Source organism: Halichoeres trimaculatus, unplaced genomic scaffold (assembly GCF_033239565.1).
Source record: "Halichoeres trimaculatus isolate MK-OKI-2021-1 unplaced genomic scaffold, fHalTri1.1 fHalTri1_scaffold_22, whole genome shotgun sequence".
Taxonomy (NCBI): Eukaryota; Metazoa; Chordata; class Actinopteri; order Labriformes; family Labridae; genus Halichoeres; species Halichoeres trimaculatus.
The window spans coordinates 19,428,987-19,549,083 of record NW_027437200.1 but is presented as its reverse complement, the minus strand read 5'-3'; the positions used below and the strand labels follow the sequence as shown (position 1 = coordinate 19,549,083).

General features: G+C 39.8%; 1 protein-coding gene and 1 long non-coding RNA gene across 5 annotated transcripts; one reads left to right on the top strand and one right to left on the bottom strand.

Moving 5' to 3' along the window:
- Positions 1–6,713: 6,713 nt before the first annotated feature.
- On the bottom strand, positions 6,714–80,549 carry nwd2 (NACHT and WD repeat domain containing 2). 4 transcript variants are annotated; one of them, XM_074698993.1, is made up of 8 exons: positions 80,472–80,549; positions 76,487–76,658; positions 59,145–59,233; positions 42,489–42,605; positions 28,015–28,218; positions 26,169–26,319; positions 22,488–23,077; positions 6,714–14,295 (listed from the first exon to the last, which is right to left on the bottom strand). In XM_074698993.1, the coding sequence occupies exons 2-8, from the start codon at positions 76,635–76,637 to the stop codon at positions 10,399–10,401; spliced, it is 5,199 nt and encodes a 1,732-aa protein (XP_074555094.1). In that variant the 5' UTR covers positions 76,638–76,658; positions 80,472–80,549; the 3' UTR covers positions 6,714–10,398. The 4 variants fall into 4 exon arrangements, with proteins under 4 accessions (XP_074555094.1, XP_074555093.1, XP_074555091.1 ...); XM_074698992.1 differs by lacking the exon at positions 80,472–80,549 and adding an exon at positions 78,066–78,250; XM_074698990.1 differs by lacking the exon at positions 80,472–80,549 and adding an exon at positions 77,675–77,836.
- LOC141811093 (uncharacterized) lies at positions 70,252–116,948 on the top strand. Its single transcript, XR_012600149.1, has 3 exons — positions 70,252–70,375; positions 74,047–74,187; positions 116,659–116,948. It is a non-coding gene; the product is annotated as an uncharacterized LOC141811093 (long non-coding RNA).
- Positions 116,949–120,097: the final 3,149 nt, after the last annotated feature.

Genomic DNA, 120,097 nt, shown 5'->3' with positions numbered 1-120,097 from the left:
ACCAAAAACAGCAAAACACCAGCATCAGGATGCTAACTGACAGTTACCTACATCAGAAGTATTCATGAGTCGACAAAGTCTTTAAAAAATGCTCTTTGATGCTGACCTGTCTGCCAGGGTTCACTGAATGAGCTCTAAGAAAAGTTAAAAAAGCTAAAACAGGGCCATGCTTGACTTCCTGTTTTAATCTATCAACCCGTTGTGCAGCTTGACAGAGCTTAACCTGACCTGCCTCCTCACTGTGACTCTGTTGATCATATGACTTGGATGTGATCAGAGTGGGATCACCCCTAACACTAGCCAGCCCCTGACTTAATGAAAGCTGGCTCTGGTCCAGACAGGAGGAAAGCTGAATTAAAGGGCCTTTAACGTGAGTTAAATCTGACATTTACAGCTCAGGTATAGAAACAAAGACCTGTTATAATCCTGAAGGTGTTAGCACAAGAGGGAGGTAAGAAGTAAATGTTTGCAGAGCAGCTTGATATTTTCTGAGAGACAAATCTCTCAGATGATGACACAGGACTGAAAACCGGTTTGAGTGTTTGCAGACGCACACAAGAGTCAGTTTATCCTTGGAGGGGTCAGATAAAGAAATCAACACAGCATTAAATAGAGCATAAACAGAGGTGGTGGCCTAGTTCTCCTCAGGATTGTCTTTCCCACACCTGTTAATAAAGTAGGACGTGTGTTTTAGAGTGTATTTGTGAAGGTGTGTGTGTTTAGGACAGAAGAGATTCAGAGCATCGTAAAAAAAAAATAACAGAGGAAATGTTTTCTGCCCTGAGCTCGACAGGATGGCAGCTCACTCTCTGGGGAAGAAACCAAACATGACAACAATGGGACGCATCAAATGCAAAATAGAGCCCTTCTAGACATTTCCAAAGACACGGTCAGTGGTGCCGCATACATGCCTCCTTCTTTGTTTTCACTCTGCTGCTCCCTGCTCCCAACAGGGCTCCTCGAAAGAAACAAAACTTTACAAACAAACAGGAGAGAGTTCATGAGAGAAATAACCAAAGACCTTTAAACCAATGAATATGTGAGTTTGTGAGTTAGCTGAATTCTGCTCCACATTCAGATGGTAGGGTCAGAATTTGGCCTCAACAACATGAAAGCATGGATCCATCCTGCCTTGTATCAACGGTTCAGGCTGCTGCTGCTGGTGTAATGGTGTGGGGGATATTTTCTTGGCTCACTTTGGGCCCCTTAGTACCAACTGAGCATGGTTTAAAGTCCACAAAAAAAAGGAAAAAAAGAAAACAAAGGGGGGGGGGGGGGATAAAAAAAGAAAGAAAAAAAAGAAAGAAAAAAAAGAAGAAAAAAGAAAAAAAGAAAAAAAGAAAGGAAAAAGGGGAAAAAATAATTTAAAAAAAAGAAAGGAAAAAAAGGGGGGATAAAAAAGAAAGAAAAAAAGGAAAAAAAGAAGAAAAAAGAAAAAAAAGAAAGGAAAAAGGGGAAAAAAAGAATTAAAAAAAGAAAGGAAAAAAGGAAAAAAAGGAAAAAAAGAAAAAAAAAGAAAAAAGAAAAAAGAAAAAAAAAGGAGAAAAAAAAGAAGAAAAAAAAAGTCCACAGCCTACCTGAGTATTGTTGCTGACCATGTCCATCCCTTTATGAGCACAGTGTACCCATCTTCTGATGGCTACTTCCAGCAGGATAACGCTCCATGTCATAAAGCTGGAATCATCTCAGACTGCTTTCTTCAACATGACAATGAGTTCCCTGTACTCAAATGTCCTCCACAGTCCCCAGATCTCAATCCAATAGAGCACCTTTGGGATGTGGTGGAACGGGAGATTCTCATCATGGATGTTCAGACGACAAATCTGCAGCAACTGTGTGATGCTATCATGTCAATATGGACCAAACTCTCTGAGAAATGTTTCCAGGACCTTGTTGAATCTATGCCACCAATGATTAAGGCAGTTCTGAAGGCAAAAGAGGGTTCAACCCGGTGCAACTGTTGAGTATTTTCAAGTATGGTGGTTCCCAAAGCGGAGGTGATGTCCTGAAACACTGATAGAGGCATTGTGAAACGCCAAATTCCAAACTATTTACAGCATATTTCATTGTTTATAGCAAATATATCAACAAAATATGTCTACACTATATTTTTCTATTTGTTTGTTTTTCTCTGTTAGCATCGCTATCATTTGGGTCACAAGCTGAAAAATCCAGGAAACACCTGAGCTAAATTAACTTTGTCGCTAATTTGAATGCTACATGAGGCTAAATAGAATTGTAGGCCTGCTATGCAAATCGTTTGTTGTGCCATTGATGTAGCACAGCTATTAGCTTCTAGCTGGAGCTGCAACACCAGTTGTTGGTGACCACTGTCCGGTTGTAAAAAAGCACAGTTGACGATTGAAATCCTGTAGCATGCTGTGGTTTGGCAGTATTTTGGATTTGAAAATGGCAGAAAAGTTGTATGAAAGCTGTGGATGTTAGCCTGCTGGTAGAACAAAGGCTTGTGATGCTAGTCCTGCTAACATAGCCACACTGTAGAAACCTGTAGACATTTGTTACTTGTAGACTCTGACTGCGTTTCCAGTGGTGTTTCATAAATCCCTCATTCCTAGTTATTATTCTTATGCCCAAAATAAAACCCATAGCCAAGGGGTAGTTAGCTTAGCTTTGCACATTAGCAACATTCCTACCTTTGTTGCTAATGTATAGGAATGTTGTTTCAGGCATTTTGACTTTTGTTATCCAAGAAGTAAAGAGTTCAAATTAATCTAAAGATAAATTAATGATACAATCTAGACAATGTGATCATTCAAGGAAGCGTCCTCTTTGTCGTTTTGACCTCTTTTATTTAATCCTTTCTTGGGTGTGTTTGACCTTGGCCTATATCTTCATGTTTGCAACCTTTGTTTCCGTAAAATGTCCTCATACCAAAGCTCTGACTGAATGTTTGGCTTTAGCAGTGACGTCTAAGACGTCAAAAAAATAAATGATCTTTTCTCCACACTGAGTCATTGCTGGGCTTTACATAGATATTTCCTCCCAGCATGCTTTGCAGGAGTTTGATCAGGGCTTGTTGGTCGTTATCTGTTCAAACGGGGGAATCATGATGAAATAATGCAAAATAAATGAGATGATAGAAGCTGGCTTTTTCTCATTACTGTGTCTGAGTGATAGAATTCATCACAACGTGCTTCACGGACACAGAATTGATCTTTTTAAAATGTCCTTTTTGTCTTTGAGCGTCCTGGAATTGGTTGGATCCCCCAGTGCAAACAGCTAATATTTAGTTAGAGGCTTTCCGAAAGTCAAACAACCCAAAGAGGATTTTTGGAGCTTATCTTGTGCAGGATTTCTTTTTACATTTCAGCTGCAAGTGAGGTTAAAGTGTTAAGTTGTTGGTGTTTATCTGTTTTGTCAGAGAGGAAAAAAAGGAACAGAGGGAGAAGGAGAAATATGGGTGAGTCATATGGTTCCCCGTCGCTAAAAATACAGGTTTACAATCAAGAAAATACATGATGACAAAAGGAGGGCCCTGGCTTAAAGAGTAAACGCTGCCGACAATGAAGCGGTTATTTTAGGGTTGAGTAAATAAGAGTCAATGTCATACTGTGCCTACTGTAGGACAGACACACACCTGCACACACACACACACACAGAAATGCAGAGTATGACCTGTGGAGACCTCCCGTTCGACAAACAAACGGTGTAATATATCCCTGCAGGTGGAATGTGCTAGCAATGGCCGAGCCCTTGTTTTCATAAGGACTGGAAGCAGCAGCAGCCTCAATGACCAACAGACATGAGCTCACCAGCGTGACAATGAGGGGCGTGGCCAAGCCTGATGTTGCTGTGGAGACAGTACACACACACACACACACACACACTTACACACATGCACTTGTGTTTGATATTTTGTGAGGACAACATGCTGTGCAAGGACTGAATTGAATTCAATTAAGAGTTGAAATGTTGAAATTTAATGGAGGTTTGCCCAACCATTACAGGCGCTAACGGCAGCATTACAGCGCCTGATTGGCTGTTTAAAGGAAGACATTGCATAATGTGTTACCGTTTTAGACAAAATATACAAAGACAGTGGACAATCCTTTGGAAAGATGGCAATATGTAGCCATAAAGCAAATTTAGATTTAGGACACACAACATTTTTTCAGTGAACAGATGTGATAAAGGAGAAAATCAAAGTCTCAAACCAGCGAGACTCGCTGCCGTCAGGTTTACAAGTTTGATTCACTCTTTGCTTTTATATGTCTGGGTCCTTCCAAGATGTGTGTGCTGAAATGTTAGAGTTCATAAACTGCTTTAAGCGTTAAAAGCAGCTTTCATATTGATGATTTTATTTTAGAGGTTTTCTGCTGTGAGCTTAGGAACACCACACACATTTACTCTATTTAAGATCGCCAAACTTTCTCTTTCTCTTTGTTTACCTGATTGACTCACTGATAACAGCTGTTTGTGTTTTCTTGTAATAAAATCTCCATTTCTTCTGCTGAAAAATATTTTTCTTGATCTTCTCTCAGTCACACCGTTACTCCCCAGTTTCATTACTGTTTCTGAGTGGTAGACATGCGCAGTTCGAATTTGTTTGATGGGGTTTTCCAGGAGGTTCCCCTTAATTATGACGTAATCTGCACCTGCGTCTCATTCATGGTGTAATAAGTTGACTGGCCGTTTATTTGCAGTCGTGCATGTGGCTAACGCTACAGCTAAACGGGTCGTTCCATAACAGAACTTGAGGACTAATGGTCCCGTTTGTTTAATGACTGAACATGCATACAGGCCCTAGTCCTTACAAAAACTGAATGATGGACACAAGTCCACACACTTTAGTGTTTTTTTTCTTCAAAAACATTTTAGGGACTTTTATTAAAACCTTTTGATAAAAAGGTCATCCAAAAGGAAGGTTTTCCATGTCTACAACGAAATTTCAAAGATGTTGCAAAAATGTCCTTAAAAGAAAGGATGACGGGCTGCACAGTGGCACAACAGTTAGAGCAGTGGTCTCACAGCAAGAAGGTCACCAGTTCGATTCCCGGCTTGGCCGGTGGGCCTTTCTGTGTGGAGTTTGCATGGGTGGGTTCTCTCCGGTTTCTCCAGCTTCCTCCCACAGTCCAAAAACATGCTCGTCAGATTAATTGGTCACTCTAAGGGGCCGTTTATGTGACAAGGGGTTTTAGGCTGCAACGCCAAAGTTTGGTTGCGTTTCAGCCTCACTTTTACACGGAAACGTTTTAGCCAACCTAAACACAAAGTTTTGAAAACAGCCTCCAGAGTGGGATTTTTCTGAAAATGCTCCTGACACCGTTGCCGTGTAAACAGTAAGCCGGCGTTTTCAGTGGAAACTCTGACGTCACACTCATACAACAGGACAACAGTACCGTTGTTACTACCGTGTTGTGCTTGTGCTGCTCGATCTGCAGAATCTGCCGACTGTGTTCATACAAAATGAGCATCTGTTGCTCCGCTTTTGCACTTAGTATTCCCCAATACACCAGATGATCGGCTCAACTCTACTTCTGTGGAGATATCCTCGAAGCTGCTTCTGGACAAGACAGTTAAGGGCTACCTACAGGCCTGGCATGCTTACTACAGCGTTTTCGGTCCCTCAGTCCACACAGATTTTTTTCACTGCGTTTTAGCGTTTTAAGATGAAATGTTGTTGTGTAAATGGGTCCTAAATTGTCCGTGGGTGTGAGTGTGTGAATGGTTGTCTGTCTCTGTGATTGGCTGGTGAACAGACCAGGGTGTACCCCGCCTCTCGCCCAATGACAGCTGGAATAGGTTCCAGCCACCCGCGACCCTGAACAGGATACGTGGTTCAGAAAATGAATGAATGAGAAAGGGTGACTTTTAAGGTCTGGTCCTCGCAAGTTCTGAAAAACAACACACATACATACTTATACACATGTGCTTGTTCTGAATACTTTATGAGGACAACAACATTTTGAGGACTTTGCAAAAATGTCCTCATAAACAAAACAAAAAAAAAAGTTGACTATCAAGGTTTGGTCCTTACAAGTACAGAAAAACAGACACACACACAGACACAGAGGAATGAACATACAGATTGACTTACACTGACACCACTGGGAAATTAAAATGCTTTCCCAAAGCAACACAGCTTTCATCGGCCAATAACAGCTTTACCATGGATGTGTTTGCTCTGCAACTTTGTGTGTGTATTTGTAAGTGTGTGTGTGTGTGTGTCTGTGCTGGGCAGCGTACAGGTGCACTTGCACATGCATCTCCTAATTATAATGACAATGTCAGCCGCTGTTGGAGAAATACTCACCACGCTTGTCAGGCGTTCTTGCATCAAGCGCCGAGGAGCAATTACTGGGCTATCAAATCATTTTACAGCCGTGTTGCAATGTGTGAATGTGTGTGTGAATGTGTGTGTGTGTGTGCAAATCAGTCAGAGCTGTGGAAAACAATTTAAAGGAAAGAAAAACCTGTTTGAAAGCAACTCTTAAACCTGACGCGCAGCTCCCGGAGCGTCAGGCCTGGTCTAATTTGAGCAAATTAAGTTTATTCCTGTCCGTCTTTGTTTCCTCTAAAGCTAAGACGGTAAATAAAACAATCACGTCTAAAAGCAGGAAGATCACTCTGTCTGGTAACAACCTCTAATTACAGTTAAGAGCCCGAGGCGGTGCACTGGAGGCAAAAAGTGAACCATTTTATTACATTAAAATGTTTCATACAAACGATGCATACACACTAGTTTCATATTGCTTCAGACATAAGTTTCTTTTCTGTTTGAATTCCATTTAAACAACTCTGTAACAAAATGTAAGTACAACATTTATGAAAATATAAATCTCTAAACAGGTAAGTCAGTCCTGACGATACAAAGAATACCATAGAAACATTCATTATACCAGTATGTCAACTATGAGTTGCAAACATGTAAGTTATTAAAAGTCATTCAAGTTACTGAACATACAATAATACCATTTACTGGCTTCCATATGGACACATTCAAATATACTCTTAAACTGGCATTCCAATATATTTCATAAGAGGACTCTTTTTAAACGTTTTAGCAAAGATAGCACGTTTTCTCTATCGTTAAACAGAACCACAGTCCAACACTGAAACAATTTGGTAACAATATAATTACAGTACAAGCCTCAAAAACAAATCAAGACAACATAATCAAACACAAAGTATAACTGGGACTTTGGCAATTACACGATCTTGTCTCAATTTAGAAACTCCTGTGTAGTTGGGGGTTGAAGTTTTTCTTTTAAAGCTTGATGCTGCTACCTGGTTTGAAATTATCCAAGGGCCGTTTAATTATCTCGTCGGTTCACAACCAGTAAACATATAATAAGATGGAATAGCCCTTTAAAAGTATATGTCAAAGTGTGAGTGTGTGGTTTTCAATCATGCCGAGGAAATGATTGGTTTCATCAGAGCGCAAATTGCATTTTGGGATATTACAGACATGCTTAGAAGACGCAATCAAGGTACCTGCCAGGCGCAGCTCATAGATTCTTCTAGATTGTCAGCAAACGGGATGTTAACAGCTGTTAATCCAGCGTGTTCTGATGGGACCAGAGTGTTACGGGCCCCCAAAAGGGTCAAAAAGATTTGTGGATTGACTTGGAGGCATCTTGTAAATCTGTGACAGAGGTTTTTTAGTAATTGTAAAGGAAATTGAATCCCATAATTCTGCTTTGTGTTATTTTACTCTCATATTTAAACCAGGAAGTACAAATTATTGTACCCAGAAGTGTCAACTTGAGGTTTGGTGCAACTCTAAACTTAGGAGGACATTAGGTGCCCCCTGTGAACCAGGTAGATTGGGTAAATTCATCATGCCTACACAAACAATGCACAGAATCAACCGTGTTTTAATTTTTAATATTCTAATCCCAATTTTTAATTATAAGGTATACGTAAACACAGCCAGACGAATAAACGTACATTGACATAAGTTTGGTTATCTTGACTTTGGTACCCCCTGTGGACCAGGCAGTGCATTGTAGGTTTTCACACAAATAATTTCTATGGTAAAGCCACACTGGACGCGAATTTCTATCGAGATTACATACAAAGTCAATGCAAAGACGTGTTTGGAACGTCAACGCGTTTGGGGTGTCAGATGCCTCCACGCTCGAGTTGAAAATATTGAACTTTTGACGCAAATCCGCGTGAAGGCTGTGCCGCGGCAGCCAATCAGTGATGACATTCCCCCTGACGTCATTGATTTGATGACGCTGGGGGGGAACCGCCACCTGCTCCGACTCCAACCCCGCCGGAAGATGGAGGAGAAAATAATCTGTGCGGTTTGTCATAATCCAGAGTTATACGATACGACGTGTACTCTACAGAGACCGGGAAAAAAAGGAGCAGGCTTGGGTGAAAGTCACTGAGGAGACAGGTTTTGAAGCTGAGTTCTCTAAATATTTGTTGCCTGCACGGGTCATCACTGAGTCCGACTGTGTTTTCCTCAGTGGAGTTGTGAGCCTGATAGAGAGGAGGAGGGAGCGGGGCAGGCGCAGAGCCAGGGAAAAGATGGAAGTTCTCTGCGGTCCTCTCTTTCCTCAACCCCTTCGTTATCCCCAGGGAGACCTCCTGGAAGATGGGTCGGGGGGTCAAGGATGAGATCTCAGGGAACAGCCAGGTAGGGCCAGTGGAGGTGGATTACCAGGGAGAAGCAGCAAGCATTGATTGTGATCTCCAAAGCTTTCACACACTCTCCTGTCATACTTTTGAAACCACAGCTCATTTTTTTCAGATGCTCTTTTTGGGCTTTCCGTCTTTAAATGAACGGGCTCTCTACTCTGCTTGTGCAGTGACACACGTCCAGACTCGAGCGTTCACGCAGCGCGTTACAGGTATTGTTACATGGCATTGTTGACAATCTGTCGGCTGTTGGAGGTGGCGCGTTTAAATTCGCGAATTCGCGTCTGGTGTGGCCATGGCATTAGACTTTTGGGCGTTTGCTTATGTAGGTCATATGTGGGGGTCTTAAGTTTATATTTTATATCCTAAATGTTTTTTACAACTAAAATCCCCCTTGGTTCTTTACAAATTACGAATTACAACAATTTTTCCTGCACAGACTTACAAGATCTGACACCAAAGGTTTGAAGTTTTCTTAAGATTACTCTACAACCACAAATTCTAAGTGACCCTGATGTAAGAGTATAGATTTCCTCTGAACTCCAGTCCTTCAGAACATTTATTTGGTGGTATGAGAGATTTGTGTGAGTTAGCCGTTTCCTGCAAGTACCTGGTTGGCCTCGTGTAGTTTTATAGGCAAATCTGAAACCTATTTTAAGACAACTCTAGATCACTTTTAACATTTTTTTTACAGTTTCATATAAATAAATCTAACAGTTTTTCACAAAACCACCCATAAAGTGCTTCTTTCTACAGTCTAATCCTCTACGTATAAATTCACCACATTGTTTCTGTGAAACATTGGGCTAATCGCTCTGTGTCTGCCTACCGTAACATTTAAACAAACTCCATTTAATCTAAAGCAAGTACACTGTTTAAGGCGTGAATGTGTATGGTGCTATGCTACACTGTATGCTCAATAGTGGTGTTTCCCTTAACACAAACGGCACACGAACTAATGGAACTGCGAGTAAATTCACATCAAATTTACGTAAACTGTTCCAAGACATTTTCTACAACTATCATTACAAAGAGCAATGCCATCTATCTCTCATGTTGTTGACTTGATTTCAGTACACTGATCGTTCAGATTTAACGTCAATGCAAGTTTTATGTAACTGTGTGTGTACTGTGTTTACAAATTCCCTGCATTTTCATAAATCTTGTAATCTGCACATAAAGAACATTTTAAATTCCAGGCACTCACTTTGATTGCATTAAGCACAACATAACATTTTTAAGGAGTTGCACAAATTGCAGCAGCCAAAAGGGATATGTACATATGTTCATAGTTCTTTTTTCTTTTTTTTTACAGTACTGACTGATGTTGATACAAACATAAATAAACTCTGTTTTTAAGGACAACATTATGGCTTAATGAGCACAACGAAAATAAAGATAGAGGACAATGAAAGTGGCTAAGATCAGTGGGATGGCTTTGAAAATGTTCGACTAAGACATTTGAATAATAACTTTGTTCTTCAAATGCAAAAGGACACATAATGGCAACTAATACCACACACGATTTACATTTTCTCTTTTCAAAAGCAGAATATCTTAACAGTCTTCATGTGAAAAACAAACAGAAACGATCATAACTTGGAAGTAAAGAATACATAATTAGAGTGCAGCGTTAAAACGGTCGGCCCATTAACTACCCAGAGGGCTGACATCTGCAGCTGAATCACGTGGCTGTAAACAAGAATCAACTGCAACCCCAGAGATTCTAAACTTTGTCGCCAATGCTACCCGCCTGTCCTCACTCCACCACCATCTGATTCCCGATCACTGCAGCAGTTCAGTCTTTTTCGTCGGTGTGGTCGACTCACCTTCCCCAGAGTCAGACACGTTGATTGGGCTGTCCCTGGAGAAGACTTCGGTTGACTCGCGCCAAATGCAGTCGGCTACGGACTTAAAGGAATGGTTGCCACATTTGGGCCGAACCTTCTGCGAGGCATTGTTGACAATCTGTCGGCTGTTGGAGGTGGCTATCTTGATCTTGAGGGCAGCATCCACACGGTCCACAACTGTGTATGTGCCGATGCTGCCGTCCTCAAAGCCAATGATGATGTTAAGTGCTCGTTGGGAGAGAGAAAGGTAGGTCGGTGTCTTGTATAGGGAACATGTGCCGATGCTTTTACCATCAGCAAGGCGCATCACGATTAGATTGGACACAACACCGGCATCGTCATCTTCATCACAGTTCCGGAAACAGACATAAACTAGATAGCGGCCATCTCTTGACAATTTCTGACGCCAGATTATACCAGCAGCATGTACAAGCCTCAGTTTCCCACTGTGAAGATCAAGGACATTAATATTCTCATCACCCTTGGAGACTATTCCCAGTTTCCCATTGGGAGAGATTTGGAAGTCCTCTAGATTTTTAAGGAAGTTGGTCGGCAGCTGGACTCGTCTACAGACTGACTCATCCGCCACACTCCAGATGAAGACAGTCTCTGTGGATGTGATGAACACAGCACAGTCAGGGCAGTCAGGAATGAGCTTGAAGTTGACGATGCTGATGCCATCATCGCAGATGAATTTCTTAGATACGCTGCCCGACCACAGACTGACAGCAAGGAGCTTGTTTTTGGAGGTTCCCACGAGGAAAGTGTTTGCTGTGGTGATTACTGCGTTCTGGAGGGTGACTAAAATGTTGCAGACTTTGTGCCCTGTCGCTAGCCTCCAGACCCTGGAAGCATTCTGCTCACAGAGGGACACCACAAACTGGTCGTTGTGCGTGATAAGCAGCTGTGATATTCTTTGTCCGTTGATGCGGAAGATGTTTTCCCCGGTGGCGGTTTGCCAGATGTACTGACTGGACTTGTCATCTGAGGTCACCATGAGATCCCCTGAGGAGGTTAAGACACAGTTCTCCACTATGCCCTCGTGCTTGAAGACTGTCTCAATAAAGCCAGTGCCGAAGTTCCACTTGTGGACAGCTTCTGAACCATCCATGGTGAACACGTAATCCTCTCTGCCGGACAGCTGCAACGTCTGGATCTTCTTGCCTGTTTTGTCGATGTTGGACATGGCGGTGATGATATCAATGTCCCAAACAGACAGGACACCACTGCTTGCAACGGAAAGGAGCAGGTTGTGGTGGACTGATTTGATAAGTTTGACAATAGCCCCTGAGATCTCAATCAGACTTGCCATGCACTGTCCACTGTCTCTCCTCCAGACAAAGATAGACGAGGTGTTCTCCATGGAGGCCACAATACTTTGTCCATTCTTCGAGAGAACAGCAGCCACAAAGCGTTCAGTACGTTTCGCTTTGAATTTCTCCACCATTTTCCACACCTTTGTGTCCAGAACCTCGATACTTCTGGCTTTGCAAATGAGAATGGAGCGCTGGTCCTCAGATAACTCGATGCCCACCACTTCGCTGTCATCCCCTCTACAGTCGTAGTCCTCCATCAGTCGTGGGTTGGTGATCTCTTTGGTGTTCCATACCGACAAACTTCCTTCATTGTCAATCATCACCATTTGGTGGAGGGTGTCCAGGACGAGTATGGACTTTACGAATCCTCCAGAAAACTCAGAGGTCACTGTGGCAAGCTTGTCCCCATTTCCCAGATGAAAGATGGATGCGGTGTTGAGGTACTGGCCACAGAAGGCATACATTCCATCTGGGGAGCACTGGACACAAGTCACCTCGTACCAGCAGTGGAACTGGTACAGGGGCCACCCGTAGAGCAAGTCAATAACATTGACGTCTTTGCTTGCCTCAAGCCAAGCCAAGGCATGATGGGTGGACAAAGTAAACCCATTGATAAAGGCCACTCCACCAGCGACACCACCATGCTTGGACCCCTTGATTTCAACCTCAGATAAAAGGCAAGACTTGTGATTATCATAAATAAGTAATGTGTTTTTGGTTGTGGCTACAACCAGGTACTTTTCATCAGTGGTTAGCCTGATTCCAAGCACGACTGATCGAGCTGTGTCAATCTGTCTCAGAAGTTGTCGACTCTCTACATCCCAAGTGCTAACAGACCCATCTTCCAGTGCCACAAGGACGATATTTGGGGCTAGAGTTGGCAAGATCTCCACAATCTGCATGTAGCTTGAGCACAGAGGAAGCCTCTCTGGACTGTAGGTGACATCCATAGAGGAGTGGAGAGGCACTATAGAGCAGTACTTTGGGCCGTCCTTGTCACACTCCAAGAGGAGGTGTCTGAGCTTAGGGAGGGAGGTGACGACTGGCAGAAGCCTTTGCTGGAGCTCTGCAGACAACGATGCCGGGTTTTTCAGAACTTTAACTTTGATGCTGCGAAGGGTGGTGGCAAGGAACTTCAACTCCTTTTCTTGGGTGTAGCTGTAAGCCAGGTCAATATCTGTTAACGCTTTATCAAACTGGCCAATCTTGATCATTGTGTAGAGCCAGCTGAAGTTCATGATGACGCCGAACATGAGGTCATCTGTGCGCCCACTTCGGGTTAAGTGGTACACCAGCTCTGTCATTTTTCTGTGGTTGACAAAGAAAATGTCAGGCTCCAGGAGGTTGCACTGAAACACCCAGGGCTGCTCAGGAGTTTGCCTGTCATAGGAGTACTTGTCAGAGGATGCTTTCTCGTGGGCCTGCTGATTGTGAGGGTTTTTATGGTGAGATATATTCAGGGACGTGAAGTGGTTGTTGTCATAGGTGAAGATCTTCTTCCTGCCTCCTGACCACGCCCCCAGGAAGTACTCAGCGAGGAGGCTGTGCATTTGATGGACGTCTTCCTCGTTGCTAAGATACAGCTTCTGGGCAATGAGGTGAAGATGTCTGTTGGCCCAAACCATCAAGGTGACATTGCGGACCTGACGCTCCACCAGGTAGCCGTCAAGCTCTTCCTTGAGCCTTGCGACCAAATCGTAAGAGATTCTCAAAGGGTTTTTGAGGTAAGTTGGCACAATGACATCCCCAAGAACTATATTATCAAGGGACAGGATATCTTCGAGTTCAACTTCGGTTAGCCCAGCCTTGGCCATGGTGATGTACCCTAACGCTCTGAAGACGAACCGTTGGCCTAACTTGTTCTCCACTGAGTAGAAGAGCTGCTCTATGCTTTCATGGACTGTGGAGCACAAGGACCTATCATCCACATCTTTGTGGGACCTCCAATGAACCACCTCTCTGTAGATGAGGTTGACAAACATTGGCAACGTACACTTGGCAAGTGCCTCATTGACATAGATCTGTTGGCCTGAGGTGACCTTTCTCTTCACCCCGAGCAACTGCTGTTTTAAGGTTTGGCTGCAGACCTTTCGGTCCCTCTGGATTAACTCCACATAGTTCGTCTCATCGTGAATAAGGTGTCGAAGCTTCTGCAGGATGCCATGTTTGTTTGGCAACGTTGAGACTACAATGCGAACTGTCCGAGGCAAGTGTATGGGGAGCCACCAAAGCTTACGAACATCATCCGAATCTGAGAGCTGCTCAATGGCGTCAAGAACTATCACCAACGGTCTATGAAAAGACGATTCCCCAAGAAGGTTGATTAGCAGCTCCCTCATCTCCTGGATCTTGTTAGGCAAAAAGTGAATCAGGCAGCGGTAGTTTAGTGCAATCTGTTCACAAATGCTCTGGAGGAGGGTGCGTAGGTCCGTGGAGAGCTGGCTGGAGCCTACGAAACGTACAATGACCACTGGGTCCGTCTCAGGGCCCATCTCTGTCTGCAGCCATGTGTAAGCCTGAAAAACAAAGCAGTGAGGGTTCATTGTTAAAACGAGAAGTGCAAATTTAGAAACAAGACTCTTAAATAAATTACTTGTAGTCTGCTTATTTCTTCAAACGTTCAAGTCCCCACCACACAGATTTCAATAATTTTATGAATGAGCACATCTCCCATTTTGAGCTTTGTGGTTGAAGTAATTTCATTCATGAATTTGTTAATTGAGATGGGCTTCCGGGTAGAATTATTTGACAGTTTTGGGGCAACAGTGATGACGCGTTCTTAGCATTTAGCTGAGTACATGTTTGATGAAGAGGGGAAGAGACAGTTTCTGTCAGAGGAGTTTTGGTTCAAAGGGTTTAACGTGCCAATGTGACAGAGTTTTAACATTTCTTAAAGTATCAGAGTGTTGACTCGAGAAAAAAGCCAAAATATTTGACAGGCACTTGCATAGGTGAAAGAACAACCTCTATCCAATGATCGCTTGATTACCTCCTTGTCCATTTTAGGGTTTAGTATATCTGTGATCGTCTGTAGGTTCACACCATACATCTTTATACAATACATATGTAACTTTGAGATCTGCAGATCAACTGTTACTTGTGTTCCCTGTGACCAGACTAAAGTCTTTTCAGCTGTGGGCCTCAAATTGAGGAATGAGCTACTTGACCACATCAGAGGCACTTTCCAAAAACAGAAGCTGTGAAGACCTGCCAGGCTCATTCCATCTAAGCCAGTTATCTCTTCTCTTTTCTTTCTTTTTATTCTTTACTTCTTGTTTTGTAAACTGACTGCTTTATCCTGGCTTCATTAATATACAACCATTTATGGAGTGTTCCCTGATGATACTACCAAGAAGATAACTACATGAAATAAAGAGAAATGGTCCAAGCATCAAGCTTTGTTGAACTCCATAACTTACCCTGGTGTGAACAGAGGACTCATTGTCTCATTGTTACGTGATGTGAATTAAAAGTTTTTTTTTATTCTTCCCGGTGGAATCTGTCCTGAGTTGTCTATAAAACTTCTAATAGTTATGAGAACAGACTAGACCACTTTCAAAGGAGCCATTTTGCCTTAGATCACCTGGATTAAAGGAGACACAAAATCTACTTTATCTTTACAATAAAAACTATAAAGTGTAAAAAATTCTACCCATAGTTAAAATGCAGTCAATAATTATCAAAAAGATAATTTCTTTTTAATTTATGGTATTGTGCATGTGATGTCTAAATATTTTTTATTTTTCAAAAATTTGCAACAATTAAAAAATAAAAATAAAAAAACTTGCAAAAATCTTTGACATTTTAAAAATCTGCAAAAGTTAAAAAGGGATTTTAAAAATTTGCAAAAGATTTCAGAAAAAATCAAACTTTTCAAACATAATTTCAACAATGTGCAAAAATTTCAAAAAGATTTAAAAAATTAAAACTTTGCCAAACTTTTAGCATTTGGCAAAGTGTGGAAAAAAATTGTGGAAAAAAAAAAAATTCAAATTGAAAAAAAAAAAAAATTAAATTAAAACATATTTCTAAAAATCTGCCATTTAAAAAAAAAAAAATCAATAATTTGCAAAACTTTTAATAAACTTTGAACTTTTCTTCCAGTTTTGTAAATATTTATTTAGTTTAAAAAATATTAACGCATAATTTTTTTCTAGTGTCAATGTCTTTAATTATCAAAAAAATAAAATAAGAAAAATAAAAAGTCTTTATTTCAATAATATTTTTTTAAAAGCTACAAGTAGCCACTACAAAGAAGTCAAAGAGCCACATGAGGCTCCAGAGCCGCAGGTCGAAGACCCTTGGACTATACTTGAAATGAACACTGGTAGCCTTAAATCTGCCATTCACTGTGTTCAGGAGGAACTACACTATGAGCATGTTTTCATGCACAAAACTTTGTCTTTCATTTCTTTAATTTTTACGTTTTAATGTCTTTCATACTGTTTAGAGGGTTCCATATCTTTGCATTTTATATGAATTTCACATTGTGGCACTATTGTAAATGTTGTTTTTTGAAGTGAAGTACACCATTAAGTAGATTAGATAGGAAATGCAAGCTAGTCATCTGGCTCAAATTCCATAAACCATCATATATATGTATGAAAAATGCAGTATCACGACTCTAAGTGAATCTGTTCTTGCAAAATCTAACTCCCATAATCAAAGCTGCTGTAAGTGCGAGTCTACAAAGCTTTAATTAATCTAATTCCTTCTTGCAGTAAATACCAGCCATTATCACAAGCTTAAATTCCAACAGAGTCCCTGAAGACTCATTTCTGCATTTGGCAATATTCTCTAACTGTGCCCAGAAGCCACCGCACTGCGAGGAACCAATTACATACTGCTGTTTTTTATGCTTCAATAGTCTATTTAACAAGGAACTCATCATCGGACATGTTCTTTCTATTTTCATATCTTCTGTATTTAACACTGCAAAGTAAAAGAAAATGCAAATGACATTCCTCTGATTTCAGCGTTTTCACTAAAGTGTGTGTACTTGTTAGAATGAGCAAATCACACTGACAGATGGACCTCTGACACAAAGATCTGCTCTGAGTCTCACTAATGTGAGGCACTCTGACCTGGATTCCTCTCGTATCTTCGCTCTGGCTTGAATTATGTATCAAGCACAAAGCTGTGAATTCAGTTTTCAATTTTCAGACACGTTTTAACCCCTTTATTTTTACTGGTTTCAGTTTGGGCTCATGTTTTTATTCAACACTCTTATCTATTATTTTCAGCTGATTATTTTCCCCTTTTTTCTCCCTGAAGTTGGCGTTTCTCTTTGTCATATTTTTCTACAACAAATCAAAGCTCAACCCTGAGCAGCCCAGCACTCATGTTTTCTTACAGAGCCCATGTGGTTTTGAGCTCATAAGTAAATGCTCGAGGGGTCAGATGAATCAAACCAAACAGGCAGGGTGTAAATTACGACCCTGCAGACCTGAGCACAAAGTAGCAGCTTCAGAGACATACTGTCTCTATTCTGTTGCTCTTCTAGTCTCTTATTTCAAGGATTGGATTTCAAAATGTATGTAAACACAAAAATAAGCTGGTGATCACGATAAAGAGCTTCAGAGAAGACGTACCCCATGAGGCTATAGTCAACGATGATCACAATCTACTCCCTACATTTCCTTCCTGTTCCTACAACTGTTTTGTTTCCTTGTTAAAGGCAAAAATATCTCCACAAAGAAGAAATTCAGATCAAAGGTAGGTAATACTAAGTTCATAAACCTTAGGGAGTGTTGGTTCTGTGCAAATACTGAAATCTAATCAAGTATATATATCTCTCTGTCTTATTATATAATTCACCTGAAAAGTCCAGGAAAATGATTCATTTCAATATATTAAAAACGAAGATTAAGGCTTGTTTACGTAAAAAATAACTCAAAGGAGTAAGAAAAAATTGCTTGTAAAGGGTCTTAAAGGGGGAATACTGTCTTGATACAAGTTTGTTGGCTAAATTAAACTACCGTGATGGTATTTAGCATAAAAGAGCTACACAGCTGCACAGAAACTGCACACTGCTGAACAGAATTGAAAACTACACCCATTGGTGTTTTTTTTAACTCACTTCAAGCAAGTTTGGGGTCATTTTGATATCTTGAAGTAAGACATTTTCATGGACTCGTCATGTGACTGTGGCTTACATTGAGTCACGCAATGTTTTCACTGCAAAAACTGAAATCTTATCAAGTGTTTTTGTCTTATTTTCAGTAGAAAATTCCTTTTTAGACTCAATATGAGCCAAATTCACATGACCAATCCAGAAAAATGTCTTGTTTAAAGTTATTTAAGGACAAAAATGAGGTCTAAATTGCTCGTAACCAGTAAAAAAAATCTTCCAATGGAACAAGAGAAAAGTTACTTGTATTAAGACATTGTTTTAGTCTCAAGGAAATTTTCAAGCAATTTTTTCTTGTTCCATTGGCAGATTTTTTTTACTGGTTACAAGCGATTCAAACCTCATTTTTGTAATCTGATAACTTGAAACAAGACATTTTTCTGGATTGGTAAGTTGAAAGTGGCTCATATCGAGTATAATAAGACAATTTTTACTTAAAAAAAGACAAAAACACTTGATAAGATTTCAGTTTTTTGCAGTGTTTGCAAGATTAGGGCACAAACTGTTGCTTAGATTTCAGTTTTTACAGCTCAGTTTGAGACAACAAGTGACGAGGAGTAGGCGATGAATTGGTTGCTGGGGATGGATACCTTCGACATATGAAACGTCAGGTACTGATGCCCGGTACCTGGTGATCGGTATCGGTACTCAATGGTGCCAAATTTGGGTACTTTTTGTGTTTATGTGGTAAAAAATATCAATTGGTTGAACAATAAAACATATTTTTTTTCAATTAAACATATTTGTTCTTCAATATATAACCTTGCAATGCTGTGTTCATGTCCAGCATGAAAAATCACCTACTCTTCCATCCCCTCACAGTCACAAGGATACATTTAGGTACCTCAACATGGTACCTTTTGTTTTTATGTTTAGTTTAGTTTAGTTTATTCAATCATATCTAAAAGTAGAACAACCAAAGCGACACCGCTGAAAACCATGTTGACCGAAAAGCTGAAGCTACTTAGCTTATATGTGCCCAACCTTCTTACTGTGCAACATTTATACCAGAGCAAAACAAAAAGTCAAACAACACAATCTCAACAACCAATGAATAATTAATAATCCAAAAAAGAACTGAAAAGTTGTGAATTGGTACCTGGTATTTTTTGACAGAATTCAGAATTACCTATAAAAGTACCTTAATTGGTACCCATCCCTATTGGTGGCAGATGAAGGGTCTGTTGGAACCTCACTACTATCAACTATCGTACAGCATTTATCAGAAAAGAGCCACACAGCTGCATAGAAACTCCACATTTCTTAATGTAATAAAAGTCTCCTGCCTACACTGGTGTTTAAAAAAATCTACGTTCCGAGTAAAAGCTGATCTACTTGGTTCTCTATGTTTCTATTTGGTAATCGAATCCTGGGTCAGACTTAGTCAGGTGTAAAGTGCCAACACAGGCATCCCACATGTGAATTTGGCAGCCCACTCACACACTAACACACACACTAGTGTACCAGTGCAGTGATAAATCAGAAGGCTAATCTGTGTGGGCAGTATTACAGAAGTCAAACAGTGAATCTTTAAAGTGAGTCATCTTATTCATTAGGCAAAAGGACGCTGCTGCTCTTCAAATGCTAAGTGGACGAAACCAAGATTGAGCTCCTGAAGACTTTGGAAAAGCCTTCGAATGTGGCAAAGTAAGGGGTTATTTTTTTTCAACCACTGTATTCACTTGAGAAAACAGTATCAGCATGCTACAGGGGAGCTTTGAAAGCTCCACCTGGTGTTGGAAAAACATGAAAGATGTTTGAAAATCAGGATCGGTTTGGAGAAATCAAATAAACTCCCCTGGTGAAAGCTCAAACCTGGCCATGCTGTAATGATGTACACAGGCAACTCCCCTGACTTCCCTGATGAGTTGTAGACGTCATTAGGGTCGTCGTCCTGAACTTGTGAACATTTTTTACAGTATTTTAACTTCATTTTTAGATCTTTACTTTCACTTTTACACCTCCTGCTAATCTTTATTACCAAAGGTACGGCTTTGATCTTTGCTTTGGGGCTGTTTTACTGGCGTCATTTAATCTTTCTGCAGCGTTTCATACAACCACACACCGACCTTGGGTAATATGACTGGCCCGCTCAATAAATGAGTGTATCATTGTGCCAGTTATTGCAAAGGTTGGAAATGAGGGCCAGATCAGTGGGTGTATGCTGATGTGATCCTAATGTTGCCGGGCAGCCAGATGGCACACGCAGCAGCAGGAAGAAAAGGGGTGCAAGTGCACTAACACGGCCTCGCTCAAATTTACATTAGGAAACACGTGTTTGGAGAAGTCTCAACAGATGTTAGCACATAAAAGCAAACCAACGCACACCTATGAAGGTGCATGCAGATGCAGATGAACACGCGGCCTCACAGGAAATTAGAGATGTGCACGGCGACGATCTTTTGGCGGACACACAGATGGTCAAATGAGCGTTTTATGAGGAGAGATGAACAGTTGCACGCCCCCTCATACTCTGTTGTACAAAGACGGACACATGCTCAGATCAGACGGACAGATGAGAGGAAGCGTGATGACGAGGGGTGGCAAAGGAGAGGGAGGAAGAAAGGCAGAGGATCAAAGACAAAGGGATAAACCAATGATTTTAAAGCATGAGACTGTTCTGATACTGATTCAAGTAACACCAGAACAGCTGGATGCCTGTAATGGAAGTGATACTTATATCTGTAGCGAAATAAATGAGACAGAAATGACTAAAGTATAACTTTAAAAGATGCTGGGTGCTGAGCTGCTGCCACTCCAAGGGACTGCTAGCTGAGCTGCTGCTAATACTAGCCTGTTTGTTTTTGGGTTACTCTGAATTATCACATAAAAATCAGCATTTTTCTGATCCCAAGACAAAGCAGGTCTCAGAGGCTGCGAGCTGAGCTGCTCCCACAGTAAGCTGAGTTTATTTGGCACTCTGCTTGTTCAGACTGTGATTCCTGTACTAGCTAACCTGGAGGTCTTAAACTGCTTCTACAGACACGTTTGGTCCAAGGGGCAGCGAGCTGAGCTGCTGAAAATGTTAGCTTCTTTGAAAGAGCTCTCCCTGTTTCAAGTTTACGCTACATAAAAGCTGACAAAAAAATTCTGTACTTCTTTGATCTCTCAACAATATAGATTTGGGGGCTGGGCTCTCAAGACAAAGCAGATCCCAGAGGCTGCAAGCTGAGCTGCTCCCACTGTATGCTGAGTTTATTCAGCACTCTGCTTGTTCAGACCGTGTTTCCTGTACTTGCTAACCTAGAGGTCTTAAACCTGGTTCTACAGACACGTATGGTCCAAGGGGCTGCGAGCTGAGCTGCTGAATATGTTAGCTTCTTTGACAGAGCTCTACCTGTTTTAAGTTTAAGCTACATAAAGCTGGTAACTCACAAAAAAAATTATGCACTTCTCTGACCTCTTGACAAAATAGGTTTGGGGGCTGCTAACTGAGCTTCTACCAACCCTAGTTTAGTGAAAATGTGCCCTTTATGCTTTTAGGTTACACTCGATAATGGTGTTTACTTTGAAAAAAAAAAAAAACCTTCCTCTGCTCTCTGGACAAGGAAAAATATAGGGGCTGCTAGCCAAGCTGCCGCCAGTTGTAGTTTAATTTTTGAAGGTGCACTTCTTGTTTAAGCTACATGAAAGCAGAAGGTTCTTCAAGAAAATGTGTGGGTTTTTTGATCTCAGGACAAAGTAGGTCCCAAGGGCTGCAAGCTGAGCTGCATCCAATATTAGCTTGGATTTAATGGGGTTGCATTATTTTCTTTGTGGCACACAAAAACAAGCATTTTCCTTCAAAAACTTTCTCTATTGGATGGATAATCAATTCAGAAGGTCAAATGGCTTGTTTTGCCACACTCTCCTTGCTCTTTGTTAATTTTTTTGTTATCTGAAATTAACTTAAAATCAACACTTCTAAGGGGCTGCAAGCTGAGAGTAGCTTGTTTGTAGATGGCCTTCTTTTCTTAAATAACACAAAATTAAGCAGTTCTTACATTAAACAAATCTGCATTCCTTTAATTTCTGGACATAGAAGTCTAAGGGGTCTGCTAGCTGAGCTGCTGCAAATTTTAGCTTACTTTAAGGACATTTTTTCTAGCTTGTAGACAATCTTACATTATCTGATCTCTGGACTAAGTAGGTTCAAGGGGCTGCGAGCCAAGCTGCTACCAGTTGTAGTTTAGCTTGTTGGAGGTTGCACGAATTTGGTGATTGCAAAAAAACTTCCAGGGGCTGCAAGCTGAGCTGCAACCAATGCCAGCTCAGTTTGAACAAGGATGCATGTCTTGTTTTAAGTTCACAATAAATCTGCCAGTCTGACTTTAATAACTCATGCCTCTCTGATGATCAGATGGACGATAAAGGTCCAGGGGGCTGTGAACTGAGCTGCTGCTTAAGCTAGCTTTGCTTGTTTGGTATTCTGCTGGTTCAGGTTGGGAATCATTTGCTGATTGACCTGGAGGTTTTTAACTGCTTCTGTAGACACATATGGTTTGTGGGACTGCTAGCTGAGTTGTTGCTAGCATAAGCTCAATTTGATGCTGGTCGCTATGCTTCTCTCAGGCTGTGACCTTCCTTCTTATGTCTCACCTGTTTTGCCACCTCTGATAGCAGCAGCGTCTTCCCCGTGCACGGACCCCCGTACACCACCATAGGGCTCATCCTGCTGCCCTTTGACGGCATGAGATAATCTTGAATGTAATCCAACGACTCGGTCTTGAACTCATGGAGCGCCGCGTAGCTTTTGCACAGTGACAGGTGCTGCAGGATTTCGTCATACAGCGGGTCGGACTCTGTCTCAAAGTTCTGTTGCACCGTGGCCTGAATGATATCCACCATGTCCTCGTAGAACTGTTTACACAGACCCTCCACGTAGTGGCTCTCCACTTCCTGGGAGTAGCCGAGCTTCATGTCGCAGTGTGTGACGGATGAGTAGACACGGAGGTTGGAGGCAGCAACGATGGTGGGGATGAACTCATCCCGGACCTTCAGAAGGCGTTCGTAGGCTTCCTGGTTGCGCATCACGCGGTCTCCACTCACCACGATGTCCATGTAGCGGGTCATGTCAGGGATTTTGGCGAAGCGGTCAAAGTTGGAGATCTTGCGAATGTAGCAGACACATTTCCTGAGAAAGGCAGGCGTTTGTTTCCCAAGGGCGAAATCAAGTTCATCCTCCAAGGCTGATGGAAGAAGGGAAAATAAGTCACTTTGAGGACATTTCTAAGAATTCAAAAACATCTTTATGTGCAATCAGAAACTAAAGCATCCGGTTGGATTTAAGCTGATAAATACCACAGCTGGATTATAATGTACAACTTACAGAGATAAACGTCTATCAGATGTAGGATTTGGATTTGGCTGGACAGATTTCAGAGGCTTTTAGCCCCTGATTACACAGATTTCTCCTGAGCCTTATTTAAGTAGAAACAGAGTTGATAAAAATCACATAAGCCAGCACCGCTGAACTGTATCAGCGGCTGACTGGAACTCTGCCAGCGTCTCCTGTGTAGTTTTACTCACATGGTAGCAGCTAATTAGGTGGGAGAAAGGAAAAAGTGTGAAAGGAAAGATCCAGGAGGCAGCCCAACTTCCTCCTCGTACAGAAATCAAGGGCCGCGTCGAGCCCAGTGAGCTCAATTAGAGAGCCTAAAAACCGCAGCCTTCTGACATAAACAGGTGTAAGCTTTTTGCATGAAGTTACAAAAGATGAGCAACGATACCTTGATGAGCTTTGAACTTGACTTTTTGAACAGGCAGGGAGCTGCATATGGAGGATGAAAGATGCCAAGAAAAAATCAAAGTGTTTCAAAACTATTGGGATTACTTTAAAAATACAACTTCTTTATTTATTAGAAAAAAGGGCGTTTAAAAGTCAATTCATATATTTACAGATTTAGTTTTGGATCTTTACCTGGAAACATGAATTTATCTATTCTTTGTATTTTTCATAGATTACTGTCTTTCACTTCTGTTAGATTGGGACTGGGTACTAGTTGTTAGAGTGTTTTAGTTTTCAGAGAGGGGAAAAAATTATTCAAAAATCTATAAAAAAAGTTCTCTCTTATCTGTTTTATCTAATATCAAGATGACCTATGATATCCTAATTAGCAATTAAATATACTATACAAACAGGCTGACGCTGCTTTGTGGATGCCCCAGAATGCCAAAGAATATGAATAATTTTTAAAAGAAAAAAAAAAGATTCATTTATAAATAAATAAATAAATAAATAAAACACAAAATAAAATAATTGATATTTTTTCCAATTTAAACAATAATTTTTCAATAGATTCATGTATAGTGTTTTTTTTTTAATATCAAATTGTTATGAGATGATATTTTTAAATTCATTTTTAAAAAAACTTCTTCAACAGCCTCTCTCCATCTTAATTTATTTATTTTTATTATTTTTTGAATATGTCAATTAGAGCCTACATTAGAGTCATGGTGCCCAAAGTTGGGGTACATAAACACTGGAAGTCAGGTAGCAAAATTCCTTCCAAAATCAAAAACATTTTCTATAACTCCATTTTCATCGACCATTTTTATAATACAAAAAAAATATAGGTTAAAATTTGAAGATTTTTTTCAGAAAAAAACAAAGGAATAATCAAAAAACAAAACAAAAACAGCAAACAAAAAAAACCCACATTATGAAAAATAACCTCAGGTCATGGTCATGTGGTACGGTTTTTGAAGCCAATTTTTTTGTGTTACTGGCGTTGCCATTGTGCAGCCAGAGCCTGTGCAGTAGAGACTATGAAGGGCTCAGAGAGAATCTGAGTGGAGTCTGGTGAGAAAGTATATATTTTTTCTTTCGAAAGTCTAATCTCTTCTTGGCTCACCCTCCCGACGTATTTTACTAATCCAGTAAAAATTCATGCAAGAACAGCAACTGTTAATGATCATTAAATGTGAAGTAAAACCCTTATTTCGACTTCTAATAACTTATAAAAAAAGAAAATATACAAAAAAAATTAAGACTTGAAAACAACTCATTTGGAATGACTGGGGAGCTGTATTTTTAACCCATACTGCAGCCAGCCACCAGCCACCAGGGGGAGCATTCCGAGCCGAGCAAGTTGACGTCCACTTTTTAAACAGCCCACGCTCAAGGATTGCTATGAAGCTACAAAGTTTATTTCTTATTTCAAAAATACAAATTTTAAGTAGATATCTTGGATATATTAAAAATGCACAAATTAATAAACTGCTTTAATAAATTGTCTGAAATTCAATGAATGGTAACTTCTGCCCACAGAACACGTATATTATCCTAACTTGAGCCTGAAGTCATCTTGTCTTTTTTTGTGTGTTATATTTTCACACTTTCACATCTATTATTTCATTTTTATTCCTTGTCGTATTTCCATATTCTTGTACCATACAGATAGTGTTTTTTTAGCCCTCATGTGTCTCCATACTGCCTGCTCTATAAGAACAGAGAAAGGACTGTTAAAGAGGAACCTGTCATCATATTCCTCCGCTCCTCTCCCACACTGACAGCCTGAGAAATGAAAAGATGTCTTAGTTTAGTGCTGTCAAAACAATTCAGTAATAACTGCGAGATTCCCAAATGGGGAGAAACTCTCATCTGCAGCACGAGGAGCTCTATAAAAACAAGCAGTGGGAGGAAATGTTCAAATGTCAGAGATGGACCTTTGGCTTTTTCTGTACCAGCAGGATGCTGAGAACTCTGTAATAACAACTGTTTTTGTTTTCCAATTTCTGTGTTTAATAAGAAGAGGAGAGCTTGGAGCAGCCTCTGATGAGGAAAAGTGAGGCGTAAATGTGATAAAAGGGGTCTGAGGAGACGTTTCACTCGGTACGTGACACTGCAGCACACCATGAGCTGAACAAACAGCGTGATCGATCAATCACTGTCACGAACTGAGCTGGATCTGACAGCTTCTGATTGCTTCTCGTCTCTGTTATCAATTTAGAAACAGGACGACGCTGTGGACAAGAGTTGCTGTGAGATTGTTTTCTCATGAAGGTTAACGTTCTGTTTTCAAGGAACTCATCACGGCCTCTGTAATGAAACACTGACGAACTCAGGAGCTAAAAATAATCTGTTGAAATGCTACATCCAGCTAAACCACATTAGCAACAATCTTGTGTTTTAAAAATAAGCTGATGTATGGTAGATGGTAAGGGTCAAAAGTAATGATTTGTATGAGATATCTGTCAGAGAGTCAGAGGTAGAAACTCGAGGAAGTCATCAAACGATGTGACATGAAAGGATATAAAAAAAGTTGTGCAGAAACTCACCAGAGCAGAGGAATTTCTTGGCCTGAGCGCTCTTCATGGTCCCTTTCTCTTGAAGCTGCAGCACCGATGTCCGGAAGATCCTCTTGATCTCCTCCGACACGTTCCTCCAGGCCTTGTCGTTCTTCGTCTTGGCTGCGCTGCTCGACTCCATCTGAGCGGGGCGGGAGGGCAGCGAGAGGACAGTCTGAGTTTACAGTTCAGAGCGAGGACTCAGCGCTCTGAGGGATTCTGATTTAAATTCATGTTTTTTTAAATCACAAAGGGAATAATCATCTGAGTTTGATCAGGAGACATCGATTCAGAAAGATTTATCCAGGCTTAAATCTTACAGTCGAAGATGTTAGGAGTCAATTTCTACCAGACATTGGTATTCACTCAAATAATCCACAAATGAAAAGAAATCACAGCGTTCAGGTTCATAAATAATGATTATGTGGAATTAAGTACGATAACACAGGAAAAAAGTATTGAACACACCATGGAAAGGCTGTATACTTTGGCAAAGAAATGCACCATACCACCTGAAATCTGTCAGTAATTATTACTTGAACTTCCAATTAGTGCAAACCAACATCAGCTGGGCTAGAGCAAATTGATGGTCCTATAAAAAAGGTTGTTTTTTCACCAAGCAGTTAAATACCACACACCTCATGATGGGTAAAGGCAAAGAGCTCTCTGAAGACATTCACAACCTGATTGTTGCTCAGCATCAGAATGGAACTGGTTACAGACTTATATCAAAGCACCTGAATATTCCAGTCAGCACCGTTGGGGCCATTATTCACAAGTGGAAGAAGCACCACCTTACCATCAACAGGCCACGCACAGGAGCTCCTTGAAGATTTCTGACCAGAGATTTAGAAAGATAATCAGAAGAGTACTCAACGAGCCAAGGACCACCCTGAAAGTGCTCCAGAAAGACTTGGAGGCAGCAGGTATAATTGTTACAGAGAAAACAATAGGCAATGCACTCCACCACCATGGCCTCTATGGACGCTCGGCCCGCAAGACTCCATTCCTCAAGAATAGGCATGTTGAAGCTGGTTTAAAGTTTGCTAAACAGCATCTTGACAAGCCTGTAGAATACTGGGAGAATGTTGTCTGGTCAGATGAGACCAAAACTGAACTTTTGGGCCGTCCTACTACAGACCATGTTTGGAGGAGAAATGGCACAGCACATCAGCCAAAAAACACTACACCAACAGTGAAGTTTGGAGGTGGAAGCATCATGGCATGGGGTTGTTTCTCATCTCATGGTGTTGGCAAACTTCATATAACTGACGGAGCAATGAATGGAGCCATGTATGGGGAAATTCTTGATATGAATCTGCTGCCATCCACCAGGATGATGAAGATGAGACGTGGCTGGACCTTCCAGCAGGACAACCATCCAAAGCACACGGCAAAGTTGACTCAAATGGTTTCAGAAAAAGAAAATCAATCTGTTAGAATGGCCTAGTCAATCACCTGACTTCAATCCAACTGAACATTTGTAGAAAGAAGTAAAGAAAAGGGTTCACCAGAGGGCGCTAAAGAATATTCCAGATTTAAAGACAATCTGTGCAGAGGAATGGGCCAAAATCACACCTGAGTAGTGTGGGCCATTAGTTCAAACATACAAGAAGCTTCTGGAAGCTGTCATTGCAAACAAAGGCTTCTCCACTAAGTATTAGATGAGTCTCAGTTAGCGTGTTCAATACTTTTTTCCTGTGGTATCGTACTTAATTCCACATATATATGTTTTTTTTTTCCCCACTGTACAGTCAGACCTGAGTCAGATATTTGTCTTCCTTTAGGGGTTGGACATTTAAATTATTATTCAACCGTGACTTCTAGCTGTACTCACAGAGTTCTGGTAGTTCTTGAGCATCTGGGCTTTGGGTTTGAGGTAGTATGCGGGTGGCACAGAGTTTTCATCCCTGCAGTACCACTCCTCCAAGATGTGTGTGTCCAGCCCCGCCTCCACAGCTGCATCCAAGATCATCTCAAACTCGGCTGACTCCACCTCCCCCGGCACTCGGATGGTGCCGTACTTTTCTCCCACCAGACCCTGGAGAGAGGAAAAGGGAAGAAAGGAGAGTCAAATCAACACGATTTCAGTACCACATGTTCAACGGTGGCGTAGTTTGGGCGTCAGACTGAGTCTGTGCATGCTTTTTGTGCAGGCTGAAGGCTGAAGGCTGAAAATCATTTGTACAGCTCCTATAAGAAAATGTTGCACCTCTCCTCCCACACACAAACATCCATATTTACAGCAAGTGTTAAAAACAACAATTGTGAGCAAGTGAGAAAAAAACACAAGGTTGTTCCAAAGAAAACGCCATCTGCCCGCCATACGTCACAAACCACCAAATATAACTCACTGCATATCCAACAACATTTAAAAAAGCATTTAGACTAAAATTGGCCGAGAACACAGAACTAGGTTTGGGACAATGGAGCAAAAAACCTTGTGTACTTTGGACGTTGAAATTAAGCGGTTGCTTCTCACAGGAACGAGTTGGTGATTCTGGAAATTTCCTGAGAAAAGTTCCTCTCGTGGCACCTCCTATAGTCTCAGTCACTCGCCATGGCAGAGACGTTTTTGTGGCTAAAATAAAGGTACTTATTTTAGAATCGGGGCAAAGCCCTATTGAAACCCTTGCGATTCTTCTTCTTCTTCTTCTTCTTCTTCTTCTTCTTCTGTGTGCGCCTTTAACCCCAAATTGCGTGCATTTCACTTGAAAAAAAGGTGAACACACCTAGCCTCAAAATTCAATCCTGGTGAAAAATTTATGATTCAACTGCTTGCCCCAAAATAGATGCTCGATAGCGCTCCCTAGGGGCTAAAAACTGCAGCCCCTTGGGCTACTTAGAGCTACACCCCTGAAATTTAGTGTACATAACAATCATGCCCAGCCCTTCAAAAAAGTCTCTTACGACTATCATGATTTCCTAACACGAACTTTGCTATTTGGACCTAAACATTGTAATTTGGCGATTAATAGGCTACGTATTTAAACGAACTAGTCCTAGGTTTTTTCACTTATTTACTCCAAACTAGGACAAGGTCAAACCTAGGACTAGATGAATCAAATACGTACCCTATGAATGCAAGTTTTCCCAATTTCAGGCCATTGCCTTTAGGGGGTGCTGCTCTTTCAGGGGAAAATAATGACATGGCTGCGTGGTGAAACACTAAACATGCATGAATGTCAAAGTTGAAGAGCCATCACTGCTCTGTTTTTGGCTGTAAACAGCCACATTGTTCCATGCACAAGCTTCCCATCTCTGAAGAAGACAGACTAAGTGTCTAGAGTTCATTTATCAGGAAATGTTCCAGCTACGCTCAGTAAAACTGTGCATGTGTGTGCTAGTCACTTCACGGCCGACTGCTTTTCCAACTTTGGACAGTCCAACAGAGGGCTAGCGAATAGACTGGTCCTGAATCCAGGCGCATTACCAACCATCCTCCATCAAACCTGGGACCCTGGAAATGTGAGTATTTTAAATGCTGTGTGCTGTGGAGCAGATGTAAGATCTTTTCCTCAGTGTCCCCCCTGTCTCTGTGTTAGCTTCAGGATGCTAACTCTAGCTGCGGTTAGCCTGTTGTTTTAGCCTGTAATGTTACGGTAAACGAGCTTCGCTGTTTTCTAAACATTGTGCACTCGGGGCTCGTGGCAGCGCTCTCAGTGACGTGGAAGAGCGGGACGGTATCAGCGGTGGCTCATTTACATATGAAGGCCACGCCCACTAAATCAGAGCGTTCTGAACAGAGGGGCTATGAGAGCCTGGAAACAATGCTGCTGTGCTTGATTTATTGGCTTTTTGGACCAAAACATGTTACTACCATTTCATGAAGACATCAATGATCCATGTTAAACTGCAGAAAAGGAGCAGAATATGGGGGCTTTTTAAAATTTGCTTAAAGCTAGAATAATGTCTTAACACAAGTAACTTTTCTCTTGTACCACTGGCGGATTTTTTTTTTTTTTAACTTTTCACAAGCAATTCAGACCTCATTTTTTGTCTTGAAATAACTTAACACAAGACATAATAAGTCTAAAAATAAATTTTCTACTGAAAATAAGACAAAACACTTGGTAAGATTTCAGTTTTTGCAGTGAACAGAGTAGATTCTTCAGTCCTTCTACTTTCAAAACATAAGATCCATCTAGAAAGAACTTTTGGGGGATATTCTAAATTCTTTGTTATAATGTGACAATTATTTTCTAAAGCTCTTGGTACCAAAGGAAAAGTTCTTGAAGGTTTCTGGGGAAGTATCTTTTAAGAAGACACCAACAACCAACCCTAATCCTTATCCTACACATTAATTAACGAAATTGGTTTCTTTACTTGCAGAAAATGAAAAAGGGCTGTATTATGCTGTAACGTCTGTAGTGTTGGTGAATAGTTCCTGAAGCCAGTCTTTTTTTATTTGTGTTGTTTTCAGTAAGAAAAGCTGATTTGTTCTGCTGCAGCACAGCGACTGGCTGAATGACACAGAGTTGAATAAAACATTCAGCCTCGGCCAAATGTGTTAATGCTCCGTTAGCAGCAGCATTAACAAAATGAGCAGATTTGCTTTATGTGCAGAACAGATGGGAGCCTCTTTGAATCAAAAGAAATTAATGAATTAATGACGATTTGTAGGAACCGAGTCTAAGACTGATAAATGTGATTCAAGTGTTCCATCATCATCATCATCATCATCGTCGTCAGCCTTATCAGTCAATATCTACAGTTGAGCCCAGCACGCAGAAAGCAGAGCACTCAGCACAGAAGCTGCATAATTAGGCGTCATCAAACCAAATTGTGGCCTTTTCATCCCACTATTATCTCCCACTCCACATGGCAGATCTACTGTAAGCCCCCCCACTCTTCCTCTTGGCATCCACGCTCACATCTTTTTGAGTGGCAGCCGATTCAATGCCATCGGAAATGATCAGGGGCCATTTCCTCGCGCTCTCCTTTCTGTGTCTTTTCACTCACATCTGAGGACAGTGGGAGAAAAAAAAAACACACACAGGAAACCCTCCACTTCATGACCAGCTGATCTTTACTCCATGCAGCTGAGGCCTCGGGGCGAAGACGCGGAGCGGGCAAGGGACCGTGAGCTTCGATGAGCAGGAAACCGACGTTTGGTTTTTCGCTCGCGGCAATGACGCTGCAAAGCCGTTTCCATGTTGGACTCCTCTGTCTCTTGGCATTCGCGGTGGGAACAGATGCAAAGAACAAGCAGAATCAGATGATGGCATGTGGTGAGGACTGTAGGAGCGGCCTACTCTCAAAGCCCAATAACGCCTCTGGTAGATTCATTTACATTCCAACAGTTCTGGTACAGAAGGTCATTTTGCAGCTTCTTTGTGCTTTGTCAGGTGTTTCGGGGGAGGAGGCGTCATTTCCAAGGTCGGATATTGGATCGCATGCTTTGTATATACTTTAATTTATGAATCAAGACTTCAGATTAGATGTAGAGAATAGAAAAGAATAAAATAGAAAATACTTAATTTGTCCCTGAGGGGAAATTCAGGAGGAGTCACAGCAGCAATCAAGAAAACAAAAGTAAGAAAGTGTATAGAAAGCGCAAAAGCTCCATAAGTAAATAGATGCTGACAGCTTGTCCATCATTGTCCAGTTCAGCCAGCCTCCACCTCCACAGGGTCCAGGACTGAGCTTCTTCAGCAGTCTGTTCAGTCTCTAGTAGCATAATGCTACTCTGCCTTCTGGTATTCCCTCTGTTGCTGGGTTAGCATGACTAGCTTGTCCATCTTATTGGAGACAGATCTTGTGTTCCCAAAAACGATGGATGGAAGGACAGGTCCATGTCGTCACTTCTTAGCTCACACCTGAGAACCAGCACGTCATCCCCACCTCCTTCTCTTCACCTCACCTTGTGGGGAAACATCCGGCCTTGCACCAGTTAGCATTGACATGCTGCAGGCTGCTAACAGTTGATTTCACATGTAAACAATGCGGCCATGGTTACATGTAGGATCCAGAAAAACACAGGAGCAAAAGTAGTAAAAAATCACTGAAGACAAAACCAGTTTGGTGTCCATGACCAACAAATGAGCCGTACAAAGTAATGACCCACTCCAAATACAAAGATGAAAAAAACAAAAGGCAGCCACAACCAACAGGGCGGCGCCGAGCAACAATGTAAGGTCATGGAAAGATGCCAAGTACAAGAGAACGTTAAAAAAATCCCCTGAACAGGAAAATTTAAGGCAATAAAATAAGAACAACAAACATTTAGGGATGCTACAAGAAGGAATGCAAGCAACACCTATGTGGGACACTAGTTTTCAAGCAAATTCATAAAGAAGTAAGCTGTCAAAAAGAGTTCACTTAAAGTACAAAATGTGACCTTAGCCAGTGCCCAGAAGATGGAGGGAGCAAGGGGAGATTATTTCAAACCCAGATGTTTTACCTAAAAATAAAATAAAAACATAAAAAGGAGGCAATCCTTGATGATTTCCTGATAAATTTAAGGAATTCCTGCTTGCTGACAGTGATAATAGAGGGCTGCCATCATAGCTTGAGTCAGCTGATTGGTGGCTATATTTGGATGAAAAAATCAAAACCTGGAGAAAAACATCTTAAATCTCTGAGGGTTGAGCCAATAATCTGTTCTTCTTTACAAGCAAACTGGCAAGAGAGCCTTTAAGCTAATAACGCTTGCGCTTATTTAGCTTTCTTTTGTTGGAAAACCATAGTTGAAGTCGCATCACACGTCATTCCAGGTTTCACATGGATGAGCAAAACAAAAGATTTTACATTTTTATAAGTAACCAGGCGAGAAATGACTCACACAGCTGGAGTATTTTGGCTGTGGCTAAAGCTAGCTTGTTGATTAACAACTCCATGATTCAGCAAAAAACACCACCTGCTATCCGTAAGATTTAAAACAAAATGTAGCAACACAAAAAAATTAGCTTATATTTTGATTGGACAATGTTGTCATTGACTGTGACTCATTAGCCTTAGCTTTTGAGTTTTTCATTTGGGCTAAAGTTCCTTCTTTTTTTCCCTCAGAGATAAAAAAAAAGATAACTAAACAAATAAATTTATGTCTAATTAGGACTGGGATGAAAAAAAAATTGTTTTTTTTTTCAAAGTTAAACCATGACACAGCGTAAAAAAACTGACATTAGCCTTCATGCGCTGTTAGCTTAAAAGACAAACATCATAAGGGAGGTTCAGTTGGGGATGTTGCTCTTTTAAATGTTACTTTTAATATCACAAAATCAGATACTCTGTGCCTTTTGAAAAATGGCAAGCAAGCTTGTTAGCTAGTCATGCTAACACCTGTATAAAACCATTAGCATTAGTCAACTGTAGCTCCTGAAATCATGTTTTGGCATAATCTGGTCAAAGTTTCATGATCGTGTACATCTTTTGAGTAGTTGTTGTTATTTTAGTGACAGCATCTTGGACAAATCTTGGACAGCACAGATTTCCGCGTTGCTCTGCAGGTTACCTGGTTTACCCTCTTATGATGTGAGCTCCTGTCTGAGTCACGGCTCTGCAGGGCTGAACTGAATTAATGCTGATGGAGGGACACACCGTCGAGTGTGTGTGAGAGATAGTCACTCTCCAAGTTGCTGACAAAGTCACTGTCAGCTCACCTCATGGTGATAACACAGGATGTGACCAGCTGAGTGTGTGTGTGTGTGTGTGTGTGTGTGTGTGTGTGGAGAGATAAAACCAGCTGGAGTTTTCCAACAAAAAGACAAACTCAGGTGTTTTAAAAACACTCCACCTACAGTATGTTTATAAGCTTCTGTTGCAGGATAAAATCTCCAGTTTTAGCCGCACCCCTCCACCTCCCTTCTCCCTTCTTCCTCATCCTTGGAAGGGGTTTCTCCACTCTGGCTAAGTGCACTTTATCTGATGAGCTGGTTGGGAGGCTCGACTAAGTTATTGTGTGCAGCTACAGTTCGAATCAACAAATCAATCAGTCACACAGTCAATCAATCGGAGAAACACAGCAGCGGCTGTGTGGATATTTGCTGTGTAAGCTTTGACACCGCAGAGAGGGTAATGGCTCTGAAAAGAAACAAATATTAGCTTGATAAGATCATGCAGATTTTAGTGACATGCTGTTTAACTGTGGCCTATGACAATGTTAACCGGAGACATAAATGAGAGTTTTTGATGGACATATATCATTTTTTGTTGATGTTATTTTAATTATTTAGTGAAGCTACATTACCAACATTCACAATAGGCTTATGAAGTTTGTGAGACTGTTATTTTCTTCTAAGTGCCCCTAATACTTTGTTGCACATAGCATAGTACAGCGATTACCAACCTTTTTGAGCTCAAGATCACTAAACCCACCCTCCGTGAATACAAGATCTACCTATTGAAGGCTTGAGGTAAAATGGGAAATGATCATAGGAAGCGGGGATTTGACTTTCTAAAGCAACTTTCCCAGCTATGGTCTGCATTTTTCTATAATGTGTGAGCTACAGGGCAGAACTCCATCATGCGTGATGAGGAGTGATTCATTTTTCTATTACTTTCAAGATCTACCAGGGAAGCTTCAAAGATCGACCAGTTGATCGCGATCGATGGGTTGGCTACCTCTGGCGTAGTAGATAGCTCTTGTTAACATTCTCTTACAGGTCAGTCCATAAAACTGTACGATGTAAATTTAGACGCAGGAACAGGCAAAATACTAAACTAAGTAGGGATGGGCACTGAATTAAGTACTTTTATAGGCACAGACCCAATTCTGTCTTAAGTACCAAGTACTAATTCACTGAAATCAAAAGGATCCACGTTTAGGTACCTGAACGCAATTTTCCATACTGGACATAAACACAGCATTGCAAGTCTATTTATTGAAAAATAAAAATGTTAATTTGAAAAACTTTGCAATCTTTTCACCACAAAAACACACAAAAGTACTGCCGTTGAGTACTGATTGCCAGGTACGGGGCATTGGTACCGTATCATTTTAAATGTGATAGGTTCCCATCCCTAAAACCAGGTCGACCATAATCAACCTGTAATAAATTATTCATTTTCAAACTTTCTAACTGATCTCCAGGCTTGATTCTGATTGGTTGAAACCCCTTGATGACGACGATGGTCATTTACTGTCACTAACAAGAGTAACACAAGAGGTGAGCTGGTCACCAGCTTGTTAAATCAACCCGTGGAAAAGAGTTGTACAAGCTTATTTTCTACTTTTTGACACCATCAGTCATAAGGTGAGGTTAAACTGTTAGCTTTCATTAGCATTCCTTTGGTAAACAACATGGCAGAAACATTAGTTTTGGTTAGCATGCTAACTTGGCAGGCTATCCAAGATATGGCAGATACAGATAAGTTAGCACAACTTTGGGTCACCAATCAATACAAAGAAACCTAAACAATTAAAACAGGAGGTATTTTGACTTCACTTTTGTGAAGTTGAGAGTGCACGCCGTCCATCTTTTTGTTGCTTTTACAAAAAGGGATGAACAATGAGTTTAATCTTAAGAAATAAAGACCTTACTGGCTTTAGTCTTAGTGAAAATAAATATATGAATGAAAACAAATGCATAAACAAAGAGCTATACCTATGCTCTGCAGGATATCTTTCTTTCCTAAATTTAACATTTCACTGACTATCATTTTCCCTGGAGCCAAGTCTTCCAGTCGAGGCTATCACATTAGCAGTTACATCATTTAAACTGAATGGAGGAGACGGAGAAAATATGAGCCCTGAATATCCTCTTACTTGAGGTTAACCTGCTGCATGGTGGAGAAAGCAGACGAACTGGATGAGCCGCGTTTTTGCGTCCTTCAGGCATTTTTCAAGTTTTCTTGAACCTCCGTGTGGGAATTTGAGACTGTTGGACAGCAACGAAGGAAAAAGAAGAAGAAGAAAGCAAAACAGACGTTGCTCATTGTCGTACCTAATCTCTGGGTCAGTGACACCATCACCATGCCAACTCCTGCGATCGCCATGGAAACTGTCTTTATTGCATTGACAGGTTAGAGAAAAGCCCCCTGTTCTCTCAGCCAGGTGTAGCAGATCGGTGGTGGTGTGTGTGTGTTTCTGTGAATGTGTGTGTGTGTGTTAAACAGCCCTGCGCTGCCCCCTGTCCTGTGTTCAGCTGTGCCCTTTGAAAGACACTTGGTGAAATTGATTCTTGCTCATAAAGAAAGACTGACACAGCCAATAAAAGGCGGGTTTATAAGAATTGACTCCCCTGACAGCTCTACATCTTCATGGTCACATGTCAGCTAAAACATAACAAAGTGAAGCCTTAAACAAAAGGGATTTTCTGTTTTTTTGCTTCCTTTTTTCCACCAAAAGATACGAGAAATGAATGTAAGATAGAAAAATGTGACAGAAATTCTTTCTAGAGAGATGTGCTCTTGGGGAAACCCAGGTGTTACAAGAGGTCTCCAGTTACAGCAACAACACCTGCTTTACACCCGTCAATCCTCAGAGGAGTTTCTAAGAAAGCTGTTACTCCCACTTTAACCCCCTTCCCCCTCTCCTCCTTCTTTTCTCCTCTTCGCAGAAATACATCTTTTCTTTTTCTTTTCTGCAACATGAATGAATCTTCTTGTGCACTACTTAAAGAGGTGTGTTAAAAAAAAGAAAAACATGAGATCTTCATGAGACTTGCTGAAGAGTGAAGCCGGGTCACAAAAAAAACAATATTTTTTTCTTCGAGAGTCTAATCTCTTCTTGACTCTACCTCCCTACATTTTTTACAATCCCGAAAAAAATATACGAGAACGTCGGCTGTCCATCAACGTTAAACGTGACGTAAAGCCTCATTTTTGACCTCTTATTACTAATAAAAACGAAACTTTTCAGAAAAAAAGAGGACTAGAATACAAGGAAGCCAAATAATATCTTCAAATCACCACAACAATCAGACGTGAGAAACATTTCTACGAGGAGAATTCGTTTTTTAAAGTTTGACCACAGCCCATCTGGAATGACTGGGGAGACAGATTTTTTGACCTATACTGCAGCCAGCCACCAGGGGGAGCAGTTTTTGTGGCGACCTTACTTCAAGCCGAGCAAAATGACATTCGTTTTTTTTTTTTCTATCTGTGCGCAAGGCATCTTTTGGTATCTATTCCCAAACTGCAGGGGGCGGCGTATCACAAACCTACGTCTACCAGAGCGCTAAACTTGAGTCGAAGAAGCTTGCCTTTGTTATTTTCTTTTTACATATCTGTCCTGGAGATTTTTCCGGGTTCTTTTAACCGATTTCTCTTCTCTGCCAAGAGTGGCCACAATTTCATGCCATGAGTTATTTACCACTCGGTTATCACTGTGGCGATCACTAGAATATCCTGTTTCTCCGCCATCTTGTCCGCAAGTCTCTGTCCGGCAGATTAGAAATTTTCGAGTGTATGGATATTTACCATATGAAAAGAGGAGGCTTCGATGTGAAAATGAGGCCATTCATCCGCACAAAACAGGCAGACCCAATGGTCTGCATAAAGCATAAATCAGCCTTAAGTGCGCTCATAGCTTCCAGGGGACTGACCAATCAGAGGGAAGGGGCTTCATGGAGCAGGAAGCCTTAAAGACACAGTCACTAAAATCATGTGAGAAATGAGGTTTTTTGAAACATAATTGTGAGAAAAAGAATAAGGACTTTTTTCATTGCTAAATCATTTAAAACTATAACAGTGGGATAAGAGGGAAAGAATAATAAAAAAAAGAAAAGAAAAACAGTACTCCCTCTTTAATGTCAGTTCCTAGAGAGTAGGTGTCAGATGGGCCTGAAACAATTCTATACCTTCATCAAATCTTTTACATATTTCTTTGACACCAAGTAAGACACTTAAATTTAACAAAAAAAAGAAAGAAAAAAAAATACTTATTTGTCCAGTGGGGGGCGCCAAAATCAACACAAGATCTTTGCACAGGAGATCCTTAAGTGATGACATCATTGATTCAGTAAGTCCCATGAAAATCTTGTGCTGTTTTTAGAAAGCACTATTTTGAGCAGTTTACAGACAGATTCAGGAATTTCTACCCCTTCTTTAAAAAAAAACTGCAGCATGTTTCAGAGTCGGCTAAAAACTGCAACTAGAGCTTTAAAAATGTAGGATTTTCTGAGTAAGACTCAAGTTAAACCAGAATTAAGGGTAAACAAAGAATAACAAAGAATATGAGTAAACAACACTCTGTTTTTTCTTTCCTTTATATGTTTCCAACTTGGCAATACTCTTGCTTTCTTTTTTGTGACAACCCTTTGAAACAAAGACTGAGAAAGAAAATGAAACCGGTGAAAAGAGGAGAATGGGATTTGCCTGAGAGAGCCCAAGACAAGCATCATCTCACATAAAATTACACCCAAACTTTGAAGACCTACTGTATGTTGTTGCAAAAACAACAAGAGCCTAAATTCTGCTGACGTTTCCCCTGTCCTCTCACATTTATCTGGGTCTACCACCCCGTAAAAATAAACAGCGGCACTCTGGAGATAGCCCAGACAACCCAGAACTGTCATAACCGGGGAACCGAGTCCCTGATCAAAGGACCCTGTTGCTGGCTCTGCTGCTCGGAGCTCCCAGAGTACAGGGCTGACCCGGAGTGTGGCAACAATGGGGAACCCGTCTCTAAGGACCACAGCAGCTGGTTCTGGATATTTTTGAGCTAAAAGACAAGAATTTCTCCATCAAACTTCAAGTAACAGGATGGAGAAGATGTTTGTATCAACCGAGTAACCCTGACAGATTCACAATCTCACCACAGACAAAGCGCCTGGGGTCAAGCTGCTGTTTGTGTGTTCACATGGGTGTGTGTGTTAGTAGACACAGACAGACAAAAAGCTGTTGCAGTGTGTTGTGTTCAGGGTCTGTCGGGGTCAAGATGGTGAAATTGCAGCAGAGACGGAGGGCAGTGAGGCTGATGTGAATGAATGAAATACGCGTGGGATGTTCAACACTAAGCCTGTGGCACAAAAAGAGAGCGTGTGCACCGTCTTTTCAAAACAGATCTGGACATTTGGTCGGGTTTTGTCTGGTGGAGATTACACACAATGATTCAATTTGCTTTGGAGGATAAGCCATTCAGTTCACAATGTGGGCTTTAAAAGGACCAAAACGCTGGAAAACAGACTGTAAGAGTCAACGATGTTAAAGCATTTCACTCAGTATCACAAAACAGCCAATTTCCCTTGATATCATTTTCTTTTCTGTGGTTGAAGCTTACGACTTAATAAAACATTAATTCAGTCTCTGTGTCATTATCCATTGCTTTTTTAAAAAGGTGTTATGAATCCAAAAGTTGGCAGTTGCCCTATTAGAAATGCTGACCCCTGCTGATAAGCCAGCACTGCTTTTAACCAATAGGGGGCGGTGACTTTAAAGACATTATCATCTGTACGAGGGGTGTAACAATACATCCCTAGACGGTGTATAATTGATACAAATGTGTAACCATTTTAATCATCTCAGATAAAAGATAACTAGCAATACCCTAATTAAACAGCAGAGGGCTCTTTTTCCTTTAAAAAATATGCAAATCTCAGACAATTAATTAAGAGAGATTTTGTTTATTTGTATTATTCATTTACTTATTTTGAGGTGAGATTTGTTTAAAAAAGTCATTGTTTTATTTATTTTTTGTTATTCAAGATAAAATAATAAATAAATAAATAAATAAATAAATAAATAAATACATTTATTGATTAACTAATTAAAGAAAATAAAATTAATAAATTACTTTTTTTTTAGGACATCCTATCTCAAAGAATTAAAAAAGGAATTCTCTTTTAATATTTTAAATATATAAGCAAATATGTTTTTTAATTTTAATACATTTAAATATATCTGTGTTTTTGAGTTTATGTGCCTTTTAAATCTTGCATTTATTTTTATATTTGTATAAAATTAAATAAATTCATAAATAAATAAATAAATAAAAAAAAAAAAATATATATATATATATATATATATATATATATATATATATATATATATATATATATATATATAATTTATAATTTATAATAATAATTAAACCGTTTGTGTCCAGTAGGTGGCGCTTTTTTAGATGACAAATGGGTGGACCTTTAAAACATGGTTTGGGTGATGTGGAATTGCAATATTTGTATTATTATTCTATTGACCTTCAACACCCAAACAAAAACAGTTCTTTGAGTTTGCTCTTGACAGTTAAACCTGTTAAGTAGTTATGGCGCTCCCTGGATAATAAATCATTCAGATCTGTCGTGTTCAGCACAGTTTGTCTGGTTGTTTGTGAGTCAAAAACACAGAACAACAACTCTTAGATGAGGAAGCTGCACATGCCAGGCTGTATGAGAAAAAGAAGAAGAATGCCAAATGAGATTATGCTCCCCGGAGAGCGGCGCTCCTGTCCTACCCATAATGCATTACTTCTCCCTGTGATCTCTCACCTCAATTCCAACCTCTGGAAACGGATCTGCTCCATTTGAATAATTCAACGTTAATTCCTCTTCCTGTCGTCTCTCTCTCTCTTCACTCCAGCCTTCACCCTTTTCCTTGTACCTTTTTCCCCCATTTGGCCTAAAATTATCTCCAAAAGATCAGGGAAATGTCAGCCCTAATTACGCATCATGACACTTTTTCTCTTTGAGCAGAGGTCTTCACATAATTCATTCACAGATGTGTAATTTTAGCTTCTCAGTGTTTCCAGCAGGCTTTGTAGACATACTTTACAAAACGCTTTTTTCCTGATTTATACAAAATAAAATTAAAGAAATAATGACATTATCAGCGGTCCCCAAAAAATCTGCACCCAATGAACAAAATCTGACAAAATCTGCATAAAATTAACTGTTGTAGGTAAACACATAGTTTTCTTGTAAAACTTCACTATGAATGCTAACATTACCAAAAATAAAATTATGAGTTATATTCTGCGTATAAGGTAAATAAAAAAAAATTACGAGCTAAAATGGAGGGATATGAAAGGATTCACAGTGATGCAACGTCATACTATCCAGTCCTAAATGATCTACTGTGATATGATACCATACACCCTGATACAAAATAATATGAGGTCATATGATACGATCCAATGCAATAAGATAAGATACAGTACTATACAATAGGGTACAAAACAGTGCAACATGATACAACACAGTACAGATATAAAATAATATTTGATAGACATGATCTGATGTGATACTGAATGATGTGATATGGTAAAATACGGTACGGTACAATGCAGTACAAATGCATTGATGCATGGTGTATTGAGCAATGTTAAGAGCAGAAATGGAGCAACAGATGCACACATACAGTACAATATGATTTGATACGGTACGGGTATAATTTGATACGATACAATATGATTTGATACCATACAATAGGATTTGATACTGTACAAAATGATTTGTTACAGTACAATATGATTTGATACGGTACGGTATAATTTGATACGATACAATATGATTTGATATGGTACAATTTAATTTGATACGGTACAATATGATTTGATACGGTACAATATGATTTGATACGGTACAATATGATTTGATACGGTACAATATGATTACTGTATTAGTACGATACGGTACGGTACAATGTAGTACGGTACCAGATCATCTGGTGTATTGAGCAATGCTGAGACTAGAAGTGGAGCAACAGACGCACACATACAATACACTATGATTTGAAACGGTACAATATGATTTAAAACGGTACAATATAATTTGATACGAGGATATGATTTGATACGGTACAATATGATTTCATACTGTACAATTTGATTTGATACGGTACAATATGTTTTGATACGGTACGGTTAAATTTGATACGATACAATATGATTTGATATGGTACAAGAGGATTTGATACGGTACAATATGATTAGACACAGTACAATATGATTTGATACGGTACAGTATAATTTGATACGGTACAATATGATTTGATACGGTACAATATGATTTGAAACTGTACAATATGATTTGATACGGTACAGTATAATTTGATATGGTACAATATGATTTGATACAGTACAGTATAATTTGATATGGTACAATATGATTCGATACGGTACAGTATAATTTGATACGGTACAATATGATTTGATACGGTACAGTATAATTTGATTCAGCACGATATGATTTAACAAGGTAAGATATGCTTTGATATGGTACAATAAGATACAACTGTTCCATACAGTGCAGCATGATAGGCTAGGGACAGGATAAGACACAATATGATAGGATGTAATGCAATGCAGGTTTTGGAATAAAAGCAATAAGATAATAAGATGTAAGGAGATGCTTCTGAGAAAATGCAGATTTTTTTATGTTGTCACTGTTTTGTTAAGATTTCAACCCTAATTTAAGAGATTGTTATTCTTACCACAAAACATGGCCCCGCTGAGGTCTTCAGACATTCCTCCAGCAGCTTCATTCTGAGTCTCTGCAGCTCTGGACTGTCCCACTCCTCCGGGTCCACACCCCAGTACAGGTCCACCACCTGGAAACACACAAATGAGGTGTTAAGTTCCCACACAGGCTTTGGGATCTGATGAACTTACTGCTGTGTTTAAGGGAAACAGAGTCAAAGAGCTCAAATGAGGATAAGAAGGCTTCCACTCAAAAAATCTCACTTCCCCACAAACACCTGCTCTGTCTCAGCAAAACCCAATCCACCATTTAGAGTTTCACAGCCCAGCAGGGAGAAGTGACAGCGCTCACCCACACACGTACACATCCATATCCACACACATACACAGAGGGGGGTCTCCCTCAACGCATTCATCACAACTTTTGGCAGCCCAGGCAATTTGAACTGTAAACACGCCACAGGGGGAGTCTCCCATCGGAGGAGAGAGCGGTGAGAAGAGTCTGTAAATGTGTGTGTGAGAGTGTGAGTGGCCCACAACACACTGCATCTGTTAGCTTTGGCATAAGGAGGGGTGGAAAAAACTCTCCTGCTATAGTTTTCCTGCTCTGTGCTAGCATTAGCCTGCTGCTGTAGCTGGGGCCTTCAAGTGGCTAACAGTGAGATATGTGCCCTGGTTGAAGTTTCATAATTAAAGGTGTTTTCTTTCCGCATGTTATTCAAGTTTAGTGTGTTTTTGACTTCCAGGATGCTCATTGTTGACACATCTATTTGCTGCATGATTGCTTGGTTGTTCACTACTTACACACTGCTAGTTTATCAATATAAAAACTAAAGTAACTTCTGTTGTATACTGAACAGACATTTGAAACCCATTTGTGTTAGCTAACAGACAGTGAAATGTTAGCTTTTGCAGGGCTACAAAAGTAGCTGAACAACAAAAACAGAAAAAAAAGGATTTTTCTGACTTTTTAAAAAACATTGGCACAAGTTAGCAGAGGTGTCACTGACAGTTACTAAATTCCACAATTTATCCTTCACTTCTTAGGTCTTTTATGTTTATACTATATATGTTGTTGTTCAATTTGTATTGTTGTTCAAAAAATGACTGCCTTAGCATTAGCTAGCTAAAACTGCTAGGTAAAACAGTAAATAACTTTTTTAACAAAACAATTTCCAAGTCACATGGTAGAGAAATAAAATACGATTTGATACACTCAATTTGATGTGATACGGTATGATATAATACAATACAATACGGTACGGTACAATACTGTACGGTACACTAAGATATGATATTCCTAGGTATAATTTGATACAGTAAAGAATGGTACAGAAATAAAATACGAATCGATACACACAATCTGATGTGATACAGTATGATATAACACAAAACAATACGGTACGGTACAGTACAATACCATACGGTACAATAAAGTACGGTACAATACTGTAAGGTACTTAAGGTACGATATTCCTAGGTATTTTTTGATACAGTAAAGAATGGTACAGAAATTAAATACCATATGATATGCACAATATGATATACTCAATACTTTAGGGGTTTTCAAGGTTTTTCAGATCAAGGACCCCCAACTGATGGAGGGACAGAGCAGGAAGTCCCTTACATACGTATATAATTATGTGTCATATTGAGTAGCTTCATGACGAAAAAAGGTAAAATCTGATTTTTTTGACTTTTTAAAAAATGTTGGCACAAGTTGGCAGAGCTGTCACTGACAGTTACTCAGTTCCACAGTTTATCCTCCACTTTTTAGGACTTTTATGTTTATATCATATATGTTGTTGTTCAATTTGTATTGTTGTTCAAAAAATGGCTGCCTTAGCATTAGCCAACTAAAACTGCTAGGCAAAACAGTGTGATATTACTTTTAAAATGAAACAATTACCAAGTCTCCAAAGTCTTAGTTTTGAAACTTACTGATTTGTTGACTACTTGGTAGTAATGACTCTGCATTAGCTAGCAAGGGCTGCACAGATTCAAGTTTCAAGATTATCATTTGTCACATGCTTATACAGATGTGTGTTGAAATATAAGCTAAACTAGAGCTACATAAGAAGAAAAAAAACCCTCTTTTCATATAAAAAAATAATAAAACTTTTGGACAAGAAGAACATGTGGAAGGTTAGCATACAGAGCTGCTTCTTACAGTTAGCAACGATCATTCAAGTGGTTGCAGTTCAAAATGTTTTTAAATGCCTTAAGCATAATTTTGTTTTTCAAAATAAGTCATATAATTTATAATCAGTTAAAAGCAAATGTCAACTTTTTTGAGAAAATTATTGAAAGAGACAGTGAGTTTTAATGAACATTTCAGCGTAGCATCAATGTTAGTATGCCAGAGTTAGTGAAAGACAAAATTTCAAAAGTAGTCTCTGGAGGGAACATGTGGACGTTTGTTAAAAAGGTATTGCAGGTTTGACTGCCAGCCTCAACCATTTCTTGCATGTCCACCCCATCTCTCTTCTCCCCACATTTCCAGTCTGTCTTCAGCTGTCTTGTCAATGAAGGCTGAAAAACGCCCCAGAAATATAACTAGGAAAAAGGGTTTGAAGAACATGTCGACACAAAGCTATCATTTCTGCTGCTCTCCCTCCCTGATAGCAGTCAGAGGAGTAAAAGACAGAAGGCGAGAGCAGGAGCCAAAGAAAGTGAAGCCAAAGTGCTGCTATCTCCCTTCATGCTCTGCTGCACAGCCGACCAGCTCGCTCTGATGAGTTTAGTCCAGCACACAATGACTGACACATCCGCAGTGTGGCACAGAGCAGAGTGACGGCAGCCCGGCGCTCCAGCAGAGAGTGTGGGACTCTACTTTGACAGTGTGGGAGATATTCAGCTCCCTCATCACTGCTGGGAGCAGCAGGAGGTGCTGAGAAACACTGCGGCTCATCTGGCTGATTGTTGTTGTGCACCTGTGAGCAGCTGTGTGGCTGAGGGGGGCGGCAGCTTCAACCAGCTGTGGGTTTTATTACTCAGCCCAGGAACACTAATAAAAATATTTTCTTTATCAGTTATTTATTCATTATTTTTGCTCCAAAAAATAAACAGTATGTGGAAGCTGCACAGTGAACAGCAGAGAGAGGTGATTATTTTTTTCATTAAAGCCAAAAAACAAATAAAACAAGGGTGAAAAATACAGTAGCACATCTTGTTTGAGTTCCTGTCCTGTACGCCATATTAAATTATTTCAGAATTTCCAAAAATATTTTAAATTTATATTTCACATTGCCAAATTACTATAATGACAAAACAACAAACAAACCCATGCATTCAAACTGAGCATCAGAATGGGGAAGAAAGGTGATTTAAGGGACTTTGAACGTGGCATGGTTGTTGGTCTGAGTATTTCAGAAACTGATGATCTACTGGGATTTTAACCCACAACCATCTCTAGGGTTTACAGAGAATGGTCCCAAAAAGTGAAAATATCCAGTGAGCAGCAGTTCTGTGGGACAAAATGCCTTGTTGATGCCAGAGGTCAGAGGAGAATGGACAGACTGGTTGGAGCTGATAGAAAGGCAACAGTAACTCAAATAACCACTGGTTACAACAGAGGTCTGCAGAAGAGCATCTCTGAACACACAACACGTCCAACCTTGAGGCAGATGGGCTACAGCAGCAGAAGACCACACCGGGTGACCCTCCTGTCAGCTAAGAACAGGAAACTGAGGCTACAATTCACACAGCAACACCAAAACTGGACAATAGAAGATTGGAAAAACGTTGCCTGGTCTGATGAGTCTGGATTTCTGCTCCACATTCAGATGGTAGGGTCAGAATTTGGCCTCAACAACATGAAAGCATGGATCCATCCTGCCTTGTATCAACGGCTCAGGCTGCTGCTGCTGGTGTAATGGTGTGGGGGATATTTTCTTGGCTAACTTTGGGCCCCTCAGTACCAACTGAGCATGGTTTAAAGTCCACAGCCTACCTGAGTATTGTTGCTGACCATGTCCATCCCTTTATGAGCACAGTGTACCCATCTTCTGATGGCTACTTCCAGCAGGATAACGCTCCATGTCATAAAGCTGGAATCATCTCAGACTGCTTTCTTCAACATGACAATGAGTTCCCTGTACTCAAATGTCCTCCACAGTCCCCAGATCTCAATCCAATAGAGCTCCTTTGGGATGTGGTGGAACGGGAGATTCTCATCATGGATGTTCAGCCGACAAATCTGCAGCAACTGTGTGATGCTATCATGTCAATATGGATCAAACTCTCTGAGGAATGTTTCCAGGACCTTGTTGAATCTATGACACCAAGGATTAAGGCAGTTCTGACCCCCAGTACGAGCAAGGTCTACCTAATAAAGTGGCCAGTGAGTGTAGTTCTTTCTTGAATTTGTACTTAGCTTGTTATTTTGCTGTCACTTTTTTATATTTTTGTCTTTTTCTGTGTTTTCTCTTTGACTTTTCTTTAATTTGTGTGGATTTTAAATCCATGTTGTTTGTATGAGTGGCTAATGGGGATCCAAAGAAACCATAAACAATATAATACCAATACTTACACCAATATCTGTCTTTATGACCAAAGCTCATTAAGTATATTTGTTTACAATATGATACTTAAAACTATATCAGCCAATCATACAGAAAGTTACACTAATATTGAGCTTTTAAATCAATCCTCCTAACATCATTGGTGTATCATACCCATACAGATGCTTTTTGCCAATACTTGGAATTATATTGGTTTCATTGGTTTCACATTGGTATCTGTCTTTTATACCAATACTTAGATTATATTAGTCTATAATACAGATACTGAAACTTTTAACAAATACACAAGAATGAGACTTGCTGAGATGATGATGTCATCCCGTAAAGGTCTCCTTACTGGTTTATTACACATGGGGGGCGGGCCTCAAACACCAAGGTTTACTACTAGCTCTGCCAATGACAGGCCTCTTTAAGGCTAGCCAATCAGAGGGGAACAAGTTTTTGTAAAAAAAACCTTCGCTGGAAAAAAGGGGAAAATCCACTGTCAAAAATAGAGATTCCTGTCTGTATAACAGAATACTGATTAACCTAAAATCGATATCTTATCAATTCAAATGTGAAAAGTACCCATCCCTAGTCAAAAATCTTGGATCTGTTCAGCTTTTCCACCAACTAAGCGGAAAATAAATGGCTATAGTTAGGACGTGGGTTGAGCTACTAAAGGCTTTTACTTTGAAATACTCCCCCTGCTCACACAAATATGATAAGCATCCCTCATGTTGTGGAAAACTCACATCAGTCACTGCGTATCAGTGTCTCTAATCTGCTTCCAGCTCCCGACACACATGTGTAGAAGACTGATCGGCTCTGTGTTGACAAGGACTGCAGGGAGGGAAAGTCGGGGGTCGAAGCGATAAGTCCCCTCCCTTTGATTAGGACAGGTTTGTACTGGGCTTCAGCAGGTGATGGGGAGGACTCATTGTAATTAAAAGCCAAATGAAGACATTAGTCATGTCATGCCGCTTTGCTGATTATGGAGGAGAGAGTGAGATAGATGGAGGAATGTTTATCTGGAACAGGCGAGGACGCATAAATGAAGTTAAGAGGGAAAGTATTTTGGCGGGAGATTAGTTGGGACGAGTTTTAAACGAACACACAACTCCTGCGGGACTGGAAGTCTTTTACATCGTCCTCTTTTCCCTTCCTGCCAACTTCTCCTTCGTCTTTGCTGATTACTCTCCCGCTCCTCCTCCTCACTCTTTCCCCCCTTAACTATGAAAGCGGGAAGCAGGGGGCGCCTTTGCTTACGTAAGACGTGAAGCTGCTTCCACTAAGCCGCTTTCTAACGCCCTTGGAAGGCATTTGCTCATGGCGGGTCAAGTGCAGGGAAGCCTTTTTTTTTAATTTATTGAATGTGAGGCTATTAAACTTTTGGATTAGGCCCAAGATGCCGGAGAAGAAAGGGCATGAAATCAGGCGAGGAAAAGGGCGGAAAATACCCCACCAACATGCGGAAAGACTCAGGCGAGAAATGAGAGTAAAAATAGACACTCAGCCAACATAGATGTATCTTAAGCTCTCTGCTGCGGGCAGTTTTATTCAGAACATGTAGTAAATCTCTAAGAATGTTTGATAAAAACAGCTTTCTTAGCGCTGGTTTCAGCAGCAAATCTGTCGCTAAATATCACATTTTTCCAGCAACATGAAACCCAAACTGTTAAGAGAACCAAGCGCCCAAATCAGAGACAGTTTCCAGCCTTAATACTGCGTTTCATTTAATGAGTCAAAGAGATTTGATTCAGCTTGTCAATAATAAATGCGGTGGGAAATTTCTAATGCACGCCTTTCAGAAAATCTGTCAAGCTGGGGCACGCCAGAGTAATTACAGGACAACGTTTCAGATGTCACAGCTCAACCGTAGCAGGTTCAGGTTAAGAGGCAGGCAGAGCCGTGAGGTAATGAGGTCACATGACCGGCGGGGACTGTAGTGTGGCAGCAGCAGAGGAGGGAGACGGTCTTTTTGGTGATACTACCCAGGGAGAAACAGATTTGTGGGTATGGAGGTTTCAAGCGTTTATATCAGTAATGAGTCAATGACGATTAATCGAAAAGTTCATGCAAACTGTTTGGTGATTGGTGAATAAGTCATTAGCAACTTTCCTTCAATTGATGAAATAGCCACTGGAAACTGTTCAACACTTAATCGAATAGTCTTTGAAAAGTGTTTGATGACTAATTCTTTATTCAATCAATCAATTAATCGAAAAATCACAATTAACAAGAATAAATGAAATAGTTACTGGCAACTGTTTACCAATTAATCGAATAGTCTCACATATTGTTTGACAAAGCATTCTTTATTCGATCAATCGATTAATCGATGAATCGAAAAGTCACAGTGAACTATAATTAATGAAATAGTCACTGGAAACTGTTCAACACTTAATCGAATGTATTTGAACAGTGTTTGATGACTAATTCTTTAGTCAATCAATCAATTAATTGAATAGTCGCAGTGAAATACAATTAATGAAATATTCACTTGAAACTGTTTAACAATTGATCAAACAGTCTTCGAATATTGTTCGACAAATAATTTTGTATTCAATCAATCGATTAATCAAAAAGTCACAGTGAACTGTAATTTATGAAATAGTCACAGGGAACTGTTCAGTGTTTGATGGAATAGTCTTAGAACAGTGTTTGATGACTTATTCTTTTTTTGATCAATCGATTAATCGAAAAGTCACAGTGAACTATAATTAATGAAACAGTCACTTGAAACTGTTTCACAATCAATCAAATAGTCTTTGAGTATTGTTCGACCAATAATTTTGTATTCAATCAATCGATTAATCAAAAAGTCACAGTGAACTTTAATTAATAAAATAGTCACGAGAGACTGTTTAACAATTAACGGAATAGTCTTCGAATATTGTTGGACGAATGATTCTTTTTTTGATTAATCGATTAATCGATTAATCGATTAATCGATTAATCAAACAGTCACAGTGAACTTTCCTTCAATGAAGTGTTCAGTCAATTGATCGATCTAACAAATAGTCACCGGGAAATGTTGATCGATTATTGAGACAGTCACTCGGAACTAGGGGTAGGAGAAAAAATAGATTTGAAAAAAGTTGAGATGTCAGATTCCTGTCCTTTTTTTTAAAAGAAAATATGGCTCCTCATGTAATCTGTAGACTTCATCATCATTCAACTCTTTCACATGGTCTGGAGTTAAAAAAGCAAACTAAAAATCAGAAAAATTTAAATACGAATGATTACCAATTTAATTCAAATCTGCACCCCAAAGAATCGGATCGGGCAAAAAGCATTGTCATTGGAAATTGTTTGACATAAATTCTTTAGTCCATTCATCAATTAATCAACTAGTTAGTGGGAACTGTAACCGAATAGCCACTGGAAACCATTAAATGATTAATTCGTAAAGTCACAGGGAACTGTTTCACAACTAAGATTACTCGATTAATTAGTGAATGAAGTAGCCACTGGGGACTATTCAAGATTAATCGAAGAGTCAGCAGGAACAGGAACTATTCAAGTAGCTACTGGAAACTGTTTGACGATCAAGTGATTAGTCACTGGGAACTTTTTTTCTATTATTCTAATATTCTAAGTGTTCGACAATTTCTTAACTAGCCCTTGAAAACTGTTCAATGATAAGTTGAATTGCCATTGCCCTTTCTGTTTGGTGCCTTCCATATATATATTTTTTTAAAGGTGGGAAAGTAGGAACTGCTTTTTTATGACATCTGTACAATATGCAAGTGGTAAACAGCTACTACGCTGGCCGTCATTTCCCTGACGCTGGTATTAGCAGAGCAGTAACGGATGGACTAAGGAAGCTTATTTTGGGGCTTTGATCCAGATTGGGGACCTGCCAGACGTCATGAACTCTACTTTTATTATCATCAGGAGCCACTGCTCACCAAAAACCGACGCATCTTTTTGTGTGTAATCTCCCTTTAACTGCTTTGTTAAGTTGCATTTTTAAATCACTGCTGTGTTTTGAAAGCTGGGACTTGCAGTATTCATTCTTGTCTTCTAACTTTGCACAAAACTTTCAGCGTACTGGCAGAGAAACATTGCCTGCAGTGGAGGATTCTGGGAAAGAACACTTTTCCAGGCACTGAATGAACTGCAGTGAAACAGAGTCTCTGAGTCAGTCTGGCTGTCGGCTAAAAGAAGGCTGGGGATGGCTAAGCCGGCTACAGGGCTGAGTGAAAAGACTGTTAACTTTCTGAAATGTACATAAAAAAAAACAAATAGTTTGAGAGTTCTTGAATTTAAAGAAAAAATCTGTTTGTTTTTACAGCTTTTGACAACAATGCAAACTTCAAACTATCTTTTTATGTCCATATCTGAAAGACAGGCAGATAAACACGCTGGAAGTCTCTCCATCACTCTGACAGTAATAACACATGCTCTTTATTCTGAAAATCCCCCCTCTGGGTTTTACAAACACACTCAAATTGAAAGCTTGGACGGATTTTTTCAGATTTGATTTCTGATTATCTTTGCTGTATCATCCCTGTGGAGTCGGTTGGCACGCTGATATGTCTCTGTGAAGAATAAATCAAGAAAGGAAAAACAGTTTCAGAGCAGGATGGTGAATGGAGGCAGTGGCCTGCTGCCAGCGAGTGACAGAAAAACAGACTGCGAGGCAGAAAGAAGAGGAATATGGCAGCCAGGCAGGTAGATGGAAGAGTAGAGGAAAACCTCTGTTTGTGAGCGGTTCTACTTCCAAGAAACATCAGCCAAGACAACACACTGGTCACACTGCAAAAAACTGAAACCTTATCAAGTGGTTTTGTCTTATTTTCAGTAGAAATCTGAGCCACATTCATCTGACCAGTCCAGAAAAACGTCTTGTTTCAAGTTATTAAAAGACAAAAATGAGGTCTGAATTGTTTGTAACAAGTAAAAAAAAAATTCCAATGGTACAAGAGAAAAGTTTCTTGTATCAAAATATTATTCTAGTTTCAAGCAAATTTCTCTCGATCCATCGGCGGATTTTTTTTACTTGTTACAAGCAATTCAGACCTCATTTTTTGTCTTTAAATAACTTGAAACAAGACATTAAGGGGACGTTTCAGGTGAATGTGGCTCCTCTTGAGTATAATATGACAATTTTTACTTGATAAGATTTCCGTTTTTTGCAGTGTAATGATGCGTTGGAGTGGGAAACAATGGGGGACACAAACTCCTGATTTGATTCTTTTACAATTTTTGGGTTGGGAATTAGTTTTAAAGGAGCTGTGAGGAGTTTGAAAGTGATCTCCCATCCACTCTGGGTGTATTGTCTGTTCTTTTGTCTTCTTATTCGTCTGACCTGGCTATTTGTTATCTTGTTGATTAATGAGGTCAGATCCTTTGATGCCTTGTGGACGATGACTGATTTCTTGCCAGCACTCTTGAGATTTCTGTATATCTACTCCCAATTTGGTCGGTCACACCCTTTCTATCTATCTAAATTTTTATTTTCTCTCATTTTATGTACAGCTATGTGGGAAATTGGGTGGGAAATAGGGTGGTGGTTAAAACTGGATGTAACGATGATGATTTTGATACGTTCTTTATATTGCCTTGTTAACTGCCAATATTAATAAAAAGATTTATAAAAAAAAAAAAAAGGAAAAAGAAAGTGATCTTGAAAAAGTCTCCCGTCTAGAAATATGCCCGATCGTAATCCACATTTTAAAATTAGATTATCAGCGTCAATATAGGTTACTTCGAAAAGCTACTTTGTAGCTTCCCGATTGGGTTGAGCAGGACCAGAGATCTACATTTTTCTCTTTTGAAAACGTTTCCTGTGATAATTTTTGTAGTGATGATGGACACTGGTGTCTAAACCCCTTTGCACACCAGACGCACATTTTTTGCGTGAGTATTTGACACGGTATTTAGTTTTTTTTTAACCTAATGTTTTTCAATGCAAGCTTCCACACCAGCAACGTTCTTTGGCTAAGCGAAATTGCGCCTTTTATTTTTTCTGACCAAAAATCAATTTTCTTCAGAGTTTTGCTTGAAACCAGTACACATCAGACCAATCAAAACGCTTGTCGTTGACAAGTCACATATCAAAACATTCAACACTGATTGTGTTAGAGTCCCAGTTCTTTATGACAAAAGACAAAGAAACTACAGAGACATCGTTTGGAGGCTACTGAAGACGACTCCTACAAATTTTTCACAATTTTGTGCTGTTTATTTGCGTCACCTTTTGTGTGCAAAGGTTTTTACTGACGGACAGAAAAAGAATCAAGAGCAGAAGACAGCTAAACGGGAGAGTGATACAGCCTGGACTTACAGTCTGCTTGTTGAGGCTGGACTTCTTTTTTTTCTTTCTATCTTTTTTTGGCTTTCAAGCTTGAAAAAATTAGAAAAAAAAAAAAAGGACTAAAACAGTCCTTAAAACTTTTGCATCAACATGATGGAGGTTAAGTTTTGCGGTGCTAGCTGTGTTGGCTAGTTAGCTGACTAGCTACCTGTTGCTTGGCAGTTGAATATTTGAGCTGTTGAGCAGTCCGGTTCGATTCAGAACGGTTTGGTACATTTAAGCCTGATCCCTTTTGTGACATTTCTTTCGACCAATCAACGGCCTGCAGTGTTGTTGCTCCACCTTCCGAGAGCTGATTGGTTCAGTATGGCACCCATATGAAAGGGTCCCAAAAGGAGTGCAGATGGCCTTGTTGTTGAGGTCGCACAACATGAGGTTCGCCTGGTATCAAATCCAGCCTGTGGCCTCTTTCCCTCTTGCCACTTCTCATTCTCTCCCTGTTTCCTGCTCCACTGTCCTCTCCTATACAATTAAAGGCATAAAAAAGCCCCAAAAACCATCTCTGATTCTGAGTTAGTTTGAAATTTGGCGGTGCCCAAAAACTCTATTTACTAATATCAGCACATGGTTGCAAACTGTACATTAGTTTCCTTTGAGGAGACAAACCAAACCCCTCAAACTCACTCTGAAGTGAAGTGAGCGAAGCCGTAATGTGAAGAGGTTGCAGCGCTCAAAAACCTCGTTTGATCCCCGGTTTCCTCTCACATCTCTCGACATTTCCTCACTGCATTTTTCGAGCTGTTTTCTGTCATTTCTGTAAAGTGAGCGTACAAATGAGTGATGAAGAGGAGGGAGCAGGAAACACAGGGGGATAGGAATGGTATAAAAAAAGGCATCATGGAGCCTCGATCCCCCTCCCCCTCCTCTGGTATGACTGAATGAGGACGCAGCCCTCGGCCCCTGGGCTGGATTTCCTTCTGCCTCTATCCCTCTCTGCGTCTCCCGTGATCCTGCTCCATCCTCTTACGGGAACATTTTGGATGGAAACTGAGTCAAGTGATGAGGGACTGTGGAGAATCGGGGTTTCATCAGCTTGGCATATGTGTGTCAGTGTGTGCCAGCGGAGAGGGAGCCGAAGAGACAGGAGCATAAAAAATAAACGGGCAGAAAAAGAAGCTAGCATACGTCTCAAAATTTCAGCTACGGAGCTAATTCTCAGTTGATGAAGGTAAGGATGAAGACCGGGGCGCTTTGGGGACTGGAGGAAGAGGGATAGACGAGTAAGTGAGTCATAGTATTAACTCCCAGGCCTCCTGAATAATCATTTCAGCTCACGCTTCGTCACAGCCAGCTGAATCACCAGACGGACACGTGGCTGCAGAAACTCGAGCCAGAACGTCTCTGCAAGGCTTCACATGCTTTATCTTTCACTTCTCTGACACCTAACGCACCAAACACACACATGACAGAGCCCACCAGTGTCTTCAGCTCACTCTGCTGCGACTATGACTCTTTGAACTTGTACAAATTGATCCTCGTTGTCACAGTCATTTGCGTGAATTAACATAAATTGGTTGTAAGACGCGTGTTTGTCTTTGAACTGTATAAATGTGGACAATAAGCGCGTGGAGAATCCATCTATAAAAGGGATTTACGTTGCTTTAGAGCTACACACTGAACGCTGGATGATTCATCCCATTCAGGGTCTGGCTGTCCTCCAAGCTAAAGCATTTAAAGACAGATTTTCAAAGCAGAAAAAGCTGAATTGTGGTATTGTACGCTCATACCAAACAGTCAAGTCACAATCAGAAGAGTTTCCTGAAGGTTTAAAGTGTAACTGAGGCCAAAAGTAAGGAAATGTGGAGCACTGAAAACATCATGAAGAATAAAAAAACCTTTCAAACAATCAGATAAAGCAGGGATCTGAAAACCTGCTGCTCTTAAACTCCTTAAGAATAAAAAAAAAGATTGAAATATAGATTTTTTTTATATAGAGGGAATGGTGATTAAAGAAATGACACAGATTTATCATTTTGCCTGCCACCTACAACATCAACAGCCCACCAACTTTCCATTCACCAGTGGCTAAGCTCAAGTAAGTAAGATAACTAAATCTGCAAAAAGACGAATCTGAAAGAAAATAGAGATTTTTACTCTGTGTGGATGAGCCGTTTAACTGCCAACATGCAAAGTTGATATTCATGCTTGATATGTGGCAATATATAAGCAAACTACTTACAAAATTTAGAGTTGAGCGATACTATCTATATGTTTTCAAATTTAAGTATTCTTTCAAAAGTTTTGAAATTTTTGCAAACTAAAACTTAATTATTTTCCTTGTAAAATTTAACATTTCAAAATTGTTTGGCATTTACAAACTTTTGAAAGGAAAAAATGTGAATTTTTGAAATTTTGTGATTTCTTTTTCAAAGCTTTGATATTTCAGAAAATGTTGCATTTTTGATACTATAGCAACTTAAAAAAAAAAAAAATTGCAAATTTTTTATTTTGAATTTTTTTTAAATTTTGACTTTTTTTTAATTTTGGCAATTTTTTTATTTTTTGTAAATTTATTAAACAATAAAAAAAGCTTTGACATTTCAGAAAATGTTGCATTTTTGTTATTTGAACAACTTTTTGGAGTAAAAAAACAATTGAAATTTTGGCAAATTTTTGATTTTTTTTTTTTTTGCATTTTTTATATTTTAAAAATGTTTACATTTTGGCGAATTTTTGATTTATTTGTAAATGTATCAAACAATAAAAAAACAAGCCTTCACTTGTACAATTCCATAAATTCTAAAGTAATTTCTTGTTTCATTTATTATTCACTAGATTTTAACGAGGTATAGAATTTAATACATTTTATAGTTTTTATTGTGAAGAAAAAGTGGCTCCAGAATTACTTCAATCAAGGTGAGCTGTGGCAAAATGGTTCTCGTGAAAGTTTTTGTTGCAGACCCCTGAGAAAAAGCATGACTAAGAGGTTTTAATCAAATCTGTTCAGTGATAATTGACATTATATTTTAAGTTATATATTAAGTTTACAAGTAAACAAATTTCTAAATACACATTGGGGAAAATACTGCCACCTTGGTTTTGAGGAATGTATGTAACTTTTACTCATTAGCTGAGTATTTGGTCGTAGGTACTGTGATTGAAAAGCTTAAAATTCAAATTTTGTATTTTTAGAAAAAGGTTTACCTCTCAAGCTCTTTAATCCATTAGAATCTGTCATAATCAGTCATCCATAAAACGCAAGGTGCTTTTCCAACAGAAGTTCTAAGAAGTTTTAGTTCCTGGTGAAACATTTCTAGGATCTAAATTGTTCTTGTGGTCTATTGTTTGTTTGTGTTTCCACCACAGGACAAAGACCCGGGGGGAAATTATATAAATCAGATCAGTGATGTAAGGAGAAAAAAATAAAACTAACTGCACAACACCACCTGACCAATAGAGGGCAGTAAGGAAACAAAGAGGCCATTCAACAAAAGCAACACCACAGAAGGTGACAGAAAAGCTGTGTAGCACCTCAGTTAGCCTGTTAGCCTTCAGGAAAATCAGCTGCACATGGATTAGTTAACTCTTTAAAGGAGAGGAGTGCTAGTGACAAAAAACATGTTGTGGATTAAGCTCCAGAGGACAGAAGAGTGTTAGAAAGGAACAACAAAGAAGAGGGGATGTAAGAAGTCATCTGAAGGTATGATGTTGTTTTTTCAGTTTTTCTTTATTTGCCTTGGAAAGAAGGTTGTAGAGAGCAAGTTCAGTGTGAGTTCGTTTTTGTTTTGGTTGCTCATTTGTGACGACTGGGGTTGGACAGAGATAAGTTGTGCTTCTTCCATCCCCATTTCAAACCCAGGTGGTTGTTTTATTTAGAGTCTTTGTCTTTTGTTGTAATGTCTCTGATCTGTTGTTTGTTGTAATTTGTTTGGTCTGTTTGGTTTGAAATACACTATCTATATTATTTATATATTGTGAGGTCTCTAGTTTACAGGGTCAGTCTTTAAACTGTAACACTTAGAGCCGACAGAGACACAGTTACACTATCTCAAAGAAGATCATTGTTTCGGAGTTTTTTAACCAAGGCAATCACCACTAGGTGCCATTTCATTGTGTTAAGAGAAGGAAATTAAATCACTGTGGCTGCTCCACCAATCAGAAGTGTTCAGCTGGCAGGCTCCGCCCCCAAAGTTTCTGGAATTCTGGAAAGCACTACTTTGTTTTTCAGGGGTATATTTACTACCCAGAACTAAATTTAGAACCAAGTACCTGTGGTCAAAAAGTCAAAAGTTCCCGGGGTAGGTTCTTGAAAAGTACCTTTAATGCTCCAATAAAAAGATTAAATAAAGCTATACTACAAAAAGAAAATATTCAAAGAGTTTGTTAAAATTTACAGATAGGGGCTGAAGAAAAAATGGATTCGCATTAGTATTGAGATTTTTTTTGTTTTAAGACTTTTGAATTTATTTATTTTTTTTCCTTTTTCAGTTTTTTTTTTTTTTTATTCTTTTTTTTCTCGTCAAATTTAAATCCTTTGGTTTATTCTTTTATTTAAAAGCTGGGTTGGAAAAAAAATATATACTGTTTTTTCCAGCAGAGGGCGAAATAATTTTTTTTTTGTTGACTATCTACTAACTTGCTGTAGTCATCGTCGTCATCATTCAACTTCTTCCCATAGTCTGGCGTAAAAAAAGTGAACTAAAAATCACAAAAATAAAAAAAAAATGTCTAAAAGTTGCAGTAAAATTGCACTTAAAATAAAAATTGGCATCCTAAAAATTGTAAAAGAATCCAATTGGGGGAAAAGCATCAAGTACCCACCCTAATTACAAAAACCACTATTAATACACTGAAATGCAATGGCTGTACAAAAACAAAAGCAACACTTTCCTCTGCTTGGTCCAAGAATTTAACCCCAAACAATGTTTCCCCAATATCGTAAGCTTTCAACAAAAACAAACAGAAAACAAAAATTCAGTAAGAAGTCAAGTAAACGAGGTTGATTTGTATTAAATCTGTTGAATATCAAACACTCTCCATCACATAAGAGCCTTTATGTCTCCTACACACTTCACATCAATCAGGCCAGCACCGTTTAAGAGCCCTCAACTTTATTTGCATTTTGTGTCACTGTTGGCCTGTCGTTACTTCTTAACCAGATGAAAGACGTGTATCAAGGGCTCAACCCGCTCAACAAAGTGTTTCCTGATGATGAAATGCTAATTACTCCACTCTTTGTTCTTCAACATGTCACGAACAAAAGATGAGCAGGCTGTCAAACAGCCACACAATGCCAAACAAAACTAAACCTCCAAACAGCTGCAGTTTGCTCCTCACTGTACAGATTTTAATTCGCTCCAAGCTGCTCTGATCCAAACACTCTTAGCATGAAATGAGAATCAGCTTCTCCCCGTAACAATCCAGGGGTCATGACTCGCCTCCGCAGCTAACAAATCCCCCCGCATCTTTCCAGGAACAATCTGTGTCAAAGATCTCCCCCTGACTCCAGGGCTCTCCTGGATTTGTTAAACAAAACAAACCTCTGATAGCAATCTCTGCGTGAACACCGATGCTGATTTGCAATGCAAATGATCTCGATCAGCGGACACCGCGGGGGGAGAGTGCGACGATTCTCCGACAACAACAAAAGGAAAGCCCCCTTGCATCACAGCAGTCTTATCCGCTGCTTGATTTGAGCCAGCGTGCACTGATGGAAGTCTTATCTCTACTGGCCTTCTGTCTCCTTAAAGGGACAGGGACCTCTGCACAGGTCCCCTCAGGCGCTGATGGCTGTGTAAGCTGTGATGTAGGTTTGGAGGCACTTAACAGTCAGAGCTGGCAAACTGCAGCTCAGGAAGTTGCTGCTCAGAACAGGAGGGAGGGAAAATGAACACGCTGGTTACCTGGAATTCAATCCCATAGTTCTCCCTGCAGAAGTCTCGTAGTTTGGGGTAGACGTGCTCTTTTAGTGCGTTCCTCTCTGCCTCTGTGTCTGGAGACAAAAAAAGAGAGCAAGCAGAGTGTTAAAACAACAGAAGAAATCAGTTTAACACAACTCAAACTCCTCAGTGTCACAGAATAACAGCTAGGATGTTTTTAGCTTGGCTTTTAATTAAAGAACTACCCTCAAACGAGGACCAGCTTCAAGCTAATCTTGAAAGCAGAAAAAGAAAAGAGGTAGTCCTTTTTATGCTTTCACACATCAGACTGTGTTTTCATGTGCATAAACTGGTAGCAGTAAGCCAAAGTGAAGCCTTGTAACTACTATTTACAGTAAAACTGAGACTCCCCACATCGTCGTACAGTCCGAACATGGAGCATGTAGACTAAAACGTAATTACAATTCTTCTGCAGATTTATCCTGAAAGCTAAAATGTTGGCTCCCCTTTAGATTTTAACATTTGAGATTTTGCTAGTTTCACTGTTAACAACAACTTCCTGAAAGGCATTATACATGACTTATTCAACCAGCTTTCAACACATTTTAAAGATTTTATTTTTGTTTTACAAGACTTTGAATTGTGGATACACGCTAGAATTGATGAGTAAAATAGAGTGAAAAGCTTAAGCCAGAGCGTAGCCTTTTACTCTGTTTTGCTCAACTACTTACAGTAAAACTAAGACTCAGTATGATTACATGAACAGGTGCTTCTTTAAGTCTTTCCTTTGTAGAATTGTATTTGTGGTGAACTTTTTACTCCTTCTGTAATTTGAATACAAGGCTCTTCAGTTTGCTAGTTTCACTGTAAACAATACTGTTAAAAGAACAGATTCAACCGCCGTTTTACAGACAAATAATTTAATTCTTCGTTCCACTTAAATACAAAGCAAAGATTAGCATTTCCTTTTTACAAATCTGCATCAAGATAATTCTTCCCCTGGAACTTTGGTTGTTTCAGGAAAGTAATATGGTTTAAGTTAGCTGGCGTTAACAGTAAAACTGAGACCTCACCAGAAACTGATAAGAGTGTTCTATGGGCTTATATTTTGCATATTAATCTTGAGGGCTGAAATTTTGCTCTACTTCTGACTTGAAGACGTGGATGCTTTTCATTTTGCGAGTTTCACAGTGAACAATGACTACCCGAAATACGGCACAAGCATCAGATTAAATAGCCATTCCGCAAAACTTGGGTGAAGCCTTTTACTCTGTTACACTGAACTATTTACAGTGAAACTGAGACTCAACGGGAACACATGAACAGGTGCTTCTTTGAAAGTTTGCTCTGTAAAACTTCTTCAGTGGTGAATTTTGGCTTCTTCTATGATTTGAATACAACGCTGCTTTTCAGTTTGGTAGTTTCGCTGTAAACAATGACTACCTAAAGTAGTAGTAGAAATGTTAGTTCCCCTTCAAATTTGAGGTTTTTTTTTAGTCTACTACCTGAAATACGTCACAAGTAGCAGATTCAACAGCCATTCCACAAAGCCATATTAAAGCCTTTTTTTCTATTTCACTCAACTATTCACAGTGAAACTGAGACTCAACACAACAGATACTTGTGGACAGGTGCTTCTTTTGAGTGTTTCTTCAAGATTTTCTTTAGTGGTTAATATTTTTTTCCTCCTTTGATTTGACTACAAAGATGATTCTCAGTTTGCTAGTTTCACTGTAAACAATGGTGACCTGAAATAGAGCACAGGTAACAGATTCACCACCATTCCATCAATGAATATTTTAAATGTTTCTTTTCACTTGAGTATAAAGTAAAGAAATGTTAGCTGCCCTTTAGATTTGAACATTTGAGATTTGAGATAGTGCTAGTTTCACTGTTAACAATGACTCCCTGCCAACACATTTTAACGTATTATTATTTTTTTTATAAGAATTTTAGCTGCAGAAAAATGGTTTGCTTTTGAGTTTAACACATGAATGCTTTAATTTTTCTAGTTTCACTGTAAACAAGACATCTAAGCTTTGGCTTAATGTTGTTTAGGCATACCACCTGTCTACACTGGAAAAACAGAGAAGATGACCATCACTCCTTTCAAGGCTTATTAATGTCAAACAACAAATGAGATTGTTAAAAAATATAACCTTTTCATATCAATTTTTTCCCTTTTTGGTCATAAAACCTTAAATAACCTCCAAGAACTGATGCTGACACATTGTTGTAGAGAGCAGGATTGTCAAGCCTTACACAGGCAGTGATCATATTGGACAGTCAGAATGTCACACACACATCGAGCGCCCACGGCTTGTTGTTGTGTCCCACTTTCTTTTTTTCCCTCCTCTCTCCTCTCTTTCCTCTCTCCTCTCACTGTCTTCCAAATGGTTACTGTAATGTATTCAGACAGGCCCAGTCTCTTCCTCTGAAGGGTCAGGATGGATGGTTTTCACAGAAGAACATTGCCCGGCAGAGGAAACCCAAGACTTTGCACATGTGCGCACACATATGCAAGCACACGGTGGTCGACAGGCGACATGAAAAAAAAATAAAGCAAACAAATTTAGTCTGACGTATCCCCCTCTCGTCTATCTTTAGTAAGGCTCTGGGCCGTGACCGTGCGTGTTTCCTCCCACAGCTACGCGAGCAAAATGTCAAATCAAAAGCAAACGGCAGTAATAGTATGCAAATGAAATAAATGGCAGTTGCTGCATCAGTGGAGCTCTCATTTCATCCCATCAGAGCAACATAACAGGACTATAAATGTGCAATATCTCCCAGGTGACATCACAACCGGGGAAAAGCAGCGGTAAACCTGTTTTAAAGTGCACGCTGTAGTTGTTCCCTCTCTTCTTTTGTGTTCTGTTTTTTTTGTGGGATGATGATGTGTTATGGCAGCAAGGAGTTTGTGTGTGTGTGTGCTGTGTGCGCACCCACATGTAAAGGAAACAAAGCCTGAATGTTGCTTCCCCCTCTCTTTCTCCCACTGTGTGTGTCCCTCCCTCCAATTTTCCAATCTGTTTATTTCAATAGTGCCGACCCATCTATCTACGCCTTTTCAAAAACGTCCTGTCAGCTTGTTATTCTTTCCTTGTCCTTTTCGATTCTCTTTTCCTCCCTCGTCCTTCAGGGACAGTGAGATGCAGCCAAGTGTTTCTGCTTGTTTTCCTTGTCTGTTAAGTTACTGCTAATGATTCAGCTCACGATCCATGTCTATCAGTTTAAAACATACAATAATCATAGAGTATTGAACAACTGAGTTTATGAAATGTCCCTTTGACAAGGTGTAAGTTGTGTCACCTGGTGGCGACTTCATCCAGCAAGATATGAATGTCCTGATCTGATGCACTGATCAGTATCAGCGCTAGTTTACACGTTTTCAGCACTGTCACGCTTTACTGCTGCTGTAAATCAAACCACGTTACAAACTTGTCCACTATGTTGGACTACTTCTCTTCAGAAAGCAAAGATAGTAAAACAGCATCTGGCAACATTCGTAAAGTGAGTGCTCCTCGAGGAGTTACCAACAGGGCTCACTTTACTACAACAAATATGATTTGTCATTTACAACATAATCACCCAACGGAGTAAGGGATTTATCAGAGAAAGGGATCAGATCAGATTCGTATCAGCAAAACGTATCATGTAAAAAATGGATTGGATGAATGTCAAAACATCTGTATTGGGACACCCCTAGTCCAAGATTCACAGTAAATAGTAAGCTACCCACTCTGGCCTGTTTCTGTCGTACGTATCAGAAATCTAATATTCTTGCTCTTCAGTTTCTGATCTTGTATACAGATAAAACTGGCAGGATGAGGTCTGTCTCCTTGTGCTCTCTGAACATAACGTCACCCATAAACACTTTGACAGCAATGCCCTACAAAATGAAACCAGACCTCCCAACCTCAAGACCCTTTTACCAAATATGCTTAAGTATGAATAAGAAAAAACATACAAAGAGGTATTTAATGGGAAAACCCCTCATTTTTTCTTGGCGTGTGGCGTTGTTGTTAAGAAATGTTAAGGTGGATCACAGTATGCTTTAACACAGCGGTGTAATGTTTATGACAGTTTGATAAGATATGTTTCGGTACAGCGCGCAAGGTAAGTACTTTGCAATACGACACAACACAATGGGATGTACTATACTATACTATGATACAACACGATAAGATACAATACACATTCAAAACATAATACAATGCTAAATACATTATTAAAAATGATATGATATATGATACAGATATGAAATATAACCTTAGATCAGTACAAACCAGAGATATATAGATGCTAGATAATATATGCTGCAATACAATATGTTACAATGGGGTATGTTATTATAAGACATGTTACAATATATGTTATGATAAAATATTTTGCAATAAATATGTTACAATACAATATGCTACGGTACAATTTGTTATGACAAAACATGTTAATATACAATACGTTACTATATGGTTTGTTGTGATAAAATATGTTACGATGGAGCATGTTAGGATTAGGGATGGGTCCTGAATTTGGTACTTTTATAGGTACTGATTGAATTCTGTCAAGTACTGGGTACCGATTCAGGAAAAATCAAAGGGTACCAAGTTGAGGTACCTAAATAAATCTTTGTGACTGTGAGGGAGTGGAAGAGTAGGAGATTTTCCATGCTGGACATAAACACAACATTGCAAGATTATGTATAGAATGATAAATATGTTAAATCGAAAAAAAGTTATATTAATTATTAAACAAATTGATTTCTTTTACTACATAAACACAAAAAGTACCGAAAAATGGTTCCATTGAGTACTGATACGGTTTGCCAGGTACCGGGCATCAGTACCGTATTGTTTCAAATGTGAAAGGTACCCATGTTACGATGAATATGTTAGGATTTGTGTTATGATAAAACATGTTATGATACGATATGTTACGATGAACATTTTACCAGACAATATATACTGACAAAATATTTTGCGATAAGGTCTTGGACGGTTTATGAAAAAATATCAAACCGTTTAGTTTACCTGACTCGGTTTGGAGTGTGTGTCGTTTTGGTTCTTGTTTTTTCTTTGTTTCTTCGTTTTACTTCTAAGTTTGTAGCATGTGTGTAATCCAATCATACCCATGCGCAAAGTGAGGCGAAGGACTACAGAAAGACAGTTATGGAGGGAGGTGTGTGTGTTGTGCACATGGAGAGCAGAGAGTGTGAGCTCCAATGATCGTGGTAAGAAAGCTATATTTGCGACTTTTAGACTTCCCTGGTGACTATTTTTCTTTCAAAAATGACTAGCGACAAATCTAGTGACTTTTTCTGGAGTTTGGAGAATCTGAATTAAAAGCATACTTTGATCTGAGTCTGTTCAATGAGCAGCTGTTGCTGCTGTGACCCCCTCCCCTATTCAAAACGCAGACCTCCAGCTAGAGAAGATGACTACAGATGGTATTATCTGACACTGTACACACAGTTCATTATTATCCTATGAAGTATTCCTCATGGATATTTGTGCTGCATACATTAAACTGCCTTTCCAGTTAATGACACACCCAACAGACCCTTTCATGATACATAATCAACACTGATGTGTCTCTGTGTGATAACGCTAAAAGCTAAACTGTAATCAACATCATAAAGCCAGTAATTCAGGCGTTGTGTAGGATCACGGCCACTCTAACGCTGCCCCTCTCTTTGTCTCATCAACACAGCCGAATCACTCTGATCTCATCAAGCGACTCACACCAACACTCCAGAGACACTCGGTATGCAAACCTGCTCACAGATCTCTGATTAAAGGGGGGTTGGGACACGTGTTGTAGTAAATGGAACAAGGCTGTGATCGTGGTCACCCCTGTTAACACTGCTGATACTGTGTGTGTAGAATAAGAAATGGACACACACTCGCGGTGAAAATGGGCCCAGTTCAGCTGTGTTTGAACCAGTATCCTCTGTAATGGCCAACAGTGGGCGCTAAACATACAGCATTGACGCTAATTTTGTAAATTTAGGTCCCAAATCACAATGAAAGCCAGATGTTTGAGCACTTAAGGCTACGAGTCATCTAGATAACAACTCACTAGTGTCCTAAAATATATCTGATTGAGCATCCATAAGAGTCACTGCATCCAGAACAACTGTTCACCGCCAACAAATAAGCACTCGAACAAATCCACTGGGTGACTTCTGTGCAAACAGCTGCTGCCACAAAAACCAGCAGTGGGTTTTTTAAACATCTGTGTCATGAAATATTCACATTTTTGTTTATACATGATATCATGATGGTTAATTTCCAATGCGGCTCTGTTTAGAAACAGAAGGAAACCATAGAGAAGGCGTGTTTGCACTCCAACTGGCAGAATCCAAGACAAGTCAGATGCTACAATCAGACATGATTAAAAAAAATATGTTTGCGTCTTACTGTTTTTCAAGTTGGACAAAGAACAAGGTCAAATGTCAGTGTCCCATCACTGTTTGGTCAGGGAACAAAAGGGGTAACTGTAGTGGGGATAATAGCAACACGTGTCTGGTGGCTTTTTAAGTCTTTTCAATAGTCTGTTTGTGCATGACGCTGTGCCAGTTTGCAGCTGCCTTTCAAACATGCTACATATGCCCGCAAAAACAGCAGCCACTTTTCATCAAACAGTTTCATGTTTGATAAATCACAACAAATGATTATATTTGCATCTCTTCTTCCCAGAATCTTGCACATTCTGATGATCTGCATATATTCTACATTTTTACGAAGGAAGGACTGCGCATGCTATTTTGTTCATTTGACACACACAATCCCTGGTACACCTGGTTAGGTCATTAGCTTTGTGCCCTTCGTTGCTGAATTCTGTTTCAGACTCTAAGTGCCTGGCTACACTGGCTGCATTCCTTTGCATTGGTGATGTCTAGAGCCTCAATTTCAAAACGTTTCAAAACTAGATTAAAGCTGGGCATACACTGTGCGATTGTCAGCTTGTTTTGAGACGATTTGCCACTCGTGTGACTAATTTTTGGATCTGGCCGAATTTCAGCTCAACCGTGTGTTGTATACTTGGGGTAATGAGGAGAGATTGACACCTCACGACGCCCTCCTGATCACAAATCCACTGATCACAAAAAATCAAACTTGCTTGAAATCCTGGTCACTCCTCCTCCTGTTCTCACTGAAGAATTGAGGGACCATATTGCCAATGTCTGCCCAACCAATTCCTTGTCCATACACGTCGTCTTCTTTTTGTTTTATTTGTTTTCTCTTCACACAGAAGGACACAAACTGCTAGGGCAGTGCGTTTGTTTTTGTTGAGTATCTTCGGTGTGCATCTCCCACTTCTGGTTTTTTTCTTCTCCTTTTGACGTTGCAAAGCTGGATACCAGAGTCCAGCTCCCAAACACCATAGAAGAAGAAGGACACAGAGTCCGACACGTGGACGTATAGTGTGAGCAGTGAAGTCGCATCCGAGCTTTGGTTCGTATCATGTGAGAACATGATTTGTGGGCCTTAAACTTTTGAACTCGGAGATTGAGTTGTGCAGTTTGAGATAGAGCTGAGTCAAGCGTTTTAAAATATTGTACAGTGTAAGCCCGGCTTAAGAAAGATCTGGTAAGACATGTCTTCCTTCTACCAGAGAAGTGGCTCACTGGGCTAGTTTAAAAAACTGTATTTGCTTCATTTTTTTCAAGAATATTAAAAAAGGAAACAGCAAAAACAATTGCTGAAATTTGCATTGCAGAATTTGCTGCCGCTTCACACCTAAAAATAGTGACTTAAAAAAAAGTTTTAACGGATTTCTGGCCGGGTCCCTAATCAACTGCGTACCCCCCTTACTTTGCACGTCAGATGTTCGTCAATTCATTTTAAATCACTTTTGATTCTGCACAGACGCGAAGATGTAAACCTGTATTTATCTATTGCTACTGGAGTTTCCTTTTTGAAGACTTCAGAATTAAAGTAAGTACATCAAAACCAACATTTCTGATGGCTGAATCTAGGGGGTAGAACTCATTAAGAACTAACCTTTTGCGTTGTATATTTAGAGTTTTTAAATAATTTCATTCTGCATATCAAGAAGTTTTTAATGCACCTTGTTTGACTAAATCTGGATGTGGATGTCTCCTTCTTTTATCATAATTTACAGCTGGCTGTGTGCTACAGAGCGAGGTCTGTGCAGTGTTTACAATCAGAAACATGAGAAACATTGATTTACAGGCGTAGAAATGTGCCACACCAAATTACCAGAGGTCCTCAACACAGTCCCAATCAGCAACACCAATTATGTGGAATTATAAAACTACCCACTTCTACCTGATTGGTTGATTGGTTGGTGATGGAGGAAGTAGCTCTTATAATAGTTAAAGTGTTAAGAAAAAACTGATTGTTTTTAAATGAGAGCGTTGTTAGCAAAAGGAGCTGACACCGAAGGAATTTTTGCACATGGTTCTCTGAACACTGAAACTCTGTCTTACTGTTCGATGTCCTTTTACATCAGTTGTCACATCTGTTACACTGCTTCATTAGAAACGTCATGGTCACATCATCACACTTCTTTTTATAATGCCTACTTTCATTTTCTAATCTTGGAAGCTGTCTGTTTTTAAGTTGACAAATCTTTGTGTTTAATATTCTACTTCTGTCTCCGTCCTTGATGTGGTGGCATCTCCAGGAATGAAGAGACTTTGTATTACACTCAAGGAGAACTTAAGTGTGGGAGATGTGTTAAATATTCATGTGAGTGTTTCAAAGTGAAGTCGCAATTCATCACAATGAAATTTATTCTAAATAAAGGAAACTACAGCCTGAAAAGATGAATGTCTCCTTCAAGGAGGTTTATAGAGATAAACAGCTAGCTTCATTTATGAATCAGAGTTTGGTCAGACGTGTGCAGAGCTTTACTGCATTGATGTTTTTTAACCAGGGTTACCAATTCAACAAATAGCTCCTGGGTATCAGGTATCGGTGACCCACTGTGGGCAACAAATTTATCCCAGAACTGTTATTTTCCTTGGCATTAGCATTAGCATTAGCAAAGGCTATCTCTTTTTTGAATAGTTGTAGCAGACAAAATCATACATTAAATCCCTAAATTATAGATCCTTACCATCAAACCATCATTGCTCAACAATGAAAAAAGTCTGAAGTTTTAGCATTAGCACTGGTGTTGTTAGCGTTAGCAAAGGCCATCAATAAGTTTTTACAGTTAGAGCATATACCAGGGGTGGCCAGCCATTCAGAGACCCAGAGCCACAAAGAAAGAAAGAAAGAAAGAAAGAAAGAAAGAAAGAAAGAAAGAAAGAAAGAAAGAAAGATGATAGATAGATAGATAGATAGATAGATAGATAGAAAGAAAGAAAGAAAGAAAGAAAGAAAGAAAGAAAGAAAGAAAGAAAGATGATAGATAGATAGATAGATAGATAGATAGATAGATAGATAGATAGATAGATAGATAGATAGCTATGCGCGATTGAGTGGAGCACATATAGAGAAGAGAAACCGAAAGTTAAGTATCAATCTCATCTCACCAAGTATTGATCAATAGTGATCTCAACATTGGCATCAATATGTAGATATTTTAGATTGATCAGCACACCACTACTCATAATAATATCTATATTTTTTTATGAATGAATCGAAAAGCCGCACACGGGAAAGCCACAGGTTGGCCACCCCTGATATACACAGTCATAGACCAAATCCCCAAATTAGAGGCCCTTACATAGCTCACCAAACAAATAGTTCTGAAGCATTAGCATTAGCATTATTGTTAGTACTACAAAAGGCTTTACATGAGTTTGAAGAGTTGTAGCATAAACGATCATACAGCAAATTGCAAAATTATAAGCCCTTACCTGCCATGGTTTGGTTTTTTGGTTTGCGGTTGTCTTTACTCATCTGTGTTCGTACCTCGTATCTTGAGTTCCTTTGTCTTTATTCTTTGTCTGGTGTTTCTGTTTTTCCTGTGTTAATCTTAGTTGTTTCTTTTTTTTGTTTCTTGTGTTTTCTAGTCACTTTGTTGCTCCCTGTGTTTGGTTTAGTTCTCCTTGTGTTTCCCTCCTGTCTGATTACCCCTCATGTGTTTCACCTGTGTCTTGTTTCACACCTGTGTTTGATTGCTCTCCTGTCTATATAGCCTCTGTGTTTCTTGGGTTCTCCGTCAGTTCATCATCTGCGATCTCCACTTATGCTTCTTGGGTTTTCAGTGTAAGGTTTTTGGTTTTGTCTTTCGTAAGACTTTCTGATTTGAATTTTGTGTTTTTTAATTTTGAGATGATTTTGAATAAACGTATTCCTCTGGATTCTGACATTACCAACGTACCATCATGGTTCAACAAAGAAATGATTCTGAAGCACTAGCGTTAGCATTTTTGTTAACATTAGAGTTCACAAATGCAATGAGTGTGTTGTTTACTTGAGGGTAGCAGACCCATGAACACAACAAATAAGCACCTTGTTTTCAATTTTTGTATAGAAATTGAATATGCTTTTGCAGTTTTATAGATCAAAAATTGATATTCTTAGCATCTTTTGTTAACTAAAGCTACAACTACTGCCAACCACAACCGTAAAACTTTGCTGTCATAATTATTTGACACAAAAAATAATGTACGGAAGTTCTAGTTAGAAGCAAACCAGAGTTGTACTTGTTTTTAGCTTAGCATACTTTTAATTAATAATTATTATTAGCATACGGAAATGATATGTTTTACTGCAGCTTTAAGTATTCAGCGTTTTAAACTCTGAGCTTTCTCTTTGTTTGTTGCATTTTTACATATTGGCAACCAAAAAAATGCACCTTGGCTACCAAATTTTGAACTTTGTTGCTAATGGGCTAGTGCTTAAAAGAATGAGTGTTAATGTAGCCACAAGAGCTAAATAAAACAAAACCAACCACCTTAAAAGATTCAGTGAAAGCAACTGTAAAAAAAACACTAAGAAATATATAAAAAGCATCATGTCCACCAATTCTCCCCAAGCTGAGCCGTTGATGTGCTCATAAAATAAAATCCACATTAGTCAGACATCACTCCAGTATTCTGGAGGTTAATTACTCTGCTAATCATGGTGTAATTTTACTCAGGTGTACCTCGCAGGCTGCTCACTATCATCTCCATCTTTCCCCCTGTGAAATGCTTTTACAGTGTGTTCCATAAAACAGCTTCAACGCCCGGGGATTTAAGACGAGAGTGAGAGGGCAACTGCTGAATTTGTCAGAGCGGCGTCCTGGGGGGAAAGAACTGCTCTACAGCTCTCTGGAAAACTCGGAGTGAGGTCAGTAAAAAAGCAGCTTGTGCCAAAAAAACAGTGAGACTTCAGCTTCGTTGCAAGGGCGGAAATAAGCTCTTAGCACGCGTCATAAACTCCCACAATGCTGCAGAACAGACTTGCTCAAAAAAATCTGGCACTGGGAGGCAATTTGACACAGTCTATTCAAGGTGTCATCAGTCTCCTTTGTTGTCTTCAACCAAACTCCATTCAGAAAACTGCTGATTTCAGGAGAAACGTGTAGTTGTGAGGTAAAAAATCAGGAAGAAAACGGTCAAAAGAATTAACATTACCGATTAATGATTATGTCATTAGTGGCCCCCTGCGGACGATAATATAGCCTTGATGATGCTACGTTGGAGGGTAAGACGTTTTTTTGTGCATCACGTCCCTGAGGCCGTGTGCTTTTATCAACCTTAAACAGCTGAAGCCAAAGCTCGCATGCAAATAGCAAAGAAGCACTGCCAGAGCCCCCTCAGGAGGCGACTACAGCAAGGTAATGGAGTCGTCTTGATGCGCTTGTATGGATCCACACACACACATATGCACACACACACACACACACACATATTGACTGATGAGACAAGCCGCATAATACACACAAAGTAAATCACATTAGGCTTTTTTCTGTTTTCTTGCAGCCGTCTGGTTACTGGCAAGGAACAGATAGCGAGGCTTTTTTAATTGATCAACTGTGGCTGCACACACACACACACACACACACACACACACACACACGCAAATTCCTTCACCTGAGCCAAGAACCTGAGTGATTCATTAACATCATGGAAGGAGGATGTAAATCCACTCAAATTAGGTGTTTGGCGGCTCACAATTTGGCAACACTTGAAAAAAAACCTTTATAAATTATGTTCCAGGGTTCATCTAACTGAGTTACTGGTGCCCCTAGGGGTAGTTTGGGGAACTGCAGGAATTAAGCCCAGATTTATAAATTCAAAAACATGACTCATACATATTGACGTCAACAACTGCGCCATAAAAAGTGAAGCAAAATGTAGATTCTGGCTCAAAATGTCACAGAAACATAACGGCTAACACTTCTAGTGTGATGCATACAAACAAGCTAAACTAGAGCCCACATAGCAAGTTTCAAGAGAAAAGAAAATTTGAGAAGAGTTGCAAGAGTTTAATAAGTTTGTTGGGTCACTGCTTGTCGTTAGCCGTACACCAAAACTTACTGTTAGCATCCTTCAAAGGAATTAGCGTACGATGGTACCTAGCTTTCATAGCTTGGGAATGAGCCCTCATACTGATCTTTCTCAAGACACTGGTCTATGGAGGAGTTTCTGCTTATGTCCCTGCCCTTATGGTGCATTTCCCTTGGAATTCAGAATTTCCATAAGTCGGACTTTCCAAATTCCAAGTGGGAAAGGTTGAAATTTCTGCCTAGGAAGTCGGAGCATCCACATCATCCCTGAGTAGTTCCCAGTAGGAAACTCTGACTTCACAGGTAAACAGTATTTAAGCTCCTGTTATATTCTGTTTATCTTAGAATTTCTAAATAGTGTTTGTTACAATAAATCAGCAGTAAACATAGCATTACTCGATGTTTATATACAGAAATGCTGCTGTTATGGCAAACTTTCCGATTTGGCAACTGGAATGCCGTAACTCAGAGATGATGTCATTCCCAGTCCCAACTTCCCAGTTCCGAGTACAAATGGAGGCCTGGTGCTCCCAGCCCAGCGTGGCTCCAAATCTCTAGCCAGACTCTTCTCCTCTGTTGTTTCCAAATGGTGGAATGAATTACCTAACTCTATACGATCCACAGTCTCTTTCTACTTTAAGAGATGTCTGAAGACTTAATCTGTTCAGGGAACACTTAGGAACTTAATCTGATCCTTCTCCTCTTTGTCCTCAGGGGTAGAATAAATCAGTAAGTCTAGGACTCGGCTCTTGTTAATTTTTCAGCAATACTACTGATTTGTTGAAGGTTGAAGTATATTTTCGCAGCAATTAAATGTGGTTTGTTGGCTTGATTATTCTACACTACTGAAAAAAAATTGTCACACTAACTTGGTTTTTTTCCCTCTGTCTAAATTCTTGCTTGTGTTGTACGTCGCTTTGGACAAAAGCGCCTGCTTTTTGCTGAAACTGGCTAGCTAATTCGCTAACTAGCCAAAACAATTAACTCGCCATCATCCAAGTGATGATTTTAAATTTTAAGGCCCATGTTTTTTTATCATTATTTTAGGTGGATTTTAAAGTCTTTTGCAGAAAGGACTGTGAGTGGAAAGAGCCTTAGGCCAGAACAATGCTGCAGGTGTAGACAGGCCCTTAATTATGCATTCAAATTTAAAATGTCTTATTTTCACACTCTTCTTGTTGAATCTTTGCCACAAGTGTACTCAAACTTAAACCCCAGTTTCTGCTGGCAAACAGCAACAAAGCTGCTGGATTTTAACCCGGGCTGACCACTCAGGGTGCACGCAACTGAACCACTTGGAGACACTAGCGCCCCAAGGCCTCTGATAAAGCCTCAGGCGCTCAGAATTTATTCATAGCTCTAAAACTTTTGTGCTTTAAGACTTCATGATGAACTTTATCATCTTTGAGTTCTTCCTAAGAAGTCACAAACAAACATACGTCCATGGGGGTGACTCTGTTCTTGTTAATGCGCCGTGGCTGTGTATGGTGTTTGATTCAGGCTGATGGGGTCACTGTATGCAGCGGGGCTGACACTATAACCAGAGAGCACATTAAACTCCTGGCACTGTAGATGATGACAAAGAGAGGTCCCACAGTCACACAGAGACAATAAAAAGGGCAGTTATGCTGTTGTGATGGTGTAATTATCACCACAGAGCGCAGTTTTAACCTTTCTACTGTCTGGTTCAGCAAACACAGAAATGACTGTTTGTTATTTAACTGCTCTGCTCTGCATACATTAGAGTCCCTAATAGCGGATTTTTCGACAGAAAACCATCAAATTGTGATTTATTTAAATGGCTTGGTTGACAAGGTGTACAATACATGTACATGTACAGTAAGGTAAAAGCTTCAATAAAAGTGCATAGATAGCCCCCTCTAGTGAACATGGAGAAACATGATCTGCAGCAACACTGAGGGCACGCCGAGGTCACAGAGTTTTTCTATCCATGTCATTAGCAAAAATTTTGCTGCACCACAATATTCAAAAGTATTGTATGGGTTTAATCTGCTTTGGCACTAAAAAAAATGAAACTATTGAGCTGCAGTAGACTGAACTCTTTGTATGCTTAAACAGATCAAAACTAATGGCAGGAGAATCACAAGTGCTGCTGCCCCATTTATATGTATAAAGCTGTGTTTCAACAGCGGGAAGTACCCTAAGGAACCAGGAACTTTTGGAGGTACCACGCACATTTCAATTGCAGAGACCAAAAATACGTCCCTGCAAGTGACCAGGGTGAACTAGTGTGGGAATTATAAGAGTCATAGCCCATTTTTTGGGAAGTATAAAGCTAAATTTCTACAGCAGGAACCAGGAACTTTTGAAGCTAAGCCTTTCAATTACAGACACCAATCTGAAAACACCATTTGACCAGGATGGACAACAGGGGGAATCTCAAGAGTTGCAGCCAGATTTCAAAAACCATAAAGCCACGTTTTAACTGCAAGAACTTCCTCCCAGAACACAGTCTAAATGAAATCCCTGGCTTTATTTTAACCCTCAGTTTCAGATCAGGCCACAGGCTGGACCCAGGGCACCCACCCGGGGGACGCGACCCAGTGCGCCAGGCCATCTGTGCCCCAAGGATATTTCTGATTTATCTGGTACTTTGGAGGATCAACAGTTTGACCACTGTGAGATTTTGGTGAGTACTATTTGACACTGTAACCTACATACAGTATTTAGTTTACTCACTTATTGATTCATTTTCCGCTTACCCTGTACGGGGTCATGGCTGTCTTTGGGTGAGAAGCAGGTCACACCCTGGACAGGTCACAAGTCAACCACAGGGCTGACACATAGGCCATGTCCACATGTGGCCGGGTATTTGGGAAACCACATACATGTACACATGAAACCACAGTTTTTACATCACTGAAAATGTTTTCTGAAAACTCCGGACAAGGTGAAGATTTTAGAAAATTCCAGTTTTATGTAGACGCCTCAAACGTCACAGCTGACTAACGGAGGCTCATTCTGATTGGATGGCACAGGTTTCATGTTGGAAAAATACTGCCCATTACGGGTAGGAATCAAGCGGCAACCGCTGAGAATATGAGACAATGCGGAAAAGCTAAAATCTGCTGTTTCTAGAGTGTTCGCTTGAGGCTGGCTCTGGAAGCAGCGGAAGTCACATACACACCAAGACAAAAAAAAAGCCATTCTCAAAGCAGAAATTAACCCATTTACAGCCTGGTTCAAAAAAACATCTCCTGTTTGAGTCGCTAATTAATTACCTGCTCCCACTGTATGGGGGGGTGAATTTTTTTCTAACACGGCCGTTCAGAGGATATTAAGATCGCGAGCTCCCCCAATAAGAGGCACGGCTGAGGGTCACATGACAGACAGGCGCCCTATGGCTGTAGGCGAAGCCCTTACTACTACCAATATGGCCGCTATAGCCGATGTGCTTCATTTTCTGTTTCAGAAACAGACGGGTGACGTCGGCGAGACTACGTCCATGTTTTATACAGTCTATGGTAGGAATGGGTACTTTTAGATACTTTTAAAGGTACCGACTGAATTCTGTCAAAAGTACTGGGTAACGATTCATGTAAAATCAAAGGTACCATGTTTAGGTACCTAAATGCATCCTTGTGACTGTGAGGGGGTGGAAGAGCCGGTGATTTTCCATGCTGGACATGAACACAGCATTGCAAGGTTAGATATTGAAGAATAAATTTGTCAAATTGAAAAATAGTTGTTTTTTTAATTAAACCAATTGATATTTTTTGTCACATAAACACAAAAAAGTACCAAAAGTTGGTACCGTTGAGTACAGATACCAATTGCCAGGGCATTGGTACCGTGTCGTTTCAAATGTGAAAGGTACCCATCCCTGATTATGGGTTTGGCATGCTTCCAGCTGCACTTACCGGCGGATTTACGCGCTGCGTGTGGACGAAAGTATTTTTAACAACGTATGAGGGGGGTATTCATTTTTGAAAATAGGCTATGAGACATGGCCATAGAGATGGACAACCTTTCGTGCACACACTCACACCTACGGTGATGATTTAGAGCAACTAATCAACCTGATGAGCATGTTTTTGGACTGTGGGAGGAAGCTGAAGAGAACCCACGCATGTGCCGGGAGAACATTGTCTGAACCAGGGTTTGAACTGAGCTGAAAGTTGGTGAAAACACAGCTTTAAGCAGTATTTCTATCCTTGTATGTCTCCAACTGTGCCTCAAAGGAAGCAGCGTCTCACAATTAGCCCTTTTCACAGCCTAGACATGTCTTCCTTCTTTTTTTTTGCAGACAGTGTGAAAATAGCTTCTTGGAACTGTCCGCCTCATCGTTTTTGGGTCTGAGCGGATCTGAGCGTTAAATTTGTGCTGTGACGGGATGATGTGAATGACTGAGTCAGCTACAGGTGGCTTAACAGTGTCAAGCTGTTTTTTTTTTACCGTTTACTGCGGGCCATAACAGAGCGATAATACGAGGCTGATTCATTCTTTGCATCTGGAGCAATTTGCTCAGTGAGGGCAGGCGACTGACAGAGATGGATCACAATAGAAGCTTCTTTAATCCATGCATGCCCTCCTTCTCTGTCTTCTTTTTCTTCTCATAGCCTACTCTACTTCCTTTGCCTTGTTTACTCCACTTTTACTCAGCCTATTTTTACCACTTTAACCCAGAGGGCATATTCAAATACAGAGCTGCAACTAGGTGTCACCACCACAACCAGGCTGCCTCCTAATCTGCTCACACCATGCGCTCAGTGTGGGGAACGGGGTCTTGTTGGTCCAACATGTTATTGGTGTTGATTTTTTTAACGGTTTAAAAGGTTAACATCAGTGTTGAGTTTTCAGTCTTTTTCATTTCTATTCAGTGACATCAAATTTAGAAAAGCTGATGCATGATATGGATGATCTATTCTAAAACTGTGGTGTTTGTAGGGGGAGTATGGGATGCATAAAGGGGGAGGGACGCTTCTTACCGTCGGGGTTGGCACAGATGAAGACCCTGACGCTGCGGCCGGTGGGGAATCCGTGCGGCGGCAGCGAGTTGATGTTGCCGCTGATGGCCGCCCTGCGCATCGCCGACTCCCGCGGGCAGGGCTGCCTGCTCCCCACTCCCGACGGCCACATGGGGGGCGACTTCCAGCGTGGCTGCACGCAAGCAATCACACACATACACGCACCGAGAAATAGAGAAAGAGGGAGGGAGAGGGCACAGAGGGAGCGATGTTAGCGCGGCCAGGGGCGCACACGCAGGCACATGGATAGCATGCTTGCGCGCAGATTCCCCTGATTCATCCACACACATGGTGCGTTAAATCTGGCAAAGGACTGGATTTTTACACACATATTAATACATTTCTGCAACTTTTTTTTTTTTTTTTTTACCACAGTGGTGTCAAAAAATGTAACCAAAACGTGCATAACAATGCAAATGTTTCAATTGTGTGCGTTAAATGACTTTTAAAGCGATGCTAGCTGGGTTTTTCTTTTGCAAATTGTACAAATATCATTAATTTTAAGAGTTAAACAGTCCACTTTGCCATGCTCTAAACGCCCATGTCACACAACCTCACATTAACACAGCAATCAAGTTAGAATGGACCCACAAAATCCTCTCCAAACACAAGAATGAGACATTGAATGTGTGTGTTATTGCAAACGTGTGGTAGGGATAGAATAATAGGATATTACGCACAGCCTACTACCGTCATGGTGCATGCGTAATTTGAATAGTGCATGTCCTTGGACGCATTCATGAATTTTCATGCCACTGTGGGACAAAACAGACAAAACAGAACGAGACGAGACAAAACTCGAATAGACGAGCAAGGCAAGCATCAGTCGTTTTCCCACCCAGGAGAAGATGCTTGTTAAGGCGAATAACCGCTACGAAAGGTTATTCCGCCTGGAGCTGATGTCAAGTCGTTGGTTTTCCGGAGTTCCTGAAATCTTTTTGTTTTCAACGCCGGAAAAACTAAAGGAGGGAAAAAAAGACAACAAAAAGCGAGGGAAAGTTGGGTAGTCCACTACAGCACACTATATGTAATCCTCTGAAAACAAGACAACTAAACACCATAGAGGCAGCAGCGCATCCACAGAGAGAGGACTTGACTACTAGTGATGCTGGAGACGGGCACAACAACAGGACACTTCTTGTTGCTCACATTCATTCGCTTCATTTCGAGGCTTCCGAAAATATCCAAGCGTCGAGGACGGTAAAAGGAAGGTAAAAACGCCCATCAGAGTCGCTGTGGCCGAGAGGCGACGCCAGGAGACGGTAAAACGGACGCCGTGTGTCGGAGTGCTCTCCTTGACATCCTGGTGTCTCTGCGAGCCGACTGAGCTCTGGGAGACGGAGGGAGGAAAGCCCGCGAAAATGACCGAGCCACTACCGGTTTGAATTTTCGAAATAAAACGGTCACTCGAGCATCAACTCGTGTAAAACTGGTTAAATGAGCTTCAAAGACACGGTTTATAACGCTTTCACAATAAATATAACATTAAAGTCGAACATATATTCTTCTTTATCGCTAGCACCCTCGTATTTTCACCTACCTCGTCCTCAAAATGTTCGCTTTTACGTTGAAGGCTAACCCCTTAGTTCCGGCAGCACCACAGCCGTTTCAGCTAAACTTAACGGTTATAAATGAGAGCTCTTTCCACCTTTCTCCCCTCTCTGCTGGGCAGACTGGTGTTCACTCTGTTCCCATTAAAGTTGCACTGGACAGCAAAGTCAGCAGTGATGTGTTGTAAATGACGTTATCACTCCTACCAGTCACATGAACAGGCTCTTTGGAAAGCCAGACTGTATAGGGAGAGGGTTGTTGTGGCTAACTGGAATCTCAGTCTTGACCAAGTGAGCAGGACATACGTTCTTCAAAATACAATCAGTTTCATGTTTACTACATTTCCCACTTACTACATAGATACTTACACCAAATGTTGCTTGAAAATTGTTTTATTGATTTCAAAATGTTTTGTATTTCTGTTGAAAATGATCCATTACATTTAGTTTAAGCAGCATTCACAGTAAAGTTAGCTTAGAGTTCATTTCCTTAAAACAAGCTAGCTGGTGTTGTAAGCCAAGTCAAACCAAAAATTTCCGCCAACAGTTTTCTGCCTAATTAATGTTGGAGTCAGCATCATTTTCTTTTCCATGTGTAAGTCTTAAAACATAGCTGTATCCCACACCCTGTTCAAAATAGCACAAAATGCTAGCTAAAATTCAAAATGTAGGCTAATTCTTGATGTTAGCTTGAAATTCATATGTGCTAAAAGTAGCTAAATGTCCTTACATGAGCAGCAGAGCTATTTAATGTGACTCTTTGTCTAATGTTTCCAGTTTATTTTTACCCAAATTAGCTTAACTGCTCTCAGAAGCTAGCAAAAATGACTGTGCTAAAGTAACTTGTAGCAGGAATGTATCGTCAAGACAAAGCATTGCTAAGGGTACTTGCTTGACAATTTCAATCTCTATCATAATACTTAAAACTACTTATTGCTAATTACAGCTACATTAGCTAATTTCAACTGAAGTTAGCTCACCACCAACATCTTCCTCTTTGGTAATAGACTGATTCGTCTTCAGTTGATTTTTTAATCAAAATTAGCCCAGATTTTGTCATATGCTAGCTGGAATGACACAGTAAGCTTGCTAAATAAGTTGTAGCAGAAATGTATTCTTGCGGCAAAAGTTAGCTTTGAGTTCTAGCTTGACAATTTTGTCCCGGCTATCACAACAAGGGAAACTACTGATGTATGCTACTGAGCTATTTTCACTTTCCTGGGTCATTGTTCCCAATATTAGCCTAGCTCATGTCATCTTTTTCTGACAACGAAAGCTAGCTTTAATGAGAAACAAAACACAGGTTACTCATTAGCAAATCTGGACCAGTCTTCTGTCACTAAATGCTATTTTTAGTTAAAGTATCTCATATATTATCATATTTCTGGGTTTTTATGCATCTAAATTAGCTGTCACGACATTTATCCTTTGAACAAGGTAAGCTAATGTTCCGTTTGGGTCAAGGTTAGCTTGAGATAAGTCCATTCTCCCAATTTTCCTCTATAATTTTTGACGTTACATAACGAGTTCCTGCACATTGTCAGTTTTTGTGAGGAAAATTGCTGCCTCTCAGATACACCAACGTTAACGTGTTCCTTATTTGAGTGTCCTTTGCTTTTGATGGGGTTTGAAACAGCAGCGGCCCACTGTGCAAGAAGAGGGGGAGGAGAAGGAGTTTGAATTAATTGCTTTATCGATAAATGTACCTCTGCTCTGCAGCCTCTGGTTATTCGCGCTGGAAGTTTAAGTGCATTGGATTTGTACTAAACGGAATTGATTACTGTGCTGCTCTTGTGAGGGGGGAAACGCTGAACCATATATTTCCACCCCCTCTCTGTCTTACTGTTTAGCGGGCAGCAGAAAGCATTTCTCTGAATCTGATGAAGAGCGTGTCACTCGCCTGAACCTTAAGTTCAGCCCACTGCACTAATGCTTTAAGTTATGATCGTATAAAAGATGCATCAAGTCTTCTGATGCAGAGGGTCCTTGGCGAACGCTTCATATGACAGTTTTAGCATCAAGAAGAAAAAGGTTTACTGGTTTACTCACTGAAGCTGCAAAATGTCATGTTTTAAAAAGAAGATGAAGAAAAAACAAAAGAAAACAGAAGATGGAGATTTGATTTCCAGGAAATGAAATGGATGAGGCTGACAAGCAATCACTTATCTCATTGTTCTGAATCAATAAACACCATAAATGACAAGGAGCTACAAATCTGGCTTATTTCATTCACCTCATTCAAGCAGCTGCTGCACTAAACGCACATTAATATTCAAACACAGCAAATCTGACTTAATACCAGCATATTTTCAAGTCTGGGGAGCACATTACCATGACCGTGAACGCCAAATTTAACACATCATTTAGATAAAATAATTAAGCACCAGATGACTTACTGTTCTGCTGCAGGTCTGAAGGATGATTCTAGCGCTCTGCAGGCTCACACCGACCCATTTAAGGCAGCCTGCGGGGCCACCGGCTCACACCAGAACAAAACTCCGACTCAGGGAAAGCTCAAGAGCTGCGCCAGGGACCGGATCCTTGTTCCCAACAGTGTTTTGACCTTTCTTTACTTGATTGTTCCGCTCGCGCTCGTAATCCCCAGCCAGTTAATCATGAGTGCACCTGCACTGGATTAATGCTGTGCTGTATTCCGAACGGGTGCACTTTACTGGGCTTGTTGGCATGATGTGATATGTCAGTGAAAAGTGGGTTTTTGCATGCACAAGCAGGGATGTCGTTAGAGATTTTGGACCTTGAGTAAATAACCAGAGGGAGCCATTTTAAGTATTACCTCTGGCATGTTTCAGGGCTTCTGTCCCCCTTAAACCATTTGCCATCCTCGCCACTCCAGCCCCCTGAAGTGTAAGTAAACACCTTCGGGTGAGTGTTCAAGCATGTTTGTGCACTCAGGCGTGGTGACAGTAATTGCAAGTTGCCGGGTTTATTGGCATGGGTGCATGTATACGAGCTTGTGCGGATGTCCCTAAAATACTGGACCCCTCCAGGCGAAGATGAGTCAGTGCGGTGACAGGATCTGATGTGTCACCTGGGAGATTCACAGACACAAAGGACAGACACAGCTGCTCATTTTGAAAACTACCACTTAGACTTATTATAATCATACACAGGCATCAAAAACATCAGGTGATGGATGGTTAATTCAGTAAAACAGCTGGTCAGGAAAGAAGGTTGAGGAGAGTCAGTTGGGAGGACAGTTGGGAACATCTATTTCTGTATCCTCCCAGTCGGTACCAGTACATTAACTCCTTAATTGCGCTGCCCACTCTGCACTGGATTTCCCCAGTTAGCTGACTCAGATATCAAGGACATTTAGCTACACACGCTGATGTACGTCTTTAATTTGTAGCCCCTGGTTGTGAATGTTAAGTTGGGCAAAGTCCCAAGGATATGATTCACGCTTTTACCTGGAATAAACAGATGCGTTTCCAGTTGAAAGAGCAAAATCATTCTTTTTCAGTGATCAACTGCTCGGGTTTGTAAAGCTTCACAGAGACAAAACCAAACGAAAATTAATGAGTTATTTAACAGCTTCAATAAAATGCTTGGACTATTTTTATGAGCCTGAGTTCACAGAGGTAAAGGTGACTTAATGCAATTAAGGGAAATGAAAAGAAACTTAAGTTCCAGCCCCAGCTTAACATTAGCGCACAAATGGCAAATATAATAGTCATTGCTCTATCTTTGTGATTGGACATCTTGAAATTTTGACGTTAATTGGTGATTAATGGACAGATTCACACCGTGGTGGAAAGTAGAAGTTACTGAACATGAAATTAGGATGTTAAATGAGCTAAAGTTTTAAGAGTCACTAGCATTAGTAACTAAATACAACCTGTAACTACATCGACCTGAAATATCTTAACAGCCACTACAAACTTGCCGAAGTGACGTTGGTTACTTTGAAAAAGATCTTGCTAGAAAATTCTGTCCAGTTGTCTCTCGTTAGCTTTTGTTGTCATTGAAGGCTAGCTGAAATATTTATATCAAAGAATAAATAATGTTTTTTTTTTTCCAAGTTTGCAGTTGTTGATGTATGTTCACATTAACAGAGTTGGCAAAACATACAAAAGTTAGCTAAATTGCCACTATAAGCTTGCTTAATGACATCATGAGCTAGCTAGCTTGCTAGTTGTAACAGAAATGCATCATCCAGTCTTCTTTCACAACTGGTAAAAATACTAGTTCCAGCAAAGTTATCCGATTCCTTTCACTTTCCTATGGTTAGCATTTTTAATATTAGCCTCACTGTTGTTAGCTTTTGCCATAAATGGAAGCTTGTATGTGAAGCGCAAATGTTTGAGTTAGCTAAAGTTCCTAGCTTGTACTTGCTAAGGTTTCAGTTGTTGATTTAACTGAAAAGTCTGGGTTAATGTTCACTGAAGTTAGCCTTTGTGTATATACAGTAAGCTAGCTTCAACAAAAACCACAAAGTTTCATTTTAGGTTAGTTTGAAATTCAACCCTGGCAATATTATCTTTTTTTTTCTTTTCATAAAAATCTGATGCTAATTTATTGAGAGTGACTACAGTTTATTCCAAGAGGACACTGAATAATTTTAACAAATTTTTAGGCAATACAATGAAACGTTTTGAGACATTTTATCCAAAACCACTAATATCAACTTCATATAGGCACTAAAAAAGGAAAAAAAAAGAAAAAACAACATCCTTAGTGTCATGAATATATTCAAAAAAACAAACAAAAAAACGTAATGACAAGCTTGTCGAAATTTGTTAAGTTCAGGCTATGTCACAAGCTGAGCAGCTAGCCAGCAGACAGCAGAGCTAAAGACGTTAGCTGGGTGAATGTGATATATAATACTTGAGCTGTATTGAGCGTATGATCTTCTTTCAGCTCGTCCTTCAATCCTTACCTCTTCTGGTGTGACCGTGCACTCAGACCCCACTCCACTCCTCTCCTCAGGTGTTCATTTCCACAGAGCTTTGCTGAATATGAATCGCCTGTAACACCACTGATTGCCTGTGTAATCAGAGGTCACTTCAAAGTGTCACAGCCATGACACCTCCACACAGCCCACTCTTAAAATGTCATTTACATGTTTAGGTTTGTTGGCAGCGTATGAATAATTAGGTAATTTTCTGTATTCCTGACTTCAATTTCAGGCCCGTGTAAGGAGCAGATGCTGCTTACCAATTTATTTATGCAAAGCAGATTAACTTTGGCACCCTGCAAATCACAGGGTTTACCCATGAGTGAAAAATCTACACAGTCAATAAACAAGAGTAGATCTTACAGCTTTGATTGTGATGTTAGAAATGATTCAGCCTCTTTCAGCATTTCTCCTCCTCCGCATTTCCTCCAGACAATGTTTACCTTCAAACATTTGATAACAGAACTCTCATAACAAAACCCAGGAGATACCCCGGATATGACTGAATACAAACCCGGCAGTACGGGCTTAGTGGGACTCAGACATAATCCAGCTATTAGCCAAGACAGGATTCCAATCAGAGCTTTTCAGCGACACTTTCGCTCACTTTTCATCTCTTTCACCGGCAAAACCATAAACCATAAAGATGTGACCTGAAACCCTCTAACCCCCAGACAGGATCAATGAAGACACAAACCTGGTTAAACAACTGCAAGTGACACCAATGAGTCTCAAGAAAGAAAGATACATAAACACCTTCCTTCACAGACCAAGAATATTTGATAAATTGTCTATTTTTTAACAATAAAAAATGCCTATAACTCACTGCCTTTTCATACAATTTAAAAACCCCCACAATTAATTACATGAAGACACATTTCAAATCCTTTTTTGGGGTTTACCACAAACAGAAAGCTAAATTAAGTACGCTAACATACTAAAACGCTAAGATGCTAATGCTAGGTATTGGTGCCTTCAAATGGCTACCAATAACACCACTATACTTTATATTTTGGTGGAATTAAAAACCTTGACAGGACAAATATTCTCTAGCTTTTAATCTTAGGCTACGTTCACACTGCAGGTGTTAATGCTCAAATACATTTTTTTTTGTATGTTTGTTTGGCTAGTTCAGATTGAATTTATAAATGTGGCCTGTCTGTGGACTGTGATGTGAACACTGCTCCTGAATCTGAAAATGTCAGATTCAATGTGACTTGTGCTATTCACACTGTCAGAAACAAAGCAGATATGTCACATTCAAACAACAACAAAAAAAAATTCCTGTCACTTTAAACTGAAGTGTGAACAGCCACAGTGCATGCACATTGTAGCATGCTAGCTTAATTTTCAAAAACACAGTTCTTTATTATGTGAGTTCTTTGTTTCATCAACATGTTGATTTAGTCATGAAAAACTTTAAATGTTAATCTATTATTCCTGAGGAAAATATCAGTCACTCAGTTGTCTCAATTTTTTTTTTTTTTGTGTCGTTTGTGCTAGCTAGCTAAATTAGTAGCCTCTTTAGAATCTCTTGTGAGAAAGTTAAGTACATCTGTTTGTGTATTCAGAGATGAAAGTTGTTGTTCTGCTGGAAAAAGTTTTATCGATGTATGCTAACCACTAGCATGTTATTGGAATTCCTGATGTATGTTAGCATCAAGCTAGTGCCAAGTGCTCTATATCATTTTTAGTAGATTAAGAGCTATATAACATATTGAATGGATTAAAAACGACTTTCTTGTGCAAGACCATTTCACGTGTGCATTTAGTGATGAAAGATGCGATTGTATGCTACTTGCTAGCATGTATCTTGTAAGAGAGTTATGCATCAGTGAGCTCTCAGGGAGATCTCTTGTAGCCCCGTTTTTACCTTATGCTTTGATAAAAGTACAACACATGAAGTGAGAGGTATAAACACATGATTAAACTTTAAAGTATGATTGACTTAAAGCTCTCAACTTTAAACACGAAAGTAAGTCTTCTAGCTCTGGCTAGCTACTGTTTGCAAATTACCTTCCAAGTTCCAAACAAATAAAAACATTTTAAAGCGTTTATACGACTTGTTACATGGTGTTGTATTAGATACCTGGACGATTCTCTGTAAATCATTAACAGAAACTTTAGGCAGCTACTGCAAACATCGTATTTATTTAATCTCTGCCATCACAACACGTCTACTGTGTTTAGCATGTTAGCAGGCTAATATTGTTAACTAGCAAAAGATGTGAAGTAAAGTCAAAGATATTGAACATTTTTGTAGTTTTCAAGTATTTGATGTGCTAGGGTGATCAAAATTAGTGGAGAGAAGTGTAAATTTTGTCCCTGGAATCTCAGTGACTGGTTTTAGCATCAAATAGCCTAGCCTCAGTGTTTTCTCTAATGTATTCATGATACAAACACTAATCCTTTAGTCGATTCAGAAAAGACTATCATCTAACAAGATATAGAATATTCAAGAACTGGAGCCAGGTTGAAACAGACTTTTACACAACATGTACAAATCTCCTCCCACTCCTCTTGATAACTTCACTCAGAGTGTGAATCCTCCACCACAACAAGCACCAGCCAAGACACTGCAGTTATATTTGATTTCTGGCAGTGTGAGACGCATTTTAGGGTCAAACCAAAGCCTAGGCGGGAAGCGTAGAATTATTTCCAGCTTGTTTTGAGCACGTCAACCTTAGCACTTTTAATCGCTCTCAAATAAGCGTTTTGTTTGTGCTCCAGCTGCGACCTTTGGAGCGTAATTGATCTGAATCTGTGTTGTCACTTTTTTTCTAAGTGGGTGGAAGTGAAGGTGTAGAGGTTTAGATAGCGACTTAAACACAAAATACACACACATTTACATGCAAACATGAATTTCCCTGCTGGGTATTAACCATAAATACACATTTATACCAGTGCTGAAATAAACATTTTCACACACCTACACAGGAAACACCCACATTGAGGAAAGTTGAACATTTTGGCGCGCTTGAACAGAAATCTTCACTTCAGATATAGTCAAAGCTTGGCCCAAAAGAAATGCAGTCTGTATGATTTTTTATTTATCTCTATCTGCACTCGCTGTACAGGAGGTGTAGTTTTGTTATCTCACTACTTTTAAAAATGTTTAGAGGGGTTTTCAGCTTTCCCTTTTTTGAAAATATGGATATAAAGTAACAATGCGGGGTGCTCAACTGCTTGTTAATGCAAATTTCTAATTAACCAATCACATGGCAGCAATTCAATGCATTTAGGCATGTAGACATGGTCAAGATGATCTGCTGCAGGTCAAACCGAGCATCAGAATGGGGAAGAAAGATGATTTAAGGGACTATTAGTTACTATGGTTTACTATGAGTATTTCTGAAACTGCTGATCTACTGGGATTTTAACCCACAACCATCTCTAGGGTTTACAGAGAATGGTCCCAAAAAGAGAAAATATCCAGTGAGCAGCAGTTCTGAGGGACAAAATGCCTTGTTGATGCCAGAGGTCAGAGGAGAATGGACAGACTGGGTGGAGCTGATAGAAAGGCAACAGTAACTCAAATAACCACTGGTTACAACCGAGGTCTGCAGAAGAGCATCTCTGAACACACAACACGTCCAACCTTGAGGCAGATGGGCTACAGCAGCAGAAGACCACACCGGGTGACCCTCCTGTCAGCTAAGAACAGGAAACTGAGGCTACAATTCACACAGCAACACCAAAACTGGACAATAGAAGATTGGAGAAACGTTGCCTGGTCTGATGAGTCTGGATTTCTGCTCCACATTCAGATGGTAGGGTCAGAATTTGGCCTCAACAACATGAAAGCATGGATCCATCCTGACTTGTATCAACGGTTCAGGCTGCTGCTGCTGGTGTAATGGTGTGGGGGAGATTTTCTTGGCTCACTTTGGGCCCCTTAATGTCCAGTAACTTGATGTCCAGTTTCCTCTGTATTCCTTTCAGTCTCCATCTGTAGCAGCTCTTCTTCTGTGTGCTCCGGTTCATACAGGTATCCTTTTGGTTCCAAAGTGAATGGAACTTCATCGTCGCTGTCATAGTCACTCATTTTGAATTTCCTACGCTGCCTCACAATCCTTAGAGTACAAACAATAGAATTACGATACTTGATCAAACTTACACAAGACTACAACCGGCACCCGAAGCATAGCTTGTTTACATTCCCTACAGCTGAAAGGAGGAGGGGGGACGGAGCGCACTAGCGCTGCGCGGAAGGACACATGACCAGTTAGTTAGGTCCGGATAAATGTTTATATTTCCGAAGACGTAATGCACTTAAAAAATATTTTATGTAGCGTACTCTTAAACTGCGGTATTACTTTTTGATTTTAGTTCTTGAGAAAAATAGAGAGAGAGAAAATAGCCTTTGAATTTGGTACCGTCTGTCCCTGTTAGCGTCTATTTCCTCGTCACCCTCGATTACAGTCTGTGTCTTACTGAGGGAGAGGAGACAACTTTCTACTGTATCTAATGTCCTTAGTGGTCACATAGAGCTCATACAACCCCACTTCAAAAATACTGAACTATCCCTTTAAGGCAGTTCTGAAGGCAAAAGGGGGTCCAACCCGTACTTTAAAACAAACCCCCTCTTTAAGTTGAACTAACAGGTGCTAAACGCTCCACTCTGTCTTACCCTCAAGATGCTAAAGTAGTTAGTAGCAGTCATGTGATTGTATATTTCTGTTAGTGAACTTAAGTGATGCCAGCAACACATCACAAATTAAACTAAACTCCTTTCCTTACAGCATCACTAATTGGACCTGCTTCTGTGTATTCTCCTCTGCTCTTCCTCGCTTGTGTCTGAAGCTGTGAAAAGAGACAGCGGGAAAAGAAAAGCCTGCTCTTTTTCTTGTCCCTCATTAGAGCACACTACAGAGATGTTATCCAGAGTGGACAGGCTGCCAACTCTCCACCGCTTGGAGCAGTGAGAAAAAGCTTAGGTTTGTGTGTGAACAGCAGGCAAACTGACTTACCCGTACTTCAGCAGTGTGTGTGAGGCGGCCGCCGGGAGACGCAGCATAAATAATGTAAAATATAGTTGCTGTGTTGAGCTGCCAGGAGTAGAATTGATAAAACATACGAGCTGGTGGAGCACATGAAGACGCAGAGCTCCCTGCTGGCCGCTTCATTAACCTGCTCTTCTGCTGCTGAGGAGCTCTCCTATACAACCCCATGAATGCAATTATATGTGTCCTGTCACGTCGCCTTTCTTCAGCAGCCGTCAACGAAATCACTTTTGTCATGTGCTGCATTATTTATGGGCAAAAATAGCATCAGACAAACAGCTGCTTTAACGTGTCAGGTCATATAAACGCTCCAATTTAGAAACATAGAATCAGAGCGCTGACGTATTTCTGGTAACTCCAGAAGGGGCGATTAAAACTGAAGGGAGGGAAAAACACACATTTTGTAATAGTTACGAGCTCTGGATGTAGAATTTAGGAAAACCAGACTTGACAAGTAGCGACGTGTTTGCTAACATGAGAAAAAGGTCAAGAAACTGACTTTGGAGACTTTGGTAATTTTGGCCAAGAGCAGAGCCAGTGGAGGCGATAAGAGGTGGCTGCGACCCTGACGTCTAATTGGCCACCCTGTAACCTTTAACCAAATAAATGATTTCTGTTGCATCACGTTGCTTATTGCTAATTTTAACATTGGAGGTTTAAACATATTGAGTTGTTGAGATAAACCTCCAAAATTTGGGGTAAGCTTGGACTCCTTAGCTCGTGACCCCCCAAAAAGGGGATGCAAGGCACCATAAAATATGATCAATTGTTTTATCGTCTTGAGAAAATAAGATTTGATTTCTTCGTATCTCTAGAAAATGAATCTTGTTTTCTCAAGATAACAAGATAGTTTTTTCCATTATTTTAAGAAAACAAGATTGGTCAACAAGATAAGTAATCCCAACGTCTTGGCAGAACTTTTTTTTTTTTTTTTGTCAAGATAACGAAGTACATTCTCCCACTATCTTGAGGAAAAAAGATTGTTTATGTTGAGATAAGTACTTTAATTTTCCAATAATCCTAATAAAACCTCTTGTTTTCTGAGGTACAAGACATTAAACTGGACAGGCACATATTTTTGAAATGAAAAAGTGATTCCATTATCTTGAGAAGACAAGTTTTTTTTCAAGATGAGGCAACTAATTACCCCCTTATCTTGAGAAAACATTTTTTTTTTCCAAAATGGCCTGGAGAATGACTTATTGTCTTAAGAAAATAAGATTTTATTTGATAAATATAAGTAACAAATTACCCCCTGATCTTGAGAAAACAAGATTGGATTTTGTTGCGATATAACTACACAAAAAAATCTTGTTTTCTTGCAAAAACAAGATAAGTTTATTGAGATATGAAGATAAATCATCCCATTATTGCAGGAAAACAAGATTTTTTTTCATGATAATGGGACGAATTACCCCTTTATCATCCCATAGTCTTGAGAAAACAAGACTGTTTTTTGTTGTGAATAACTACATGAAAAATCTTGTTATTTTGCAAAAACAAGATAAATTTATTGAGATATGAGGATTAGTCATCCCATTGTCTAAGGAAAACAAGATTGTTTTTTATGATAATGTGACAAATTGTCCCATTGTCTTCCCATTATCTTGAAAAAACATTTTTCCCCCAAAACAGCCAGATTAAGGACCCATTGTCCAAAGAAAAACAAGATTTGTTCGATAATGAACAGTTATCATCTTGAGAAAACAAGATTGTTTTTTGTTGTGAGATAACTACATGAAATACCTTGTTTGCCTGTGAGAACAAGATAAGTTTATTGAGATATAAAGATAAGTCATTTCATTAAACCAAGAAAACAAGATTCTTTTTTTAAGATAATACAACAAATTGTCCCATTATCTTGAAAAAAATACATTTTATTCTTTTAAAAAAAAAATGGCTTATTATCTAAATGAGATTATATTTGATAAATAAAAACAACAAATCATCCCATTATCTATCAATCTTATTACCATCTAATTGTTGTTTTTGTGTGAGATAACTACAAATACCTTGTCATCTTGCGAAAACAAGATAGGTGTTCTTGAGTTACCAAGATTAATTTCTCCCTTTATTCATTTTTTTTTACTATCCTGATAAAATTGAGAAACAAAAATTTTTAATTGTGAACCATGTGAATGCAATCCATATTTTCACAGCTTTACACCGTTTCATTGAATGCCTTGATACCTGAACTGGTCTGGTTTGGGTTTCAAAGAATTAATCTCGTGAAACATTGGTTCCTCACCATCGTGCTTGTACAAACGTTAAACTGAAAATATTTTTTTTGGCTCGGAGCAGTTAAAGAAAAAGTAAGAAGTGGTAAAGGAAATCTAACTCCTTTTTCAGTTCAGTCCTGAGCCGAGCGGTGACAGCACCGTGGTGACCTATTGTCACATTAATCTAAAGATGATCTGTGGGCCCTCTAGCTTTCCACCCTCGTCTCGTGGGATTAATGTGATGTCAAGACAGAAATATGACCCTCCATCTGGTGCTAATTCCTCAAGTCAGAAGCTGTTAGTCTGACATTAGAAAGGAAAGTTTGCCTTTAATGGTCCTGTCGACCCTCTAGATCAAGGGTCTTCAACTTGTGGCTCTGGAGCCTTATGCAGCTCTTTGACTCCTTTGCAGTGGCTCCTTGTAGCTTTAAAAAAATATTATTAAAATGAAGAATCATTATTTTTCTTACAGAGGGTATTGATGATTAAAGACACTGACACTAAATGAAGTCCTGTGTTAACATTTTTTGGAACTAAATCTTACAAAAAAGCTTTCAATTTCTTTTTGGCAAAATTTTTAAATGTCAATTTGTGATGTTTTTTAAAAAAAAAAACATTTCTGAAAATTATTTAAATTCATTTTTTAGAGAATCAAGCAATTTTTTGATTTTTTTTAAATTTTTCTTAAATTACAATTGTTAAACTTTTTTCAAATTTTTGCACATTTTTTATTTTTGAAAAAAAATATGAATTTATTAAATATATATTACACATTTAAAAAAATATTGCAAATTTATCAAAAATAAAAAACTTAGGTATTACATGTGCAATTTTATAAACAAAAAAACTGCCCATTTAGATTATTATTCACTACATTTTTGACTATGTTTAGAATTTTATCCATGGAAGTGATGCTATACAAGGAAAATGATGCTGATTTATGAATTATTAAGGTTTCTTTTAAAGATGCTATGAGGAGGATCTGTTATAATTGCACTCCCTCGCCACCTTGTGGCCTGGAGTCTCTGCACACTGTCGTAAATTACTTTTAGTGAGGCGTGTGTTTGTTTTGGAATTAAATGGAGATCAGATCAAAACAAATTTTCTTTGTTTAAGACAACTTTTTACTGGATTTAACACACTGAGGTAAGATATTTATCAGTACAGTTATGTAGTGCTACAGTTTGAAATGTGACATCAAGCAAATGTTGTATTAGCCGGCTATGTGTAGTGCTATCGGTAGCCTGGTGCGCCGATGTATCTGAAGCCTAACATGACAACAAGCTAACACTGTCAGTTTGTAAGTAGTTTAGTAGCCGTTTAAATTTAGCACAGCTAGCAGCCTGGTGCTCTAAGACATGTCGGTAATGTGTAACGTAAGTAAACCCTGGTTATGTCCTGCCAGTTATCTACTAATCAGAGCTAACGTAACCTCACTCTTCATTTTATTGATAGACTCTCAAGTTTGAACAGACCACTGCAGAATAACTGCTGACTGTGGGTTGGAATGGACATTAGCACAAACAGTTCAGCTCCTTAAAAAACTGACCTAGACCTCGCCAAGTTTGGTTCAAACCATTCGGACCACATCTGGCTCATCCAACGAGGACTAGGGATTGTTTTGTACGTGTCAAAAGTTAGCCAAATTTGTCCTGAATGTGTCTGTTACCTCAGTTAGCCGTTTACAGTGTGAAGTAAAGCGTATCCAAGACATCTGGAGACGTATCTCATCAATGACAGGCCCGCCATCTGCTTGTTCTGTCGGCGTGACGGATGAGGCAAAAGAAGCCTTCAAAATTCAAGCATCCGATGAGTTACCCAGCCGCTACTGTACTCGCAAATGCTGCCGTGTAGGTGCTCTAAATTTATATGTGTGAAAGTAGTTGTTGCATTTCAGCAGGTAACAGATGGCTGAATGTGATGGAGGGAGAGATAAAAGTGTTTATGAGGCTTCAAGTCCTCTGTTCTTCAGTGTCTGATGTCCTTTTCTGATTCCAGCCACCGCCTCGTCAGAAAAAAAAGGATATACTGTTCATGTATTCATGTTTTTAAAGTCAAACCTTCTATATCTATATCCCAGACTGATGACATGATATCAGGAGATAGCATTTGGATGCAAAAGAGATCATCCCATCCTTAAAGAGCCAAACATGATTGGAATTCCCCTCACAGGCAATCACACCGGAGTGATAGACGCCGTTTGCGTGTGTGTGTGTGTGCGGCTTTGTGCGAGCGTCTAATTTCCATCTCCTTCTTGGTAAACATCCCTTTTCATGTCCTTTCTTCACAACCCTGCGGTTGAAGAGCCCGAGCAGATGAAGCATTTGAATTACACCCAACATGCAGGAATTCAAATGAGAGTCAGAGGTCACAATAATGAGAATCACAGAGTGTGTGAGTGTGTCGGCTTCAGGCGTGCGAAGAGAGTCACAAGGAATCCTAACAAGGCTGAGTTTAAAGAATATAAAATGAAGTGTTTGTTTTGTGTGATGCGTAATTTAAGATCACATCTTCAGGCGAGCGTGCACTGAAGCCTTCAGCTGCTCATTAATGCAAATATCTCATAAAGAGAAGGTTTCTTTGGGACTAAATGTGATGTTGGTGCCAGAGGTCAGAGGAGAATGGACGGACTGGTTGGTGATGATAGAAAAACAAAAGTCTGGTCCGGGACAACAGACAGCTGGAGTCACAAGACCGTGGAGTTCCTGCTCTTTCCACTCCATTAGTGAACCTCTCTGCTCATGTTGGGCTGTAAGACCTCCAACCTGTTGACTTCTGGCCTGGCCCCACTCATTATGTTTGTTATTAAAAAAAAAAAAAAATCTGAAAAATCAATAGATAAATAAATAAATAAATAAAATATATGTATAAATATATGTATAAATATATATATATATATATATATATATATATATATGTATAAATATATGTATAAATATATATATATATATATATATATATGTATATGAAAAATAAATAGATAAATAAATTATATATATATTTATATATATATATATATATATATATATGTGTATATATATATATATATATATATATATATATATATATATATATATATATATATATATATATATATATGTATATGTATATATATATATATATATATATATATATATTTTTTTTTTTTTTTTTTTTTACTCCATAGTGAGTCTTTAGGTTTCAACCTTGGCCCAATACCAACTTTTTCATTTAATACACAAATTAAAAACAGGATTTATAAATATTTGGCAATTAAGGTTTTTTCTTTCCAGTCAAACCTTAATACCTAAGGTGGTTAGAAGAAGAAATCACATTGAATAACACAGCTGCAGACAGGGCCGGTGTTTCAGTGTAAAGCCTGACCCTACTGGTAAAACAAAAGTTATATTTCTGAAGGACAATTGAGCTTTGCTGGTGTTTCGATCACGACTACATTTGCGCACAACTTGAGTAAAGTAAAACCTAACGTCCATCCAAATGCTGCACTGATGATTATGCTAATTCATGGACATTACACATGGACAGACTGTCCCCTGTGATCATGTCAACTCAAAACAGGCAGCCACTCGCTAACACACACACACACACCTCCACTCCTCCCTCCTGTTTCATTCTGACCCACAAAGACCTCCTGATGCCTTCACCACTGTTGTCAAAAACACAAACATCTGAACTGAACACAGAACTTACAGCAGAGCTGTTCCAGTATGAACGCTAGAGTCTGTTCGTGTGGCCACGTACGAGAAGGTGTGGAAAGTGCGTTGTCATGACAGCATGACATGTTTTTGAGAAAAAAAGGTGTTCCCATTGCAGTTTTGTGACATACTTCAAAATCAAAACTTTTGAAAAACTACCTCATGAGAGTGTAAAAACTTAATCACAATTTGAGAGTTTTTTGAAATTTTGGTGTTTTCATTACCATTATTATTGCAATATTTAGGATTTGTGCAATTCTAGGTGCTATGGAAACGAATCTTCTGACCATAGACTGTATAAAGAGTGGACAGCATGGCTCAGCCATTTATCATTGTATGGTTTTGAAGCCAAAATACCCCTGTCACAGGTGCAGCCATTGAAGCAGTTGTGCAGCCAGAGTCTGCACAGTAGAATGTAAGGGATTCTGGTAGAATCTGAGTGGAGCCTGGTGACAGAAATGATATATAATTTTTTTCTTTTGAGAGTCTAATCACTTCTTGACTCTACCTCCCAACATTTTTTACAATCCCTGAAAAAAAATACACAAGAACGGCTGCTGTCAATTATCGTTAAACGTGACGTGAAGCCTCATTTTTAACCTTGTATAACTAATGAAAAAAAAAAAAAAAAATCAGAAAAAAAGAGGACTTGGATACAAGGCAGCCAAATAATATCTTCAAATCCCCAAAGTGATCTGACATGAGAAACATTTCTACGAGATGTTTTAATCTTTTTAAATTTGACCACAGCCCATCTGGAATGACTGGGGAGCTGGATTTTTTTTTAACCTATACTGCAGCCAGCCACCAGGGGGAGCAGTTTTTGTGGAGACCTCACTTTGAGCTGAGATGACGCCCATTTTTTTTTTTTTTCCGGCTATGCTGCAGACGCATTTGGCAAAGAGTCACCAGTTGGCATGGTCTCTCTTTTCTCCAAAACAATGGTTTCTCTTTAACAGTCAGAACTGGATAGACTGGATGTTACTACAAACTGCTAACAGTTTGAATTTGGTGTTTACAGGTGAATGAATGGAGCAAACTGCCACTTCTGTTGCCAATTTATGTCTATTTATGGGCCTTAAATACAGATCAAGCACTGTTTGTGTCCATCCCTTTATGAGCACAGTGTACCCATCTTCTGATGGCTACTTCCAGCAGGATAACGCTCCATGTCATAAAGCTGGAATCATCTCAGACTGCTTTCTTCAACATGACAATGAGTTCTCTGTACTCAAATGTCCTCCACAGTCCCCAGATCTCAATCCAATAGAGCACCTTTGGGATGTGGTGGAACGGGAGATTCTCATCATGGATGTTCAGACGACAAATCTGCAGCAACTGTTTCAAACTATGACTCCAAAAATAAAGGAAGTTAAAGGCGCGAAAGAGGGTCCAACCCTGGTGTCAGAAAGTTGTATCACTGTCCGATGAGTTCAGTGATTCAGATCACTCTTTTCCACGTGCTATCAGGTGAGTCAAGTACTCATCGCCTCAGGTAGACGAAGCCTTCGATGAGTACGTCAGTCACTCCTTTCACTTACTGTGCAGCAGCTGTAAACACAAGAAACGACGACTGGAGGGCTGAACGAGAGAATAAAAAACACTTTGAAAGGTCGTTTGCTTTGATGTAGCAGCACTTCAAAGATATCCTCGCCTCTTGGGTGAACGCCTCTTTGCTGTAACTCGACTCCGACTCTGAAGTGATGTTACGTCTTCCTCCTCTCCACTTTTCTCGTGTTTTCCTTTCAGGAGCAACAACACGAGTACGAGTGTAACGTACAGAGAGGGGAATAGTCACGACAGGGGGAATTCGAAGATTTCAGAAGACTATTTTTTTACTTTGTCAGTTTATTTCACAAAAATCTGCTTATAACAGGATTTCAGCTCTACAGGTTTGGTATGTAACACACTGAGACATGAACACGAGCTTCAAAGCAAATGCTAATCAAATATTCATGCCAATGATCATTTCCTCACGCGTGTAAAAGTGACTCACAAATGTCAAACCTCTTGATTAATAATCTATCAGCCAGCTGTGTCGCAGATGAAGCGTGTGAATGCGTGTGGCTTGGAATAATACATAACATCCTGTGATAGAGAATGATCAAAAGCAGTTTTTCTTTCTTCCTTCCTTTCCCGATCAGAGGAACGTGCTGACAACTTTCTTTCCTGAGTCGCTGGGAAAGTCGCCACAGCGGAGGCACGAGGCCTTTGATCCGTGACGCCGCTTTCCAAGAAGCGATAAATAATGAAAATGTACATTCACAGAGCTCATCGAAGCATTTTTTTACACTTCTCTTTTGTGGCTTTGCTTTTTCCAGTGACGGGGTACGACTCTTGGGAGCATTCGTGTGTTTTTCTGTCTTCGCCGAGATGTTCGTTTTTCTCAATCTGCTCAAGGCTTAATTTCCTCAGAGGTTACATTCTCATTACTTATCATTAAGCCAGGTGATCCCGTCTACATAACCAGCCCCACACTTAAAAAGCCTCTAATTAAAGTCCATATATCAACCTCTACAGGTGGCTCTGATTCATTGCTGTCAGGGAGCACGACACTCCGCGTCACTTCCAGCGCCGGGATCCTCCGCCGTCGGCTCATTTGCCGCTCGCAGCAGAAACGGAGCAGCACAACGATGGAGATGTAATCGTCTCCCGAGCTGTCAGGCAGAGACGGCTAATTGTGCGGGAGAAACAGATGGTGCAGAAAAGCATTGACAAAAAAAAAACGGAGAAGCCCTTTTTTCTTTCCTCTTGTTTGAGTCGTCATTAAAGTGAAGGAAAGTGCGAGCGCCAGTCGAGTGAGGCGGCTTCAGTCAGAGGAGGATCTCTTTGGTGCACAGCCAGGGTGGGAGATTTATTTTTTTATTTTTTTTGAAAGGCCTGTTTGGCTGGTTGGAGGACTCTTGTGGGTTGACTTGATGAATGTGAAAGTAAGGTTTCAGGAAGTGGTTGGAACGCTTTGAGAGCAAAGTCGTGTAGAAGTGTCAACGAGTTGTCGCTGCACGTTGGAAAAAAATTCACACAGGGAAGGGTACACAAAAAAAAAAGACAGAAAAAAGCAAAAATGAACACAAGAGTGATTTTGAAAGCAGCACAATGAGGGTTTGTTTCTTTTGTGGGATGCAGGACCACCGAGGCAGAATGCTAAGCTAATGAGCTCCCGCAGGATAGCACCACTTTCCCTCAAAGACAGATTACTCTGGACCAACTCTCTCATTACCAGCCGGCTTAGTCCAGCATTAGCTTAGCTTAGCGTAGCTTGCCAAATCCCTCAGCAGATCATATCCCTTTAGATCATAAATTCTCTGATTTCCCTCCTTTTAAAAATCACATGATTCGTCTGTCTCAGTCGACTTTAGCATTACATGCTAACGTCTGTGTTGGCTCTGTGTTTATTTCTGCAGCGCAGGTACACAGCTTGAAAATATCATCCTTCTCATCTAATCTAGCTTCTCTGCTCTGTTGTCTGCCAAAGTATTAATCACGCTCGGCACACCTGCCTGTGTGAACTCCGACACGAGCAAATCAGCGCCAAACACACACACACGCCGAGCTCTACTTTTACAAAGACAGCCCGTTTATAATTAACTGCACTTTGCTTCCAGAAACAGAGACAAGCAGTTGGGTGGGTGTTAATCAGAGAGCATTAGTGGGTGTTTGGAAACAGGGAGATGAGGGTGATAGCAAGTTTATTTCAGAGGAAGTTGTTTGGGTAGTCTGTTAAACTGATGTCACCATCACACGGATATCTGCTCCAGTTTTCATAGTTTGACTCTAAAAACAAAGAAATTTGAGTCTTTCTTTACTTGGTGAGCTGTTACTCCTAGAGATGAAAGAGGATGTAGTAGTTGCTAGTATTAGCCAGTTAGCTTGGATTTGGTCAAATGCTAATATCATCTCATGCTTTTACAGGAAAAACAAGCTAATGGTGCAGCAGTTGATCAGTCCATAAGGACTTGGCCTTGTAGCCAGAAGGTTGCTATGGTGGCCTTATACCGCCAAAATTTGTAAGCATACATGAGATTCAAATGTGGCATTAGAGAGCAAATATCAGATCTGTGCAAGCGTATATGAGGTCCGCATGAGCCTATGTAAGAACAGCGCAAGCTAATGTCCTATCAGCGCAAGCTAATGTAAGATCTGTGCAAGTATATATGAGATCCAAGCTAGCTTATGTGAGATTCCCGCAAGCTAATGTGGGATCTTTGCTAGCATATGCGATCCCTGTGAGCTTATGTGAGATCCACGTAAGCTTATGTAAGATCAGCGCAAGCTAATGTGAGATTTGCGTGAGCTAATGTGAGATCTGTGCAAGTGTATATGAGATCCCTGAGAGCGTATATAAGATCTGTGCGAGCGTATATGAGATCCACATGAGCTTATGTAAGAACAGCACAAGCTAATGTCCTATCAGCGCAAGCTAATGTAAGATCTGTGCAAGTATACATGACATCCACGTGAGTGTATATAAAATCTGTGTGAGCGTATATGAGATCCACGCTAGCTTATGTGAGATTCGCGCAAGCTAATGTGAGATCTTTGCTAGCATATGAGATCCCTGTGAGTGTATATGAGATCAGCGCAAGCTAATGTGAGATGTGCGCGAGCTAATGTGAGATCCCTGAGAGCGTGTATGGGATCCGCGCTAGCTTATGTGAGATCCACAAGGACTAATGCGAGATGGGAGCAAGCAAATGTGAGATCGAGGGAGCGTATACGAGATCTGAGCTAGCATATTAAATATGCATGCACGTCTGCTGAAGAGCCGCGCACGTGCTAAAGTCTAGCATCCACTTGAGCAGATTACTTGAAATTGTAAATTTTGAAATCATTAACATCCTTATTCTTTTTTTCCTTTTTAGCTCCTAAGGTTAGCTAGCTTAATAGCAACAGCTAAGATAAGTATTAAACCAATTTCTAGCCAACAATACTCAAAGTTTTGTGTTATAACTTTCAACACAGTCACAGAGTGGAGTTGGCCTTAGAGCAGTTGTACGGAGGCCCCAAAGGGTCATAACCCAATACCTTTTTTTCCCCCTCTTCACTCAATACACTAAGACAATGATATAATTGATCTCAGTATCTTGAGAACACAAATCTCAGACAACAGAGAAAACTAATCTTCTTTTTTCTCAGGATGATGGATGAATTTCTCTCCTGATCTCAGAAAAACTGATCTTGTTTTCTTCAGGCAATGCAACAACTTCCGTGATAAGATAATGGGATAATTTGACTCATTAGCCCCCCCCCCCCCAAAAAAAAATCTTGTTACCCAAGATAATGCAATTATTTATTCTGACAGATTTTTAAGACAATTGATCTCAAGGAACCATGTTTGTCTTTTTTCAAGATAACAGAAATATTTTGAGAGTCAAGATACGTATACTATGCTGTCCTCGCAGCGCGTGTTGTGAGTGAAACTAGACAGCTAGCTAACAGGGATCCACACTTATCGAAAAGACACAGGGCTTTCTTTTCCTGGACTTTACTCAAGGTTGAATCCACCAGTGTAAAACTGTAACATTACAGATATTAAACCAAATCAGTATAAAACACTGACCAAGCTAAGTAACATTCCCAAAAACAAAATGATATTAACTCGTGTTCTTACATGCTACTACTTACAAGCAAAGGGACTCCAAGGCTTAAACGTCAAGAAAAGACATATAAATCAGAGCAGAAATATGTGTGGGGTAGAAGCAAATACAAAACACAAGCTAACAGGCTAACGAATAAGTCAAAGATCGTCTACAGAACAAAGCGCGTGAAGAGCGCTCACTATGACGCAACTTTACAAAACTAAAACGTTAACAAAGACAGAGGAGTCACTCTGGCACTTATTTCAAAACTGAACTGAAACTGCTTTTAAAGTCAGCACATCTACTATATTTAGGCCTAGGATATGATGAATTTAGCTTTGTAGGGGTCTCATCTCTGGGAAAAAGAAAAGTCATGCTTTTTCAAGATTATTGGATCTTAAATTATTTTATCATGAGCAAACAAGTCAAAGATAATAAGAGCTATTCTGTAATCAGAGGTTTTATCTTGTTTTCTCTGGACAAATTACCCCATTGTTGTTAGAAAACAACATTAGTTTTAACGAAAGAACCCATTAACTTATCTCAAGATTTTTTTCTCTCCTTGATTTAAATATTTGTTTATCTTTCTTTTTAGCTGAAAACTCAGGTTTCAGTCAATTTAGTAGGTTAATTGCTGTCATTAGACGTCAGTGGTCAAACAAAAAGCAGCACGGCATGTGTGCAAACTTCAAAATTTGCCTTTATAAAAAAATAGCTCTTCTTACTTCCGATCATGCCTCATTCACACGCTGCCACATTTTCCCACCAAACCCAAGAAAATGAAATTCAGCAGCAGGTGCTCATTTTAAAAGCATCTGATTTTTTTTTCTTTTAATTTAATCTGTCGGGAAATAATTGCGAGAGAATATCTCGTCTTCGTTGCTGGTTGGGGGGAATGTTTCTGCTGCGTTCAGACGGCGGAGAGGAGCGGAGAGGAGCAGAGAGGAGCAGCGAGGAGCATCTGGAGACGCGAGGATGAGTTATAGAGGAGGATGGAGCTGGATCTCAGGGCTGCTCTCAGAACACAGCAAATGAAGACGGATTCCACCGAGACACAGCTGAACGTGTGTGTGTGTGTGTGTGTGTGTGTGTGTGTTTGTGTGTGTCCAGTAAGGATGGAGATGAAGCTCTTTATGAATCTGTCAGTATGATGGAGTGTGTTTGCATGTGTGTGTGTGTAAACATGCACAAAGCAACATGTATGAAGAAGTTTGCAGTGGCGTATAGGGAAATAGTGGGTTCACACATTCATTGGTTTTTATATATGTGTGTGTGTGTGTGTGTGTTTTCCTATATACAGTGAAATTTCAAGGTGGAGGTTTGAGCCACGTTTCTCTGCCGCTGTTTCCCGGCAGGTTGGGGAGTCGGCTGTTGTTTTCCCCGAGACTCATTTGGATTAAATTGATAAGAAGGCCATTAGACGCCGCTTCAGTTGTTGCCATAACAACCAGTGTTCTGTGGAGAAAGGCATGGGGCATTCGGTATCCCTCCCTAAGAGACTTCTGCTTGTCTGAGCTCAGCTTTGAATTCGAGCTCTTATCTGTTGCATATTTCAAAATAAAGATCCTCTTAAAGCGTCAAATCCATCACGTGTGATTAACATTGCTGCGATGACACTTAATCAACTGGAACGAATGTGCGCGTCCCCCGACTGAGCGTTCCTCCAACATCTGGACCTGCCACTCACAGCATCTCCAGGGCTTAGGTAACATCTGTATACGCCACCAGCCGCGCCAGTGGCTGCAGGAGCGTCCGTCTGTTGCGATGGTTTGTATGATTGGCAGGTGGTGTGATGGAGGCGCATTTCAAACAGCTCGTATCGCTTTAAAACGGTTGCGATGCATGCTTAAAGGTCAGGGAGGCTGGCGACTGGTTGTGAAGGGGAATATGTATGAAGGCAGCGTGGGAGGAAGCAAAGTGAAACAGTGAATAACTGTGTAGGAGAAGTGCCTTTGAGCAATGCAAAGGAAGCTGGTTTTACATAAGAAGCACAGAGTCAGGGTCACTTCCACGCTTCGTTAAATTTGTCCCTGAAATGCCATCGAATGATGATCAAACTTTGGTTGACTTAACTAAAAAAAAAGAGGGTTTAAACTCGGATCATTTCAGAGAATCCAAATCACCATCTGTGTTTGGAAATCATTGGTGAATCTCTCCTCCGAGCGGGAGTCCAATCTTAGCTTAGCAACCCATAACTAGGCACAGCAGGCGTGTCAATCTTTGGATTTCTCTACTTTTAGAAGCGGTGCACTCAAGGCTCGAAGGAAAATTACTGCTCTGAGTCTAAATGTGTCTTAAAAACAAAAGAAATGAGAGAAAAAAAGTGTCCAATCCAGATTTTTTGAGTCTCAGTTCTTTAAACACATCAGCTTGACACTGAGGACACTCTTTGTTTGAGGACACTGTGGGTTCAGTTTCTGCAAGCCCTGTGATTGGTCTGCTGGTGGGATTGTGTTCCCACGGTAAATAAGTATGTCAGTTTGTTGAGCAACATGGATCAGCTTTGACATAAAACGCTCAAAACGGCTGTAAAACTTTGCAAAAACTTATCAGAACTGAAAACAGGCAATCCAATGATCATTCCAACCACACTGCTCCCTTGTGTTTCACATCAGTATTGCACACTGAAGGGAAGTAAAAGTAGAGGTAAAAAACATTCTGATAAAGTATCACAGTGAGACTTTTGCAAAAACTGCAGTTCCTTAAGTGTCCACTGGATAGTGTCTCCAAAAGTTAAAATGCCAATTTTGTTTAATATGGATCATTGATGTCTTCATGAAATGGTAGTAACATGTTTTGGTCCAAAAAGCCAATAAATCAAGCACAGCAGCATTGTTTACAGGCTCTCATAGCCCCTCTGTTCAGAATGCTCTGATTTAGTGGGCGTGGCCTTCATATGTAAATGAGCCACCGCTGATACCGCCCCGCTCTTCAGCGTCACTGAGAGCAGTGCCACGAGCTCTGAGTGCACAATGTTTAGAAAACAGTGAAGCTCATTTACCGTAACATTACAGGCTAAAACAACAGGCTAACCGCAGCTAAAGTTAGCATCCTGAAGCTAACACAGAAACAGGGGGGACACTGAGGAAAAGCTCTTACATCTGCTCCACAGCACACAGCATTTAAAATACTCACATTTCCAGGGTCCCAGGTTTGTTGGTGGATGGTTGGTAATGCGCCTGGATTCAGGACCAGTCTATTCGCTAGCCCTCTGTTGGACTGTCCAAACTTGGAAAAGCAGTCGGCCGTGAAGTGACTAGCACACACATGCACAGTTTTACGGAGTCTAGCTGGCACATTTCCTTGATAAATGAACTCTAGCCACTTAGTATTGAGGGGTATCTGCTCCGGTGGACCAATCGGGTCAGACTTGCTTGTGATTGGTCAAAAAAGGGAATCACTGATGTCGGCAAATCCCCAAAATCCAAACAGCTTGTTTTAGGTCAGGATTTTACATTAACAAGCACTACTAAGTACAGGTTTTGTCATTAAATATCACAATTTGTGGGCTGGGAGGAAAGACAAAGACCCACAAATTTCACTAAAAGACTTAAGAAAGTGAGAAGCTGTGAGGACTTTCTGGAAAAGCTAGCGTCAGCGCTAGCAGGGAAGACAGTGCTTCCCATGAGCACTGGCTCCTTACTCAAACACAAGGCTTGTTTATGTTTTGAAAAACGAATGGAAATTACATCTTTTATACACGTTTTCTTTGCTCAAGACAACTCTACACCAGAAATGACGTAGTTTAGTTATCAACGGTAGTTTGTAGTGTTGTTTGCTAGCCAGCTATATTTAGCGCTACTCACAGCCAAGTGCTCTGAGACATGTCTGTAACTTGTATTGTTAGTGAAACCTGGTTTTGGTGCTAATCTACCAAGCAGAGCTAACGTAACATAACCTGAGAAACAGAATTTAAGAATAATCTATGCTGGCGCTGGTAATCTCATTTTAAGTTGTGTCTCACTGTCCCTTTAAACTTTGTCCAAACAGGAAGTGTTTCTTCATGTTTACTTTCTGACTGGCTGGAGAAGTAAGAGGAAACTAATTATTCCAGTTTCTTTATCTGATAATTGTTTTTGTCCACAGTTTCACCAACAACATGTGTGCACTCACACATCCGACACACACTCTGCTTTATCTCCACTCTCTGTTTCACGCATCAGCAACTTCTGGAGTGCTCTCAAATTAATCAGTGTTTTAATGGAGGCTGTTTAAATATTCAAATTCAAGAGTGGGTGGCTCAACACATCTTCAGATAGCAACTTTCTTTTCTCCTCTTAGCTGGAGACACTGGACACACTTTGCTACACTACATATGTCAACACAGGTGTTAATAAATAATGTTTGATATACAGAAAAATCTGAAAACTTCTTTTAATGTAAATATTTCCAATTAGTCAGATTCTATAATTATACTTTTATTGTGCCAACTTTACCAGTGTTCACACATTTTTTATAATCCTTATCCTTTTTCCTTACTTTTTCTTAAAACATGAAATGCTGAGTATTTCAGTCGTCTTGTACTTGTGGAACATTAAGGCTGCTAACACTGCTAGCATACAACAGAAACATCCCATTTATTGAATTGTATCATAATTACAAATGGGAGTCATCCATAGTTGTGTTGTAATGTCTCACGGAACATCTGGTCAAGTGTAGTATTAGCTAACCAGTCAAATTGTTAGCTAGTAACTGATTAAACTTTAATTTTAGCGGGTTAGCTGTCAGAACAACACATCTGTAAAAACATTTGGACAGCAAGATAAGAACAGCTAAAGTAGGCGTTTTTGCAGTTTGTAGTTATAATTACTGCTGACTAACTTGCATCGACACAATCTTTTTTGGTCCGCTCAAAAAAGGAAGAAAAGTTTGCTAACAATTCAAGCTAATGTAACAGCAGTTGCTAATTTTGACTAACCAAAACAAAATAACCGCAGGCTCACGTGAAAGGCTAGGTACTGTCCACTAATGCTAACATTCAACCAGTTTTTAGCTTTAATCACTGTTAGGCAACATTTTTTCCATTTTTATGTTAGCTAGCTCATACTTTTGCAAGAATTTTAAGATTTTCATTTTTTCCCTGTTAGCAAACAATTAATAAAATAGTGATGCTAGCAGATGGTTTTGAGCTTTTAGTACTCAAAAAGTCAGTCAGCTATCAGTTAGTAAAGCTAAAGTTAGCCGCTGTTACTCTACTGATGCTAATATTGAAACAAAACAAATCTCATTTGGATGGCTTAGTGTTAGCCAGTTGTAGCTAAGCTAGCTTGCTAGTATATGATTTCTTTGTTGAAGTGTTCCCTGTGTCTGTTCTTCTGGTTATCTATCAGTTAATAAAAACATTCATGCTAGCTGATGCTAATGAGCAGTCTGCACTTAACAGGTCATCAAAACAGCAAAACTAATCTTTTTTGACAGCTAGCTACCAACAGTTAATTTTAGCATTCAAAAATCTGTCTTTTTCTTTTCTCCCTTGTGCGGCCCTATGAAAAGAAAAGAAGAGATGAACCTAACCCTTCTTGTGGGTTTTGTCTTTTCTTTTTTCTTCAGGATTAATGTCACTAAGAAACGGCTGAGCTCATACATTAAAAGACAAAGCTACATTAAAGTAACCAGGTCACCTCCTACTGCACCTAAACTTTTACTCTGGATTAAAGATACACTGTCAAGTTGGTGTCAGCAGGTGAAGCTAGCAGCTCACTCATCAAAACAAAGCTGTGTTTTGATGATCAAGCCCTGTTTGTGTTTGTATTCTCTGCTTGACTTGCACATACGGGAGGGAGCACATGTGCATACAAAAACAAAGAGGTGCTGCTGTACATGGTAATTCATTGCCGACAATACACAGCAGCAGTGAACAAAAGTGGGAGGAAGAAAAGTAGATGAACCAGGACAAACTGACTTTTTTTTATAGTATTGAATTTGACTTTGCAGATGGTTTACCAAGAGGTGCATGTTTTCAAAACAATGGTGAACTTTCAACTTTTTTCTCATCACATTTATTTCCAAAGCTGCAATTCAAACAAAATTTCTACCAGACATTGGTATTAACTCAAATAATCCACACATGGAAAGAAATCACAACGTTCAGGTCCATAAATAATGATTATGTGGAATTAAGTATGATAACACAGGAAAAAAGTATTGAACACGCTAACTGAGACTCATCTAATACTTAGTGGAGAAGCCTTTGTTTGCAATGACAGCTTCCAGAAGCTTCTTGTATGTTTGAACTAATGGCCCACACTGCTCAGGTGTGATTTTGGCCCATTCCTCTGCACAGATTGTCTTTAAATCTGGAATATTCTTTGGTGCCCTCTGGTGAACCCCACAAATGTTCAACTGGATTGAAGTCAGGTGATTGACTAGGCCATTCTAACAGATTGATTTTCTTTTTTTGAAACCATTTGAGAGTCAACTTTGCCGTGTGCTTTGGATCGTTGTCCTGCTGGAAGGTCCAGCCACGTCTCATCTTCATCATCCTGGTGGATGGCAGCAGATTCATATCAAGAATTTCCCCATACATGGCTCCATTCATTGCTCCGTCAGTTATATAAAGTTTGCCAACACCATGAGATGAGAAACAACCCCATGCCATGATGCTTCCACCTCCAAACTTCACTGTTGGTGTAGTGTTTTTTGGCTGATGTGCAGTGCTATTTCTCCTCCAAACATGGTTTGTAGTATGAAAGCCCAAAAGTTCAGTTTTGGTCTCATCTGACCAAACAACATTCTCCCAGTATTCTACAGGCTTGTCAAGATGCTGTTTAGCAAACTTTAAACCAGCTTCAACATGCCTTTTCTTGAGGAATGGAGTCTTGTGGGCTGAGCGTCCATAGAGGCCATGGCGGTGGAGTGCATTGCCTATTGTTTTCTCTGTAACAAATATACCTGCTGCCTCCAAGTCTTCCTGGAGCACTTTCAGGGTGGTCCTTGTTCTCGTTGAGTACTCTTCTGACTATCTTTCTGACTCCCTGGTCAGAAATCTTTCAAGGAGCTCCTGTGCGTGGCCTGTTGATGGTAAGGTGGTGCTTCTTCCACTTGTGAATAATGGCCCCAACGGTGCTGACTGGAATATTCAGGTGCTTTGATATAAGTCTGTAACCAGTTCCATTCTGATGCTGAGCAACAATCAGGTTGTGAATGTTTTCAGAGAGCTCTTTGCCTTTACCCATCATGAGGTGTGTGGTATTTAACTGCTTGGTGAAAAAACGACCTTTTGATGATGTTGGTTTGCACTAATTGAAAGTTTAAGTAATAATTACTGACAGATTTCAGGTGGTATGGTGCATTTCCTTGCCAAAGTATACAGCCTTTCCATGGTGTGTTCAATACTTTTTTCCTGTGTTATCGTACTTAATTCACCATAATCATTATTTATGGACCTGAACGTTGGGATTTCTTTTCATGTGTGGATTATTTGAGTTAATACCAATGTCTGGTAGAAATATTGTTTGAATTGCAGCTTTGGAAATAAATATAATGAGAAAAAAAGTTGACACGTTCAATACTTGTTTCCCCACTGTAAGATGCAGGTTTAAGGCAGTTTTAGTTGCGATCTTGAAGTCATCTTGTGCGTTAAACAGCCTAAGTTTGACATCTTAAAGGTACAGTGTTGAGTTTCCCTGAAGCAAAGAGCAGGTACTGAACATCCTTGAAGCCCAGAAAATACAAGGTGGCTGTAAAGTAGGGAGAGACTGAGCGTAAACAAAGCTGCGTTTACAATCCAGCTCCAAAGGGTAGCTTTAATCCTGTAAGCCTTCAACAGGCTCAACAGGATATTTCAACATCTGAAGGGCCTCTCTGTTGAATCTCTCCTTGTGTTCCTACTTGTATTTTTGCCGATTTACTTGAGGAATCAAATTTTTCTGTCTCTGAGCAGAATTTTAACATTTTGGCAGTCTATAAGAAACTCTAAGTGTTTCTTCATACCCTTTTCTGTGACTTGTACCTATAATTCTGCTGAAGCTGCAGCGCTGACTTTGGTTCTGGTTGTCCGCTGCTTTAGTTTTTCTGCAGCCGTGTCAGCCGTCAGTCCCAGCGTTCGGCCAGGGTTGCGAGGTGCCCGCCTGTCGAATAAACCATGACCGCTGCAACCTGTCACAGCCCACCTCGCTTTTCCCCCGTTAAACGTTCCGCCGCATTGAGGACGCTGTCACGCCAAGAGAAACTCCCCCCACACACACACACACGCAGAAAAACACACACACAGCACCGCCTCAGCGAACAGCAGCCTGTCTGCTGTGATTGATGGGACTATCAGGGAATAGTGCTGCTTACAGAGTGCGGCTGCATGTATGGAGTCAGGCTGTTAGCATCATGATGTATGAGCAATATCATTATCTGTGCTCACACTGAGCATGACACGACGTGAACCCTATTTAAAGCTGCATCGGCGCAGGAAGCGTCAACATGGCAGGGTAAATAAGCTGAATTTAGAAAGTGATCCCTCTCATGTTGCCACACTGAGGAGACGCAATTATTCATGCAGGTCTTTAAATATGATTCCTCTTTGAGACTCATCTGAGCTGATGCTAAATGAAGATGTGTGGGCGTCCATAAATAGCTTTGTGATAAATCAGAAGTGTGTAGTGAGAGTGTTAACACAGTTTCTAGTGTCTGTCAAAAGTCTTCATTGAGCTGAGGAGCTGGGCTGTGAAGTAAGCAAACACCTCTGTGCACGTCAGCGTTAGTATGTTAACACTTGTTAAAGTTTTAATTTGTTTATCTTGATCTTTAGCTCAAAACTTTTAATCAGACAACACAGTCTGAATGGCAAAAATAGGACACTTAAATGTAATTAAGGGTGTACAACGTTAAACTGCGCCAAATATCAACATGCCGAACAAAAATCACAAACATGTTATCCATGTCAGCAATCCTGAAAAAAGAAAACTTTGAAAAGAGAAGAAGAGTTTCATTAGAACAGAAATCACGTTAAAGGTTTTTCTTTGAATCTCAAGTCTGCTAAAAGGTTAATTTTTAAATGTGTGAACAGAAATTTACTGCTCAAAACACTCAAAACATGCCCAATCAAATAAATTTTAGTGCATATAGTAGAATAGAATAGAATAGAATAGAAATAGAATAGAAAATACTTTATTTATCCCCGAGGGGAAATTCAGGAGTCACCGCAGCATTTAAGAAAACAAAAGTAAGAAAGTGTATAGAAAGTGCAAAAATGTCCACAAGAAATTAGATGACGACATCCCATCCACCACTCGTCCACCACTCTCCAGCCCAGCCAGTCTCCACCTCCACAGGGTCCAGGACTGAGCCTCCCCAGCAGTCTGTTCAGTCTCTGTCTCCTGGATCCTGTCTGCCCACAGCAGGTGAAGCTCCTCCGATGTGTCGCGGCGTCCGATGTCAGCTCCATCAGCCACGTCCGTGAACAGCACGATGCCGCTGGGTTAGCACAGCTAGCTCATCCATCTCCCGGAGCGAGATCCCACGTTCCCAACAACGATGGATGGAAGGACAGGTCCACGTCGTCACCTCCCAGCTCACATCCGAGAACCAGCACGTCGTCCTCACCTCCTCCTCCTCAGCTTGAGGGAAATCATCAAGCCCTACACTAGTTAGCATTGACATGCTACAGGCTGCTAACAGCTAATTTCACATGTAAACAATGCAGCCATGGTTACATGTAGGATCTTCAGACAGACACAGGAGAAAAGTAGTAAAAAATACTGCCGAAGCCACAAAAAGTTTGGTGTCCGTGACCGACAATGAACCATACAAAGTGATGATCCACTCCAAATACAAAGATAACGAAAAAGAGACGAAAAAATTACAAGAAACGGACAAAGACGAGAGAGCTGCTGCAACAGGCAGCTACTTGGGTAGCGCCTGTACATAGGCTACTTTATGCTAACAATTTCCCCAATGCAACATAACATTTTAGATCCAAAAATCTGCTAGCTAGACTAACTTCTAAAATGTTATTACCATGCAGCAACCCCGTGTTGACGTTAGAGCTGATCTTGAAGTGCAAAAACTGCAGTTCCTCAAGTGTCCACATGAGGCTGACTTGAAAAAACAAAGAATCCCGTGTCAGCTTTGTGAACTCTGATGAATCATACAGTCAATGAATGTAGACTCTGTGATGTCACCTGTTTGTTTCAGAAGCTGTGTTTTGAAGCCTATTGATGGTGGTTGCCATATTGGAAATTCTTAACTGGTGGACCTAGCGTGAGGCAAAGACTTAAAGTTGAGGCGGGCTTTGGACTTCTTGCTAACAGCTAACCTTATTTTTACATTGTTGTTAATGGTGATGGTGCTATGTTTTTTTTTTTGTTGGTGTTTTTTTTCCTAATTTATTTTCATCTTCTTCTTATTATTGTTGTTATTTATTCATTTATTTTTGTTTATTTTTGTCTTTCCAGGCCGTTTACATGTTTATTTTTGTACTTTCAGAGCCAGCCTCATGTGGACACTTGAGGAACTACAGTTTTTAGCACTTCCCTTTCAGATCCAAGTCACAAGCCTGAAAATTAGTCAGGTTTTGATGTTGAAAAAAAAAAACGCCTTTGGCTAACATTGAAATGCTGAAGGTAGTGTTAGTACAATGCTAATGCTAAATTTTTCTTTATTTTCTATTTTAACAAAAAATATATTCAGCATTTTTTTTTAACCTTGCTAACATTTACAAACTATTAGTCAGCAAAAATTGCAGTTGAGGATGATGGAAATATCTTGTATCAACAGTCTTGAATGTATTCATATTTAGCTTGTGGAGGTGGCTAATTTACAGAAATATTGGGGTATAACAACTTTTTAAACCCCGATTGTTTGTTAAAATTTCGTTGATGGGCTTGAGTTGGAAAAAAGTTACTGCGTTTCTCCAGCAGAGGGCACAATATTTTTTTTGCATTCACGTGATGTTTATTTTTTTAGAAAAAAAAAATGCTTCCTGACATAGTCTGTAGACATCATCACTATCATTCAACTTTTTCACATGGTCTGGTGCTAAAAAAGTGAACCAAAAATCAAAAATATCATAGAAGTGCAATATAAATTTAATCGGCACCCCAAAAATTGTAAAAGCATATTGTCCCAGCCTTGATAGCTTCGAAGGTAACGGCTCTAAAAACATCAGGGTTCATCCTCTGGGAAGCATAAATGTCAACCTTACTGTGTTACAAGAGGAACCAATTTCAAATCTGATGGCACCTCAATTAGCGCCAACCGTTGTTTGTTGGTGAAAACAAACCTGAATTTATGCTAGCATGTCTTTGTAACAGAGGCAGAATGATGCTCTGGGTGTTTTTCATGTCATCCTGATGGTTTGTTTACTGCAACACCACCAACAACATAGGTTTAGCTCAGTAAAACTTTAATACCAGGGTGGTGTAAAAAGCAGTTCCAGTTGGAACCAAATAAAATGACAGAAAAATTGTGGCCTCCCCTGCCATCAGCATCCAGCCCTGCAGGGACTGAGCAGAGTGCTTTTTGTGCAGACTTACAGGCTCCAGGGCTGAGGAGTCATTATCCTCACACAATACACGGCCACAGAAGTCACATAGGTATGATTTGTCTTTGCCTCTTTGCTAACGCTTGTTGAGGACTCCTTCTCTTCGAGGGTGTTTTGATGCAGTTTGTCTGAGTAGCCAGACCTCGCAACACCTGGCAAACATAACATTTCCCGGCACAGTTTGCCCTTCTCGTCTCTGGGGAGGGAACATCAAAAGGCGTGGAGAAAAAAATTGGTTCGGGTTGACAGTGGAGTGTCTTGGGATTGTGGGAATTTGAACGAAGGACGAAAAATAGCGTTTATCTTCACACTGTGTCTCTTTGTGTGTGTGTGTGTGTGTGTGTTTGTGTCTTTGGGGAGCCTTGTGATGAACACTCGTGGTGGTCTCTCTGATCGTTTCCATTCATTCCTGTAATTCCTCTGCTTGCTGGGTAGAGTGTGAGCGGTGACCTTCCTATTCAGAAAGCATGATAAATGGAAAAGCTTTTAATTATTGTTTTTAAAAAATAGATACCATATCATTGAAAAATAATGACTTTTTCCCAGTTTTAACCTTGGAAGTCACTTAAGACACAGTTCCTTATCTTTGTCAGCCTGTCAGGGGAATGTACGCTTCTTCCCTATTGTGCTTCACCTCTATCTTCACTGTGATCGGTAAGGCCATGGCGAATGGAGCCGAGCTGTCCGGATATTATTATCACAGCTGTCAGCTGTCAGAGATATTGATGTTTCCTTGAATGGACTTCATGTATTTGTGTGCATACAAGGTGTTGCTAACGTTATTTGGAAGATCTAAGACGTCTCTTTTTTTTAAAATATTGAAAATTAGAATATTAAAATAAATACAAGATAAGCAATAATGTAGCTGTATGAAAAAAAAAATGAAAAAAGACAATAAATGCGCTGCCCATATGCTAATATACATAAAAACAATGTTGTAAAGTATACATGAAAATCAAGGCAGGGAGAGCAGTAGCAAACCCCCAGGGTACACAACAGAGCGAGCATCAGTAAGGATACATGTGACACTGGTAACCTGCCTTTCCACCTGCTTATGTGGTGTGACAAAGCTTGAGGTAGGGAGAGCACAACTACCTTTTCTATAATGCATAAAAAGCCAAGGCAGGAAGAGCAGCAGCGAAGACAAAAAAGTAGGCAGGTTAAAATTATTTAGCTATAATCAGTTTTTCCACAGTAATTTTCTCTACATTGTAATAAAATGCTTGTTTTAACTTAACAAGCACCAAAGAGAAAATAAAACTGAATTTCTGTCTTTTCTCAACTCTTAACCTGACAGAACACACTTTGAGACACTTAAAATGTGTGTTATGGCTTTAAGCCGAAAACTTATGTGACATCTTAAAAGCATGTTGTCAACTCATTTCCTGCTGCTTTTTCTGCAGCTTTAGCTCGGTACCTTGTCAGTATTATAGTCACATTGTGAAACTGATCATATAGCTTACAAATTTAAGTAGTTGAACTAAAACCAAATAAAACTATAAAATGAAAAATCAGAAAAAGCTGCATTACATCTATAAATATTCACACTAATAAAGCACTTGGCCAGAGGACTAGACTTGCTGGAGTCACTGTGCTCAGGCCTGACAGTAACAGGATTGAGTGTTTTGCATAGAATTAGCAAAAACATGAAATAAGGCCACATGGCATTTACGACAATAGCAAGTTGACACTACTACATTACATTGATTTAACAAAAAATGTATTCGAAAAGCAAACAAGTAACATTAAAAGTAGGAAACAAGACTGAGGTGTTATATGAACTATGACCTCCAGTCATGGTTGAAATGTCATGGAATGTTACATGTTACTTGTTAGTAAACACAACTTTCAAACCAGGCTCCTCCTCCTTGGCTCAGTGCCAGCAGCAGCGCACACCCAGTATTTGACACATACCCAGTTAAAAGACAGCTAACTTGTGTCCCTCTTCGTCCCAAACTGCTCTTCAAAAGCCCAAAAGCGAGTGAAAGTCGAGCCAAACTTCACCCTTGTTTAGTAAAAACCTTCATCTGTTTGTCGATTTGTTTCACTTTGATTGTGATTTTCTTTCTCCGTGCTGCGTCCGCTATTATAGCTGCTCAGGTTAGCTTCTTCCACTCGCTAATCAACGCGCAGTATCACAGTGTGTGCTGTGATTGGCTGACACAACCACGCCTATTCTCTAAGAAACATCCCAAAACAACCAAAACATCAACGTACAGGCTGAGGAAAGGGTTTGAGGCTGATACAGACACTGACACACATGTATTAAGGCCCAGATGTGACGATCAAGCAGGATTATTTCTGTAAAAGTTTACATTTTATTTCTAATAAAATCCTGCTAATTTTTTTTTTGAAGACAAACTAAGAGAACAGTTTAGATAAGTAAGAAAAAAATGTAAAAAGTACGACTTAGTTTCCTGTTACCACAAAACACTCGGCTCTAAATGTAGCATCAATTTACAGACACTGATAGTATAATTTGATTCAGCTCTTGAATATTTCATAACGATGATTAAAGACGAACAAAATTGCTTATTGTAGCTGTTAAATGATACAAACCAAGCTGAAAATTGATGGGGAGCAATCATGTTTGGCAATGAGCCCAACAACAGCCGTGACAATCAAAAGGTCTAATAATCCACGGCCTTACGCTTATCACATAATTACATCACACTCATGCCAGGATGTCAAGTTTCTTGTCGATTTCGTTCCCAATTTGTCCAGCTCGGTAAGGAGAGCAGGAAATTGCATCATACAGATGTTCTTTTCACCCCGGCCAGCGATATTCTCAGTCTCATATAAATTTAACCACAGCAGCTTTTGGATTTTTGCTCTAACGTAGTGTCAGCTGATTTTTTTCCCTGCCGCTGTAGGACAGAGTCCTTTGAAAGTCTCGCCGCTGACTGCTGCGATCTTGTAGGGCAGAAAAATCAACCCGCAGCAGAATCATCCAACAGTTTCTCTCAAAAGTGCCTTTTTTTGTAAAGGCTGAAGCAGGGACACATTCATCATTTGAGTTTTTGGATTTGCGACAGTAATTTCCACCCATTCTTCTTTCTATTGGTTGAGAGAAAGTGAGATATTATCATTTATTTGTTCATCTTAAAGTGCATTTATTATCAGAATGCAGCTATTTTCTGCTCCCTTTTAGATGTTCAAAATCACAATACAAAAATGTGAAAGGGTTTCAACGACACATTATTTCAAAAGTATATTACAGCAGGAACCTGATAGTTTAACCCAATTTTTTACATTAAAGAACCACATTTAAATACTTACTACCAGAAACTAGCACAAACTTTTAATGACTGACTTGTATTTTCAACCAGTAAAAGCTTTTTTTCCAGGCCTGCTTGTTAAATATGAAGCTAAAGCTAGCATATGGTTAGCTTGGTTAGTAATGTAGTAGCTCTAGTATGAAGTGCTCTAATGTGCTCATGATTATAAAATGTCTTGAAACACCAAGTAAAGAGGCTGTCAAAGGTAGAGGTGGGCGATACCGGGAATTTTGGTATTGATCCGATACCAAGTAAATACAGGGCCAGTATCGCCGATACTGATACCGATACTGATACCGATGCTGATACTGATACTTTTTAATATTTAAGGTTGATGTATCATCTAACTGCTGACCTTTATGCGTTTTTGTGTTGTTTTTTTTTCTTTTGTTATGTTGTTAAAACCTAGGACAGTATTTGGGAAAAGTTTAAGGCGACTACAAAATACTTTAGTGTCATGATAAACATTTATGTTCAGAAACAATTCAACAATAACAAAACAAAATTCCCCAAAACAGCAATAAGTGTAGAATTTTAAAAGAAAATTAAGTGCAAAAATTGATCACTTTAAAGTAAAATTTAAACACAATCCTTTTTAAAGTACAGAGTTGAAGACTACAATACAAAAAATAAATAAAAGTTCTCCCATTATTGCACTCATTTTTTAATAATTCAGTACAAAGAATGATCAAACCAAAACAAATGTTATTTAAAAAATTCCATTTAATCATGTCTGATTCAGTAAATTTGTTTCAAGTTCAGTAAGTGTATTTTTTATTTTATTTTTTAACCTTTATGTTATCAGTATCTACATATTTTATACATGTATGGTTGTGTAAATACTACTTGGAGATCAATTGTTCTGTTCATAACCTTTACAGCAACACTTATCTTATTATACCATCAGGTCGCCACTTTAATAAAACCTCAGCAGTCAGTGCACACAGGAGAAAAAATTAAACTAGAGTATCAATATTTTTACACTGGTATCATTCGATATTATTACCAACATTGGCATCAATATTATCGATATTTGGATTGATTCGCCCACCTCTAGTCAATGGGGAGTAGCCATCTTGCTAATATTTGTTTTATAATGTCTTTTTGATGACATGATTTGACAATTTAAATTTTTAGTACAATGAAGATTAAATGAGACTTTAGTGAGCCACTCATGAAAACATTGTTTTTAAACCTCTGACACCATGCTAACTTTCACTCTTCATTCAAATTAAGCTAACGTTTTAGACCTAGCTAACGGTCTTGCGTTGGCTAACAGTCTTGCAGACAGAGTTCTTCAAAAAGACATATTTTGCTACAACTTGAGTTTAACCTCTACTGTGACAAAACTTTGTTGTGTTACTGTAGCTAGGTTAGCTAGTTTCACAGTTCGACTCTCAAACAGATGCATTTATTTCTTGTTTTCCTTTAATTCTGCACTGATTCACAAATATAAGAGCTAAGAAAAGAACAGAATATCACAAATAATCAAAGCAAAAACAATATTTATGTTATAAATGTGAGACAGTTTAAAAAATGCAACCCCCTTAAGTCAAGTATGGAGTTGAATAACAGCTAACAACATGCTAACAGCTAATGGCTAAAATTAAGAGTGAACAAAACCCCATCGTTGTTGAGTTAAACACTCTAAACACAATGAACTAGAGGCATTATAGAAGATTTTTAGGCATCAAATAAATTGTAGAAAGAGGCTCTACTGGACACACCTAGCAAAGAGCTAAAGAAGCTAGTTGTTAGCAGCTACCATGGTATCACCACAAACAAAGACAACAAAAGTGGTACCTTGTTCCCATTTCTTAGCAGGCAGTAAGGAGAGTGTGCTCTGTTGCTGTTACCATTTGTTTGTAATGTTTCCTGGCAAACAAGACCTTCAAAATAAAAGCCTGAACAGTTCCAATAATTAGGATGAAAGAAATAAAAAAGTAGACATGTTTAAAAGATATTACTGGAAAAAAAAAAATCGGAATAAAATTTAACTACCGCTGCTTTACAGTTGGGTTGTTCCTGTAACTAACAAATGCTTAAATTCACTCTGTCAGCTGTTTGAGGAAGATTGTTAGAGGAAAGAGACTCAAAGTCACAGCATGCACAAAGTGTATCTGTCCAAAATTTATCCCTAAATGTGTGTATTCGTGTGTGTCTAGCCTCACACTCAATTTAAGTTGAGAGACTCTCCTGGCAATCAACCATCTCTGAAAGAAATCTTTCTCCGTCCCCCTGTGGACTCCAGCTTGTACAACAAATCCAATACCTCTGTGGTCCACGTTTCCACAAAATAGACGTTTTTAGCCAGACACACACACACATGCAGTGAGGAACTCAGAAAAAGTTGTGTGTGGTGTGTGTGTATCTGTGTGTGTGTGCTTCCGGACTTCCACTCACTCATATCTTTACACACAGACAAGCCCGCACTCTGTCAGCAGTGGGCAGGAGTCCAGCTGCGAGGCGTCCTGCAAATCGCCGGTGATTACAGCGGTTTCACAAAATTCAGTGGAGGAGAAAGCAGAGAGAGAGGGAGAAAAAAGAGCTGGAGACAGAAAAAGGAAGGCAATCAATAAACCCCGAGCTGAAGACTGGAGAAACTGACTTTCTAATCCATTCCTCCTCATCCGTCTGTGGTTGGAGTTTTGATTGGACAGGGCTTTGCTGCGCATGGATGGACCCAAACGTATTTGTCCAGGGGTGAAATATTTTAGACGCCTTTTCATGAAAGATAAAGAGGAATCTGATCAATAAGACCGTTTATTTCCATCCAGGCATCGGTCAGTTTTAAGGGACTTTGCTAACTTATATATGTCCCATATTAAAAAAATAAGATGAGTTTCAGACAAGTGTCCTCTTTATTCAAACTGAAACATTCAACATATACATAAAAGAACTTAGAATAGAATAGAAAATACTTTATTCATCCTCGAGGGGAAATTCTGGAGGAGTCACAGCAGTAATCAAGAAAACAAAAGTAAGAAAGTGTATAGAAAGTGCAAAAAGTTCTTCCAATGTGGCGTAGGTGTCTGGTGTTAGCTCCCATGTCTGTGAATAGCATGATGCTACTCTGCCCTCTGGTGTTCCCTCTGTTGCTGGGTTAGCACAGCTAGCTCGTCCATCTTATTAGAGATAGATCTTACGTTCCCAATAACGATGGATGGAAGGACAGGTAGATGTTGTCACTTCTCAGCTCACACCTGAGAACCAGCACGTCGTCCTCACCTCCTTCTCCTCACCTTGTGGGGAAACATCAGGCCATGCACCAGTTAGCATTGACATGCTACAGGCTGCTAACAGCTGATTTGACACAAACAATGCAGCCATGGTTACATGTAGGATCTCCAGACAAACAAAAACATCAATGAAGACAAAACTAGTTTGGTGTCCATGACCAACAAAGTAATGATCCTCTCCAAATGGAAAAATGATGAAAAAGAAATGAAAAAGTTACAAGAAATGGACAAGGAGGAGAGAGCTGCTGTAACAGACAGCTACAACCAACAGGGTGGTGCCTAGCAGCAGTTAGCAGCTTTTCCACTCAACCAATAACTTGTATAATACACTACCTGTGGTTAGTGCTCTAAACTTAGCACATTAAAGTATGGAATTTCGTGTTTGCCAGATTTATTCCATTTTTGGTCTCCACCACATAACCTCTAGCTGGTAGCTCCTCTTTATTTACAAGCTAGCTAAAATGGTTAGTTTGCATGTGGAGCCAATGCCATTCACCATATTAAGCTTGAAAAACTGAGCACAAATACTAAGGGCATTAGTGTTTGGCACATTATTTTTTTGTTGAGACAATGCTTCGTTACAAAAAATAAAAAATAAAAAAAATTGAATGCCAAACACCATTTTCTTACTTTCTGTGCCACATTCATATTGCTACAAATGATGATAAAAAAAAAACCACATTAAATGATGGTCAGAAATGATTTTCTTTAGGTTTCTGGCCAGTGGAGCTATGCTAACCCAAAATACACAACTGTTAGCGTTGTCCTTACAGGGTAAAATTACCAAAAGAAGAGGTAGCATTAGCATCATAGGGTTGAAACCTGTTTGAATGTATTACACCTGGCCAATGGAGTTGTACTAACACACAGTATATAACTATTAGCATAGCTTTTTACAGTGAAACAGTAACTAGCATTAGCATTAATCCCACTAAAAGCATTTACCATGGTCTACTTTCAAAGTTAGGTTAGCTCTCTTGATCTGAAAAGTGAAGATGAATTATTTTCAACCTTGGCAAGACTCACTCCACAAACAAGTTTTTAACTAATGCACCCTCTTTGAACAACCTTTTATGTTTCAACAGAATGTGACTGACATATTGCTAGCTGCTAACTTGCTAACTTCAAGTCCACATGTCTGGAGTTTGTAGATCTGTTTTAGCCGGGAAATTCATCTTGTAGAAAAATATCTTCAAATGAAAAATATGACATATGTTTGCTAAAATGAAAACACAAGCTAGTTTAGCGTTAGCTGTATTTGTGCTTAAAAACAGGAACATGTCATGCTATTTCCCCCCCAAAGATATACGCATCTACTACATCGTAGCACACCAAAAACTACTCCTTTTTTTTCTTTGAGATATTTTAAACCTTATTTTTTGATATTTCGTGAGTTTTCTCTTCTTTATGTAGATTTTTATCCTTGAGACAGAAAAATGACCAATTCCCCCAATCCTCAACTATTCCTCGAAACAACGAACCCCTTAAAGAGAGGTATTAAAAACAGGCTTTTCTTTCTTTTCTCTATCTCTCTGTGGGGAAACAAGGGCTGAGAGGAGCAAAAGCTAAAATAATGAGAAATGTTGAAGCCTGGAAGTATTTAATCAAAGTCAAACTCATTTTCATTTTAATTTACACCTAAAGAAGTCACATGGAGCGCAGCAGGCGCCTGCAGGAATCTCCCGTCTCATATTTTCTCCCCTGGTGCTCCTTTTCTGTCTCCTGATCTCTCAATAACTCTGCACACCCAGACCATCTCTGGTAAAAAGAGCCTCGTAAAAACACAAATGAAAGGGTAAAAAAAAAATGTCACTCCAGCTGGTTGTGACACGTTGTCATCTGTGCTTAAAGGACAGAAAAAAAGGAATCAAAGGACATCATTCACATTTTTGCGGTGTCGTTTTTTTTTTCTGCTTTCCCTGCTTTCTCTTTGTCCTTGTCGCTTCGTTTCTTATCTGTCGTTTGTTATCTTCCTGCTTCCCTTCTTCCTGTCTTTGTTCTGTACACGGTCACATGACTCAGTGATTTCCTCACGGGGTTAACGTCCCCTGAATCACCGCCTTTCTGTCTCACTTTCCTCGCCTCGCAGTGAGACGCAGTGATTGACTCGTATAGGTTGGTTTAAAGCTCTAACAGACCTGTGTGATGCTATTTTTCCTGCGTGTGTGTAGGTGTGTGTTTCCTGGAGTGTATGCCTTAAGGCGGGGTGGGGCTGGGCTGTCTGTAACTAGGTATTGATCTGACGCGCACATGTGTTAACGCACACGCCAGGAGCCTGGCTGTGGCTGACCTGAGATCAGATCAGACATGGATTCAGCCTCCATCTGAGACGAACAGGCCTTTGATTTTCTCTTCTGTGTCGTGTGTGTGTGGTAGTGTGTGTGTGTGTTGGAGTTAAGGGACAGAGGGGGATAATGATGGCTGGTGGCTGTGTGTCTCATAAATGTGTGTGTAGGCATACACACATAGACCTTACACACACCCTGAACAAATATCAATGGGCTGACCTTTCTGGAAAAAGTAGCCTTTAGCAATATTGGACACACTGTTAGCCAATCCAGCCATGAATGCACGGCCAATAAATCGCCTCAAACCAGCGAGTAATCATAATGAAGTCACAG

Excerpts from the sequence above, each read along its gene's own strand:
- nwd2 (XM_074698990.1), bottom strand. Across the intron at positions 42,606-59,144 it reads ACTATGGGATTGAATTCCAG|GTGGTGGACCTGTACTGGGG; the intron begins GTAACCAGCGTG and ends GTGTGTTTCCAG. Across the intron at positions 14,296-22,487 it reads TATCAGAGGTGGCAAAACAG|GCTTACACATGGCTGCAGAC; the intron begins GTGAGACATAAG and ends TTTGTTTTTCAG.